At 35.2% G+C, this 144179-nt stretch overlaps 5 protein-coding genes and 1 pseudogene across 11 annotated transcripts; 4 read left to right on the forward strand and 2 right to left on the reverse strand.

Moving 5' to 3' along the window:
* The first annotated feature begins 24731 nt into the window (after nt 1-24731).
* LOC118276419 (ecdysone oxidase-like) lies at nt 24732-39246 on the forward strand. 5 transcript variants are annotated; one of them, XM_050707545.1, is made up of 5 exons: nt 32296-32460; nt 33359-33476; nt 34001-34134; nt 34390-35758; nt 39076-39246. In XM_050707545.1, exons 2-5 carry the CDS (start codon nt 33365-33367, stop codon nt 39195-39197), a joined length of 1737 nt encoding a protein of 578 aa, XP_050563502.1. In that variant the 5' UTR covers nt 32296-32460; nt 33359-33364; the 3' UTR covers nt 39198-39246. The 5 variants fall into 5 exon arrangements, with proteins under 5 accessions (XP_050563503.1, XP_050563502.1, XP_050563501.1 ...); XM_050707544.1 differs by having other exon boundaries at nt 34390-35077; nt 38395-39246; XM_050707546.1 differs by lacking the exons at nt 32296-32460; nt 39076-39246 and adding an exon at nt 24732-24852 and having other exon boundaries at nt 34390-35903.
* Nucleotides 39247-39564: 318 nt separating this feature from the next.
* On the forward strand, nt 39565-43047 carry LOC118276417 (ecdysone oxidase-like; annotated as a pseudogene).
* A 3835-nt stretch (nt 43048-46882) lies between these two features.
* On the forward strand, nt 46883-57847 carry LOC118276294 (ecdysone oxidase). 3 transcript variants are annotated; one of them, XM_035594549.2, is made up of 4 exons: nt 46883-47192; nt 55157-55272; nt 55850-55983; nt 56251-57847. In XM_035594549.2, the coding sequence occupies exons 2-4, from the start codon at nt 55161-55163 to the stop codon at nt 57745-57747; spliced, it is 1743 nt and encodes a 580-aa protein (XP_035450442.1). In that variant the 5' UTR covers nt 46883-47192; nt 55157-55160; the 3' UTR covers nt 57748-57847. The 3 variants fall into 3 exon arrangements, with proteins under 3 accessions (XP_035450442.1, XP_035450444.1, XP_035450443.1); XM_035594551.2 differs by lacking the exon at nt 46883-47192 and adding an exon at nt 51300-51447; XM_035594550.2 differs by lacking the exon at nt 46883-47192 and adding an exon at nt 53273-53400.
* A 4251-nt stretch (nt 57848-62098) lies between these two features.
* Nucleotides 62099-121269, reverse strand: LOC118276428 (octopamine receptor). The gene is made up of 3 exons (XM_035594731.2): nt 120956-121269; nt 64441-64510; nt 62099-64330 (listed from the first exon to the last, which is right to left on the reverse strand). Exon 3 carries the CDS (start codon nt 64163-64165, stop codon nt 62729-62731), a length of 1437 nt encoding a protein of 478 aa, XP_035450624.2. The 5' UTR covers nt 64166-64330; nt 64441-64510; nt 120956-121269; the 3' UTR covers nt 62099-62728.
* On the forward strand, nt 76484-85292 carry LOC126912869 (uncharacterized). The gene is made up of 4 exons (XM_050707187.1): nt 76484-77999; nt 78098-80523; nt 80638-80808; nt 85083-85292. The coding sequence occupies exons 1-4, from the start codon at nt 76484-76486 to the stop codon at nt 85290-85292; spliced, it is 4323 nt and encodes a 1440-aa protein (XP_050563144.1).
* Nucleotides 121270-134523: 13254 nt separating the features above from the next.
* LOC118275986 (uncharacterized) lies at nt 134524-135336 on the reverse strand. Its single transcript, XM_035594110.2, has one exon. It carries the CDS (start codon nt 135334-135336, stop codon nt 134524-134526), a length of 813 nt encoding a protein of 270 aa, XP_035450003.2.
* Nucleotides 135337-144179: the final 8843 nt, after the last annotated feature.

Raw genomic sequence — 144179 nt, forward strand, 5'->3', positions numbered from 1 at the left:
TGTTCCATTGTTTAAATCCGGTGATAGTGCGGAGCCCAATAACTATAGGCCGGTTTCTATCTTACCAGTGCTCAGTAAAGTGTTTGAAAAACTGATGCTTACTCAAATGCTGCATCACTTTAACACAAACTCTATCTTTCACGATCAACAATACGGGTTCACCAAGGGACGCTGTACAACTGACGCTGGAGTAGCTCTAATTAAGCGGGTGTTCGCCTCGTGGGAAGACGCACAGGATGCTATCGGAATATTTTGTGATCTTTCGAAGGCATTTGACTGCGTTGAACACGAGACTCTATTGCTGAAGCTGGAACATTACGGTATTCGGGGTATATCGCTAAATCTATTGAAGTCATACCTTCAGGATAGGCAACTTAAAGTACAAGTAAATGAAATAAACTCACCGGGTGCTAGCATGTCTATGGGCGTACCGCAGGGCTCAATACTAGGCCCATTCCTATTTTTGGCATATATAAACGACTTGCCCCATTTATTTCAGAATGAACCTCAGATGGTATTATTTGCTGATGACACATCATTAGTTTTTAAAATAAATAGACGAAAAAATAATTATGACGACGTAAATAATGCTCTAATGAAGGTTCAAAATTGGTTTACATCAAATAACCTAGTATTAAATGATAAAAAGACAAAATGTATTAGATTTGTTTTGCCAAATGTTAAGACTAACCAATGCGATGTATTATTAAATAGTCAGAAATTAGAATTTGTAAAAGAGACTACTTTCCTAGGAATCACTGTAGATGACAAATTGCAATGGGGTCCCCACATTACATCGCTAGCGGGACGATTGAGCTCTGCAGCTTACGCTGTCTGGAAGATCAGACAGCTAACCGACATAGGCACGGCAAGACTAGTGTATTTCAGTTACTTCCATAGCATCATGTCGTATGGCATTTTGCTGTGGGGACAAGCTGCTGATGTTGAGTCTATCTTTATCCTACAAAAGCGCGCCGTCAGAGCTATTTACAACCTAGGTCGTCGGGAATCTCTTAGAGAAAAGTTTAAGGAGATCAATATTATGACCGTTCCATGTCAATTTATTTATGAAAATATTATGTATGTTAGAAAAAACCTACATTTGTTTGCGAAAGTATCTGACAGACACAACTATCAAACTAGACATAAGGATAGATTAAGTCAACCATTTTTTAGAGTGTCAAAAATAAGTAAGTCATTTATGGGATTCTGTGTTAAATGTTATAATAGAGTTCCAATGGAAATACAGAATCTGAATGAATCAAAATTTAAACTATGTATTAAAAAAACGTTATGTAGACAAGCATACTACAAAGTAAATGATTATATAGAAGATAAAAATGCTTGGAGGCAAGCTGGTCCGGCTCCACAGGATAACGAAAAAAATGTAGTAATATAACCATGTTATTTCGATGTGTTCTGTACGTTATACAATTATTGTAAATGTGAGAGCCCTGTAATTAACTGAAATCAAATTAGACTAGTAGAATGCATTTATGTCAGCTTGGAGTTGTCATGCTCACTCAAAGGTCTCATTGGCGGTGGCACGGGCATTGGATCGCTCGATTCCCTGCAACATGGTTGAGTTGGGCGGTGCTGGTGTACGTGTCATGTTCGTGAACGGGCGCTGTCAAATGGGACTGGTCAGCTCCGGACTGCATTAATTTTTATTGTCCTCTAGGTTATTTTCTTTTTCTGTCGCTTGGACTGTATATTAGTTTTACATTGTTCTCACATAGTTGAAGTAATCGAAACAATGTAACCAAGAATTGTATTGTAAATCTGATTGAAAAAGAGTAACCTATGGAGTTTCTTGCTCGTTCTTCTCCATAGGAATCTACACTTTGGAACGAGCAAATAGCTTCACTAGAGGACTGACCGACAGACAGACGTTATTAATATTATTATATTTGCTTTGACGTTCAAAAGTGCCTTCCTGGTCTATTTGAAATAAATGATTTGACTTTGACTTTGACTTTGACTTTGACTTAAAACATAAATTAGCCTTAGTTATTGTTAAAATAATACACTTTTTTTGCGGAATAAACCTATGCAATGACTTCTTCCGACCTTGGGTGAGGTGAGAAGGAGTATCAAACTCATACTGACTAAAAACCACTTCGACTGCGACCAGGAGCTTCGGCAACCCGTCAGTCCTTCTGCGGCTCCGTATTGGGCATCAGCCCTACTCGACACTATCTGTGGTGGTCTGATATCTGTTTAGACGCGCGCGGAACGCGGCGCGCCGTACGCAAGGGTCTGGATCAGGTCCGGCGGTAGAGTTACTCATACTCGCCGTCCGCAGGCTGTGACGTGTATGTATAATATATAAAGAAATTCACATTACATTATTCTATATTGCAGCACAACTCTTTCCATCAGTTTAATATTGTGTTAAGTTTTACCTGTAAGCCCGTTCATTTGTGTGTCGTCCGCAATAAACGGTTTCTTTCTTTCTTTCTTTTAGGTGAAATGTATTTACCTCTTTCTAATCTTTCGGGGAATTACAGACATAAATCGACTTAACTGTATTTAGTTTGGAATGGATTATAATCAATTACCTCTAATTAGATGACTCGTTGATCCCGGGTCAACGGCATAGGGCCATCACCGGTTGCATTGAAAAGAAATTAGAACAAAATTGTGAAATACTTAGGTTTTTCCTTGCAATGAACAGATCTAACGGTCTGTGCCTGACTCAAACTCAGTATGGTTTCATTGTAACTAATTGAGTTTTATTGACCTCTCAATAAAACCCAATTATAACGAGATAGGTGCGATATTTTTCAAGAATCACCTTTATTGTAGGTAAAAGTTGGCACTTATTTGGCAAAAAATGGCGTAAAAAATGTCATGCTTTAATAGCTATTGTCTCGTTTTGAATGACTGTATCAATGATCGAGTGGTCCAAACCGTGACAGGCTAATTGAAATTCCTTGGTTTTCCCAAGTTAGGCAAAGCTGAATAACTTATTTTTATTATTTTTCATTCTCAGTAATTTCCCAAAAAACCAAAAGCTTATTTGCTTTTCGTCTTTGTTCGGTGTATAACTTTGTAATACAACTGAAAATGGTCATCTAGGTACTCTTTTATTAGTTTCTATCTCCAGACACAAAAATACACATGTATAAATCAACTTAAACGAACAAAAGACAAACGATCCGAATGAATTATTTTCATTATGATAAAAATGCCTTCAAAAGAAGAATTCAATGTTTCTGTAGAACCCTTCTACCCTTCTCAAATGTCAGAAACAAAATCAACGTTTGACAGAAATTGCTCACATTGCAATTATTTTGAAAGAGTCTGTCTGGAGAGATATTTGATACTCTGCCATTTAAATTCACAGATGATCAACACGTGTATTTCCAGATTTGCGTATCATGAAGATTGGAGGAATTCTCAAAAAGACTTCAAGTATATTTAATTGATGGTTTTACTTGTGGTGGAAGCTAAAGAAGTTTTTATGTAAGGATAGTTCTACGAGTACGTAACTATTTATACTCATTAACAAAATTGAAGAAGATGTTTAAGGTTTATTGTTTATCTTAAAATTGATTGGTGAGTGCACAAACAACGACTCTTAAATTCCTTTCCCCCAAAACGCTGACAACGCACTTGTAACGCATCTGGTGTTTCGGGTGTCCTTGGACGGCAGCGATTGCTTACTATCAGGTGATCCGTCTGCTCGTTTACCGGCTTACACCATAAAAAAACCTAATAAGCACTTCACAAGCGGTAATATGTGTAATGACACTATTCTTACGCTCTATTAAATGAGGTCAACTGCTATTGAGTATACAAACGACAAAAACATGTTGTTTTGCCATTATTCTTCAAATACTTAATGTTAGGGAACAGTAATTAGTTTATCATTTAGTACCTTTATAAAACCGGTTCTTACCCGTCTATAGTACGGGGATTTTATTGGCACTGAAATGTAGGGCTAGATTTTATTTGCATTTGACTCATTACCCGCATCTTATAGCACTTACGTGGTCTCACAAATTAGATCATATTATGAAACTTATTGCAACATTATGATAACAGTTTCCTCATAAGAATTGACTCATTCATGGCCACCATTATTTAACGACTATTGATTTTATTTCTCGGCAATTTTTCCCTGGTATATAGATTTTTTTTTGGTTGTGTGACCGCGAGGACAAGATCCTCTTTTTTAGGGGGGGGGGATCTTCCAATGACTCCCGCCTTGGAGGACTCGGAAGGGAGTGTCAAACTCTTACTGACTAAAAATCACCCCCTACTTTTTTGGCCGGAGTCCCGGTAGTCCGCAGCAGCCCTTCTGAGCCCTATCTGTTTGTCAGGACAAGACCTAGGGTTCAATATTCAGAAGGCAATTCAAAATTTTGTTACAAAATTTAACTGATTTTTGATACTTTTAGCTCATGATTCTTGACCCTATTGAGTTGGAATTTAGCACTAAAACTATATTACGATACTCAATCAAATATTTACTCTTTGATGATTGTCCAGAAGATTCCATCTACTTACTTGGTTTTTTGTAAGTGTGCCATGATTCATCGCTCAATGAATTGATTAGTTAGTCGCCTCTTATGTCAGTAGACATGTCTAGGATTTTAAATTATCTATCAGATAGAGAATCTTCTTTATGTGCAAATTAATTATTGTGTTTGATGGCCAACATGGAATAATAAACTTACCGCCACACTAAGAGTCTTTTAGTGGTGACTTAACACAATCCTTAGTAATTGTTTTTGGAACAAAATTGTTACTAAGGAATAGTTTGTAATCATTAAATATCTCTCTGAATACGACAGTTAGTCCATGATAGATACGATATGTCCATAGATATCTATACTTGGATAGACATTGAGTATCCAGTGCATCATGACCATGATAATCCATTATCATGGTATTGATGAATCACTAATCATTGTAAGTATAACATAAGAGTTAGACTGAGGGACTAACTGTCATGCTCAGAGATATTTAATGATTACTTAACTATTCTAAACTATTCCTTAGCAACAATTTTGTTCTAAAAACAATTGCTAAGGACTGGGTTAAGTAACTATTAAATGACTCCATGTACACATTTAACTGAGATCAGGCAGCAGTGTCCTTTGATAAACCTTGAATTTCCAATCTGCCTGCAAAGCGTGAATATTGCGGCAAACCCTTTTAAGTAAATGGGTCTTATATTGTAGCAGTGGACTGCCAATGTCAAAAATAATGGGTATTGGCAATTTTAAAAAGATTTTATAATAATTCAAAAAAGGAAGATATGAAATAGCCTCATTTTTTTTTAATTTAAATATATTAAAATATAAAAGGATATAGGCCTTAGAAATAATTCGTTTTTACAGATTTATAAAAGTCCATATTTACCATAATAAACAATCCTCGAAAGTAACAATGGAAGGAACTAAGTTTAACCTACGAGTATTATACCTATTATGTTACACAATTGTAAAATTCTTTGTTATTGAAAAGTCCCTTATAATGTTTAAAAGCCTTTTGACTTGAATCGGGAAACAAGTAAATAAATAAAGTATCTTAAGTAAAAACATTAAAGCATCAACTTCACTTGTTACTTTTATGTTTTTACTTATTTACACAGCAATATACATCCACTTAAATAAAATCAATTCAAGTGGTACTTGGACTATATAGTAATTTTTGTATATACAAAAATTGCAACAAAAAGTGCAACAGATAGGTACCAACTTTAAAAGGAATAAGAATGCTTACAAAAAGTATCAATGCATATATCGATTTGCATAACACTACTGCTACAAATAGCTGCTTTTCAAGGTATGCAGAACCAGTATAAACTAACCGTCGATTAAGAAGAAAAGATCATCCAAAGCGAGATAATGATAAACTGGTTTTGCTTAGCTTCATGTGAGGCTGTGTTACAATACTTATAAAAACAGTTGCAATAATAACATCCGTAAAGTAAACAAAAAACGGTGCAAATCCGGAGTCAGTTTTTGTGAAGGTAAATCTGTTAGTCATTGGTGTAACTCTTTAGAATGCTCCTAATAAGTATACTTGAGTTTAACAAAACATTTGTGATGAGTTTACTAAAATAAATATTAGTAAATAGTACTTGATATTTTAAAGTTATGCCTTCCTCGATAAACGAACTATTCAATATATAATAAATTATTAAAATCGAACCAGCATTTCCGGAGATTAGTGCATTCAAAAAAACAGACACATTCTTCAGCTTAGATTTTAAGTAATACATTTGGATTGACTGTTTATTAGCATGTGTGTAAGAATGAGTACTATCGTAAAAATAGTCGTGGAGTTTTTAATGTGATGTATGACCAGTTGGTAAAAATATGCTTTTATTGTTTTGATAATATTTCTTATTTGATAACTTGCATAAGACATGACATTACAAATCGCGTCTATGACATCAAACTATACTATTTTATTTATATAGTTTTTCATATATCATATAACAAATAAGTGCTAATTTTTGTTGTTGTGAATACAAATAAAATTTATTTTTAGACCTAAGTATAAAAATATCATATATATTTTAGTACCTAAGTAAAAAACGACAGTAATCCCAAGAAAGTTTACTTATAAAACATACAAGTACCGTTAAAAAGGTACGCGATACCTGTTTGCGGGACTGTACCGAGGTTATCTGTACCTACCTATTCTGCAATACTGTCCTACGATAAAATAAAATAATACTTTAAATTTATTAAAATATACCCTATCTTTTATTTTTAAAGTTGAATTTTAAATATCACTGTGTGTTTTCTGAGAGTCACGTTTATATTTTATAGATGTAACTGTCAAGGTAATCTCACACCTATTGACTAATGCTTAGAAAACATTTTTAGAATATGAATGTTCAGAAATAGAACTGAGTTCAAATAAAATTGGTATCTAATGAATGAGTGAGAATCGTGCTCATATTTGCTTTAAAAGAATATCTCATGTTATCGGTAATTACCATCTCAAACAAGTAGTAGAAGTTAGTATCTTAATATTACTTACGTCTTATGAAAATACCCATGATGTTATTATTCTTTTTGGGCTTTACCATTGTTGTCTAAACAAATGTATTATATATTTTTCGCAATAGTATTTCCGTATCTTAAACTTCTTATTAGGTACTTGACGAATACCAAAGTAAAACATCTAAAGACTCAATGCGTACTTGATCAATTGAAGTACGCATTTCAGTTTCTGGAGCAAAAATCAAGGCACCGTAAAACATGAGTCACTAAGCAAAAGGAAAGTGCTTACAGGAAAACTCGCAGGGAGACCGACCACTATATATATTGCAGAATACCTCACAATTTTCATTCAAGCGCGAATCATAAGACCCGGCGTCGTTTAAAACACACGCTTATAACCTGTTGTTGGTCATTTGTTTACTCCGCGTCGCTTAGCAAGGTCGTATCGAAAATGTGCCGAGTAAAGTTCGTGATCGTATTACTCTGCCTGATACACTTCGTGCAACCGAGAAGGCTGTACTATCCCAACCCTGACGACCCCTCCGCGATCGTCTTCGAGGGGCCCACGAACTATGAGACTCGGAAGGCTTCGGAAAACGAAGTTGAAGAAGATATTTTGGACCTTATCAACGTAAGGCACGGAGAAATTGGAGGCCCTGATGAAATAACAGCAGCTCCTGAGAAAGTGGATACTGGCTTCTACTTCCCAGATGATTAAAATAATAGTGGATACCCAAAACTAATAACAAGTTACCAGTGAGATAATTATAATTTCGATCGGCGTTATGTGTGATAGTGTTGTGAGAATGAAGAAAAGAAGACTTGAAGATTTTATTGACAGTGCCATAAACGATGGTGTATTATTTATACTAATATCAACGTAAGTTATTTATTAAGATGTTAAGTAAGATTAATGACATCAATATTTGCTTGGTATGCAAATCTTAATGGCAGGGCCACGTTTCATAAAAGAATGAGACTTAGTCAAGAATGTCTTGAATATAATTTATTGATGTGTCCACAGACCGCAAATTAGGAACGTGTTCGGTTTTGAACTGGTTGAGTAGAGGTACCATGATTTCGAACTGATAAAACAAATTACTAAAAAGACATAATATTCACATTTTAACAGTATTTTACAAGTTATAGTCAAAGTCAATATCAAAGTATAAACTTGTATGTACGTATGTATAGTTACTTGTTTACTTAATGTGAAACCAATTAATAAGGTTAGTAACTAACCAAAGACTGGGATTAGAAACTAGTCGAAGACTACGAATTCAAATCCCGTTTATATTTGTTCTTTCTAAACGTATTAATTTGTTTCGTATTAATATTAACGATATAAGACTGTCATCAAGACCTTAGTCGAGTTTGCTTTCCCTTAAACGAGATCGAAACGATCGATACTGTTGTCGATAATTTTGTGAGTACTTTTCGTGAATGAAACTCGAACTAAGGTTATTGATACACGGCAGACGGTAAATAATCTCACAAGTATAAGGTACTTAAACCGGTTTTGAGTTTACACTTGTAAATTATGTTATTTTATAATATTGTGTTATATGGAAGACGAGTTGCTTAAACAATCAGGTGATTTCTTTGATTTAATCGCGTTTGCGAAATATTTGAAATACTTCTAAACTATTAGTAATATTTGGGTGCAATATGTGGTTGCAAGCGGTTGGTTATAGTATTTTTAAGATAGCTCCCAATATGGTTGGTGCCCAATATGGCTGTACAATTTGTTGCCAATAGTGCAGCTACATATTGTAGAAACATATTGTTCGTTTAGGAATGTTTAGTCTGAGTTTCTGTTTATTGCCTGGCTAAATAGGCTTTCTTCTTATTATAATGGGATTAATAACGTAACTGACGAACGATACTAAATAAGAAACCATTGCAAATCTCTTATAAAATAAACAGACGTGTCGTATGCATGTCATATTTTTATACATATTTTATAAACCAGTCATTTCTCTATCATCAATTCATTTCAACTGTTACATAACAGATGATAACAAGTAATATTAATTTCATCTTATATCTCATTCCAAATGTTTTTCCTCAAGTTTTTGTTTGTCAATGTTTATCGAGATTTGTCTTAAAACATTTAAATTGAGAGACACCCTCGAGCCAAAGACTTTGAGGTTGAAACTCGACCCAAATCACGTTGTATACATAAATGTCTTTAACTTGACATCAAAGGGTTAGGTAAGAAGTCGATTCAGACATAATGTCGCCGATTTCAATAAAACATAATCACTTCATAATATTCCGTCTGTCAATGCCATAAGGTTTAAAATCGTAGTTACTAATGGTGATTTTTCAATAGACTATGCGTATTAAGATTTTTATTTCTAGTAAATCATACCTCTAGTTGCTTTATCTGATGACAAATAGGTTATTGAAAATGACCATTAGAACACATACAGTGAATATAATTCAAAGGGTGAATAGACACAAGAATGCGGTGAATAGATGTTAGAACATTTATTCACCCCTCTTCTGTATCTATTCACCCCTTGAATTCTATTCACCTCGTTTGACGGAATATAGATACTTTTCATACAGTTTTATTTTTAATCTCATTGTAATAGTTATTTTGTTCACAGTCTGGCAATTAACTTAGTGAGCAAAAACTAAATCTTTTATTTTTACTTTGACATTCATTATAACTTGTAGGTTGTTGTTAATAGCAGTGATTAATTATTAAAGGTTATTCTGTTATTTAATTGAATAGGTACAAGTCTGAAAGGTTTGGCATATTACTGGCATGCTTTAGATCACTGATAAGAAATCCATACATAATTGTATGTGCCATATGGGTGTGTTTTGCATAAAAAAATACATAAAAAAGTAGGTGCGCAGTATTTTGTTATTGTAAATTCGCACTTAATTACATATGCTTAAAGTATTTTTTTGTTATTTTGTAATAACTCATCCATGTCTCGTTATATTATTGACATACTAGTAACAAATACTTCTAAGTAATCAATCATCGTCATTTTACAGCCGTACATAAAATAATTTAATATATAATTGATATATTTTTATTAGAAAAACACGTGTCACGTAATGGTCATTAATAAGAACTAATTTAGTTTAATGGCTGAGCTTATATATAAATGGTTTCTTATTAAGGAATAATCGTTCAATTATGTTATAATGGACAAGTTATTATAACAGTATTTTGGTGTTATACGGATACAGTCCTAATGACTAAACATATTACAATCAATGTATTGTAATAGTATTGGCAATTACGTGGATCATTATTAGATAATCAATTTTGTATCTATGCTTTGGGGATTTACTGCCGCACTCAGAGGCATATAATGATTACTAAAACTATTCCTTAGTAACGATTTTGTATCGAAAATAATTGCTAAGGACTAGGTTAAGTTACCATTAAATGACTCTGAGTACGCCAGTTAGTAATAGTTATAATACAACACACACTATCTACTGCTGCTTTATGTTTTAGGATATTATCAAAATCCCTTGATAGTTTACAGTTAGAGTATAGGTTACTTGTTAAAGGATTTGCCATAGTCTCAACTTAATTGGCTTTCTTCACACCAGCACCGGCGAGAAGAATAGAGATGGTGACTAATGTGATCTACTCTGTTATTATCGCAGGGCAGTAGTCTAGTTTCGGTAGGTTCCTGTTTTTGATTGGGCGGGAGGAAACGCCCGGGTGTCATCACTGCGAAGACCGCCCGGAGGACACGGTGGAACACACGGTTGCGGTCTGCCCTGCGTGGGCTGAACACCGCCGTGCCCTCAGGGAAGTGATCGGCGACGGCGACCTCTCGCGTCCGGCTTTGGTTCAGGCCATGGTGCGGAGCGAGGGGGACTGGGATGCCGTCTCCTCCTTCTGCGAAGCAGTCATGCTAGTTAAGGAGGAGGCGGGACGCGTGAGGGAACGAACTTCCTCACGCCCCAGCCGACGCGAAAGACACTCCGGGCGTCGGGGATCGCGTGACGATCTCCGGCCACCGTAAGTGCGGGTCTGCGGACGGCGAGCAAGGGTAGCTCGCCGCCCGACCAGAACCAGACCCGTGCGTGCGGCGCGTTGCGTTCCGCGCCATCAGACCACCACAGCCCAATAGGGCCCAATAGGGCTGATCGCATCCGGAGCTGCGGACAACCTAGCGGGTTTACCGGGGCTTCGACAAGCAGGAGTACGGGGTGGTTTTTAGTCAGTAAGAGTCTGACACTGCCTCTCGCTTTGCCCTGGCGAGAGAAGTATTGGATGATTTTCCCCCTGAAAAAAAAAAAAAAAAAGGGCAGTAGTCTAGATGATACCTTAGATAGACTCTATGGACCAAACGAAATATTTCTAAAATTTGTGTTACCTCTGCCCTTGATTAATAAACATGTACTGTGAGGTTATGTACCTGTGGATCAGGTTACATCAGTTTTTAATTATGTATAGATGTACAATATAAGGTATGGACATATTTTAAGCAGGTCAATGTACTCCCATGTATGCGAATAATTTGTCAGAATCAAGATGAAAGAGGAAAAAATCATTTGTGAAACATTTTTTTATGGATCGGTATTGAATATTCTGTATGAAGTAGGCAACTGATATTCTTTTTGAGATTTTGTTATTAATACTTTAAATTTTATATGAATTATTCGTCACTCGCGGGGAAGAAAGTCGCGCCTGTACGCGCGTTGGCCCTTTCCTGTTGCTATCTGTGCATAAATACTTCATTATCATGTTCGAACGAGTTGACGACAACATAATTAGGTAAAATACGTAGGTGCCAACTCGCGTATATGCGCGAGTTTTTTGCCCGTGAGTTGACGAAAAAGTTTTTTATATTATAGTAAGTGTACATTACATACATGTGAGTACAATGAACTCTTACAATTAACCTTTTTTTTTTAATGTGGACACATCTTAAATAAATTGTATGACATTTTCTAGTTAATCAATGTGTGATGTTGACTGTGAAATAAATCGTTATAAATAAAAATGTATCTAGTAATAGTAAATGAGTATAATTTCATTTGTTTGATGTTTGTATATGTATATCTGGATTATATACATATGTACTGAATGAATGTAATAAATAGGTAGTATTTAAAAATGTTTTGACAAAGTAAATTTTAATTTAAGTGTTAGTAGAATAATTATGTGAAATTTTAATGAACATGGACTAAATAAGGACGACTGATATTTTATAATTTAAATATAGCTGATAATGTGCATTAAATATTTTGTTTCATTTCCTAATCATCAATTATTTTGCAGTTCTCTGACCTCAAGGGGAGACTTGACCCAAATTCTATAACCAATAGAAATCCAGACCAAAGCGTTTGTTAGTTTTTCATTGGTCTTATAGTCTGGATAAAAGTTACCTCTTAGGATCAAAGAAAACCAATCTTATGTGTAATCTTACGTACATATTTTTCGTAAAAACTTTGAAGCAAGCGGGGGTGTTAGACTTCCAGGCTGCGGACTACCCGTTAGGTTTACCGGGGCCCGGCTCGAAAAGCAGGAGTAGGAACGGGGTGGTTTTTAGTCAGTAAGAGTCTGACACTCCCTCTCGCGTCGCCCAAGGTGAGAAAAGTGATTGATTGATTTTCGCCCCTCAAAAAAAAAGACCTCCAGGGTATCATGACACACGACCTATACTTTCGTTCAATTAATGCATTTACACAATCATATATTATATTATAATTCGTAATATCACTAGTTCATCAAAGTAATTCCCCTATAATATAAACATATAATAAAATACTTAGCAAAAAGTTTAATTTGCCAGATAAAATCTAGACAGTACATACTTAAGTAGTTACTGAAATAAAATGAGCACTTAAGTATTGTAGATATATTTTGACGTTTGTCTCTCCAAATTATCTCCTTTGATACCTACATCTTATTATAGATTCGACACACAAAAACTCAGTTTACTGTTTTTTTTTTATTGAGGACGGTCACGTGGAAGACGGCGTGCTAATCTATCGGCTGACTAAACTATGTTGTTTTTATTAGTTTTCCTGTATATTTCTTCTTAAAAGAATTCCTCTATATGAATATTAAGAAAGAAAGCAGTATTAGCAAATAAGAAGATTTGCTGCTGGATTTCGGCTCAATATTATACATTAATAGGCTAATGCGGGCTACCTAGCGGGTTTACCGGGGTTCCGGTTCGAAAAGCAGGAGTAAGAACGGGGTAGATTTTAGTCAGTAAGAGTCTTACACTTTCTCTCGCCTCGCCCAAGGTGGGAGATGTCATTAGATGATTTACCCCCTTAAAAAGGATTTATTTGACAATACATACATAGTAATAAAGAAGATACACCATTCATTTTTAGAACACCACTTATAGACCACAGTTGTTTCATAATCATCACAGTTTTTATCAATTATCCTTGCGCCATACATCTACGAGACCATAAGACAAAATCAATTCCTTCTATCAAAACTAAAGTTTTACTTGGAGTCATCAAAACATTATCAAATGGCCATTTTATGGGATTACGAACAATAGTTTAATGTGTTCTCCGTGAGATACGTTTATGTTCGGGACAAACCATAAAACCGGCTGAGCGTGAACACTGCACCGCGAAAAGTTTTGCTCCATCAAGTTCGAAAGGAATTGGTTTGTCCTAGTGGTTTTAACGACTTGACTGTGTAGGGTTTGTTTAGTTATCGATAATGTACGTTAGTGTAGTGACAAATAAGGTTTGATTTTGCAAAACTTCTGCAATTATATCTACTGCATGTAATTGATAACTACTACTACGACTTTTATTGTGAGCCATGCTTTGGCACGAATGGGCCGGCTTGACCGGAGTGATACCACGACCTCATAGAAGACCGACGTGAAACAAAACTTGCGTTGTGTTTCGTTGTGTGAGTGAAATAACAGGAGGCTTAATTACTCCTTCCCAATCTACCTAATCCCTGACTCCCCAACAACCCTTAAATTCCTAACTTAAGGACTTAACGCATATGGTATTTCGGGTGTCCATGGGCGGCGGCGATTGGCTTGAAAAATCACTATCAAGATTGAAATGATATTATAACAATCGATTATAGGAGTACATCATATAATCTAGCTTGCTTAAATAAACCATGAACATAGACATCAAGTACCAAAGAGATTAGCAACAGACTAGTTACAAGATCAGTAGTTAGACATTCATCTTAAACTTGCAAGTTTCACAGCTGCTCGTGTGACAGGCTAAGTCCTAAACTGTCCACATTGTATGCGTCCATGCAACTAAGGATGAGGCCACAACACTGCGTTGTGACGTCACAGTGTTATAATGACGTTATAAATACTGACACCGTATGGTATAGACTATCGATGTTATAGTAACAGGGTGCCTCCATAATCTATGACAGTTACTTGCCGGTGCTGCGGATTGCTTAGCAGGTTACCGAGCTCCGACTGGAAAACCAAGAGTAGGAATGGGGTGGGTTCTACTCAGTAAGAGTCTAACACTCTCTCTCGCCTCACCTTAGTTAAGCGAGCCCTTAAAAAAGACAGTTATTTGATCAAAGTATAATACTAACAGAACAGTCATTTTATTACGACCGATCGATAAACTTCCCAAATCCGACGAACCAAAATGGGGGATTAAGATTTTTTCCTAATAATTATAGGTAGTAGGAAAAAATTTGTTCTGTTAGTATTATACTTTGATCCACAATTATTGTGGTAACTCATCGAAGATGTCATTACTTTCGTGTATGTTTACGATTATGATGCATCGTGTCGTCTTCGCAAGTGCAATGATGTCGCCTCACCCTTAGTCCTTGTACAAGCAACGCATCCATCAAATGTCTAGAATTAATCTTTTAGGACAACTCACTAACAATAACAGAATGACGGTCTTCAAGATGGACGCTAAAGCTCTAGTGATATATTGTTGTTTGTGCGTTTATTATAGTATCATTGTATGCAGGGAGAATATTGTATTATGTATTGTATATTATTCTAAATAAAGGTACTTAACTGTTTATGGATATCACGAATAATATTATGAAACGTTACATGTACATATTATATTGTCACCTGTTAATCTTTGTTTATCACAGCTACCTGTTGGAAACAAAACTTGTGATAAATGATATCTATTTTTGCAAGTTACACTTGTACACGTCAATCTCTAAGAAATGTAAAAACAAACTCAGAGGCCATAGTTTCTTTTAAAGTCCAGATAATCAAATAAAGAACGTGGTATAGAGACGTAAAAAAATTAATTAACACCGTGTGTACAATTGCATTATTCTCCTAGATTAGACCAGCGATGCAAGAAATGTTACAACAAGAATATTGATGGGTCAGAATTTTAAAATAAAATATTGAAAGGTTTACTTTAACATAATTTACCTTACATTAAACATACAAGCTTCTTACATGCAATATCAAAATGTCCGTACTGTAGTAAGGGACTCACAAAATTCTTTCTTAGCTTTGAGTCAGAAATCTCGACTTGCAAAGCTTTTGTGCGATTCGTTAGACGTGAGCTTGAGCTCGAATAATCTGTTTAGCATCTGTTGGACTGGAATTTGTGAAGCTCGAATTTTATGCTGGAAATTCTGAGTGATTGCCTCACTGGTGTAGTGAGAGTAAGTGCATTGAGGATAGGAGTATTGTTTGTCAAAATAGGAAGAAAAATGGAGTTAAAATCTTCTTTTAATGGTATATGGTCCACGATGGTAGCAAGAAAGCAGACGGTCCACCTGATGGTAAGTGGTTACTGTGGCCGATGAAAGCTTGCAACACTTGGGGCGTTTATATGCGCTTTGCCGAGTCTTAAGAACCTTCGTTGGTCGAGTGGTCGCAAGTGCGATTGCCGAACATGGGATCTCGGATTCGTTTCCCGGGTCAACTACTGGGCTTTTTTCGGTTTTTCGAAAATGTATCAATAGTAGCACGGAGTCTGAAATTGTGCCCAGTATATGGCAATAGGCTCAATATTAAATTGGACTTATAACACAAATGGTGAAAAGTGTTTTACGTGCCGTAATATACACCTATGTCTACCCCTTCGATGCTAAAAGGCGTGACGTTACGTAAATGAATAACTAGAAATTTTTGTATTTTGTAATTTAGTTTTTTCTATTTGAAAAATAAAGTATTAGATCTAATTTTGCTCCAGACTTAATAAAACACGACTTTCTTGGAATAGGTATCACATTTCTTAGTACACTAGTCGTCTAATCTTCAATAGAAAATATCTAGGTATAATTCAGTAGTATTATAGTCTAAAGAACCAATCATTTTGCTCACAATAAATTTTCCTAGACATAGTAACAAGCAAATAATGTCCTATAATAAAGTATGATTTGTGGATATATTCCTAGTCTTGTAGATAAATGGGTAATCAAACGAAAAAAAGAAATAAAATACACATGATTATTTGAATCATTGGTCTTATACTGTGAATAGACTAAGGTACCTACTATCATTACTATACAATACAACTTTTTGTTATTTACAGGTAGGGAACCGCCTTCAATTTTCTTTACCGCTTCCTATTTTTTTAAGTCAGATAATATCCCTAATGAGATAATCGCGCACAAACATACATACATACAGGTCAAATTGAGAACTTCCTTTTTTAAAGTCGATTTATAAATGACTAATAATAATATTAAGAGGCTCCTGTCTTTGGAGCCCTAACCGCCGGTAGCTTGGACCATGCTCCCGCTACTGGTCGGGTCCTATTTTTATATTTTTAAATGTTTTGTTTTTTATTTTTAGAAGTAATGTTTAAAAATATAATTTTAGAGTGTTTGCAAATAAATATATGGAATATTATGTAAAACCACAAAATGTTTTCAATAAATACCACTAAACCGAGATAGTAAAAAAACTTTCAATTAAATACCTCATCAAATAAATAATTATTTTAATATAATATAAGCAACCATGTAGACTATAATATTGGAAAATTCTAATTATTTATTTATTAGTTTAGAGGCTCCACAAATATTTTTGAACTTTACCAAAACATTTGGTTTGTTTTGAATTACGTTGTGCGTAATACAAAATGGTAATTGAGTTCGTGTCAATGAATTCATGGAGAAGACCTTTATTAAACAGTTTAGCTTTGTCCGATCAAAATGTCCAAAGTTCATAGAATATAATATATCGCCAGATTGACAAATTATATTATTTTTGCCATTTGTTGACCTCTCTCACTCTTCCCGCCGGATGTTGTTTGAGCTTACTATAGGACTACAGATTACACATTTGACATAGACCTGACCTGGGCGCTTTTTTATGGAATAGGGGGCAAACGAGCAGATGGGTCACCTGATGGTAAGCGATCAGCGCCTCCCGGTACACTAGAGGAGTCACACGAGCGTTGACGGCCTTTTAAAAAGGAGTACGGTCTTTTCTTGAAGGTTTGAAGGCTTATTTTTAGAACTAATCTCAATGTCAATGCATAGATAATCCCAACGAATAACGGTTGGGCAGAAAGTTCACCAGATACGATCACTTTACCTGGTCGGAGGATCCTCCTTTTCTTAGGGAATTTTACACACTATTAAACCGGTATTCCGGCTGATGTTGATGATAATTTTCATTAAGAAGAATAGTATATTTTCTTGTATCACAACAAACAAGAAATATAATACGCCTGACGACAAACATAAAGCAATTGAAGTACTTCCAAAGATTGCGAATAAAGTTTTTTCAGGCGACACCATTAGTTGTTGGATAAAACTGCCTCTAGCTTTGAAACACTTTTTACTTAGTAGGTACAACTTTTCTTGAGTACTTTTTTTTTGTAAACGTAGTAACTGTTATTGGATAGATAGAAATGAAATTGTTGTGTATAAAGTAAAGTATTTCCTCTGAACATTGACATGAGTAACTGCTAAATTACAGTGTCCGTTTACATTGACTAAATAATAATGTCACTTTTTAAGTTCAAAAAGACATTCAAACTACAATTTTAATACTGTATAATATAATACTTTACATATTTAGTTTTATAGAAAAAATACGTTTCTTAAGAATTTCATTCATAATAAAGCATAGTAAAGTGTAGATCGACCGTTAACTCAGTATTTTCTTATAGGCGCACGTAGTACATGAGAGCGATATAATGACTTCGATGACATCATCGTAGACAATATCTATTTGTCTAAGATATAGGATAATAGTATCTACTTATACTTTGGAACCCTTGAAAATCGATGCATCGGTACATCATTATTGCTAGGCAGTTGACTAAATGGAAAGCAAATAGGTAATGAAATTCGATTTAAGTAGTGTAATAAAATTTTCGTATTGAACACCTGCTTTTTATGAGAGATAAAGTCATAAAATATCATGTCATTAAAGAAAAAGTCCGTTACTTAATGTACTAATGTGGTATAATAGAAATGTCTTTTTACCCGACTGCGCCAGAAGGAGGGTTATGTTTTTCGAGAGTATGTATGTATGTATGTATGTATGTATGTAAGTATGTATGTATGTATGTATGTATGTATGTATGTATAATTGTTTGGCACGCCCTGCAGCCTAAACGGCTTGATGGATTTTGACTTGAGAGGTGTCGTTAGATTCGTATTTACTGTGAGAGTGACACTGGATATATCAAAATGTTTAAAAAAACAAAATGGCGGATTTTTGGCGCCAAATTCGAATATTGCTCACTCTCTAGCCTAAACGACTCAATGGATTTTGGCTTGAGAGGTGTCGTTTGATTCGTATTTACTGTGAGAGTGACACTGGATATATCAAAATAATAATAAAATAGAAATGGCGGATTTTGGCGCCAAATTCGAATATTGCTCACTCTCTAGCCTGAACGACTCGATGGATTTCAGCTTGATAGGGGTCGTTTAATTCGTATTTACTGAGAGAGTGACACTAGATATATCAAAATACAATAAATAATAAAACTAAAAGAAAATAAAATAAAAAAAGTAATTTAAAAAACTAAAAAACCCGACTGCGTTTTTTTATAACATGAAAATGAAAAAACCCTAAAACAAGAATACAAGAAAAATTTAAGCAGTCGGGACCCATTCTAGAAAGCCAGCCGTGTGTGCCCTCACTAAGTCTTCATAATATTTAGAATGGGTCCCGACTGCTTAAATTTTTCTTGTATTCTTGTTTTAGGGTTTTTTCATTTTCATGTTATAATTAAATATTCCGATTTCAATATTCCTTGAGTTCACGTCACTCTAGCTCTAGCGTTCCATCTTATACCATTGGCTGGTTGACGGTAAGTATTCGAAATACGAACTGGAATTTTGTTTAGTAATAGCTGCCTTATATATTTTGTATTAAGATTTTGAGAAGATGAAAGATAGTGGCATGCTTTTGTTTGTCACGTTATGTGTAAAGAAGAAAATATTACATTTTATGTTCTACGAACTGATCCGGCAATCTTTGTACCGCATCAAACTTTATTTTCTCACCTTTAATCCTTCCCTGGACTTCTACAAATAATTCAAGATCAAAATTTGTCAAATCTGTCTAGCTGTTCTCGAGTTTTAGCGAGACTAACGAACAGCAATTGATTGTTAAATAGGGTACCTATATTAATTATTATGTTATCGGCTTACTCACGTAATGTTTTGACGAGGAACTCGACTAGTTTCAAGCCATGCTAGAGGCTCATATTCATGAGCAGCATTACGCGACACACGACGCGGCGGTTGTCACACTGTTATGTCTCACGAAAGTTACAATAAAATCACAGGTTACCTATAATTATAAATTGTTATAAGTATAGTTATAAAGAAAATGTTTCTATTAAAAATAAAAACCTTTTATGATTCAATAATCTACGGCTTATAATAAGTCCTTAGTTACTGAGACAGCCGGTGTGGGCGCCAAATCTACGGCGACGACCAGCTCGTGCGCTGGTTTCATCCCAGAGGGTCATGGCCATTCGGATGATCCGTGGATACCGCACGATCTCCGGGGAGGCGGCTAACCTCCTTGCGGGATCACCGCCGTGGGATCTGGAGGCGAAAGTGCTCGCGCACGTATATAGCTTACGTGCGGAGGCGCATCGCCGGGGCGAAAGTCCACTGCCGCGCCAGATTAGTGCGTGGCGGGATGAGCTCCGGCGCGATCTCATGGCGGAATGGAAGCAACGACTATCGCAACCGAGGGCTGGGCTCGCTGTTATAGCAGCGGTAAGTCCCCTCTTTGAGGAGTGGCTAGAGAGGCGTCACGGCGTCCTCACCTACCGCCTGACGCAGGTGCTTACCGGACACGGAAGTTTCGGTAGGTTCCTGTTTCGGATTCGGCGGGAGGAAACGCCCGGGTGTCGGCATTGCGTGGATCACCCGGAGGACACGGTGGAGCATACAGTAGCGGTGTGCCCTGCATGGGCTGAGCACCGCCGTGTCCTTAGGGATGTGATCGGCGACGGTGACCTCTCGCGTCCGGCTTTGGTTCAGGCCATGATGCGGAGCGAGAGGGAATGGGACGCTGTCTCCTCCTTCTGCGAAGCAGTCATGCTAGCTAAGGAGGAGGCGGAGCGCGTGAGGGAACGATCCTCCTCACGCCCCAGCCGCCGCAGAAGACACTCCGGGCGTCGGGGATCGCGTGACGATCTCCGGCCACCGTAAGTGCGGGTCTGCGGACGGCGAGCAAGGGTAGCTCGCCGCCCGACCAGAACCAGACCCGTGCGTACGGCGCGTCGCGTTCCGCGCGCGCCTCAAAGAGCCAGACCACCACAGATGGGGCCCAGTAGGGCTGATGCCTGATCCGGAGCTGCGGACAACGTAAAAGGTTACCGGGGCTCCGGCTCAAAGCAGGAGAAGGAACGGGGTGGTTTTTAGTCAGTAAGAGTCTGACACTCCCTCCCGCCTCACCCAAGGCGGGAGAAGTCATTGGATGATTTTCCCCCTCAAAAAAAAAAAAAAAAAAAAAAAAAAGTAACCGAGACAGACTTTAAATACAGATGTAATTTATTTATGCTTTAGTTAAGAATAATATTGTGCAAAAGTTATAAATTTCATAAAATTCTTATTCTACAAAAACTTTAGTTGAATAGTTAAATTAGTAAACGAGCAGACGGATCACTTGATGGTAAGCAATCGCCGCTGCTCATGGACAGCCTAAATACCAAAGGCGTTACAAGTGCGTTGCTGGCCTTTAAAGGTTATTGGGGTATCGGAGATTAGGAAGATTGGGAAGGGAGGTAACTGGGCCTTCGGTAACCTCACTCATACTACGAAACACAACGCAAACGTTGTTTCACGTGTTGTTTTAAGCATTGTTTCAAGGTTGTTAGGTATCACTCCGGTCTAGACAATTTTCTTGAACGTTTATGAAATAATAAGACCATCTATAGCTTTGTAGTAACCTTTTCATACGATTAATATCAATCATAAAAACTGTAATATATTTTTCCAAGTTGAAATAAACTCTATTTTAGGTCAGACAGGGTTGAAATTATTTAAACTTTATTTTTTTCCTTGAGAGCGATAATAAAACTTAGACAATATGTGCTAACAGATTTGTTACAAAGTTTTTGTGTACAAAACCACGTATTTTATGTTTTGTTAAAACAATGTTTAGTGGTTGCTGTAATCATTAGGATAGGACTTCAAAAAATGGAGGAGGTTTTTGCCAAAAAGGTCGAGATGCTTTATGAATTCAAGTAAAACATGCTTTGAGAAATTAGTCCACTTAATTTACATGTAAAAATATGCTATAAATTTTGGATGAAGTAACTTTTTGCTCGTTAGTGCTCTAGTCATACTTATTCATTGGTTTAGTCTGATCTCTTTGGCGTAATGATTGTCTGTTATGTTAAAAGTGTTTTTGAAGTTTTTGGTTCAGTTATGAGTAAAAAGGGTACTTATATAAATCGGTTGTTAAATATAAGTATATCACATTTTTTCTATTGTTTATGTTTATTATAATTAGGTATTTAATTAAGTCCAGTAGTGACATCTATTAGTTAGTAAACTAAAATGTATAATATATTATTAATTACATTTACATTAGAATCCATAGATGGCATTAACTATTTCGTATAAACGGAATTATTTTCAATTGTTGTAGGTATTTTAAACTATTAATTTATTAAACAAGTTCCATTTTAATATGTCATACTAATATGAAACATTGTTTTTGTATTTTCCCACGTATGTAGGCAGTGTTATACATACTTTAGGCAGTTGTCCCACCGGCAACGATGAACGAGTAACGAGTAGAGCTAGAACTAGAAACGAGTGAAAACGAGTGAAAACAAAAACAAACAAGTGAAGCGAGCACTCGCCGGCAGTGTGAACAGTCAGCGATCAACTATTTGTATATGCATCTCTTTTGTTTACACGGAAAGTATATCTATTGTACGTTTCTTGAGCGAGAAAATAGCCGATAGTTAGTCGTTCACTCGCTCGTTGGTGGGACAACTGCTTTAGATATGTAATGAGATTAATTATTGTCTAAATAATATAATAATTAAATATATTTTTTTTTAACTCTGAATTTTCTTACTAAGTAAGTAGTAACTTAGTTAGTCACAAAAATGAGCAATACCAAAGGGGCTGTTTAAAGCATTAAATAATAGATACTTTAACAGATCCAATCAAATAATCATAATTGTACATTACTATTAATATACTTTTGCCCGTGGCTTCACACGCATTAAATCCGGAGCTATTATACACTAGCTTCTGCCAGCGGCTTTGCCCACAGTCCTGTGGGATAAAAGTGTCCTAAGTGTTATTTCAGAGCGTAATGCATCTCTATATATAAAAATCAATTGTTGTTCGTTAGTCTCGCTAAAACTCGAGAACGGCTGGACCGATTTGGCAAATTTTGGCCTTAAATTGTTTGTGAAGGTCCAGGGTAGGTTTAAAAGCTGAGAAAAAAATGTTTATGGCGGTACGAAGTTTGCTGGGCCAGCTAGTTTCTATTCTAAATTTCATCCCTTCAGCCATTTTGACGTGATTGAGGAACAAACACACACTTCTTCTTAAATCACTCTATTGAAAACCTCTATCAAAATCGTGTTGCCTAATTTTAAATCTACTTTTTATACTAAGCAGTACTTAACACATATACAAACATTAGGTAAGTAGGTAAGTACATTCACAAACTCAACTAAAACAAGACAAGACAAACTTCCCTAACTACCCAGTTCTCTTCGTACTTAATAACTTTATACTTAAGTAAGATCTCTGTGTTTGAATTCACAAAACCTTTTAATTCAGTCACTGTTTCGCATAAATTACTCGGTGGGATCCGTTGCCGTATTGCATTCACGGCTCGTCATAATCCGCTTAAGAACGAAGTAGCGTCTTTACCTATAATATTTTAAAGAGGAATGATTTTGATTGTCTGTTTGTTTGTTCTGCATTGAATTGAGTCTTAATAACAGCTGCACCGATTATAGGTGAAAATACACATAAGTAACAGTAAGTACGGCCCCGGCTCGGCTCTCGCACGGTGTGATTTCGAATTTTGGCTACCGCTAGCTGCCAGCGTGCTTACGTCGCGCTGACTGCGAGCTGCAAGCGCGCGATGCGACGATATTTCTCTTGCGGCTGGCGTGCGGCTCGCGGCCGCTTGTATCGCTATTGCTTAGCAGTAAGTACCTACATGGGCCGCACTTCTAGCGTCAACTACGACTCAAGAAGGGCGCGCGCTAGCTACCTACAGTCGGTTTTTTGTATTGACATTATGAAATATATCATACGACATACGATTTAAAGTTCAAATTTAAATGACAAGTTAATTGTTGGGTTGGAGCGGTGCTTGTTAAGTGTGGTTTCCCATAATCTACATGCTTGGCAGATGGACTGGAGATCTCAGTTTTAAAGTTTCTGATTTTGTATAGGGCGTTGTTGCCCAGTCTTTGACGCATGGGTAGTCCCCTAATCAGATCTTATGATACCTACGAGAACAGTAAGAGTGGGAACAAAATGTACTTGAATTAAATCTTTTAATTCCAAGCAAGTGAAGCCACAGTCGGAGAGATAGTCTTCCAGAAAATGAAATAAGAGAACAAGTTCAAAAGTTTTCACTAAACCCCTTCAGCTCTCATTAGTGTTAATAGGATCCAGTTTACAACTTCTTACTTGGACTACAGTTTCTGTTTTTGGTAACAGCCGTGATATTGCTACGAAAAAGGTTTTTAGTCTTTTGGGAAAACTTACTGTAAAGTTGGTAAAGTATTATTGGGTTTTTCCATTTTAATATTCTTATTTTTTTTTATATAATAGGAGGCAAACGAGCAGACACGTCATCATATGGTAAGCGATCAGCGCCGTCCATGGACAGTGGACACCTACAACACCAGAGGAGTCACAGGTGCGTTGCTGGCCTTTAGTTAAATTTTAGTTATTTAAATCTTATAGCAGTCTGCATTATTACAAAGCTGACATTATAAGGTTTATAAAAGGGTGTAAAATTAACATTCTATTAATTACATTAATTTGATAAGGAAAAAATATTTGACACGCAAGTATTTTTTATTTTATCTTATAACAAAACGAAATTAAATTCGCTGTCTCATCGTTCACACGGTATAAAATGTAGGTACTACATAAATCGTGAAGTCATACGACACAATATTTCAAATAAAGAATTAAGTATGTAATAAATTAAATATTTTTTATTTATTTATTTCTTCTTCACACATCAGCAGTGAACAACGGAAATTAAAGTATCAGATGGACATTACAAATACTCATCACAATGATCCATTGTGTTATATGTGCGTATTAGCAGACGTGCTCTATCGTTGGTTGTATCATAACTTAACACCAGTTGATAGTGACTAAACATCGACCATATACATACATATTATATAGAGAAACCTTTTATAAAAATGGGAATAAGAATAATTAAGATGAACAGTAAATAAGTGGTTCAGAATTCCTTGTTATTAATGAACTTCTTCACATTGGGTAAGATTTTTTTTAATAACCGTTTAAATTTTTATTACCTCATTTTGATATATTATTTTCTTGTAGATTGTTTCCTTCACACACATTTCCACTAGGGTATGACATAATTTCGACACTAGGTAAACGAGCTAAAGTTTAATTTTGATAAACCGGCAATTACGCAATCGATGTTTTACAATTTTGCAACAATTTACAATAGTGTTTGTCCACCAGAGATGTGCTACGTAGCTGTAAATGCGTTTGGCTTCCACAAAACATATTCATTGGTACCCATGGTGGAAACGGACTCAGAAGCTATGTTTTTTTATGTGGAAAGGTTACTATAGATGGGTGCTATGGATGGCTTTCCCTACTATCGACTACTTTGCCGCGGCACATCGTCATAGCACATCTCACTCGTACAGCTACATAGCTTAGTATCAATGGAAACGGTCACATAGTTTCACAGCTTAGCTATTACACTTTCGTAGTATAACTACATAACACCACTCTGGTGGAAAAGCATCGAAAGCCACCTTCACTTTAAATATAATTAATTTTATTGTCATATAATCTACACTTTAAATATAGCAAACATAAGATCCATTTTCTAATAACATATACACGTAATATGCTAGTAAAATGTAACAGTTTGTTTAGTTTCTTTTTACAATGAATTAATTTAAGTGTCATATAATCTACACTTTAAAAATATCAAACATAAGATCCATTTTCTAATAACATATACTTTTTTTGTTGACGGGGGAAACCTTCAAAAGGCGCCTAGCTTTCTGGGGATAAAAGACTAGGGAGTGTGGGATTTTTACCTCACTAAAACCACCCCGGTGGCCACCCTCAGCACCTGTAAGGGGCACCGGGTCCTCTAATAGACCTGCTATAATAACATATACCTACACGTAATATGCTAGTAAAATGTAACAGTTAGTTTAGTTTCTTTCTACAATGTCCATTCCTTTTGCGCACTACAGAGTGGAAACGAACATTGGACTTAATGTGCAACTCTGATGCAGTTCTATTGTAGTTGATTCAACTGCATTAAGCTCAGCCCGTAGACGAAACAAAGAATTTCATAATATTTTCTTATCTTTTATCTCCTAAATAATAAATTGTTATCTTGTTTTGTTAATGTTAAAGTTGAAAATATTTTTCCAAAATGTTCTGAGTTTTTTGATAATTTATCTAATCGGCAATAATGCTAAGGTTTTAAATTTTTTTTTTTTGCTCGTGCAATTGTAATATTTTACACTCAATTCTAACCTAACACCTGTTTTTGCCAAACTTTTTAGTTACCAAAATGTAACTAAAAAAATTAAATACGTAGGTATTAACTTACCATGCTCATCGTAACGTCACGTCAACGGCCTATAAGTGGCTTCTGCTGTCCAAAGTCTTCCTCTCGCGTGGAGAAGATTTTAGCATTAATCACTACGTTTGCTCAATGCGGGATGGTGATTTCAAACTTATAATTAGAAATTATAAGCTCAGGTTTCTTCACAATGTTTTCCTTCACCGTTTGTTAGTGGTGTCTTTCTAAGTAATTTTAGAAAGAACATATAACTCTGAAAAAGTCACATTGGTACTTACTTGCTGTTGGTAGCATCATGCATGAGAAGCGGGCGCCTCCGAGCCACAAGATTTTGCCCACAGCATACTTAACAATCATTACAAAAATAATAAAAATAAAAGCTGAAAATTCCAAGCAATGTTTTAGATATATAACATGAATCGTATCCTATACCTCTTGCACAGAAGTCACGCACTCGTACATTTGCAACCAGTTGAACTAATATGAAACTGTGTTATTACCATCTAAGTACCTTTCGTAGCGTATTTATGAGTAAGTAATATAATAATAATTAAACGAAATTTAACACCAACACGCGGCAATTTTTTTCTTTACCGCATGTATAGCCGCGTGACTTTTTGTAACGGTAATAATTAGTTAATTGTTTCAGGCATTTAGAATATCAAGCTTTATAATTTGAGGCAATAAGTATGTAGATGTAAAATACACTAACGTACAGTTTGGTACTAATATAATATATATATAGCTGATGACCGCGGTTTCGCTCGCGTGGAAAACGGACTTCGTGACTACATCAAATACCTGCCAATAAAAGTCTCGTAAAAATCGAACCCACGTTCAGCCAGGATAGACATTTTCTTGTTCAAAAACTATTGTAAAATGTAACAGTTAGTTTAGTTTCTTTCTACAATGTCCATTCCTTTTGCGCACTACAGAGTGGAAACGAACATTGGACTTAATGTTCAACTCTGATGCAGTTCCATTGTAGTTGATTCAACTGCATTAAGCTCAGCCCGTAGACGAAACAAAGAATTTCATAACATTTTTCTTATCTTTTATCTCCTAAATAATAAATTGTTATCTTGTTTTGTTAATGTTAAAGTTGAAAATATTTTTCTAAAATGTTCTGAGTTTCGTGATAATTATCTAATCGGCAACAATGCTGAGGTTTTAAATTTTTATATTTTTTTCGAATATTAAAACTAATGGTTACATTAGTATGCGAAAAAGTGATTTTTTTTTTTAACCAATTAACTATTATGAAACTGTGTTATTACCATCATGTACCTTTCGTATTATGAGTAGGTAATTTATTAATTAAACGAAATTTAACACCAACACGCGGCAATTTTTTTCTTTACCGCATGTATAGCCGCGTGACTTTTTATAACGGTAATAATTAGTTAATTGTTTCAGGCATTTAGAATATCAAGTTTTATAATTTGAGGCCATAAGTATGTAGATGTACCTTACATTTTGGTACTAATATATGTATACAGCTAATAAGCGCGGTTTCGCTCGCGTGGAATACGGACTTCGTGACTAATAAAAGTAGCCTAAGTTTCTCTTTAGTACATCAACTACCTGCCAATAAAAGTCTCGTAAAAATCGAACCCACGTTCAGCCAGGATAGACATTTTCTTGTTCAAAAACTATTGTATGGCTATAATAAAATTATACTAACATTTGGACCTTTTAAAAACACAGTTTTTTATGATCACTTACCTTTGGTATAACCTCGTATATATTCAATAAGAACACACTCATTGTAAATACCTAGTAATGAGAATAATAAGGTATCTATTGTTTATTTTTTAAATTGATATTTCCCACTGATTTTGCCAATGACGTCATTGGAATATTAAAACAATGTTAGCATGGTTCGTTAGCCGGCGTGCAGGCTATTTACTTGGTAATGAATAACTAATGGGCTCTAGTAATATTATCTCTATTATTTATAATTATAATTTAAAAAAAAATATTATCACTATAAATAGAAGTAAATAATTTTGCAACACCTTTTATATTTATACATTTATATTGTATATTTACATAAAAATTTATAAATATACTATAAAGTAATATTTAATATGTAAACCAAAATTATATTAAACAATTCATATATTTTTCTCTTTGCTGTTTTTCTGAATTTCTGTTCAATGCCGTGGAAGAAGCATTTGTCCTCATTGACACAAATCATAGAGAGAATAATATCTATGAATTGATCTCCAGTTATGCAGTTCCGGGATATGTATTTCCCATTTTCATTGGTCAAGTCTTCATCCTGAAAGTATAGGGAGTAATTGAGTTCTTTTAGACAATCTATATAGACTAAGACTATAGATTGAGACACCCTATAGTAGTGTTTACTCTCAAGCGAATGAGAGTACCAATTCAAACCATATCTGGTTGAATGGTGCAAAATATGTTAAACTTTATTGTAATGTAACAGATTAATAAAAAATAAATTAATGCATTTGGGTCGTTACACTCTCAATTACTCGACAAAAAATTACGCAAACTAAAACAAAAACACATAGATTTAATACTTTTTTGTTCTACAAATGAAAAATGCCTAGTAAATATGTCACTGCGCTAACTATAACATGAACATAAAAACTAGTTTGTTTTTTCTACAAACTTATCAATGTTAATCAAAGGGTCTACTCCCATGGGTCTCGAGCTCGCTGAACCTGACAACCTTCAAAGGTCACTGAGTTTATCTAAATTGGACTCTATGCTAAAGGCATTAGATAGTTATTTCGTTAGCATGTCCGCCAGGGTTTATGATCCACGCAAATATAAGTTTACACGGTCTGTAGTTGAAGGAATTAGTATTCGTTTTTAAGGTCAAAGACATAGGTAAATAAGACACGGACGGCTGCCGTCGCATGCGATCCGGGGAGCACAAAATAAATTTCAGTGGCTTTCCAAAATTTGTTTACCTTCGAAATAAAAAAAAAAGTGAAATTATATGTTTCTAAAGGCGCCTAGGACACAGGATGAAATCCTAGTGTAGGACCATTTTTTTTGGTATATATCGGATTAATATTATAAATGCGTAAGTTTGTGGGATTTTGTACGATTTTGTTTTACGTATTTTGAGTCATATTTCAATGGCTTAATGATTGCAAGACCCAGACGGCTTTTTAATTCGTAGGTTAAATATGATACACAATTCAAATGCAATATCTTATTATTACATTATTCATTTTCATATTCTACGCTTCAATTTAAAAGTTCACTACCGAGTTTAATTACCATTGCATAACAAACATAATTGTTGAGATGTAGTAGGTACTATAAAATGTACTCATTAACATGATATAATAATTATATTTATTTAAATGCTATACTTACTTCTCAAATTTTCATTAACATTAGCTACATCCGCACGGTTTCACCCGCTGTGCTCGAATTATTTTAATTGTAGCGTGATGTTTTATAGCTAAGCTAAAGCTTCGTTGATAAATGGACCACCCAACACAGTAATATTTTTTTCAAATCGGCCAAGTAGTTTCGGAGATTAGCACGTTCAAACAATAAAACAAATAAGAAAAAAGATATTTAGAGTAAGTATAAGATTAAATAATACTAAAATAATTTTGAACAAAATTTTGCCCACAATTCTACGATGTACCTGCGTTTTATACCGACTTAACCTAAATTACTCGTCGTTTCACACATCTTGCCTTAATTGCATTCCTAACTCAACTAGGTCTCTTAAGTGCTTGCAGACCTGACTAGATATAGGTATCCTAGCCTTTACCTCCATATGAAATTTTGGTCTTGAGGTATTCATATTTACCTGTACAAAATTAAAACGGAATAGGTAAAGGAAAACATGAACTTAAAATTTCTAATTATAAGTTTGAAATCGCCAACCCACCTTGAGCAAGCGTAGTGTATAATGCTCAAATCTTTTTTCCTTGTGAGAACAGGCCTTTGTAATAACTATTGTGAGACATACTAAATTAATTAAAAATCACGGGTTATTCACGTACATTAAACGAGAAAAGCTCTAATAGTTTCGAGAGCACGCTGCTTATGGTGCAGAGTCCCTCTGTGACTCGAAACTAGTAGAGTTTTTCTTCAATAATGTAATGTAATAGCTCAGCAGTGGCCACTTATAGGCTGTTGATGAATGATGTATGTAGTAGGTATATACAAAATGGGACGACGTGATTTTATGGTGTGAGTTTGACGTCTCAAGAGCGTGATCCTATGGTGTGATTTTTGTATCTGATGACATTGAGGAGTGTCATAGACTACTTATTTTTTGTCACGATGCGGGTAAGACTGGCATGTAGTATGGTAATGCGCGTACAATAGGGGCGATGCAAGGCCTAGTAATAGTTATGTCAGAATTAACATTACTAACGGTAAGACCCGGCTTTGTATACTAACGTGTCTTTTTATAGACAATTTTAAGGGCTATAATCCAAACAGGTCTCCGGAACATTCTACTAAAATATCATCTAAATCTGATAAATAATATCTTCAAATTGCTAAGGAAACAAAGTTCTAAATATTTATTTGATTGCACAATTGGTGCGGTGGCTGGGCAACCGGCTGCCGCGTGACGTGTAGTGGGTTATTTTACTCTTTGTGTGATCCACAAATTGTTGTTTTTAATGTAGGTACCATGTGTAGGTGAAACAGTAATTTTGTAGACGCACCTACGATACATCAGAAAAACCTAGTGTGCAACACTTTAATAAAATAAAAGAAAGAAATATACATACATAGGTACCAACAGAATCTTGTCGATAAACTTTCGACCTTTCTGACCTATTACCTTTTGTCTCCTACATATTATGACAATATTATTGTAATTAACCAAAAACCAGAAGATATTATTTTACTTCTTTTTATTTGAACATTCTTCTCGTTTTATTCTCATCATTGCTAACTATTTCCACACGGTTTCACTCGCTCTGCTCGGCTTCTATTGACCGTAGCGTTTGATTTATGCCTAGGTGTATAGCCTTTATCTTTTCGTGATAAATGCAGTATCCAACACAAAAAGCATTATTTAAATCGGACTATAGTTCCGGAGATAAAAGGAGCGGAGCGGAGCGCGTTCAAACAAACAAACTCTTCAGCTTTATATATTTTATCACAATATATAGATTAATTGTATAGATTCATCACCAATGCAATGTTACTGATATATCTAGGGATAGATGCCGATGAGTTTGCCCGTTGCCGTAATTTGTTGGAACACGGTGTCCCTCTCTCAAAAACTTCTAGATTTTTCTATACACTCGATTCGTATAGCGTTTGTGTTATTTGTCTAGGCAAGCAGGTTTGATCTGAAGATCAAAAAGTCACGTTCTCTCGAATTCGTCGTATCATGTTGTCACCTGCACTTTTCTAATTATGATTAGATTGCTTGTTTCCATATTGTTTGTTAGGCTTTGCACGCCTATTTGCTGAGCATGGAAATATTTTTTGATTCCAGTGAAACTAAGAGAATTGACTTTTAAGTAAACCTTTTTATTTAACTTATTATATTGTTGTATGTTTTAAATTTCTTCTTTTGGCTGTATGACGCAATGGCGTAAGCCGTAATGTTGTATATGTGAATAAATAAAAAAATGTTATATGTTATTTAAAAACATGGTATATTTACGCAAAAAACCTAAATGCAGACTTAATTACATAAACAATGTCACGCATTTTGGCATTTTCAATTAAAGTCATAATGTAAATTATTTAAATGTGTCATAAATCAATTAAGGACACAATAGGTATTCATGATTCAATTTATAAATCAATAAATAATTAAACCGTTCATAAACTATTGTAAAAAGAAAAGAATTCATAAATTGAATACTAAATCGGTCACAAAACAATTAAATTCATAAATTATTAAATAAAAAATCAACCATAAAAACAATAGCATACATATACATAACAATTGTACTTCATCCTATTTAAAACAATAGAAATTTTCCAAAGTTTTTTTTTTGTAAATTTTTTAAGACTTTACACGTAACGTAACTCGACCTACGTAAGTAGTTACATTACTTGTAAGAATTAAGTATTAGTTAAAAATACGATTGTTTACGAATTACTTGATTCCTTCACATAAGTACCTACAAGGCCTTAGCTACGTTGGAAGTTTTCATTGTATTGTCTTCGTAGGAATCAGATTATTTTGATTTATATCGTACTAGCTTGTTTTACGGTAACATTGAGTTTCGTGCGGTATATAAGTATATTTACATAATTTATCATGTCTATTGAGTATATAGTGTTAGACGAGGCAGATTGTTTTCCAAGCACACCTGACAAACGTGAGTATTTACTACAAACGAAAATAGATTTTATTGCAATTTCTTCAAAGTATATAATTCATTATTACTGTCATCGGTAAACGTATTGTTTTGACTAACAGGTTTACCACATTAAAAGCAACTTTGATTTCTCAAAATTAAATATCAAATTAATTTTTTAAGCTACAGTTTTATTATTTTGTAATTAAGTGATAAAATAAGTGACTGCCTCGTTGACCGAGTGGTCGCAAGTGCGACTGCTGGGCAAAGGGTCTCAGGTTCGATTCCCGGGTCGGGCAAAGTATTACTGAACTTTTTCGGTTTTTCGAAAATTTCTCAATAGTAGCACTCAGACTGGGAATGAGCCCAGTAAATTACATATGGGACTTACAACATAATTTGTAAAAAGTGGGGGTACATTGTACGACGGCATTACGAGTCATAAAGTGCACCTCTACCTACCCCTTCGGGAATAAAAGGCGTGATGATATTTATATATTTATTATGATAACGTTTTAAATTATCGAGATAGTCTGTTATTTATTTCAAGTTAATACGTAGAAGAGTGAATTTGTGTTTATTTTTTACTTGTTGTTTTGAAAGCTAATGTAGTTATTTGAAACCTGTTCTATTTATCTCTTTGTGTGATGCACAAATTGCTGTTTAGTGTCTGGGTGTCATGTGTATGTGAATTTATATGTTTGTAAACGCACTTGCAACCCAGGAGAAAAACCTCGTATAGGGCAGCGTTTAAAAACAAATAATAATACAATTCGATACTATCAATTAATAAAAATAATATAAATATTAACACATTGAACGCCGTGGTGGTCACCGGTGACCGACATTAGTGGAGGATTTGCCTTCAATAGTTTTCTATTGGCAGTCAAAGACTTGATACACATTTTATGTTCAACAGATAAGAATGAATGCGGCAAGCGCTTTTAAAATAGTGGAGGTTCTGCAAAATGCGTTTAGAATAGTGGCATTTTTGCACCTCACCGACTACTTATGGCCACACCAAGCTAACGTTCGTGGTAAGTATTTTTTGTTGTCTACATTTAATATTAAAATGCAAAAAATAAAGTAACATAATAAATTGTGATGATCGGTTCATCAATCAACGGCGAGAAATTGCGAATATCTAAGGTCGATTTAGACATATAGTTTTCACGAGGGTTTAATACTCAATTCTTTATTGTTTTTTACCATCCAATGCAATTTTATTTAGATTGCGTCACAATAAACCGATATAGGAGTTTATCACATAATAATTACTTTGCACAATGATATGCTATTATCTTGAAAATCTTCTACGATGAGATTGCTAATAAAGGGTGGTGATATGACCGGGGGTTGCGGTTAGCTCGTCATGTAGGTATCAAGGCACCGGCATGAAGTACTAATTGGAACGGGGTGGTTTCTAGTCAGTAATAGTCTGATATTGTAATAGGCTGGCCTTACCTAGAACGGGAGAAATAATTTGAAGATTGTCCACCTACAAAAAAGGTAGGCTAAAATAATGAGTCCTTATTAATAAATTATTTTCAATTAATTTCAGATGGAGCTAGTTACGACTTTATAGTGGTCGGCGGTGGAACAGCAGGCAGCGTCATAGCCAACAGACTCTCAGAAATCGAGCATATTAATGTTCTGCTCATCGAAGCTGGTGGTGATCCTCCTTTAGAATCAGATGTAAGTTAAATACATTCATACATACATAACAAGCCTATTAGTGACCACTGCTGAACAAAGCCTTGTCGGTTTAGTTCAAATGCCATTAATTTGTAATTGGTTATATAAAATAAGGAATCGAAGTCTTATGAAAAAATATTAAAGAAACAACTCTTAAAAAAATTAAATATTCTTGTTATTGACACATTTTGTATTGTGTACCTACTTCTTTGTTAAACTATTAAAATAATAAAACGCATACCTATTATGTTTCAGCTTCCTGGCCTTCCGCTTCTAATGAAACGATCTCGCTACGACTGGAATTATACGGCAGGGTTGGATAAACTGGATGAATCTTGTCACTTGAACCCTGTCTACGAAATTACACTGGGTAAAATGTTCGGTGGAAGTGGCTCCCTGAACTACATGGTTTACCATAGAGGACAACCTAGTGACTACGACTCTTGGGCCGAAGTCACCGAAGACGATTCTTGGAAATGGGAGAACGTTTTACCTTATTTCGTAAAATCAGTCAAGACTAATGATCCACAAATACTTCGGTCAGCTGCCAAAAACTATTATGGCACCGATGGATTATTAGAAGTAACTAAAGATAACCGCGAAAGAATAAATAACTTTTTAGACTCCTTCCGAGAACTTGGAAATGATTTAGTCCCAGACTTCAATGAAGACCATCCTCTAGGATTTTCGGCACAGACTTTCACAATGGCTGGTAGATCTCGCCAGAGTACAGCTTATGCATTTTTATCTTCGGCCAAAAATCGGCGTAACCTACATGTATTGAAAAATACACTAGTCACTAAAATATTGTTTGACGAAAACAAAAAAGCTGTCGGCGTAGAAATTCTTACTGAAGATCGTAAAACGATGACATTGAAAGCTAAAAAAGAAGTTATTGTATCGGCTGGAGTAATGAATACTCCTAAACTGCTAATGTTGTCAGGTGTTGGGCCAGAGGAACATCTGAAACAGAAAAACATTGAGGTGGTTTCAAATTTACCTGTAGGAGAAAATCTGCAGGAACATGTTGGTGCTGTTATCGTTCATAGTATGGATACATTGACGAAACCGCTACCACAACCCAGTCCTTATGAACTACCAGGATTCTCATTCACTGGTTTTGTTGCGTTGAACCAGTCTTCTAACATTCCTGATTACCAAACGACTGCGTATGTAGCTGCACCAGAGACGGTTATGTTTTACTGCAGTTTTGGGTTTAGATTCAGCGATGAAGTTTGTAATAACGCGTATAAACCAAACAGACTTCAGGCGTTTAATGAAATAATTAATCTCAACCCAAAGTCACGAGGAAACGTCCTCTTGAAAAGTGTGGATCCTGAAGACCCTCCTATTATTAACAATGGATTTTTTTCAAACGAAGAGGATATTGAGAGTCTCATTGACTACATTTTTGACTTTTTGAATGTAATGAAAACGACGTATTATACCAAAGTTGATGCACTGATGTCAGATACAACTCCTCAGTGTAATAAATATAGGAAAGAAACAAGAGAATACTGGCGTTGTTATATTATGTGTATGTCATCTGGAATGAGTCAACTGACCAGTACTTGTCCCATGGGCACTGTTGTTGATGGCAGATTACGAGTCCATGGTGTGAAAGGTCTGCGTATAGCTGATGCCAGTGTGATGCCCACAATTACTAGAGGGAATCCAATGGCTGCTGTTATAATGATTGGCGAAAAAGTATCCGATATGATAAAAGAGGACCATAGATTGATTTAGAATAAAATAAATAATTTAGAAGTTACTAACCTTGTTTTATTTTTTGATGATATTACAAATAATAAATATTATGAGATTCTTACATACGATAATCCCAGATTATACCTTTATCCTGCTTTTCGTTTGAATAACTCTTAGAATATAGCAAAAAGCCTGCAAATTACTAACAGGAAAAATTCACGGGCGTTTCGCTACGATGCATGACAAACTTAATTTGCAAGTTAGTAAAATTTTAACTATCCACAATATTACTTATCTCATTCAAAATAAACACAAGTTCATTAAAGATGTGCTTTTTACACTCGCAAAATCATAATGATCATAAATAATTCACTGTAATTTAAATAATTAACTTAGCCTGAAGTTCTGTGTACTTACATTTTAGTTTTTTATATCGACTGGCTCCTTTATATAAATTACGAACTAAATTGAAGATGTGTTTCTATGAGTTTAAGAATCCATTTGTTTAGACGTATGTTAGTGTATTGTTGTGATAGAAATAAATGTGTTTACTTTGATTTAAAGTTAATGTGTTCATGGGATTCAGTTTGAAGTAAGGCACCATGAATGCTGCTCGCGCTTATAACCTATCCGAGGTATTGCAAAATGGATTCCGAGCATTGGCAATTTTGCATCTCACCGAATACTTGTTTCCACAACAAGCTGTTATTCGTGGTGAGTATTTTTTGTAACAAATAACAATCAGAACTCTTTTTTTAATGGGGAAATCCTCCAATGACTTCTCCCGCCTTGAGCACGGTGAGAGGGATTGTCAGACTCTTACTAACTAAAATCCACTCCGTTCCTACTCCTGCTCTTTGAGCTGGATCCCCGTTAAGCCCACAAGGTAGCCCGCAGCGCCGGGTCGGGCTTCAGCCTTACTTACTCCCTTATGTGGTGGTCTGATGGCTCTTTGAAGTGCGCGCGGAACGCGACGCGCCATATACACGAGAACAATCAGAACTTAGAACTGTCGGTCAATAAAGGAATTCAAAAGTACACTTTTGTGTAGCATATCAATTCACAATATTTCAAACCTGCATAAGACTAAAATACGGTACATAATCTTTATGAGTTTCATTTTCTCCAATGGCCTCAGCTACGATACCCACCAAAAAATATTTCTGATTTTAAAAACTGCTCGGTTTTTCAATAGCTCAGTTACCGATGACTGCACAGTGCACAGGTTGTGTATTACCGAATAGGGCAGTACAAATTAATAAGGGTGTGTGTGAATGTTTGTGGATGTTCTCACAATAAATAATAATATTCCAGCAAATTACTAAAAGTATTAAAAATTTAATTACAGATGGAACTAGTTACGACTTCATAGTGGTCGGCGGTGGAACAGCAGGATGCGTCATAGCCAACAGACTCTCAGAAATCGAACACATCAATGTTCTACTCATCGAAGCTGGTGATGATGCTCCTTTTGAATCAGATGTGAGTTTGTATTGCATGTATAAATCCTAAACACACACAAACATAGTGTATAGACTAGACTATAGACTAGACTATTTTGTAGACAGATACTACATCGTCCTTTTTAACACTATTTCATCGTTGCCTGAAACAACTGGCAAAAGACTATGTGATTACTTTTCGTAAATTGTAATATACCAGAATATGGCGACATTTCTAAGTTTTTTGGAAGATATTAAGTCTCATAGCTAATTATTAATTTGTTTCTGTATCAATTAATTAAAATATTGTTACATTACATGAAGATGACTTATTTCCTTTAGTATTAATTTTATTGCAGATGCTCAAGTTTTTTTTTGTATAACCTGTGTAAAAATATTAATACTTAAATTGTTACATTCCAGCTTCCTGCCGTTCCACTTATAATGCAACGATCTTACTACGATTGGAACTACACAGCTGAGCTCGATGGATTCGAAGATACTTGTCGTCGCACGCCTTCTTATGAATTAACTTTAGGGAAAATGCTGGGTGGTAGCAGCTCCTTGAATTACATGGTTTATCATAGAGGACAACCCAGTGATTATGACTCTTGGGCTGAAATAGCTAATGATGCCACTTGGAAGTGGGAAAATGTTTTACCATATTTTATCAAATCCATAAAGTTGAACGATGCACAAATTCTTCAGTCAAAAAGCAAAAAGTATTATGGAACTGATGGATTACTACAAATATCTAAAGACCACCGTAAAGGGATACATAAATTCTTAGATGCCTATCGGGAACTTGGACATGATGTAGTTCTGGACTTCAATGAAAATAATAATTTAGGTTTCGCTGCGCAAATGTTCACGATCGCTGGTAGATCTCGCCAAAGTTCAGCATATGCATTCTTATCTTCAGTCAAAGACCGACGTAATCTTCATGTATTGAAAAACACGTTAGTAACTAAAATTTTGTTTGATGAAAACAAAAAAGCTGTCGGTGTAAAAGTTTTAACTGAAGATCGTAAAACGATGACATTGAAGGCTAAAAAAGAAGTTATTGTATCGGCTGGAGTAATCAATACACCTAAACTGCTAATGTTATCAGGTGTAGGGCCAGAGGAACATTTAAAATGTAAAAACATTGAGGTGGTTTCAAATTTGCCTGTCGGTGAGAACCTACAGGAACATGTTGAAGTTATTATAGTCCATAGTATAGACATCGGACCATTACCACCACCAACTCCTTATGAACTAACAGGATTCTCATTTACTGGTTTTGTTTCATTGAACCAATCATCTAAAGTTCCTGATTACCAGCAAATTACGTATGTGACTTTACCAGGACCTGTATTATATTACTGCACATTTGCGTTTAGATTTAGCGATGAAGTTTGCAATAATATTTACAAGCAAGGTGCAAATAGAGCTCAAGCATATAATGAAATAATTAACATCAAACCAAAATCCCGAGGGAAAGTTCTCTTAAAAAGTACAAATCCTGAAGACCCTCCACTAATTAAGGGTGGTTTTTATACAAATAAAGATGACATTGAAAGTCACATTGATTATATTTTGGACTTTGTACGCGTGATGAAAACAACTTATTACACTGAAATTGATGTAGTGATGGCAGATGCAATCCCTAAATGTAATAAATATAGGAAAGAAAGTAGAGAATACTGGCGTTGTTATATTATGTGTATGTCATCAGGAATGAGTCAACTGACCAGTACATGTCCCATGGGCACTGTTGTTGATGGCAGATTACGAGTCCATGGTGTGAAAGGTCTGCGTATAGCTGATGCCAGTGTGATGCCCACAATTACTAGAGGGAATCCAATGGCTGCTGTTATAATGATTGGCGAAAAAGTATCCGATATGATAAAACAAGACAATAATTTGGTGTGATTAATTATTATTAAGAATGTATAAATAAATATATTTTTAGTTAAGTAATTTTAGTGGTATTAATACATATTTCCGAAGTCCATGTAGTACATATCTATTTTAGCATGATTTATAAAAAAAAATACAACCTCTATCTCAAATGTGTCTATGAAACTAAAATATTTATACGAGCAATAGAAATATCAATATTTATACGAGCATATAATTTTTACATTATTATATAATTTTCGCATACACTGAATTTAATTTTCGATAAACAAGCGATAATTAAAATAAACATGAGAGGTGGATTGTATGCGACTAAGGATGATATTGCAGTTTTTTATAATGTTGTAAGATTATTTGTGTCCAAAAAAAATCAAGTAAAAAGACAATATTTATCATTCTTGACCAATTATTGATTTTGAGTTCTATTATTAGAACTTATGACGGGATATTTACCATGTTTATTAATTTTGTTGAGTTTCCGATATTTCGGCACTGTTGCAAGCGCCATGATCACGGATTAACTGGAGTAAATGCGGGTGGATGTTTACGAGCAGACAAATCGGTCTACCCGCTTTCTCGTTCGTTTGCTGACACGGACACCGCTACCATTGTCACTTGAAACTCGATTTAATTTTCGACACACAAAACTGGATGGACCACTGGATTCCAAGCTCTAGACAGACTAGAACTGTCTAGAGCTTGGAATCCGGTGGTCCAACTGTGTAAAACCCGTAAAAGTGCCAAAAAGAAGAAAGTTCGCGAGCGGACACAGGGAGTTTTGTGTGTCGAAAATTAAATAATCCCTACCTTGGATTTATTGCTGTAATAGAATGCAAATTGTAATATTCAAAAATATGTTTGTCACTTATTATAGGAAAATTAATGTGATAAACAATTGTTTTCGTAATGAAAATAATTAGCTATTTATAATACCTAGGTACTTTTTTCTTTGAGCTGGATTCTGTATATAACTAAATGACTGTGAAGAAATATAATATTTCATTGAGTTAGAAAATCCTGTACGTTCAGTCGTCATTGCGATATAAAAATAATGTATCGATTTTGATTTAATATTACTGTTGACTTCAATTTATATCAAGAACAATGAATGCCGCCTCCGCTTTCAAGACAGTGGAAATTTTGCAAAATGCATTTAGAATATTGGCATATTTGCATCTCACAGACTATTTGTGGCCACATAAGGCTACCGTTCGTGGTGAGTCTTTTAAAATATTTCTGTACATTTTTACAGCACATCAAAACAATCTATAGTTTGTAAATTGTTAAATATATTTAATTACAAGAATAATAAATTACAATTTTTAACTATATTACAATTTTTAACCGACGTCCCAAAAAGGAGGTGGTTCTCATTTCGGCTGGTATGTGTTTTTCTATGTACACCGATTATATAGAGGTTTATTAAGCGATTTGCGTGATTTATTTTTTTAATTTGACGCGGATTACCTGAAATTTGGTCCCATCAAAATTTGTTTACCGGGTCACACGTGTTACACGTGAAACATATGTTATTCTATATTTTACTATGAAATAAGATGTAAATTATTTATATTAATAATAATTACTGATGGAGCTAGTTACGACTTTATAGTGGTCGGCGGTGGAACAGCAGGCAGCGTCATAGCCAACAGACTCTCAGAAATCGAACACATCAATGTTCTATTCATCGAAGCCGGTGGTAATCCTCCTTTTGAATCAGATGTGAGTACTTCTGTTTTGTGTCTTTATATAGGACGCGAGTTATTCATTCTATTAATAAATCGTGTGTTTGTATTATAGCTTGATTTCTTCCGTAATATATAATATATTATTTAGGTACGGGTTTTATTAAAATACTATTTTAAATTCCAGCTTCCTGCTGTTCCAGTTCTTATGGAAAAATCTCGCTACGATTGGAACTATACAGCAGGACTTGATGGATTTGATGAATCTTGTCGTCTCAAGCCTTCTTACGAAGTAATTCTGGGGAAAATGTTAGGTGGTACCAGCTCCATGAATTACATGATTTATAATAGAGGAAAACCTAAAGACTACGACTCTTGGGCTGAAATATCTAACGATGCTACATGGAAATGGGAAAATGTCTTACCATATTTTATAAAATCTACCAAAATAAAGGACGCAAAAATTCTTCAGTCAGTTGACAAAAAATATTATGGAACTGATGGATTACTACAAATCACTAGAGATCGCCGTGAAGGAATAGACACATTTTTAGATGCCTACCGGGAACTTGGACATGATACATTCCTCGATTTAAATGAAAATAACATTTTAGGATTTAAGTTTTTAAACTGACATGGTCACTAACACTATAATTAGAACTTATGACGGGATATTTACCATGTTTATTGAATTTGGTGAGTTTCCGATATTTCGGCACTCCGATACTTCGGTGCCGAAATATCCCGTCATAAGTTCTAACTATATAGTAAATATCCCGTCATAAGTTCTAATTATATTTTAGGATTTGCTGCGCACATGTTTATGATAGCCGACAAATCCCGCCAAAGTTCGGCTTACGCATTCCTATCGCCAATTAAAAATCGGCGCAACCTTCATGTATTGAAAAATACACTCGTAACTAAAATCTTGTTTGACGAAAACAAAAAAGCTGTCGGTGTAGAAGTTCTTACTGAAGAACATAAAACGATGACATTGAAAGCTAAAAAAGAAGTTATTGTATCGGCTGGAGTAATGAATACGCCTAAACTGCTAATGTGCCAGAGGAACATCTGAAACAGAAAAACATGGAGGTGGTTTCAAATTTACCTGTAGGAGAAAATTTACAAGAGCATATGAGTGCTGTTATAGTCGTCAATATGGAAACAATGACTGATTCGCCAGAACCCAGTCCCTATGAAATACCTGGATTCTCGTTTTCAGGCTATGTATCAGTGAATCAATCTTCTAACAATCCTGATTACCAGCAAACTACGTATGTAACTACGCCAGAAGTTATATTATACTACTGCACTTTTACATTCCAATTAAGTGACGAAGTTTGCAACAATATCTTTAAACAAAATGTTAAAAGACTTCAAGCGTTTAGTGTTATAATTAATATTAATCCAAAATCACGAGGAAATGTCCTCTTGAAAAGTGCTAATCCTGAAGACCCTCCAGTTATTAATACTGGATTCTTTTCAAATAAGGACGATATTGAAGATCTAGTAGATTATGTATTAGATTATCTTAAGGTGTTGAATACGACGTATTTAACGAACATTGGTGCCTAGCTAGTTGAAGCAATTCCTAGATGTAATGAATTTGGGAAGGAAACAAGAGAGTTCTGGCGATGTTATATTCCATGTGTCTCTGCTGGGCTTAGTCAACTGACCAGTACATGTCCCATGGGCACTGTTGTTGATGGCAGGTTACGAGTCCATGGTGTGAAAGGTCTGCGTATAGCAGATGCCAGTGTGATGCCCACAATTACGAGTGGAAATCCAACGGCTGCTATTATAATGATCGGGGAAAAAGCATCCGATATGATAAAACAGGACCATAATTTGATTTAAAATTTGTATTAGTTGTTAAAAAATATGGTATGGTATTATATTTATATGATTTTATTAATTTGACACATAGAACTTATTCGAATATAATTATCATGTGTTATTAATAAAAATCTTTGAATGACCACGCACTTAGCTATAATATACAGAAACATATATTTCTATGACGTCACCAAAATATATCTTGGTTTATTATTATATTTTAAAAAATAAGGGATGTTTCATTTTTTTCACCGAACGCCTTAAGTCAAATTCAAAGCATTTATTTCAATTAATTCTTAATTATCAACTAAATTATTTTAATTAAATCAAACAGTATTGCTCTCGTTGAATTCATTTTATACCTTTGTACCTATGTAGATCAAGTGAGAGGTAGATCGACAGTAAACAACCTATTTCGAAATTATTCTAGGAATATTTTAAATACAAAAGCAAGGCACTTACTGGCCAGAAGCAAGTATTCGTATAAAGGGTCCGATGTTATTAATTATCGCCTTTTTTTGTTATATCTAGGCATTCAATGAAACCTTGCAATTCTTACTTAAGTTTGTTTGGTTAGGTCAAGTTTTCAAGGACAATGGATTCTTGATAAATATTAATAGTATCTTTACATAGGTATTAGGTAGTTATGTAAAATTACTCTATTTGTTTATATAAAGGTTCCGTGTTTGGAATACACAACATTATTATCCTTACGTGATGCATACAAAGTTGTCTTCCTATCAACACGACATTTTCTATTTATGCTAAATTTATAAGAAGTTATGGAGTAATTTAAGTCATTTACTGGCAATAAAATACTATATTTATTTTAAAACATTCGTAAAAAGACGCCAGGCAGTTGTTTTGTTCACAGCGTTGTTTTACTTTTACAAATAGATATAACTTAATACCTACACTTTCGTGAGATATGCTACATTAATTATTATGATATCGGCTTACTTATGTAACTGATTGACGAGGAACTCGACTAGGTTCAAGCTATGCTACAGGCTCATATTCATCAGCAGCATTCCGCGACACACGACACGGCGATTGTTACGCTGCTTCTCTGAGCTACTGAGTCTCTAGCTTGACTTGAAACTAGTCGAATCCCTCGTCAAACAGGTAAGTGAGTAAGCCAATAACATAATAACTAATTTACAAATAGATTTATATATATGTATTGTATTTCGTTGTGTGAGTGAGGTTACCGGAGGCCCAATTCCCCCCTTCCCAATCTTCCCCATCCCCGATTCCCGAACAACAACCCTTAAATTCCTAACTCCCATAAAGCCGGCAACGCACTTGTAACGCCTCTGGTGTTTCAAGTGTCCATGGGCGGCGGCGATTGCTTACCATCAGGTAATACGTCTGCTCGATTACCGGCTTGTTTCATTAAGCCAAAAAAAAATATTCAAATAATCTAAGAAAAGTTACAACCCTGTAGGTAAGTGACGAAGAGTCCAAGCTAATAAGAAAATGTCCCTACTTCTCAACACAAAGAAACTATGCCTTCAATATTGTCTTCGAAGTCAATCCGTGCCGTTTTGTAGAAATAAACTACTATAAACTACAAGTGAACCCGTCGGGATAGCTAGTTAAGCTTACAATGTCTCATACTGTTTACTGTTAAACATCTTGATTACTCTGATTAGTATTCTGTTGCGAAGAATTAGCTATTTAATCAACTTAATGGGACCTTGAAGGAAAACCTTTATGCGTATGCCTATAGGCACCTACCTTCGCATTGATTTTATAATAGTGATTCAGAGTAAATATTTACTATTACTTACTTATTTGCTAATTTCAATGTATAAATAATAATTAAGTAATTGAATGTAAAAAATTGCCCTATTCGCTAATATATGCTATGGTCACACTAGTTTAAAATATAATCTTCCATGAGTGTCCTCTAGATTGATTAGCAGTTTCATTAAAAAATCGATAATATTTAATAATAGGTATCGAATCTGAGGTCATAATATATTCGATATTATTATTCGGTAGTTGTGAACCTCTTTATTATAGACGATGCAGTTAGTATAATAATTTTACTTATATTATGTTTATTTAACACAAACACTCACACACTGTCACATAATATTATGGACATGAATTATTACAAAATGTAACTATTGTATTGCCTAATTTTGTAATATATAAATATAATTTATACAATAATATACTAGAATCATGTACATTTTAAATTATTTTTTATTTAAACCATTTTTCTTATCTTTATTTCAAGAGTGTAAGAATGCATTAAAGATTTTATGACCTATTGAAATTTTAATATTAAATTTAAATATTTATTTCAATTAGACTCGAGCCTCTAGCCAAATGCTTATCTACAAATTGAGTAGAAATCTACATTATGAGATTGACGTACATTTTGACATTTGTCAGTGTTATCGTATCGTCACGCCTTTTATCCCAGAAAGGGTAGGCATAGGTGTGCATTACGGCACGTAATACCACTGTACAATGTACACCCATTTATGTTATAAGTCCCATGTAATAGGCGATGAGTCTATATACTGGGTACAATAATTTATTTGTGTTAACCCAGTCTATTGCGTCTTCACCCTCTCGTATCGTAGACAAGCGCTGAAGTGGCCACAGGCCCAGGAAGGCACTTCTCATGAAGTTGTTTGCTCATTCCAAGGTATAGATTCCTATGGAGAAGAACGAGCAATAAATTCCATAGGTTATTCTTGCTTTTTGAATCAGACTTACAATACAATTCTTAGTTACGTTGTTTCGTTGGTTCACTGTACCATATTGTAGGAAATCGAGTGATCTAGTAATAATAATATTTGGTAGGTACCAAATATTTTCATCCTATCATTAAGCAGGTAAACGCGGAATTAATGTACCAAAGAGACTGAATTAAAATACATATAATATACAGAGTTTAAATACCTATGTAGTGGACATTTTATTAAAATCTTATTTTTTTATATTTAAATAAAAATAAACGCTTATGCTTAAAAAAATATCGATTTTTGACTGCTTTAATTAGGTAATTTAAGATAAAATGCAGGTAACATTTACAGAATAGATGTTAAAAACAAGTGATTAATGCAATCGTTTGTATTCATGTTTGGTGTCTGCAAAAGTGTAACAGAATAAATTATAATAAAAGTATATATTTCTGTATATTCTTGAAATTTGTCTGTCTGTCCCAACAATAATATTAAATAAAAAAACCTTGCCCCACATTAGGATTTCCTCCTGTGTCGTGAGTGCATTTACAAACATACATTTTCACATACACATGACACCCAGACCCGAAACAAAATTTGTGGAATACACAAAGTATTAGTAGGTACCAATAAAGATTAAATTTATTTGTTTTATACCAATATTATACAGCAAAATGTACCTAAACTTTATTCAAGGATGTTAGGTACAGACAATTGCAAATATTAGAAAGAACTTTGCTAACAATAGTTTATTAAAATCATATGCGTTATTTGAATGAACTCTTATTTTATTTGAACGAATAAATTAACTGGTAGTTTGATTTTGACTGTAATGTAATAAATGGTTGTCACTTTTCGTCATGGGACTCATAAAACTGAATATCATTTTAGTTTTAAAATATGCTAACGGTGTCTATATTGTGGTAGGTCGTAGTAAAATGTTGATAAACAACATTGTTAACTACATTAGAAAATAATACGCATTGGGCGTTTAAAATAGCATTAATTAAGAACTTTGGTACATTTGTTTAAGGATTAATTTCCACCACAGATGTGCTATGCTACGTTGTTGGGGATGCGTTTGACTACCACCAATCATATTAATTGGTACACAGCTTAGCACTAGTGGAAACGGACTCAGTTAAGCTATGATTTTATATGGAAAGATGCGTGCTATGGATGGCTTCCCTTCTATTGATATATTGCATACTCGAGCTGCGCATCTTCCTCGCACAGCTACATAGCTTAGTATCAGTGTAAACGGTCACATAGTTTCACAGCTTAGCTATTACAGCTTCGTAGCATAGCTACATAGCACATCTCTGGTGGAAAAACATCCTTAATTAGGCTATTACGAAAAGAGCTGATGTGGTGTAAAAGATGTTATATAACATTCTATTTAAAAATAGGCATACCATCTGACACTCACGTGTTGAAGTTTTGTGTCAGCAAATCCTTACGTGCCATACAATACTGATTCGTCAACAAATAAAATGTGCATTAAAAGTAACACAAATATGCATTTACAAACATCAAGAAATGCTTACCAAGATATATTATTATGTAGGTGATGATTCTTTGCAAATTAAATCGATTTATATTTACTTCCTTAAGTGCTATTTGGTTTGAATGTAAATGTTGGTTTATGAGTCTAGTTTATGATTCGCGTAGAAACAGTTTAGAGGAGAATCGTTCAGTGTCGGGAATAGACGTTCCTTTGCAAGTTTCTCTAGTGGAAAGTGCAAAGGTCTTGTCCGTCTAGCCTGCTTAAACCATAATCGGTAAGTTTATACTTATATTTTATTTGTATAAAATATTTTAAGTTTCTTATTTTTAAAATATAAAAATAATGTTATGTTTTAATCTTGATCAATGTCATGTATAAAAGCGAACGTGATTTTTTTTTTTTAGTTTATACGAATTTTTTTGTTTTTAATTAATTAAAATTCACGGTTTACTCACGTAAATTAAGGGAAAATATCTATTTCTTTCAAAATCAAATGGAGAAAAAATAGTATGGCTTTTCTCCATTACTTTCGTGAGTAAACCGTGATTTTTAGTTAGTTTAATACCTACATATGTCTCACGATATTTATTTTCTTTGAAACAAAGCAACTTGCGATGATATAAGTTCAAGAAATACCCAAAGCTATTAAATTTATTTTGTTTGCGATTTTAGCAGAAAATTCTCGAAATTATTGTTCTTTTACCTAAGTATTGTTGTAATAAACACAATATCTAGGTACTTAGAAAAAAAAAATGGAAAACGGGAATTATTTTAAATTATAATTAACTACACCTAAAATGCCGTATACTATACGGAGTCGCCGAAGACCTGACGGGTTGCCGGTTCCGGCTCAAAGAGCAGGATATAGGATAGCGCAAAGTGTAGTGGGTTCGATTCTCGCTAAGAGCAATTCTTTGTGTAATCTACAAATTGTTGTTTCTGGTCTGGGTATCATGAGTATGTGAATTTGTATGCTTGTAAATGCACCCTCGATGCGGGAAAAAATCATAGTGTGAGATAAAGTTTAAAAAAAAATTGACAAGATAACTTAAATATATCTGTTATAATCTCTAGATAAAACATTACCTTAGATAAATCTCAACGATACATCTTGCTTTCGCATTAGGTTTTTGTTACTATTTGAATCATCCAATGACTTCTCCCGCTTTAGGTGAGGCGAGAGGGAGTGTCAGACTCTTACTGACTAAAAACCACCCCATTACTCCTGCTTTTTGAACCGGAGCCCCGGTAACCCGCTTAGGCATATGCGTAAATTATAATTACACATTGTATGAAATTTACAATTTCACACGACTGTTAATTTTATTGCAGAAAAAAAAACAAATATGAGAAAAGCATGGTCTTTATAAAGTTTGTGAGGAGAAGTGAACAGTTTGTATGCAGAAGACAAATTATTAGTTATAGTGTGTAAGTTTGTATCAAATCATCAGCCTATAAGTGGCCAGTGCTGACCAAACGCCTCTCCTCGCACGGAGAAGCTTCGAGCATTAATCACCACGCTTGCTCTGTACGGGTTTATAAACTTATAATTAGAAATTTGGGTTTATAATTTGGTTTCCTCACGATGTTTTCCTTCACCGTTTGTCAGCAGTGTCTAAATAATCTTAGAAAGTACATACAACTCGGAAAATGTCACATTGGTACTTGCCGTTGGTAGGTTTCGAACCTGCACTCTCATGCATAAGAAGCAGGCGTTTTAAACCACTGGGCCACCACGACTTGTATGTATGTATATGTATCTATATTTGTTACTTTTTCATGCAAAAGCTAGTAGACGGATTTAGATGAAATTTGGTACAGGGAGTAAATATTATCCTGGGAACGCTGGCAAAGCCGCCGACAGAAGCTACTACATATTTGAAATGCTAAAGTTTGTTAGTTTATTGGCTTGTTTGTTACCTCCTTACCTCTAGGTTATAACCAATCTTCTTGAAATTTTGCAATAGTAGAAAATAGTACGGAGATTTACTCAAGCTAGGTACTAGTTTTTCAGTACGGGTAGAGCCGCGACTAAAAACTAGTTAGAAAATAAAAGTAATTAATTGTCTATTGTTGTTTGCTAAAGAATATTCTAAATGATTTTGTTTTTACTTATATTATTGAAGTGAACCTTTCTAAAGTAAAGGTTAATTAAAATTATTAAAAATAATAAAATAAAAGTAGTAAAACTGATAAAATTAACATAATAACTGCATATCAAAATTAATTATTATTCACATGTGTTAATGTTTGAGACTAGTTTACTATATCAAAAACTGTCTTCTATTGATACAAACCAAAATCAAATGTTTGTCTTTGAATTTCAAAAACGTTAAACTTCATGTTTTGATTCTATAAAAACTCGAATCACATTAGGTTCCAATATTCATTGATGAAGCGACAGAGAAAGTGAACGTGATAGCTCTTTCATAACAAACAGTGAGTGACATTAAGCGCCTACCCCTTCGGAAAAAAAGGCGTGACGATACGATAAGATGTAGTTTGCAAACACAACACTACCTCACATTACAGCCGTGGCAGATAATTTTAGAACACCTTATATATTTATGTTAATTCAAAGCATCGATAAATTAATCTAAGGATCGTTTTAATAGTCCAATTGAAACATTTTACTCCGTCATTTGTTTGCAAACAAATACGTATTTTATAAGTTTATTGCCCGATTTTTTATGAACATGTTTTGGTAAATTGTTGTGGCTTAAATAAAAAAACAGGTACGTATAAAACGATAATACCTCTTGGTTCCTGGTGGGGCAGGTAGAAGTTGGTAAAACCAGATCACCCGTAACGTTAGGACTATATATCGGTGTAGGTATGATGATTTTTGGTACTTATGTCATAAATGCACACATAAAGAATAATATGGATAAGCCATTTTTCCTGACACTATTTCGTGGGTTAAAAACTAGAGTAGCGTAAGGGCAAAATGACAACTTCTCAGGAGAGCCGAAAAACAATTCAAATTTATCTACCGTCAACTTGTAGGTCTTTTATGGCAAAATCTATAGTATCTGTATATCTGGTTTTTACTTAAAATAAAGCTTTATTTATTGGCTACAGAATACTGTAAATTCATGGTCAATAAAATAACAGTTTCATTTAAAAAATACATATTTTTCTAAAACTGGTTGACATACGTCATAATAACGGACTGCATTACTTTAATTATTTAGTGCAATAGTAGCGTAACCCACCCTTACGTTTTTTGGCACGGAGAAAAATTACAAGGCTACAAAATCAAACTTTCTGCGTTAATAACGTATGACAAGATACGCCATTTGAGCGATTACATACATACATTGAAGGCATTAATTCGGTGTCCTATTCGCTCGTAAGTCGAGTTACGATCGTTGTGCTCATAACTTTATTGACAAAATAATGTCAAGATTATTGTAAGTAGAAATACTTCCTTTTAGCAATAAACAAACTTCTTTTCTTTTTATGCGTTATTATTGTACTAAGCAATCTACACACTACATCGTTCTAGTTTTTCGGCACATGCAAATATGGGGATTGAAAAAGCGAATAGTGAAAAAAAAAATTTTTTGAATTTTTGCCCTTACGCTACTCTAGTTCTTAACCCACGATTTATAGATTGAATTAGATATTTAATGTTGGTAGTGATATAACTAACGTAACGCAACGTCACGTCTTTTATCCTCGAAGGGCTAGGCAGAGGTCCACATTATGACACGTAATGTCGTTATACAATGTACACCCACTTTTCACTATTTGTGTTATAATTTCCTCGAAAAGGGCCTATTGACATATACTGGGCACAATTCCAGACTCCTTGCTACTACTGAGAAGTTTTCGAAAAAAAAAGAAAATTGCCCAGTAATATTTGCCCGACCCGGGAACTGAACCCGGCAGTTGCACTTGCGATCACTTGACTAAATCTAATTAGTCCATTATTTATGTTAATAAATGACTATTTTTTTTGTTTCGTAATGTCGTAAAATTCAAATAATATACGCCACGAATAATAAGGTCCGGTTTTTTTTAAATCAACCTATGAACCTATGAATATGAATGTTTCAGATCAATTAGTCAATCTGCCTCCATTTACTGGTTATGAGTCCCATGTAATAGAAAATGAGCTTTGCCATAATAGTATCAAGCACGATTCCAAACTGCGTGCTATTATGAGAAGGTACTGATAACTTTTCCGAAAAAATATTTAAATACGGAAATCGATCTCGATCATTCGAATAATGCATAGAGCAATGACTTTATAAAACAATTCTGAAGTTACTACCTAATTTTTTTGCTACCTGCCCGACTTATTTTAATTTATTAATGCAATTAGCCTCATTTTCCTCAAAACAAATAACATTTGTTGAAACAATTTTAATATTTATAAAATCTTGAGGTCATTTTACTTTTAAAGTAGTCTTTTTTCTTCACAATCTTTTATATTTATTGATGTGTTGATGATGTGTGTGGCTATTATTGTAATTTGAGCTCTCAACGTGTGACGTCCTTATAGCTGAGCTGTGATTCATAACGTAAGTTTAAATTTAATTAGCCTTAATTCATTACTTAATTGTTAATGAGTGTTAATAAGTTTTGAGTGTATTGAAGAAATCGTTTATAATACTGTGGTTTGTGCATCTAGTATATAAATCATGTCACAATGTTAGTTACTGTAAACTCTACCGAAACGGCTTTACCGATTTTTACCAAATTTTATATGCGTATTCAGTAGGTCTGAGAATCGGCTACTATTCATTTTCTAGAAATAATTTATAAGGCAAAACAACGTTTGCCAGTTCATCTAATATTACATAAATATATATTTAAGCATATTGACATTTTCTTTTCGTGGAAATCTTTAATTTCACTGGCAGTAGGTGTTTAAATCTACAGTATCTGTAAGTTAAAGTTTATTTCTTTGTCAATGCTCGGCTTATTTATTTAAACGAATATTTTTAAAGAATATCTACATTTTATAGTAATTCATATAATTATCCGGGCTATATTTTAACCCAAGCTATTTAGCTAGTTTTGCCCGCTGTTCGGCTCCTATTGTTCATAGCGTTATGTTTTAGCCTATTGATCTGATCTGAATAGTCTTTCCCGATAAATAAACTATCCAAATTAAAAATAATTATTTAAATTGAACCTTTAGTTCCGAAGATAAGCGTGGTTCAAGCAAATAAACAAATAAATTCTTCAGCTTTATAGATTAAAAAGTATAAGTACAGTTTGCAGCTCTATCCCATAAAAAGGTGAAGACAATGGAACTGTAATAACTATACAATATAAAAACAATATATTCAATTTTAAACTTGAACTTGATAATGAAAGTATAAAATATTTATTTATACCTCACATAAAAAATATATTACAAATAAACAACATAATAAGTGGTTCCGTATACGCACGGATGATAAATAACAATAGAGAGTTTAATAGTCTTGTTATTATATTAGTGTCGTCGTGGCCTAGTGGTTTAAGTCGCCCGCTTCTCATGCATAAGAGTGCGGGTTCAAAACCTACCAACGGCAAGTACCAATGTGACTTTTTCCGAGTTATTTGTACTTTTTAAGATTATTTAGACACCACCGGCAAACGGTGAAGGAAAACATCGTGCGGTAACCTGGGGCCTACTCTAATTCAACGAAAAACTAAATTTCGACCGAAACTTCGCAGATTGCATACTACAATATTATTCTATTTGTTGCGAACTTTGTTGTACAAAAAGAAAGGAACGAAATGAAGATAAATAAATAGGTTTTGATATGGAATTAAAAATAAAGCGTTATTTTAAGTACTTAATTTTATTACTAAATCAATAAAATCTACGGCCGAAGATAAAACGAAACTTTGCATTCGAGAACCGGAGTAGGTCCCCTGAGCTTACAATTATTTCTAATTAGAAGTTTAAAATCGCTAACCTGCATTGAACAAGCGTGGTGATTAATGCTCAAACCTTCTCCGTGTGAGAAAGAAGCCTTTGGTCAGCAGTGGCCACTTATATGCTGATGATATGATGTATAATTATATTATACTAGCATCTGCCAGTGGCTTCGCCCCCATTCTCGAGAGATAAAAAAACATCCTATGTGTTATTCTAGACCATAATGTATCCTTGTCTCAAATCACATCTCGATCTCTCCAGCCATTTTGACGTGAAGAAGTAACAAAGAAACAAACATATTCTTCCGCGTTATACGTATATTAAGCATAAATTGTACCTATATTATATTCGACTGATAAGCCACGTTTTTCTTTTGTTTTTAATTATAAGTGCTATAAATATGTGCCTCTGATTCGTAAATACAAAACAATGTATTTATCCTACATGCATATTATCTCTTTGTTGCTATTCCAGTAAGACGTAGGTTTTTATAATCTTTTCGTTACATAAATATTGTTCTAATTTTGTGAGAGGGTCATTCGTCGGAAGTTCGTAAACTTGGATAGTCTCTCGGATTCGATTGAATACTATTGGTTCGGTAAAGTACCTATGTGCCTACTATTTATTGATCATAATGTGCTATTAAATATAATATTAACATTATTTTTTTTTTATTATAAATAAGAAGTTATAATAAAATATATAATATATAATAACATATAAAGTAGGTAGCTACTTCTTATTCTATGTTTTTAAGAATCGCAGTGTAACTCAAATACTTAAAATAACGTTTAAAAACGTAGGTATAATAAAAAAAAATTGTTACTTTACAAATATCAAAATACTCAAAATTATTATCTTAATAATGCATCATATGACGTTAATCTATTCTATTTAGTTAACATATCTACGTATTTATAAAAACATATCTTATTATATATATTTAAAAATATCTTTAACTATTTTTGGTTGTGTAGTAGCAACATTAACATTTTAATTACCTGTTTAAATAAATATTTTAATTGCAACTAAAATTTTATCAAATTATATATGTAATCTTATAAAAAACAACATGTTTTAACATAAATTAAAATTAACTTTAAATAAAAGGAACTCTAATTATTCTTTTTCTTGATGATTCTTACGCTCTTAGGCCATGTACGTTCTATTAATAAACTACTTGTAGAAGGTTTTAATAAAAGAAACAATTTATTTGATTTCAGATTTTCGGAAAATAGCACCCGGTTTTTAACTATCAAACTTTATACTTGAAGACCTCAGAGAGCACAATTTTTTGAAGAGAATACTTAGAGTCTAAAAACTTTATAAAAATCAATATAAAATATAAAATAAATAAATATAAAAACCTAAAATTTCGCCTAAGATTTATTAACTAACTTTATTAAACATCAATATTTAAAACACGGGTATATATAACATCCGTCTGCTCGTTTGTCCCCCTATTTCAACAATAATAAGAAAAACTAGGGCATCAGAAGTAGGTTTTTTTATTATTAAAATAGTATGTTTTCCACAAACTCGAGTCCATGCCTTTGTCATTTAGTTGCCAATTTGTTAATTCTAAAGTCAATAATAATTGTTATAATATATTTCATGCTTTAAGAACTAAGTTCAGGATTGAATAAATATACCTACACTTGAACTTGAGATATATAAAATATACAATGTATTTTTGTATTCTGTAAAGAAAATGAAATGTATAATTATAATTTAAATAACTAATTACTTACCTACGCAGTCACTTCAATAAAACTACTTTTTTTTAATGACGTTTTAAAATACGTATGTAGATGTCAGAAATTTAAATATAATTGTAATTGAAAAAAATGAAAAAGATATAAGAAGCATTTAAATAAATCCACGTGTAGGTACTTTTTGCTGATTTTTTTTCGGTATGTAGTTATCGTTTTTGATAATCACAAGTTATAAATAGATTAATTAAATCCATTACGTGCACCAACTGTATTCCTATTCATTTATTCATGGAACAACTAACAATAGTACATTAGAGTAACAACGTTTTTAGTTGTATTGAAAAAAAGATAATTCATATTTAGTATTTTCAAAACGAATTTTGTTATATCTATCTATACAATATACACCCACTTTTCACAATTTACGATATGAGGCCTATGTAATAGGTGTTGAACATATTATCACGTTTCTAAAACCCGTGTTACCTTACAGAAATTTTCGAAATACCGAAATAACTCAGCTATACTTTGCCACACAAGGGAATCAAACCCGATACCTTTTGCCCAGCAATCGCATTTGCGACCACTGGGCTAGTGACGTAGCTTAATATTAATAACAAATTCCTATAATGTCTACAGAACCATGGATGCTGCAGGGAGCTTCAAGATCATACAGGTGCTACAAGGGGCCTTTAGGATACTGGCATACTTGCACCTCACCAAATACCTGTGGCCACATCAAGCTCATGTGTATGGTAAGAGATTTTAGCCTTTATTAAATACTAGCTACTCGCTCTGTCTTGATTTTAACTCCTATTCATCATAACGTGATATTGTGTAGCCTATAGTCTTCCTTGATAAATGGTCTATCCAATACAAAAATACTTTTTCTAATTGAATCAGTAGTGTTTGAAATAAGCGCGTTCAAAAAGACAAACAAAATCTTCAGCTACCTATATTCATTTCTTTTTGCCAAAGAATTAGCGCTGAAATTACTGTTTTTTTACATTTTTTACATCGGTAAAAATTAATGCTTGACTACAATCCCACCTGTTTATGCTACCAATGACATTTTTATTGAGATTTTAATTTGTTCAAAAGAAACTTTACTAATTATATACATGGTAAATAGTTTGAAGATAGCTACAGACATTTTTTTTTTGTTAAATAGCGTTCTAGTATATGTAGGTACACTAGGTATGAATGAAGTCAGTTAAACATATTTATAACAATGGAAACTTTAGATTATTTTAATGTGTGAGTTTTCTTCCGCAACCTTGAACGTTTAAGCTATATTTTTATGCAATCATAATTTATTTCTTTTTGTTACAGATGGCCAAAGTTTCGATTTCATCGTTGTCGGCGCGGGAACGGCTGGAAGTTTGATAGCCAATAGATTGTCAGAAATTGAGCACGTCAACGTATTGCTCATTGAGGCTGGTGGCGATCCGCCTTTCGAATCTGATGTAAATATACAGACTATTTATTTTAAATTCTATTATTAATAATTTTATTACTACTTATAAAAGTTGTAGGTATTCTTTTCCATACGTTTAATATACACAGAGATTATTTCGTAGTTATAAAATTCTAGTTATTTTCAGAAAAATGGTTTACACCTACTTAGTTCTGGCCGTAAACATGAATAGCATATTACAAGAATCAAACACATCAGTTATGTTAACTTACTTTAACAATTTTAAAAATCGTCTATTTCCTTTTGTTTTATACAGCTTCCCGGTTTACCACTGTTGATGAAGAGGTCTCGCTATGACTGGAACTACACTGCCGAGTATGATGCCTACAAGGACGTTTGTCATCTACAACCTTACTACGAATTCACTCTTGGAAAAATGCTCGGTGGAACCAGCTCTCTTAACTACATGATATACCACAGAGGTCAACCAAGTGACTTCGACTCCTGGGCTGATATCGCCAAAGATGAGTCATGGAAATGGCAGAATGTACTACCATATTTCTTGAAAACTGGAAGATTAGAAGATCCTCAACTATTGGCCTCGAAAGATAAGGAATTCTATGGAACTAACGGCTATATTGGAATAAACAGAGATCATCGTAAAGAGATTGAGAAATTCTTAGATGCATACAGAGAACTCGGAAACGATATAGTTTTAGATTTCAACGAACATCATCCTTTGGGCTATTCTGCACAGACCGTGACTATATCTGGAAAGTCTCGACAGAGCTCCGCATACGCATTTTTATCATCAGTTAAGGATCGTAAGAACCTCCATGTTTTGAAGAATACATTGGCCACCAAAATCTTATTTGACGAAAACAAAAAGGCTGTTGGAGTAGAAGTTCTAACAGAAGACGGTAAAAAGATGAATTTGAAAGCCAAGAAGGAGGTGGTTGTGTCTGCTGGAACATTCAATTCCCCTAAACTATTGATGTTGTCTGGCGTTGGACCCGAGGAGCACTTGAAGAGCAAAAACATTGAAGTGGTTTCAAACTTGCCAGTAGGAGAAAATCTGCAGGAACACATTAGTGTCGTTATCATTCACAACTTGGACAAATTGACCGAGCCTTTCCCACAACCAAGTCCTTATGAGTTACCTGGTTCTTCATTCACTGGTTTTGTTGCTCTAGACAAATCGTCCAACTACCCTGATTACCAAGTAATTACATACTTAGGTTCCGCGGAGGTTATGTTGTACTATTGCACATTTGCTTTCAGATTCAGTGATGAAATTTGTGATAGGATGTACAAACAAGGTGTAGATCGTCTTCAAGCTTTCAATGAGATATTGAACATAGCGCCGAAGTCAAGAGGCAAGGTATTGTTGAAAAGTACTAATCCGGAAGACGCTCCTCTTGTTTACAATGGCTTCTTTTCGAACAAAGACGACGTTGAGGCTCTAGTTGATTACATTTTTGATTATCTTCCAATCATGAACACCACTTATTATAGGGAAGTTGATGCCGTAATGTCAGATGCGGACCCCGCTTGTGATGAGTTTGGCAAAGATACTCGAGAGTATTGGCGCTGTTACGTGATGTGTGTGTCTTCTGGATTGAGTCACATGACCAGTACATGCCCCATGGGTACCGTGGTCGACGGCAAATTACAAGTTCACGGCGTGAAAGGACTGCGTGTAGCTGATGCTAGTGTTATGCCTACAATCACTCGAGGAAACCCCATGGGCACAGTCTACATGATTGCAGAAAAGGTAGCCGATAGCATCAAGAAAGATCATAATCTGATTTAAATTTCCCAGTTGTATTAACGAGTACATACATATTCGGTATTTTTGTTATGGTATTTTAACATAATTTTTGTTTTTCTTTGAAGTATTAAGCTTACAAAAATGTAGAATTAATCGTTCCTAATAAACGAACCTTTAAAAAAATCTTGTTTAATTTTCCTATAACACATTAAAGTCATCTTTATATAAACCACAAAATTTATTGTAATCAACATTTAATTTCAGATACCACGTCATATTTCTACACGTACAATAAAAATAGAAACAAGGTTAAATAACAATTTGAAACCAAAAGCCAAACTGAATACAGGAATAGTAAATGTATTTCAATAACATTTGAATATAAAGTCTAATCAACGTTGATTGCGTTACTGAACACCAAAGGATCAGAATTTAACGTTCCACATTTCAACAAACAAACTGATAGCCAATTACGATAGTTCAAAATGAGAATGTTATCATGGATCAATTGTTCAGTACGCATAGATTGGCAAAGCAATTTGTATCCTATCCACATTTATCTAAGTAGATGTCTTTGCAATGACATGGCGTATAGATATATGATTATCTGGCTAATAAGGTTTAGATTAGAAAAATACGATTATTTTTTAATTAACAGCATTATGAAGGCATGAAACTTTATAAGATTATTTAGACATCCCTGACAAACGGTGAAGGAAAACGTCGATAGGAAACCTGAGCTTAAAATTTCTAATTATAAGTTTATAATCGCCAACCCATTGAGCAAACGTGATGAATAATGCTCAAACCTTCTCTGTCAAAGAAGAGACCTTTGGTCTGCATCGGCCACTTACTGTTTTTGTGTTGTGAAACTTTATTTAGACTGGTTTTAATGCTTGGTTATTTTATGTATACAACGGGGAAAATGCCATATAAAGTTTCAGACTAATAGTCTTGGCTCCTATTCTGTCTACCTACTAATTACAAGTGGTAATACTAGTAGATGTATAGTAAGAATATTTACCCAATAATTAAAATGATATCGACTTATAACGTATGGCCAAGAGTAACTTCAAGAGTAGTAGCGGTATAAGTGGTTTCGTTTACTGATCTTGTTTTCCAAACAATATTAGTACAAGTTAATAGTGAGCAAACACTATAAGCTAGCTACGAAAATTGCTCTTACATAGATTGTTACTATTTAGAAGATTATTTGTTTTGAGGGTGTATGAAAGTTTGTTCAGTAAGTACTGATCTGGCTTACATAATATAAATGAAGAACATTTAATAATATCGTTACATAAATATTTTAACTTACATACCTTGTTTTAAGTTAAATTTTCTTTATCGCTTCTTAAATTTTATTTTCTAATACTTTTACAAACTCTGTAAAATACTATGCTGAAAACCGCACCAAAGTCGGTTCAGTCAAATGAGAGATGATCGCGCGCAAACATACATACATACAGGTCAAACTAAGAACCGAAATTTTTTGAAGTCGTTTAAAAGCTAATTGCTCATGACTTAAAACTTAATTCAGGTGAAACAAAGATCCGAGGGAAAAAGTAGCAGATACGAAATATTATTATTAAAATATATATTAGCTACTAAAAATGTTGGATATTTCTGCATTACAGAGAACACTTCGACGAACTTACCAATGAGGAATCTCATAATTTTCCTCAACCAATTAATCACAATCATTCAACGTAGACATTTATACTTCAAAAGCAGTACAAAATTCTACCACACTTAAAGGTCTTTTAACGAAATCACTTCCGAGCTCCCATCAAAATATTGTGACAAGAAAAAAGTTCAAAATAAAAAAAGATAAGCCTCGCTATCATCCTTACTTACCAGCGAACAGCGTGTTTTATCCTCAACAGTTTAATGCAATGGTTTCTTTTCTCTTTATATTTTATCTTTGTAGCCGACACCCCTTATTGATGCGGTCCATTCCGCCATTACTGTTGTTGAGGTTTTGTGTTCCCCAACTTAATGTAATCTGAAGATTGTTTTTTGTTACTTTTCTTCATACTTCGGGTCAACTCGGTGTACGAGTATGTTTATTTGTTTGGTAGAAAGTAGGCAAGTGGATACGTCCATATCAAAATATAATAAAACGCACGAAAGAACCAAAGAAAATAGTTATAAAATAGAGTAGCATGCCATTTGAATTTTCACTAATACTAAGCTATTTTAGCTAGAGCTTTAAAAGAGAGAGAGAAGGAGAAAAGTGCACATTAAGTACGTGCTAGTAATAAAATACACATTTTATTGCGTCACGAAACCTAGATGGAGAGTAAATTTTAAATCTTTATCCAAACATTTATCTTCATAATTCTTCAAGCTAAAAATACCTTGTTTAAACAAACCTTTAAGGGTGTGTAACCTTGTTTAATTCCAGGGTAGTACCTTAAGACAGAGGTATATTTGTTCACAACTGGCTAATGAAGGAAGAAAATTATACAGTTGCTGAACTCAGCTGCAGCTCAAAGTGGATATTTACTTAACGAACCACTTTGTGGATATAATACTAGTTTGTGAGACAATGTCGAGTGTTTCTGCTAGTTTTCAAAGTTGTATTAAGTGGCTCTTTTTGTTTTTGAAGAAAAATATCTTTGTTGGTAGCGGTAGTGGCGTTGTGGAGTAAATTAATTTGTTGGTCATGCTATTGATGCAAATCGATTTTTATTCTTAAAATAGGTTTGGAACTTAAGAAAATGGGTGCTTTTCCACAAGAGATGTGCTATGTAGGTATGTGAGGATGTAATATTTATGTTGCTTACAGAAAGCAATTATAGTGTTAACAGTGTCATATTTTTAAATCGATGTTGGAAAGTCTATATAATATAATGTTTAACCAATTTTATGACCATCGAAAAGACTATTGGGAATTTACCTCTATTCAGTTAGGTCAGGTACGTGTTTGAAGAACAATTTACTTGTTTATCTGTTATAACACTACGGTACCCTTTTGGTTTTTAGTCAGTAAGAGTCTAATACTCCCACTCACTCTAATACACCAAGGCGCGAAAAGTCATTGGATGATTTTACCCCTCAAAAAAAAAAACCCTTTTTGATATGTACTGCTAAAAACGGCATCGCTTCGGTAAGCGGTGTCGTCAATTTATAGGAAGGGTGAAATTTAATAAAGACCATGTTTATTACGTACGGGAACAAATCATGACTATATCTGAAATATGTTTGACAGATGTTGCCAAAATAAAATCGTATATTACCTACATTTTGTATGAACGTTAATACCGACTTCACCATTTTTGCTTTGTAACAAAATATATTTTTGTTTTATTTATTTATTTCATACGCTTTACTATACATACATTTTTTTCTTTTTTTAATTATTACTTCTTTTGTTTGTGTTGCATTGCGTTTGTCAAGTACATTGACGTCGAATAAATGTTAAGGTTTGCAAATATTATTTTAATTAATTAAAGCATCAATACTTACTTGCATAATGAAGTATCTACGTTGAAGGATGTCTGTCTCCTTTATGAAGTCGCTGTAAGCTGGTTTAGCTGCCGAAGTCAGATTTCAGGTTCTCCATAAATGCTAAAGATAACAAATACGACTATGTACACTAGTTTAAAATTAATCATCGTACTTTATTGGTACTCATTTAATGATACTATCACTTCTCCTAAGAATACAATCCCAAACAATACAATACCTGATAATGTTATTGGATGATCTTCTGAAAGTAGGAAATGACTATTTATTGTGCTCACATCCACATTATTCCTTTTGCTATTATTAAACTTCCCAAGTTTGATATGTGGCGTCTCCTTCACTCTAAAATAAACCGTATGACCTAGTATTCAAGGGTGCTTTTCGTACTTTCAGTATTTTATGTCCTGTGTTCAGTGCGTACCAGTTTCGATGATTGAAATCGATTATTTTTAGATCTCCTTGATTGATTCAACGACAACGATATCGGAAAATGTATCAAATTCTAATCTTGATATGTTCCAAATTGATTTTGACAGATGTGTTATCGTAAATTTGTGTTTGATGGATTTACTTTTTGATTGGTAGAAGACAGAAGGCTTTGTATGAGTTTGTTTTACGTTTAACGAGATCGAAACGTTACAGGCGCTTTGATTGGTTGGTTCACTGAGGTCGGCCAATCAGAGGGCCCAGTGCGGACTCTTGCCGATTTCGTTAAACATAAAACAAACCCGTACTAAGGCAATTCTTGGGATTAATCAAATAAGTTTGAATCAAGCAAAAACCAGGGTGGGTATGAATACCTTTATTTTCAGATTTCGAGCTCTGTTTAATAGCACAAAGATTAGAATTTTGAGCGGTATGTAACATAACTGGCAAAAATAGATATTACTGCATTATTCTATAAAATAAATGAAACTCAATATTAATTTCTCAATTTTTATTACAATCCAGGATTAAATCAATTTAACTGTTGCAAGTCTAATATCCCCTTTAAATATGGGCTCAAATTATTTCAAAGGGATATACAATTGTGAAAACAATCACTCTAACGACTGAATAAACTGCTTAACTTTAGTTCTACTAAATTAAATATTTATTTATGTATGAACAGTTAAAGATATATTAATTTACAAATACTTATATACAAACGGACCAAGATATGTATGTACAATATTAAGATTACATAATTAATTTGAAAGTATTCGTTGGTTATCAATGATTCGTCCAAATTCGGTCAATTCACAAAACGTATTTACACACATGTAGAAATCTAAAAGTGCTATGCACTATCCAAGTTTAAATATTTACACGATTCTACTCTACAATATTTGAAAGATAATACAGATTATCTAATATTTATTTAATATCGTCTGTATACAATAAATGCACACTGAGATTCATAATCATATTAATACTATCATTATATTCAAATTTCCATTATATTAATTCATCCTAATACTCTACTTACGAATGAGTTAAAACATTTGAGCAAATCAGCATCATTCATTATAAGCATAAAACTCTACACAATAATTTACTGTCTTTGGCACGATCACGGTTTCATACAGAGTAACTTTTTGAATGCTCTCCTAAAGTCCATGTTGAAAATGGTGTATATTAGAGGGTTGAGCGCAGAATTGCAGTAGCCAAGCCAAGTAATGAAGTTGATAAACTTGTTGGACAAACAACAACTCGCACAGAAGGGAATAACAAGGTAAATGACAAAGAAGGGCAACCAACACACGACAAATACGCCCATTATAATCCCAAGGGTTCTGGCGGCTCGACGTTCACGTGTCAAAGATATCCGTTGCTTCTCTTCGATGAATTGATAAACAGCACTTTGCTGGTTAGGCTTCGGCCGCTTGTGACTTTTCACTGGTGGAGGCTCAGTAACTTCAATCAAATCATCTTCGTGAGTTTCTTTTGAGTTACTCTCTGAAGATGTGTTTCTATTCTCTAAATTATCACCCATATCAGTAACCGAATTATCGTTAGAGAGAATCGGTATTATCAGTTTGTTTTGCGATTTATCGTCTTTACTCCAATATCGTCGCTTTGGTTTTTTCTTTGGTGTCAATTTTCTGGTTCTTTTCTTTTTCTCATTGTCTGATACCAACCGAGTCACGCCTTGGTGCTCATTGTGATTGGCTTCTGAGCTAACAGAATCTTGATCATGTTCATTGTTATCGTCTTTATTATTGTATCTGTTCTGACCGCTAGAAATAGTGCTGATCTTTGTGGCTTTAGCGCGATCTCTAAGTCTTTTTTTAGTGGCCAAATATATTTCAAAATAAACTACAGTCATTATAACTAGCGGTATGTAGAAGGACCCAGATGAAGAGAAGATAACGAAGCCAGGTTGGGAAGTTAAACGACAAGGCGTATCAGGCTCAAAGACGTCGGGCCAGTCATTCCACCCTAGAAGTGGCGGAGAGCTAATAACTAATGAAAGTACCCAAACTACTCCAATCATTAACATCACTCTTTCTAAAGTTCTCTTTTGTGCATAATTTATAGGATCGGTTATCGCCCAATACCTGTCTAATGCGATTGCACATAAATTTAAAATGGACGAAGTGCAACACATTATGTCGCATGTTAACCACATTTTGCATACATAAATCCCAAAGACCCATTGTCCTAGAATAGAATATGCCACATTTAGTGGTAATACTAATATTGCTACTGTCAAATCCGCTACGGCAAGTGATACAATGAAGAAGTTTTGGACGATCCTAAGGGGTTTGTATGTAAACACACTCAAGATCACCAGAATATTTCCCACTATCGTTGAGATTATTATCAGCGTCAGTACTATGGCTGTACAAATTGCCTCCCATTCTGGTACCGCTAGAGTTATACCGAAACTACTCGGATATTTAGGGTCATCTGCGACGGCACAAGCGTCTCTGTCATCTTCAATTATTTCGTCAGTATAATTAATTAATGTGTAATTTGAGTTTACGTGTGTAGCTGTTTGCCCCATTTTGAAGAACTTGTGTTGTATTCCTTGGCTACATTTCACGTGGTACTGTTGGGAAAGACCGTGAGTCGCGAAAATCGTTCAAAGCATTTGGCAAGCATTCGTCGGTAATTCTTCTTGTGTGAGACGGCCGCGTTTCCTGTATTCATCCTTTCATACTCCAATTTTCTGTAACAATAAATAACCCTTTTAATGCGTAATGGAAATGTATTGGCGATTTTTCTTTATCGCGACGGGTAGGGTAAAGGGTACAGGGAGAAGTGAAACGTATAAATTACCTCCTGCTGGAAATCTTTACTAGGAAGTCCCATTTGTGTGACTTGTTCATTTTTTGATGAGTAACCGAATCTGTAACAAAGAAAATATATATCAGAACCAGTCATGTATGAAAAATATGGCTCATAGAAGTTACGTTCGGAACAACTATCGTGTTGCGTGATCTAGGGGAGAATTTATCTGACAAAAATATGACTTTGTGATGGCACGAAGGGCGATCAAAACATAACTCGAAAACCTTGGTATAAACGACGGATATTACTCGTGTACCTATAGCTAGTTATGTTCACGTCATGTATCACTGGAGACAGAGATGTTGTTCTGAAGTTTTAAATAATATATCACCTCTTGTCTATTCACTCGGAAATAATGTAATAAATATTACGTGTTAGTTTCATATAGTACGAAAATATATGGAGAGTTACGAATTGGAAGTATCCTGTTCTAGCTTATTCGAATATCACAAGACGAACGGAATTCAATAACACTTTCATGAGCAGATAGGTTGGATGTCTCGCCTGTCCGATGCAGCCGGCGCTCGCCATACACTGAAATGATTTTCTTCTCTCCGCATTCCATTTTTTTATTGCAAGAGAAATTGGCAATAAGCTTGCTTTTAACATAGTGTGAATAATTTAGTCGTCTAGAATTTTATATCGATTGGGAAACTTGGAAAGGAAAACGTTAATATTAAATTTTTAATTGATGCTTTAATTTTATGTTCGCATACCCCAAAACTTACGCAAACATCGGATAAATCATCGATCTTATTTTATTTTAATGAGTCTACTCATCTCAGTTGCTTTTGTGAAAAAGTATACAATTTTCGCAGTTGAATTTAAATCCTTAATCATTAGCACGAGGTTGAAGGCACCTAATCCGATTATTCACCGTTTATAATAATGCTAACCAGAAGAAATTTCAAGGAAAAAATAAACATAGGTACCTATTATCCTTTCCATAATCTTTATTAGAAAAATGTTTAACAAGCTTTACCTGGTTAAACTAATCGCGTACCGCGTAATAGTAAGAAAATATTTCCTTGTGATTTTATTAATTAATGCAAACTTGCAGGTGCTTTGGTAATTAAAGTGGTACGAGCAATGTTAGTATTTTTATGTTTTCTTTGCTGTTTTTAATTTTATTTCTTAAACAAATAATGACGTATGTACATTCAAATTATATAATTAAGCTTCAGGTACTTGCATATTAATTGTATGCTTAATGACTAAACGTGGCAATTACGTGAAAATGTTACGCGAAAAAAAAAAAACAGTTACATTGTCTATGTCTATCAGATGGTACATAATTTTGCTATGTGCTTTAAGTATTTTTATTTGACATTTTTTGTAACATTATTTATGTACATAATTCTATTATTATAATATTTATTTATTTTATTAATTATTGCGCACATACATAAATACGTTTTACGTGTTACGTCAAATATGAAAAGTGATCTATCTGTTATTTCAGACTATAATCCGTTCCAAATTTTATCTCGAGTCCTTTAGCCGTTTTGACGTAATTGAGAAACCAACGGACAAACATACAAACTTTCACATTTATAATATTAGTAGGATGTTAATAAAACTTCCATGTTGAATAAAATAAATCTCTATATTAATCGTCACGCCTTTTATCCCCGAAGAGGTAGGCAGAGGTGCACAATACGGCTAATGCCACTGTACAATGTACACCCACTTTTCACAATTTATGTTGTAAGTTTCATGTAATAGGTGGTAAGCCTATTGCCATAAAATATAATAGCTGTATAACAATACCAATAAACCGCAACACGTGGTCGACTGTTTGTGACGTCACGCCTCCTAACGTCGGTCACTCAATATTAATGCCTCTTGTGGTAACTAATAATAATAGTAAATATTTGAGCATTTATTTTGTGTTTTTAATAAAAAATATCTTAGAATATCTCCACATTTCTATTGTATATACAAATTCCATTTATAAGTGACCCAAAATCACAATGCTACTTTTGTATTCATGTAAAAAATATTAAAAACAAAATGAAACGTTTTGTTACATCTCTGTTTCTAATTACAATTTAAAATACCTTATGCCCGCAGATTCACTCACGTGGATTACGGATTCTGTGCCTTCATTTTCAAAAATAAAAGTAGAATTAGTTACTCTTTAGCACAGCAGCTATCTGTCAATAAAATCCCCATCAAAATCTGGAGAGCTGCTTCAGAGATAAGCCGGAACAGACAGACAAAAATTTTGTGTTATAAGTCCTAATAACGGGGGTGAGAGTATTGCCATAGATTGAGCACAATTCCAGACTCAGTGCTGCTACTGAGAAATTTTCGAAAACTTACGACCTCTCGACCAACGAGGCAGTCACAAAAAAAATATGTGCTAAGTATTTAGCAGTCTATATAAGCATAAATGCATTGATAAAGAAACACACGAGACAGTTTTATCGATTTACTAAATCTACCTGTTTTGGCAACACCGGGTAGACGAGTGATCTATTTTTGTATGCGAACTTTCCAGTCGACACTGACATTTTAACAATTCTAATTAAACTCGATTCCTCTATAACTAACTTTAAAACGATAGAAGACTAATATAACAAAACAAAATATATTATGTAATGTCAAGTAGTTTGTTAATTTACTTACTTGTGTTATGTATTCTAAAATTAGTATGTATATTTATTTCAATGTAGGTAATATTATATTATGAAGTATTTGGTTGGCTATTAGACAATCGTATAAAAAAATAAAAAGAATTTAGAAGTCTTGTATCTCATCACATAGATAACCATTTTATAATAACGAACGTGAGAAATATTAAAATAACTAAAAATAACGGATTATTTACGTAAATATATTAAGAAAAGCTCTACTAGTTTTGAGTCAGAGAGGGACTCTTCGTCATGAGCAGTGTGCAAGGATGCGGCGACGTCGCACAGCACCAGAAGGCGTATTTGGTTGTGGAACGTATTAAAACCATAATTATATTACACATTAAATAAACCAAGTTTTCTAGTCACTACCTCATTCATTTAAACAATTTTGTTTTCCTTTATATTTTACAGACATATCTGAATCAATATCAAACACTCATAGAAAAGTAGTCACAGATCAGATACCTAAAAGAATTTAAAACTAAATGAATCATTTTATCTTCCTTAAATGAAGACCTATTCATTGAACGGATTTTAATTAAAACTGTTACATTGAATTTTAATAAACCTAAACGAATTTCTAGCGAGAATTCTGAAGACAATATTGAGAGACGGTGGATTTCTTTGCTGAGCCTTAAAAAGGCCAACAAGGCGATAGGGCGAGAGGCTTCTTTTAATTCCTTTTAGAAGCACGTCTTTATTATCTATTGAATTGGATGATGTTTAAATATTGTAATTGAAAGTCAGCTGGAATTTAAAAGTGAAGATCGTTCTACAATTTCACTGGTCGATTTTTAAAGAGTATTTTATTTACTGACTGGCTAAGAATTCAAATTCCTCCTCCTCCTTCTCCAAAGCCTCTAGTCTGCTGGTATATGGGACACAACAGAAAACACATTGTGTCTCGCGTTAATTGCGTTCTGGCACATCACGGCTTAAAGAATGATCATGACACGTAGGTACGATGCATTTTGCTCAGATATGAGAAATTAAGAGTAAGAGTCCTAAAGCTGTTATATTAATTGAAATTTATTTAGACAACTTTGACATATCTAGAGTGAAACTTCCACAATATTTTCGTTCCCTGCCTATATGATAAGAGACTTTACCCAGTAGTGAGACAGTTTTCACAATATATAAAGATTAACTGAAATTGATTATTTACAACACTTATACATCAGAGTTACTGTTCAAAAATTATATGAAAATCGTTCACACAATAAATTAATATTGGTCACATATTTCAATGACACATTAAAGTGATTAATGAAATGATATTCGCGAATCATTAAATACACGCGTTTTGTAATCTAATAATTTGATCCGCGCTTACAGCTCACTGATCTATAATGGAATTGTATTGCCATATACCTACTTCATTATATTGTTATGTACTCATTAAACCTATTAAATAAAGTAAATACTAGTTAGTATATTGTTATCTACTTACATTGGTTATATAAGGAATTAATAGATGTATATAGTTCAGTGACAAGTATGTAATAATGACCATACGTTCGCGCGGTAACTGGGCAACCAGCTGGCTCGCAACGTGTAGCGGTTTCGATTCCCGCACGAAACAATTAATTGTGTGATCCACAAAGTGTTGTTTCGGGTCTGGGTGTTATGTGTGTGTGAACTTGTATGTTTGTAAAAGCACCCGCGACACAGGAGAGGATTTCTATATTTTTTATACAGACATAATATTTTAAGTTGGATTGAGCCCAGGTATGGTTTAAAATTAGTTGAGTAACCTCGATAAGTTACGGTCTACAATTAGGTATTTTTACAAATTCTTTTTTTTTTTATGGAACAAGCCGGAAATCGAGCAGACGTATTACCTGATGGTAAGCAATCGCCGCCGCCCATGGACACTTGAAACACCAGATGCGTTACAAGTGCGTTGCCGGCTTTTTGGGAGTTAGGAATTTAAGGGTTGTTGTTCGGGAATCGGGGATGGGGAAGATTGGGAAAGGGGGAATTGGGCCCCCGGTAACCTCACTCACACAACGAAACACAACGCAAGCGTTGTTTCACGTCGGTTTTCTGTGAGGCCGTGGTATCACTCCGGTCGAGCCGGCCCATTCGTGCCGAAGCATGGCTCTCCCACACTTAAAAAAAAATCTATTTTGTAATCAACGATCAATATCTAAATCTCGTGTCCAATCTATTAACACTCCATTGGCTCCACTCCTCTTAGTTATTATTTCACAGAAATGATCTAAAATAAACTTTGACCCTAATATAACGAAAGTAAATACATTCAAAACCTACGCTATTAATTTGAATGCGTACGAGTTTGCGGTTTTATAATTGCTCTAACCTCTACAAATAGCTATTTTTAGACCACATTAACCCCGGAAATTAAGGTTTTGTTAACATTATTAACATATTTGTATGTTTTCAAGGGAATATTATCGTGCGTGACTCCGTGAAATTACCATATTTGAACCAAATGGACTGTAAATTTTATTTCAGTACGCAGCATTTGTAAATTAACAATTTATACTGACATGACACTAAAGCCGTGAACTGAAATTTTAGTTGTAAATAAAATAAATAAAATTGAAACCTATTTGCGAATTTTCATGCTCGACTCGGAAATGAACCCGAGACCTCTTGCGACCTCTCGACCACACAACACATTCTAAATCAGAAAAAAATTAATCATTAATAAAGATATGAGACAGTTTTATCGATTTACTAAATATAATTCTATGACTTTGTATCTGCATGGATTTTTAATCATCACTAAAGAGAAAAAAGTTCTATAGATATTCAAATCTCAACTACCGCAAATAACAGACGCAAAACATTATTGAAATGTAATTGTATTAAAACAAGCAAAGCACTGACCATACATTTAATCCATAACATGTTGTACTACATCATTTTGTGGCTTCCCTGTACTACAGCGTAGCCAGGATTGTTACTAGAAAATGAAATGTGTGCTACGCCGGATGCATGACATTACACGGTCCGTCCCGACATGAAACGAGCACATTCGTAGCAGTGCTACGCCGTAGTAGCGGCTAATGCCCCAGTATTTATTGTACGTAGGTAGATGGGGTTGGTCGGTAATTAAATGGTAGATTGTTAGTTCAGTTTTGCATATTCACAATACCTAATAATAACATACACCTAGTTGTATAGTTTTCAAAAAAGTTGACTATAAGTCTAAAAATAACATCAGCTAACAATTCGTGAAATTTATAAAAAAAAAATAGTTTCCTTGATGTTCCTACGAAACAAAAACAAATCAGATTGACAGAAATCTATTTCATTCCAAAAATAGAACCTCATCTCATCACGAGAATCGAATTGAAAACTTTGAGTCTCCAGTCTCCACTTGTATAACAAAAACATACGAAATATTCTCGATTACGGCAAACTTCGCTCAGCTTCCGAACTAATAAACAAAGTTGAGAACTTTGAACCATAAGACTCTTGAAGACATTTGCCGGAATAAATTCACTTTAACATAGTTCCAACACACTGCGGGATAAAGGCTTAAACGAGTTTAATCGTATGCAGTAGGACTTTGTCTTAGATAAGTAGTTTGTTTTGATGTGTTGGGCTGTTTTGATGTGTAAGTCTTAAATGGATTGTTTAGTTAGTATATTGTTTCAAATGTGACATAACAAAATGCCAAAATTAATGTTGTATTCCTCTCGACTTGGGCGAGGCGAGAGAGAGTGTCAGATTCTTAATGACTAAAAACCACCCGTTCCTACTCCCGATTTTCGAACCGGAGCCCCGCTAAACTGGTAGTAGGTAGTCCGCAGCGCCGGGATGTAGTATTCCTAAGTTTATCACTCGTTTTAAAACAAGAAAAAGGAGGAAAAGCAGCAATTAGCTGCCTTAGGTAAACAACTTAAGCGTTTGTCTTTTTACTAAATTCAAAGAACAAGAATAAAATCAGATAGAGTTAATTTATAACCAGCCAGAAAACCTCATAGAAATTTTTAGTTGGTCAATAGAAAAGTTATATTGATTTGACAAAAGCTTTGCCTAATTCATATTTTAAATGATCCCAACCACTTAAATCCGCTTCTATCACCTATTAATTAATTCCTATATTACTATTCCATTCAGACTTTTTCAATCATATCATCCCCCATCTCCGGACCTTATCTAGCATGGAATTAATCACACCGACTCATGTATCCAGTATCCCATTGATGCTTGGCATTGTGTTACGCAACACTGCATATGTCAACGTCGGTGTCACAGAGGACAGTTACGAAGTGCTTCCTACGTTGATGATCAATTAAAAATACTGCTTTTATGAGAACGCAGTAAATATGGGTATCAGCATGATATTATAATAATGATAGCATACTATGAAAATACACCAGTTCGCATACAAACAAAGATGTTTTTTTTTAAACAACTCCTCACTACGGTTTTCTCCTGTGTCATGGGTGTGTTTACAAACATACAAGTTCACATGCTCATGACATCCAGACCCGAAACAACAACTTGTGAGTTTAGAGGGTTCCCGCACGGAACAACTCTTTATGTGATTCACAAATTGTTGTTTCGGGTCTAGGTATCACGTGTATATGACTTTGTATGTTTATGAATCTATCCACGAAACAGGAGAAAATTCAAGTTTACGTTAAAAAAATAGATAGCCTTTCTCAAAAAATATCTAATACGGTATTATTGTGTAGAATAGAGTAATCCCACTCCTGACTTACTTAACTTAAACTGTAACCTCAAACACGAAATAGCCAAAAACAATACAACATCTAACAATCTACTAAAGAATAACAACAATCCTTCACACCAGAAGAGTCAACTAGACGCGCTGACACGTATAATTACTACTCTAGTGATACCAACATAATGGAAATGTACTTCTAAAGCGCGGCTTAGATGAGCGCCATATTGAACGGAACGAATGAATGAATGAACAAGTTTATTTGTATGGGAGAATGAGATGGTAAGTAAATATATGTAATGAAGCCTGCTTTGTTCGACCTGACAAGGGGATTGTCACATCTTATTTGCATGGATACATTGAACTTATTTCTATGTGAGAATTAGAGATGAATGCCATTGTGGATTCTCGCGTTTTCTATTTGAATTACTTTATTCAATTTGCAACAGCTTTCCTCTGAAGATTCATAGTCACATGGTGTTCTGACGACAAAGACGTCAATTAGGAACGAAGTTCTAATGTTATTCATTGATTTGGACAATATAATATTTATTTACATTAGAGTTTTTGAAATGAGTTTGCTATAAAATTGTAGCTGATGTTTATCAAAAACAATTATCTACTGGGCTTCTAGAGGTACAGGTTGCCTAGGCAAAATGGCATAAACGTTAGTCGAATCACGGGAATAGAAAAGTCAATATGTGAGCTTGACCTTGAATAAACTAATGATATAATAGTCGATCGATCTCAGTATCAATTCCATTGAAACATTGATTTTTAGGTCATTTTATAAGACTAGTATTTTTAGGGAACAGTAGGTAAAGTTCTCCAAAAAAAGGAGGATCCTCCGACCAGGCGAGTTGATCATGTCTGGAGCCTTTCTGCCCCTCTGTCTTTCGTTTGGATTTTCTATCCTTGTTTATTCGCATGGAAACTTCAGATTTGCGATGTAGAAGTAGGTAGCTATACCAAATTGTAGTAGATATGTTCGAAGATTCATATCTCATAGTTTTATACAGCCACTAAAACTTTTACACTTGAATTTTAACATGAATTTTACATTCGAAGAAAATTTAAATTCTGCGCATTCTGTGAAAATTCAAATGTGAAACATGAATAGCTGACTGGACGCATAATAACGTATTATTATAGAATATCGATTTTTCACACAATTATCTTCAATTTGCATCAAGAACAGCAGTTCAGTGGCAGTTTTAATAAAATATGGTACTGTCCGTATTTATTTCTAGGTAAAAGGTAAGTGATTGATTATTATTATTCGTCTTTAATATATAGGTAGAAAACATATTATAATAATTTGATTTACAAATATTTAAAATGAAAAGAAATATTAATAAATTTGATAAATGTAACTACTATCATACACATCTAGCAGTAAAATAAGTGTGTTTTAATTATATCCATAATAATATTATACATGTTGTAGTTTATTTCAAAGTATCTATCAATTAAGACATAAATAAAGGACACCAATCACACAACCCCTGTATATGTTAAATATTAGATTCAATTTGTTTTACCCTTAACAGTAATTAGTCCCAATAGGTCCGACCCTTTGATCAATTACTTCCTTAATGCAAGACGATTTGTTATTAATTGGTTTACATCAACATTAATTTACATTTACTCTCATTATACATACATACATAGCTTTTAATATAATTACATTTAAATAGGATACTGTAATGTGCTGATGATGTTTGTAATGAAATATAAGAGTAGTTTAATTTAATTTTGCTATTCTAGGTATGAGTATATCTAAGGCCTTTGATAGGGTGTGGCACGACAGCCTTATCGGTAAGCTTCCTGCATATGGACTTCCCGCTGATCTGTGCAGATGGATTGCAGACTTCCTGAGGGATCGGTCAATTCGAGTAGTCATTGATGGCTGCTCGTCTGACCAATTTGGCATCAACGCTGGAGTTCCTCAGGGGTCAGTACTTTCAGCAACGCTCTTTTTGCTGCACATCAACGACCTGCTTAAGCCCGGTATCTTTGGGTATGCAGATGACAGCACAGTTGTTGAAAGGTATGTGTCCGATGCGCGGACTAGCGGAACACAGATCCAGTCTCTAAGAGAATCCATGGTCGAACGGTTGAACTCGTCCTTGAAGGCGGTCTCCGATTGGGAAGACGCCAACTTGGTCAAGTTCAACGCTACCAAAACCCAGGCGTGTCTATTCTCTGCCAAACGGAGTCAATTTCCGCTGGCTCCTACTTTCCGAAATGTATCCGTTCCAATATCGGATCAACTAGAGCTTCTTGGCGTAACTCTATCGCCAACGCTAAACTTCGGCTCTTATATAGAGTCGAAGGCGCATCTGGCTGGTAGGAAATTGGGTATCCTCTCGAAGGTGAGACGGTACTTCACACCGAAACAACTGCTGAGCCTGTACCAAGCGCAGGTTCGGTCATGTATGGAGTACTGTTCTCACCTTTGGGACGGCTCGGCTAAATACCAGCTGGAAGCGCTCGAACACATTGAAAGGCGTGCCAAGAAGCTCATCAATGATGATGCGCTTGTGAAGGCCCGGCTTCAAAGTCTTGAACACAGGCGCAAGGTCGCAAGCCTTTCCGTTTTTTACCGGATACATTTCGGAGAGTGTGCGGGGGAACTGCACAATATTCCAGGTATCCTCCTAGTCCTTTCCATCATCGAACCACAAGACAATCGGCGAGACGTCACCGATTCATGGTGGATATCCCACCCACACGCACGAAGCGCTTCGCTTCAAGCTTCCTTATGCGAACTGCTAGGGAGTGGAACTCCTTGCCGGAGTCTGTGTTTCCTGATGGGTATAACCTGGGTGTCTTCAAAGCCCGAGTGAATAGGTTGCTTATGGGCAGACGTGCTCCACCGTAGGCCGCATCATCACTTACCATCAGGCGAGATAGCGGCCAAACGTCGGCCCGCTTAACAATAAAAAAAAAGAGTAGCCTGCGGACTGCTTAACGGGTTACCGGGGCTCCAGCTCAAAAAGCAGGCGTAAGAACGAAGTGGTTTTATTCAATAAAAGTTTGACACTTCCTCTCATCTCGCCCGAGATGGGAAGAAACATTGGACGATATTCCCCCCCTCAAAAAAAGTGTGTGATGAGGTCAGTTTAGAATACATTTACACACTCATTCTCTTACTGCAGATGTCTTAATAACCGACTAAGGGACTAACTATTTTAACTATTGGTAAAACCGAGTAATAGCTCTCTCTGATAAACTTGAACCATTTAAAATAACTCTCGATATGAACCTACAGAGTTGATTTTCGCGTATACTTCTCATGATTTTGAACCCCCTGCGTGGCTTAAAATTTATCGGGTAGCCTTTTTGAATAGCCAACTAAGTAAACTTTATAAACTAGTATAATTATAATTCTAAATATCAAACTTCATTTCAATTCATCGTTTTTTAAACATTTTCAACGCAGCTTTTGATTTTCTAAAAGAGCATATCATCTTTATCAAGCCTATTAAGCGGGAGGTTATGTATATTTTTACTTTGAATATGAGATTTAGTAGTAGACTAGCTGTCACAAGCTATTGAAGTAGATGATGAATATATTTTTTGATAAAGTCAGGGTTACAGATTATGCGTAACATGTATGACGTATTTTGATGTGTAGATTAGTAAAGTTTGTAAACCATACTGTTTAGACCATTAGTACTCGTAGCGATTTAGTTTTGTTTTTATTAGGTACTATAGATAGGTAGGTGCAATAGTGATATATTATGCATGTAAACCTTCCTCTTGAATCATTTTATCTATGAAAAAATAGTTTCTAAGCTATTAATAAATACATATAATATTTTAAAGGTTTGAGCATACAAAGGGACATAGGGACAGAGAAACCGACTTTGTTTTATACTATGTAGTGATTATGATTTTAACAGCACTGAGCCATGTTATCTCCGTGAGACAAAGTGCTTTAATAGATAAAAAAATGTATAAAAAATATCGCCGCGTCGTGTGTCGCGGAATGCTGCTCATGAATATGAGCCTCTAGCATGGCTTGAAACTAGTCGAGTTCCTCGTCAAACAATTACGTGAGTAAGCCGATAACATAGTAATTAATTTAGTATGTCTCACGAAAGTTACAATAAAAAAAGTATTGTATATATGTTGTGTACTGTAGTATTGTGCCAGAAGACCTCCCCGTGGTGCACCCTGGGTACAGGTGATAGGGTTGGAGTGGCTATTGCCTGTAGCTAACTTCTGGACGGGGCGGAAGAACCCGGTTCGGGTTCTGGAAGCAGCAGGCTTCGTGCTGGCACAAAGCCTGTGCTTTCCGAGGGGTCGTTTTTCCGCACGTTTCTCTGAGCTGAACAGAGAACGTAGCGGATGAACAAGGACGGTACTCGTTGTGCATTCACTCTGCCAACGAGTAGCATCGGGACACGTGTTGTCCCAGACTGCAGCCGTCAGAGTCGTAATCCGGGAAGAGGTCATGGGTTCATGACTCGGAACGGGACGACGGTCTTGGCTTGGTCGCCCGGACCGCGAGGAAGATAACCTCTATAAAAAATTCCTCCAATACCAAGTTCTGGTGCGCGGCGAGGGTATGCATGGCTGAGGAGTATGTCAGTCGCGAGCGCACCCCCAGCTAGGGTACCGGTGGACCCTCTAGTTGGGTACTAAATTTACACTTACCTAGGGACAGGGGGCACTCCCTAGGTGGACCATTTACATCCCCCATTCTCGTGGGAACTATATGGATATTGTTACTAAAAAAACTTTAAAAGATGATGATAAGGAGGTACAATCGATGTCAAGAAAGAGCAGTTCGTGTCCCGGCACGAAAGGAAGGACAACGCGGTCGAATTTTAAGCGACCGGCAACACCAATGGGAGGAGTAGCAAGTGACAGTGGCGAGTCTGATTGCTCGCTAATGTCATCGGTCTCCCAGATGTCGACGGCGTCAGTAACGACGCGGGCACGCAAGCGGAGTCGAACAACGACTAGGTCTGCGCAGGATGCAGTAGGAATCCTACCTGGATCAGAGAAAGAGGCTTTGGAAAGACTGGCCAAAGAGAACACAGATCTACGGTCTCAGGTCGCTAGCCTTAAAGAAGCTGTTGCTGGCCTAAAAAACCAGCTGAACCTACTTTCTCAACAGGGAGCAACACAGACGTTACAAGTTTCCGGATCGCCTGTGCCTGGTAGTTTGGCACCAGATACGGAAGCTCAACTTCGACGCTCCATCGCCATAGAGGTTGGCACTATGATGGACGCGAAGTTAGCTGCATTAGAGGGAAGACTGCTGCCAGAGAAGTCGGTTCGCCCAGCTCTCGCTTCAGATGCCAGGAGACCTTTAGCCTCTAAGCCAGTCCAGGCAGACGCGACAGCCAAAAAGAAGGCAAAAAAGAAGAAAAGAAAGAAGAAGGAAATTAATGCAATCACACCCATTGTGGTTGCAGCATCACCTGCACGAATGCCCACTTCGGCTGCAAAGGATGGACAACCGGGGACAGCAAATTCCCAGGACAACACCACGTGGTCATTGGTGGTGGGACGCAAGGCCAAAAAGGCAAATGCCCCACAACCAATAGCTTCATCCGCCTCGAATGCGCAGGTCAAACTATTAAAAAAGCCGTCAGTGAAACTGCCAAAAGTTCCCGCTTCGGCAGCGATCACTATAGGCATAAGGGAAGGAGCAACCACAGGCCTTGGGGAGGTACTTGCTGAGGCAAGGAGACGAATCAATCTTTCGGAGTTCGGGATCACTGGTGACTCATGCCGTGAGAAACGTGCTGCTGATGGTGGGATAGTTTTCATGATCTCCGGTGAGGATTCTTCTTCTAAGGCCGATCGTCTGGCAATTCGTATGCGGGAGGTCCTTGGGGAATTTGAAGTGCAAATCGGACGTCCAACTAAAATGGCCGAGGCAAGAGTCATGGACCTAAACGACGCTGTAACCCCAGATGAGGTGGCAGCGGCCATTGCTAGGGCGGGCGGATGTTCCACGGCAGAAATTAAAATAGGTGAAATTCGACGTCCCCCTTCTTCTTTGGGGCACGTATGGGTCCGTGGCCCCCTGGTGGCAATGAAAAAACTAGCGTCCACCAAGCGCATGCCATTAGGTTGGACGTCAGTTAGAGTCGAAGTACTGGAACCACGTCGCATGATGTGCTACCGTTGCTTCGAGCCGGGGCATGTCAGACGTATGTGCACTAGTTCTGTGGACCGGAGTTCCCAGTGCTATGTCTGCGGTGGAGCCCATAAAGCGCGTGAGTGTACTTCGCCAACCCCAAAGTGCCCGGTATGCTCAGACCAGGGTCGCCCTGCAAACCATCGTCTCGGAGGAAAGCAGTGTAATCCTCAAAAGAAACGGTCGCAAAAGAAATTACAAGAGACGTCAGCTGCACCTCAAAGTGTTGGCACCCCAGAGGAAATGGACACGTCACATTCCCAGCCCTGAAAGTCCTGCAGTGCAACCTGAACCACTGCCGCAGTGCGCAGAATTTATTCCTGCAAACCGTTGCGGAGTGGTCGGTTGCATTGGCGGTGGTGGCTGAGCCCTACGGCCTTCAGGACCATCCTCGCTGGTTCCGTGATACCGTAGACTCGGTTGCAGTTTACTGGGCTGGTGTGAGTGGTGACCCTCACTGTACCCTATTAGACAGAGGGCAGGGAATTGTGGCTGTTGAATGGGGATCAATAGCCGTGGTGGGATGTTATGTGTCTCCAAACATCTCTCTCCAGGATTTCGAGAGATATCTGGATGGGGTAGCTAACTGCATTCGGCACAAATGCTCACCCCGTCCAGTATTGATCCTGGGTGATTTCAATGCTCACTCCAGGGCATGGGGTAACAGGCGGGACAGGCCTAGGGGGCATGTAGTGCAGGACTGGGCGGCTTCACTTGACCTCCGATTAATAAATCAAGGATCTATTGCCACCTGTGTCCGGTGGCAGGGAGAGTCAATTGTGGACCTAACATGGGCGTCCCCTTCTCTAGCCCCTAGAATTATGAACTGGAGAGTGGCTGAAGAGATGGTCACGCTTTCTGACCACCGCCACATTGTTTTCGATGTGGCACCTTGTCCATCCGAGAGTCAAAGTCGTCCCAGTACTAACCCACCGGCACGACGTTGGGCCCTCAAAAAGCTCGATCGAGAAATGCTCATCGCAGCTGCCAACGTCGTTGCCTGGCCGGGAGATAGTTCCCATGGGATCTCGCCCGATCCAGAAGGGGAGGCAGCTTGGTTTCGGGACAAAATGGCGTCAATCTGCGACGCCTCAATGCCCCGAGTCAAGTGCAACCAGCGTCCTAGAGCAGCTTATTGGTGGTCGGCAGACATAGCACACTTGCGTTCTGTCTGCCTGAGGCACCGCCGCCAGTTCCAGCGCACCCGACGCAGAAGGCAACCGAGCGCCACGGAAGAGCAAATCACTGCAGCCTACAGAGCGTACAGGGAGGCAACTATGGCGCTCCAACACGCCATCGCAGACGCCAAGTCTCGGTCCTGGAGAGAACTCCTCGAGGGGCTAAACAGGGATCCGTGGGGAAGACCATACCGCTTAGTCATGGGTAAACTCCGCCCATGGGTTCCCCCCATTACGGAGACCATGGATCCGGATCTACTGGAAAGGGTGATAAATACACTCTTCCCAGTAGTTAGAGACAGCCCCTCACTTCCCTTACCATCGTCAGATTGGTCCCCTGACTTGGGAGTTACAGAAGGGGAGTTAGACCGAGCCGTGCGCAGACTAAGTGCTCGAAACACTGCGCCTGGCCCGGATGGTGTTCATGGCCGTGTGTGGGTGTTGGCTGTAGATGCTCTGGGGGACCGTTTGAGGCGGTTGTTCAACAGCTGTCTTGAGTCAGGCGTGTTCCCCGCCCGTTGGAAGGAAGCCGGATTAGTCCTCCTGAAGAAGCAAGGCAGGCCCGCGGATTCACCCTCTGCATACCGTCCCATATGCCTGCTCGACGAGATTTCCAAGCTCTTTGAAAGAGTAATCGCTGAAAGGCTCGTCGGGCACCTGTCGCGGGTTGGTCCCGACCTGTCTGACCACCAGTATGGTTTCCGGCAGCAGCGTTCCACAATAGATGCGATACTGCGCGTCCGCTCGCTGTCGGATCAGGCAGTGTCCCAGGGTAGGGTTGCGTTGGCGATAAGCCTAGATATCGTTAACGCTTTTAATTCCCTACCCTGGAAGGCAATCAGGGAGGCTCTTGTTTATCACAGAATTCCTCCCTATTTGCAAAACATTATCGGGGCCTACCTATGCGACCGGCACATTCGCTATGTGGGCCGGGGCGGTAGCGTTCAGCGGAGAGAGATTACGTGTGGGGTTCCACAGGGATCTGTGCTGGGTCCTTTATTGTGGAACCTCGCTTATGATGCGGTCCTGCGCGTGGAACTTCCTGCAGATGTCCATGTCATTTGCTATGCAGATGACACGCTGGTAATGGCTAGTGGGACTAATTTTGAGGACACTATCCGGCTTTCAGAGCTCGGGGTGGCAAAAGTCGTGGCTTCTATTCGCGGACTGGGTTTGGAAATAGCGCCTCATAAAACTGAGGCTCTATGGTTCCATAAGCTCCCGAAGACCAGGGAGCCACCCAGTTCGTCAGTCTACGTTGGAGATGCGCATGTCCAGGTTGGCCGATACATAAAGTATCTAGGCTTAACCTTGGATGGTCGGTGGGGCTTCGAAGAGCATTTCGAACGCCTGGTCCCCCGAGTCGAGAAGGCAGTGGGTGCTCTGCACAGACTGCTGCCTAACATTGGGGGACCTCGAGAAGAAGTTCGCCGCCTCTACGCGGGTGTCGTGCGATCGATGGTTCTTTACGGGGCGCCTGTTTGGTCAGCTCGACTGTCAGGCGTCCGACGCTGTAGGACGAAAATATATCGCTTGCAGCGGAAAATAGCCATCCGTATCGCACGAGGATACCGAACGGTGTCCTTTGAGGCGGCAACTCTCCTGGCTCGCTTTCCGCCATTGGACATCCTGGCGGATATGGACGCAAAGGTGTATGACCAAATCCGCACTGTCCGCCGAAATGGCGGTAGCGTGCCAGGAGTGGCGTTCGTAAGGCTGAGGCGGCAAGAAAGGCGACACGCGCTCGAGCGGTGGCGTGAGCGGCTTGAACAGCCGGAGTACTCACGCAAGCGCGTTGTCGAAGCCATTCTACCGCACTTCGAAGCCTGGCTGAAGAGAGAGGAGCGCGTCTCCTTCAGGCTCACTCAGGTGCTCACCGGACATGGTTGCTTCGGTGAGTACCTGAACAGGATTGGGCGAGAGGCCACGACAAATTGTCACCACTGCGGAGGTGACCTGGATTCCGCACAGCACACGCTCGAGGAGTGCCCAGCGTGGGTCTCTGAGCGGCGGGTCCTGGTCACCAGGATCGGGCGAGATTTGTCTCTGTCAGCAGTAGTCAAGGCTATGTTGGCAGAGACAGAAAATTGGAGGGAAGTGGCTTCCTTTTGTGAGACTGTAATGTCCCAAAAGGAGGCTGCTGAGCGGGATCGCGAGAGGGCCGATCCTGTTCGTAGAAGGCGTCGAGGAGGCAACCGCCTTGACGCCTAATACGCCGAAATTCCGCTTGTATAACTGCAAGCGGTCCTTTGGGGCCACGGGCGCATAGAGTGGGGACTCTAGGCGCCCACCCAGTGACCTCAGGGAAGACGGTGGCACAGTGGTCACGTGCTGCCGTGCAACTTGCACAGCAAGGCTCATGGGAGACACACGTCTCCCTAGGGAAGTGCCGTAACAGGCGTTGCACCGTGGGGCTCCGGAGCAGGTCTATTGAGAGGACCCGGTGCCCCTTACAGGTGTTGAGGGTGGCCACCGGGGTGGTTTTAGTGAGGTAAAAATCCCACACTCCCTAGTCTTTTATCCCCAAAAAGCTAGGCGCCTTTTGAAGGTTTCCCCCCGTCACCAAAAAAAAAAAAACCATTAAATGACTGAGTACGGCGGTTAGAGATTGAACCGCAGATAAAATATTTTGTGCTTATTTATCGTAAATGTAGAATTTTATTTACCGATGTCATTTTATATTAACGCTGTGATATATCATGATGATACATTATTAGTTATATCATACTACTGTTATAACAATGAAAATCATATTTTCATCTGACATTACGTCAACTGCAGTGCACATTAAAATTACAAACAGTCAATTTGGTGGTGTTTGCTCTATTTGATATTAGAATCATAAAGTAACCACACAATCAAACTGTTTTGCTTTGATAATGTCATATTGATGACTTTTGACATAATAATTAAGTATTAATTATTAGTTGTTGCCCGACAGCTTCGTTAGCCGAGTGGTTGCAAATGCGCCTGCTAGGCAAGAAGTCTCGGGTTCGATTGCCGGGTCGGGCGAAGGACTGCTGGGCTTTTTACGGTTTTAAAAAAAACTCAGTTGTAGCACGGAGTCTGTAAATGCGCCCGTTATATGGCAATAGCTTCACCACCTATTACTTGGGATTATAACATAAATTGTGAAATGTGGGTGTACATTGTGCAGTAGCATTACGCGCCGTAATGTACACCTCTGCCTATCCTTTCGGGGATAAAGAGCGTGTTTGGCGCTCTGATTGGTTGATTTATTCAAGCCGGCCAATCAGGGAGCCGAACGCGCTCTTATTTCAATCACTTTAAACGTAAAGCAAACTTATACTAAAGGTACATACAACCTAGTATATTAATTATTCTTGTAAATATCACGCTTCCTTTCATTTCATCGTCCCTTCAACATTTTCAACACAACTTTTGATTTTAAAAGAGCATGTCATATAATTCCTTACTTATTATACTTAGGTATGTTGGACTCGGACCAAAGTTCCTTTCATCCGAGATCAAAAGAAGGCCCGTTTTAATTTATATGCGTCCTTGGGAACGACCAGGTGGTTGTTTAACATGTTCATTTCATTCTCATAATACGAACCGCACGTGTTGAAATTGCCCGCGTATTTTGTGTAATTATCATTCGTGTTTGTATTCATAATGTCACTAATCCCCGTACAACGATATGAGCCACATAATGTACGCAATTTTTCTAATTGTACGTGAATTATTTTTGTTATTAAGATTTGGTTAAACGGGTGTGGTGGTAGCAGATAATAAATATTAGGTAGAATACATATGCAACTATATTTTGGCTAATATCATAAGAATGGTTTTTTGTAGGCATGAAAATAATCCAAAGTCTTCTCCCGCCTTGGGCAAGGCAAGAGGAAGTGTCAGATCCTTACTGACCAAAAACCACCCCGTTCCTACTCCTGCTTTTAGATGTTTACCAAAGAGATCCGACTGCCGTTGAGATCAAAGATTATTTTGAAGTCAAAGGGAGAAGCGATAAATAGGTAACTTAACATCGACCCCTTTTCAATATTTCAGAAATAAATTAGAAACGAAAACTTTGACGATTTGCTTATTTATTAGTCGTTAATGGAGCGTCGTTTTGATAGACCTAATTCATACTTAATTCTCTAGTTGACAGAGCATTAGCTATTCAACAAACACCCTGTAACCTGACTTGACAAAATGGTATTCTCAGCCCCTGATTAATAGATTCGTAAGTCATGACTTCGCTTTATATTTATTTCCGATAAAGTAAATGAAGCTCGAAACACATTAATTTGTCATAATAATTGAGTAATGATGACCAAACACGCAATTTCATACTTTGTGTTGTTGAGGAAAAAGTTGTAATTACGATTTTGTAAGTGTAATACTAGTATGTCCTAATGGGTGATGTTCGTAACTGTTCGTTAGATTGCTTGTGTAATGGATTTTATTTATTATTGGACTTAATTATTCTTTTGTGTATCATATGTACCTGATTACCCGTATAAAAATAATTACTAGTAATTAATGGATGAACATTTTCTGTCTGTGCTAAAAATATTTATTTCTTTAACTTAAGAATAATATATAAAAATATAAGCTCCTAAGGTTGTTTTAAGGTCGAAGTCATAAATTATTATCAACAACTAACACAAATAATACCAATTGAAAAAAAATATATTTCTTATATAATACAAAAACATACAACTTATACAACAAACCATCTCATAAAAATCAAATAATTTATAAACAAAAATATAAATTACACCTTATTAACTTATTTATGAGAATTGCAATTTATAAATTAATAGCAATCAAACACAGATTTATTATAAAACAAATTAAATATTAATTAATAAAGTTTTATCGGAACACACATCAGCTTCTCATTAGCGGCCACGATAATAATTCGGTGGAAAATAAATTGATCAGCTTTACTTTATCTGATCCACAGGAATCAATTTGTCAACAATTCAAGTTAGGGAGCATTAATTCATATTTGTTGAGGTTTGTGATCGGGATTTGTGGCTTGAGAACCAATATAGGAAATTCAGATTATCAGTCTTCGGAACAAAGTCGTTACAATTTGAATCCCTGCCGCGATTCCCGTTTTATTTACCCAAATGTATCACAATATAATTATGTTGGCAAATAAGCCATTTTCTTATTTCTTTTATTACCCACCGACTCCCGATAGCAGTACTTCATAATCAACTTAATAGAATGAATATTAATTATATTTATGTAATACTGGCTTCGGGCAGCGGCTTCGCGTTCCCACGGGATATGGAGTGACCTATGTCCTTTTCCAGACTTTAATCTACCCCTGTTACAAATTTCATTTCAATCCTTTCTGCCATTTTGACGTGAAGAAGTAAAGCAAACACACAAACTTTCACATGTATAATATTAGTAGGATAAACAATTTCAATCCCTAGTTAGCATTATTTCAAAATTCAAACCAGCTACAAAAACTATTCACAAAACTAACAAGATAATTTACAATACGTTTCTTTAATAAACATCAGAACTTAATATACACAAGTTGTAACTAGACTAGACTTACAAGTTAGCGGGAACTGAGTTCAACTCAATATTCCTCATTAGTAACTTAACTAGCAAAGTAGCAACTCAGCTCTTGAAGCTTTGAGGCCGACAAGTAAAGTCTTGTATAAATATGAAACGCAAATCAGGTCAACGATCTTTTAGTCAGAGATATTTTCTTTGTTGATCTTTTAGGTCTTACTTATTAGGCTAGGAATAGAGCTGGTTTTTAATTAAATTTTATGCTGAGGCGGTTTTATTACGCTTATTGAAATGTCTATTTTTATCATAATTCAATTCAGTGATTTTCGATCTGTGGATAAAGCCTTTTTTTGATGACCCATTTGTAACCTTCAAAAGGCGTCTAGCTTTTTGGAGATAAAAAAGTAGGGAGTGTGGAATTTTTACTTTACTAAAACCACTCCTCAGCACCTGTAAGGGGCACCGAATCCTCTAAGTAGACCTGCTCTGGAGCTACCACGGTGCAACCTCTGTTACGGCGCATGGCTATGGATATGGAATACGTCTCTCATGAGCTTCGACGTGCAAGTCGCAAGGCAGCACGTGACCACTGTGCTACCGTCTTTCCTGAGGTCGCTAGATGGGCACTTAGAGTAGCCACTCTATGCACCCGCCGCCACAAAATTCCAGTAGAGAGCCTAGTGATGTGACTGATAAATAAATGTAAATCAGAGTTCTTTCTTTCGGAAAATAGCCACTCGCCTCTAATCACTCTCCCTTAGGAAAATGGTTAATCTTACTAAAAACTTATTAATTAGAAATATAACAATCTTGAGGCATTTGTAAATATTCTCCAAACAGATTTTGTTTTGTGAATAGAGAAGAAAAACAGATAACTATAATACCATCTTCATTTATCATGTTTTCAATAACAATTGAGTTGATGTTTCACAAAGTCGACCTATTTCTCTGATCAAGTTTTAACGAAACAAGGCCGACAACCTTTAAAAGCTTCAGATAAAGGGTTTCTTAAAGTTTTATGAGTACAGAAAGAGGTCAGAGGATTTGTCGATTTATTATACGTATCGAAGTTTTTAGAACAATAGCTAGAGAAAGTCTAAAATTCTCCCAAACTCCAAAAAGGAGGTTGAACGTAGTAAAAAAACACTTCAGAATACTGGCCTTCTGAGAATGCTCGTTTAAAGAATTCGAACGATTGCCCGAAATTTAAAACTTTTGACATTAAATACCGAACAAAGTACGAATTCTCACGAACATTTCCGAGGAACATTGCTATAATATCCGGGCTTCCGAGCGACTTCAGGACGCTTCTCTGTTTAAGGCTAAGTTGGACAAGTCTTCTGAATTGGATAAACGCGAATAAATTGCATTAAGGAAGTAACACTTCCTTATAAGAACTATTAAATTCACAACTTTATGCAATTCTTAAACTTGGCTAACTAGTTAAGTAAGAAACATGTTGGAAGTCTTCAGACTAATGAACTTTGTACCTCGTCTGTGTAGTTTAATACAATTTTAACTTTAACGTCATTCTCCGAGAATCCAATTTAATTAAAAAACACAGTCAAAGGTAGTCTGCCTCGTTGGAAGAGTGCAAGTGCGGCTGGGGGGCAAGAGGTCTCGGGTTCGCTTCCCGGGTCAGGCAAACTACAAATGGGTGTTTTTCGTAATAAGCTCACCTCCAATTACATGGGACTTATAACGTAAATGGTAAAAAGTGGTCTCCATACGTGCCATAATGACCTCTGCCTACCTTCGGGTATAAAAAACGTTACGTAAAACGTTAGTACGTTCTCCTTTTTCAAGTTAATAAATATAAAGACACTTTATTTCTCAAATACGACCACAATTACGTAAACATGTAGCTACGATATACTCACAGATTAAAACTACAAGAAGAGAAACGTAAAAATGAACATTTTTACTTTTACACGCCTCTTCGGAAAAAAAACACGCTGTACCAACATGAAATCAGCACATTTACGCACCCCCTTTACACTTTAACCCTTAGGGCTTTCAAACTGGGTAACGTACTGCAAATTGGCACATATCCTTTCATTTTATTTTACGAGCTCGCAATGCAAGTGCCAATAAAAGTTGGAGCAATATCGATTGACGAGGCTACGGCTGAGGCTACTAATACTTGACGGTCGCCATTAAAAATGCATGCTAAACAGCCTTTCTATTGATTTGACTTTGTCTGGAACCTTTTTTCTGGTGTTTGATACTACATATTTAATTTTTAGCAACTTTCTTAATGCGACGTCTTTTCTATATTTATAAACCATGTCTACATTTCTTCGTTCGAATCTTCTTCGTAATAATATTTATAAATAGGTAATGGTTATGCCAAAAACATACGTTTAAAATCAGCGCACAAAGTGCAGGTATAAAAGGTGTAGATAGGTAATAAATGTTTAGAAGGTGGCATGTTAAAATGTAGCTAATTAGCCTCATTTTTCGTCAGAGTTTCGTTGTACCGTCAATGTATTCAGGTGTCCGTAAGTGTGCCATTTTTGAAGATCAAATGTTGTTTAGCTAACCTATCGACGCTTTTTTGCGTTTATGTCAATAAAAAATTGAAATAATTCCCAAAAACATAACACGAATAGAATTTTTAATCAGTATATCTATAGCCTCGGAATTCCAATAATGCCCAACCGCGAGCATTAAACAATCTAAGTCTGGACAGAAAAACAATTGAAAACCAACTCTGTTCCTTGGACTACCAAAGTCGAAATTAGCTTGACAAAACTATATTGAATGGCGCTAACATAAATAATTTTATCTTAGCCATAACTGTTGTTATTAAAACGGTGATATAAAAGGAGGGTATTGTATGTTAGGAATGTATGACCGGCTTCCACTATCTGTGTCCCAGAGTGGTTGGCATCCCTTCAGTTCAGTGCAAATTACACCGTCATAAGTTATTCAGTAGTTGGATCTAACTGAAATGGAACGATTTGGGTAGGGGAGCCATTGAAAATAATGATGACATAAAATTTTAGTTATTTTCTCATAAGGAAAAGTGGAGGACGCGATTTTGTTTGGTTTACAACTTGGAGAATTACCTCTTTTCTATTGATTTTACGGGTTACTTTGTGCTATATATTACCTTCTTGATAAATTGCCATAGATCCTTAACAAATAAATGATTTCCCGTTGACTTTGACTTTCATATTATTCGTGAGCAAGCTTGATACAACAAAAAATAAACAACATTAGCAAAAAACGCAACTTCTTTAGGAAATACCTAAAATAAAATGTCAAAGATGTTTACGAGTATATTATGTGTATTTTTCTACAATTCTATCAAATAGCCAAATCTTCAAATTACCACGCCTTTCTCTCTATAACTAAACTATTCTGTAAACTATAGATAAAAAAGATCGATTACACAAGTATGTCGCAATAAACGGCTACGAAGCATAATGGTTTTATAGCCACAATATTTTTTGTCCAAACAATTTATCTTGCTGTTCTAGACAAAAGACAAATTAATGGTGTCTAGTCCACTCATGCTCGATTACAAGCAGGATATGTCGTTAGGGTAAAAGTATTTCAATAAAAAAAAAACTAGGACTAGGCAAGTGGATAGGAATCTGAAGAAAATTACCTTTGAGTTGGACGATTCAAGTACTTCGATGGTCAATTGAGTATAGACGCTGAACTTGATAGGTCTAGGAATAAAGTACTTTTGGTTATGTTTTCGCAATTGCTATGTTCGGACTGGTATGTTATATGTTACCTATAATATAATATAATATATCGAGATAAAATCATGATCATGGCAACTGGCTGCTGCGTGTCGTATCGCGGGTCCAATTGTCGCAGGGATCAACTCTTTGGTGATCCACAAATAATTGGTTTAAACCTGTGTGTGATGTATATGTAAATTATATGTTTATAAACCTAATTTAGGTTAACGTTCTATAAAACCAAAAAAAATTAATGTAATAAAAAGCTATTTTACAACCAAATACCACACTCTAACAGTCAATTCCAGTAATAGTGAAATTATTAAGAATAAAATGAACGTAGAATCTGATTGTTTGAACGCGAAGAAAGTCAAACAATCGTGGTCGAAGAAATGACAGGATTCATTATGGAACGTCAGACGAGAAACGCCTGGCGAAGTTGCACTTGACCCATTTCACTGAACGCCGAGACGAAAAATAAATGTACTTACACGCAGTTGTTTGTTCGTGGAAAGTGCATGGAGTAAGAGAATATTTAAATAGGAGCTAACTAATCTAAGACCTTTTGACTCATCTTTTTACTGAGCACACCACGAAATTAGTCGTTTTTGTCAAACGCTATTTTCACATAGCGAGCGTAAAAAAAATATTATACAAAAAGTTGCCGGTAAATGAGCAGACAAATCACCTGATGGTAAGCAATCGCTGCCGCCTATAGACACTCGAAACAATAGAGACGTTGCAAGTACGTTGGCGGCCTTTTGGGGGTTAGGAATTTAAGGGTCGTTGGGGACTCGGAGATAAGACTTTGGGCCTCTGGAAATCGCTCTCACATATTGAAACACAACGCAAGCGTTGTTTTACTTTGGTTTTCTGTGAGGCCGTGATATCACTGAAGCATGGCTCTCCCACACTTAAACTACGTTAATTACGTTTTATCATAATCTTTCGCATTACTTAAACTACTCAAAGTAACATGCACAAAAATAACAATTGACAATAGATATAATATACCTGACCAGTTGACTAAAACAAAATTTCAAACCCAAACCACTCCATTACGAAACAATTTCACCAATTTCCCTAACAACGCAATAGGCCTAATTGGTACACACCTATGCAACAATAAAAGTTATATGACACTCGCGTGTTCCAACCCTTATCTATTTTCGACTAACACGTAAGTAAAAAGGAACTGAAATAAAACTTGTACACGGCTTCACATCAAGCTATGCATAACCAATATAAATTGCTCTTTCAATGTGAGGACACATCATAAAAATCGAGATCATGATAACCGGATTGTAACTATATGTAACTAGTAGATCAACCTAATCATATCTGTCAATTTCTTTCATTGTATTTTCGACTTTATATCGAAACGTTAAAGTTGAGAATCTTATAAAGAAATACAGAAAAGAGTTTACATAGTTATGTTGGGGCCACACTAATGGAATATGCCATTGATTTTGAAAACAAATGAACGATTATGAACTTTAAATGTTCGTACAAACATCAATTATCGCCATAATCAATGGCATATTCCATTAGTGTGGCCGCAGCAATACTGGTCATTCAGTAACCTTGGCATACAGCACCACCCTAAAAACGTGAGCTTATATAGTCACGGTACTGCAATAAAAAGATAAATAACAAACCCTATCTTTATCCTACATCACACTAAAATTAACCTGTCATACTTTTTTATTTTTATTTACAACTCTAACTTATGTATTTAAGTAATTATTTTAAACGAAATTGTTATTACCGTTTCGTGTTATGTACGAAGGTAGGTCACGTAATGTGCCTGTGACTGACCCACATAGAAACGGCTGTAAAAATCTAGGCAGAAAATATTTTTGCAAAATATATTTTATCGTATAACTGTGGTATAAACTGTATTGCAAAAACTGCTTGGATATACTGTTAGATTTTTGATTTTCTATTTAAATTTTTGGACGTAATATTCTGTATCCTTTGAGTATATTTATTTAAATTATCTAGTCTGAATTGTCAGTCTTTTGGGCACTATATCTCACGACTCGGATGAGGACTATTTCTTTGACGCTGCTTACAGTGTAACTATTAAAACGGAAAAAGTAAAAACTAATAAATTAGTTGTTATGTTTGTTACATATACCTGTAGTTTTTACTTTTAAGTGGTAAATATTTTAGTCTTACTTTTTAATTTTACTTAGTCTATGTATTTAAGTTCATATTATGTCTATGCTTCTTACATTTAAAATAATAAATCATAATATTCGTCTGAGTTTACGATAGTCATTCATTTTTTAACATGTTATATGACTGATTCATCCTGCCTACAATAACTGAACAAAGCTATTTCGTAAATTGAATTACACAAACATTACCTAGCATAGTTTCCGTAGTTTCCCGTAACTAATGCATACACACATCAAACACATACCATTTGGACCATACACTCATACAAAATTCATAAAGAACTCTTCCCATTCCCAAAAAAGGTCGCCAAGATAACTAAAGATTAATGCGAAAAATCCCTTTATTTCGTACTACTTATTTTTCTATGTCCCTTCGTCTTATAAAACTTGCTCACATTTCTTACAGGCAGAGGATCGCCTAAAACAATAATTTAGTATTATTAGAATGTTCTGAAGTTCTAAGAGCGTGTGAAAGTCTAGAACTTGATAAGTTCTAGATTTATTGGCGTATGAGGTACATATCTTTCAGATCACACATGTTCAGCCTGTAGGTGGCCTTTGCTGACCAAAGGCCTCTTCTCACACGGAGTAGGTTTGAGCATTTATGACTATGCTTGCTCAATGCGGGTTGACGATTTCAAACTTATAATTAGAAATTATAAGTCCAGGTTTCCTCACGATGTTTTCCTTCACCGTTTCTCAGTGGTGTCTAAATAATCTTAGAAAGTAAATATAACTCGGAAAATGTCACATTAGTGTCGATATTAATATAATTATATCATTGACCTCTAGTACTATACTATGTATCTTTCCAAGTTAAATCCTTTTGAGTTTAAACTTCTAGAGGTAAACCTTATATGGAAACCAATTTTAGAGCTCGTTGGAGTAAAAACATATTAGTTTTGAGATGTACTGAATTAGGGCCTGCGGTGGTCCCTTTGACATTAATTATTAACTTCAGACCCCAAAACATGCAAGGTAATATTCACTATTTTGTCCTTCAGAGACGATGCTTGGCAACATGTGTTCGGTTTTGGATTAGTATTGTATTTACTTGTGTAAAGTTGGGTGTGACAATAATTACTAGTTTTTGTATTTGGTAAATACAGACCGACGCGACGCTTATATATTGCTTACGTTTTTACAATGTTCTTAAAAAAAATACTAAAAACTTTTTTACATCTGGTGTTTCAGGTGTCTACGATTGCTTACGGTGGCGGCGATTGCTTACCATCAGATGATCCGTCTGTTCGTTTACTGGTTTAGGTATACCTACTGCAACAAGCATTGCAATATAAAATAAAAAAGGGAAATAATCTTTTCTATTTATTCTTATATTTAATTATTTTTATCTTTTCTGTTATTTACAATATAAACATCAACAAAACTCAAAATTAAGTAATTCAACTAAAAAGGCAAAATATAATTAAACATTAATAATTTTGAAGAAAGTCTCCTTAATTACAATTTAAATATAATATCTCTTTAAGGAACGGTTATGATAGAAGAGAAAAAAATAATTAAGTTGGGAAAACCGCCCAAAGGTGCTATGCGAAGCTAAAAATTTTGCATAATTACTGTGAAATAAAACGGAGCGAGGAACGTTTTGAAAGACCACCATTTTTAATTTGACTCATTTTGCTTTCCACTGTTTTGTGGGTACAATGTGATGTGCTTTAACTAACATTACATTTCCATTACGTTTTTTAATGTGAGGAAAATATTGCCGAGGTTAATGTGTTCAACTTGGAAAAAGTTAGAAGATAGACCTTTTTAAACTACAATTTAATATTCTTTTTTCATGAAGCCACGCTTTTTTGGGATGCGTAAGCCTATGTTCAGATGGAAAGCGTTAAGCGTACGTTTTAGTTACATCTCCTCGCATTTTACATGTATTGGTCTGAATAAGCCTAAACACACGCATACATAAGCTTGCTAAGCGCGCGTTAGCATGTAATTAAACTAGTAACATAGACTTATTCTTATTTATCTCACAAATCTTTTTTTTAGAATGTATGATTTGTGACAGCTAAACAACCCATATACATTGTTTGGATGTCTGACATTAACTCTTTTTATTCACATCTTTATATAGATCGTACTTGCTTGTAATCGTATTTGCTTATTCATGCTTGTAGATCAGTCAAAATCACAAAAAAGTCGGTCGTATATAAAAAGTGACATAATATAATAGAATCAACTGTGTACAAACTTCTCAATATGATATATAATGAATAACCAAATTAATTAAGCTTAAACCAAAATAATTACTTGGCGTAAACATAGTAAAAACATTGCCCAAAAAATTGGTATATTCCAAGTAATTAATAGAATTAAATATTGTATTTCATTATACCTATATTAATTGCATACTACATATTAAAGTGTATGATAATGTATTTTATAATTAAAATCTGTTTTCGTACGCACGAGTAAACTACTCAAGTTCCTCGTTAAATAATTCGCACGTTATAAATACATGATGAATAATCTGAAAAACATAATAATTAATTTAGTATGTCGCACAAAAGTTATAATATTATAAATCTAAATCTTACATCACAAAAACAAATAAATACAATTCAAAGTCAAAGTCAAAGCATTTATTTCAATTAATCCTAAATAAGGCACTTTTGAAACGTCAAATCAAATACATATATTTAAATGTAACTATTCTTATCGCTCCGAAGCTGCGGACTACCTAGGGGGATTACCGGGGTTCCGGCTTGAAAAGCAGGGGTAGGAACGGTGTGGTTTTTAGTTAGTAGTTTTCAGAGTCTCACACTCCCTCTTGCCTTGCCCAAAGCGGGAGAATTCACTATATTTATCGTGATTGATCGTCGTCAAAAAAATATATTTATCGTGAGAAAACCTGCGACTATAATTTCTGATTATAAGTTTGAAATCGCCAACCCCATTGAGCAAGCGTAGTGATTAATGTTCAAACCTTCTCCATGCGGGAGGCCTTTGGTCAGTACTTATAGGCTGTTGATGATGATACCTCTACATATAATAATATAACATACATGTCTACATTTCTGCGAAAACCTTACAAAAGAGATTCAGACTAATTTTCCGTTATTTTTTCCGATTGACCCGGTTGGAATAGAGACAGCCGTCGAGTTCACGTCAGCGTGTGCCATTTTCTATAAAGATAACATTTTACTTTGAAAATAATTGTTCTTTTTCTTCAATACAATTACTATCAATCTGTCGAAAGGAAATCGGTTTTTGTTCTATTTCTTACAAGTTTGAAAAATATATTTTTTTATCTATGTAGTAAATTATTTACTTAGAAATAACTTTATTTAAGAAATAACTAAATTTAAAAATCAGAATTATGATATTCTAAATAGGCTTACTTATTCATATGTTTAATTTACTACGCAATTACTTATTTCATCATAGTTACTAGATTATTTTCAAACCACACTAGGGACCCATAAAAATTATGGCAATTAATTCACCACAATTAACTCTAATTCATAAAAATATGCAATACAAAGACGTAAAGCTTTAATATGATTAAGATATTCGTGACAATACAGTCGTAAACTGGTTTGTGCAGCATATAACATTTTAATACCATCCCACATATACCTTAAAAGTAGGTAATCAATCTCAGTCCAAAAGTCCGATGATATTACCTAAAAACTGCAAGGTGAGTAGAAAAGGTACATGTTGGGAAAGTGCTAGCTCAACCATATACTCCATTAATAAAACCCTTCTCAATTTCTTCTAAACATATGACGATGCATATTTTACCCATACCCGAAGGCTGATTTTTGCCTGTGTCATAAAAAGGTGAAAAAAGGGATCATGTTAAGACGTCAGTTTTCTTGTGTGCTGTTGACAATTTATTGGGACATGGTGCTTATAAAATTATGAGGAGTTTTCTGTTTTTATGAAAGTGTTACAGGTTTTTGAGCACTTTACTGATATAGTGAAACGTTAAGATAGAAATTTTATATTTGTACAACTCTGTCTACCTCGTCTTCGAATATTATTTTTTTCTGTTATACGTAAACATAATAGTCCTTTAAAGAATACCTAGTAGAGGTATATGGAAACATTTCAGCCTCACAACAACCGCCATAACATTTCACAACACATTGATCAGTCATAAATTACTGTCAATGAAAATATCTATTAAATTAAAATACATAATGCAAAAGGCAAATAGTAAATTTACTTTGTGTGACATACTACACTACTTCTCATATCTACCACCTATCACAAAATTACATAGATTTACTGAATAAAACCAATTCAAAGTACATTATACATAATATGCAATTAAAGCACCTATCAATCCCGAAAATTAATTTGGATTGGAGACCAAACATTCGGTCTCAATTCCAATCAATTTCTAATACCTTCCACATACAATAATTTCATATTTCATTTCCTATAACCCCGTTCAGTACTCAGAACCTTTATAAGTAGTACCTACATACATTTACTTAGAACAATACTGTAAAATATGATGAATACGAGGAATACTACTTGCATTCAGTGGATTTTAACAAGTTATAGTAATTTAATGGTGAGTTCAAGTGTATTTGAAATACAAGCTTTGATGTTAAATAGCAAATCCCACGAAAACACACCAGCAGGTTCAGCAGCTACTACAATTATCAACTTTATATCCTTGTAACAAAGACGAAAATTATGTTCATCAAATTGGAGTATCCGCACCATAAGTAGTCACAGAGAGGGGACAAATATTTTATTGATATTTTCAGCAAAAAAAAAAGATTAGATATGATCATCGAACCACCAACACAGTGTACACAAGAATAAGGAAACGCAGCGAATTTTTGAAGACAAAGAATATTCCTATCCTAAAAAAACCCTGTCACAATATCAAAAAGCATATTTGTACAAAACATTACCTCTCCCCAATAATAAAGCGTGGTTCCGTAGAGAGGCTTACGCCAACGTAGTCGATAATTGCGATTCCTTTCAAACGAACAAACAAAATGGAAGAATAGGCTCTCGGAACGGAAAGATTGTTCGAAACGAACGGCGTCGGGTGCAGGCTGTTTACTTACAATCATTGTTAGAACTAGTCTATTGAGTTTCAAGTATTGTACGAAATAGAAGCTACTCTTACGTTTCGTGGAGGTGCTAAAGTTCTTTAAGTTAGTGTATTGACGTTCTCTGTTGAATTGGAATGGTTTGTAAAGGAAATTGTTGAACAAGAAGAATTAATTCTACTTCGTTACCTGTTTTTAGTATAAAACATCGCTGAAGAAAAAGGTAAGAGTAAATAAGACTTATTAATCGATAACTGTAAGATCAATGAACTGTACATATAAAACTGAGACATTGCTCAATGTGACAGTCACTATATTTCCTAATACATAAAACTAACATCATGACTGGCCAAAAAAGATATACCACTAAACATCACAGAGAAAAAAGGACCTAATACATACATACGACATACACGATGATACACGAACGAAACAATTTACCCAGCTCACACCAAAAGCGTCATACTGACGGCATAAGATCACTTCTCAGCAAAACAACTTGACCCGTTCGCATAGATATTCATAATGTTTTAGTGCTAATATTACTCCTAATACTAAGCTTAGATGGTACGTCATATCTTGGCTAAACATTGTAGGTACTGCGAGGTCCGACGTTCAATATTGACGGAGTGTTCATAATATTAAATTTACGGGCGCACCGGCTTTGCGTTCTGCCATCTATCAGGTTTTAGAAAGCTTGCTGCTTACAGAGTCATCTATCCTGCTTTAGAAACTGGAACGATGGTCTATTTTTGTTCGGTAATTAGGTTGCTATTATGAGTTACGGTACGAATGTTTTCTAGGTCGACAATATCATTTTTTTTACTAAACGTCTCCAAAAGAAAACACAGAATTATTATTTGAAATTGATTATAGATTACAACCGATCCGACAATCTACAAATTAATGCAACTCCCTAAGGGGTAGGCAGAGGTGGACATTACGGTACGAAAGCTGCCATATAATGTACACCCACATTTCACCATTGATGTTATAAGTCCCATATAATAGAGGGTGAACCTATTGCCATATACTGGGCATAGTTCCAGACTCCGTGCTACTAACTGAGAAAATTTTCGATAAACCGAAAAAAAAAATCATACGATCTTAAAAACTCAATTAGGACGTAGTCAAAAATACAAAGGGAACACTGAGAGACTTTAATAGCAATCATACGATAAAATAATTATACGATAGCAGAACAATCTACAAACAAAGACCCTTTGCAAATGACAGGCGTCACTACTCTTTGGTACTATTTCGATCCAAAGTTGGATCAAAATTTAACAAATTCAATGACAAACTTCTACTAGACAATCTATTAGTCCCAGTCTCAGGTAGTCGAGACTGCAAACAATATTGTTTAAGTTTAGTTTGACACCAAATATTCCTTGCTCAGCGTTCCTTTTAGCGGACAGTATCGTTTTACCAGCTTCTGTACACAATCTCATAATCCAGTCAATTAATCACTACTTTAGATAGAGGAGTTTTCAGAGAAAATATTGTTTTTTTTTATTGGTTTTTGTGTTCTACGAACTCGAGTGTACTTTATGAGTAAGTGGTAAATTAAATGGAAGAAATGCAAACATTTTATGTTTATTTTTTATCTTTTTTTTACAATCTTATGGAACATTTGATCCATTGATTGAAGCCTCAAGCATTACTGCTGACCATGAGAAACCATTATAAGGCCGATAAAGTATTTTAAATATCCATTTAATCTATGTACTAAATATCTGTAAGAAATAAATTAGGTATGTACAATGTACATGATGATGATTAATGAGTTTGCAATAGATATGTGGATCAATGAACCTCTACTTTTATGTAAATAGATAAGTATAGTACACTGACGTTAGATTAAACAAACAAAAAGACAGATTGGAGTTATAAAGGTGTTTGTTTTGCACGTGATCTAACTTCAGACGTGTCGGGTTCCCGACTCACTAGACTAAGTGAAGGGATTGTGTGCACCTGTTTACATAACACTCGCTCCTGCATAGTTGACTAAGTGGGATTACTCGGTGTGATCGATCCTTGGGAAGGAGTTTATCGAAGCGATAAACACCTACCTCTGAAATAAAGAAGTTAAACTTTAAGTATAAAATTTAACTTCTAAATAAAAAGAATAATTTTCGGTATGGACTAGTAACGCCACGCGCTAGCCGCCCATGGACACCCGAAACATCAGAGGTGTTACAAGTGCATTTCTGGCCTTTTGCGTTTAGGAATCGGGGAATGGAAAGATTGGGAAGGGGGTTAATTGGACCTCCGGCACGACATTAAAAAAATCCTTGTACTCGTACGTACTGTCATTTAATATGTTTTAATCCACGAATAGAGTTAGGATTTTTTACAGTAGACTTGGCGACTTCTAACATTATAACCAGTTATTGATTAAACAATCATATTTTTACAGTTACATCACAAATCGATTAGAGAAACAAAATGTTACACAAAAAATATAATCCAACCTTCATAAGCTGATATTTACTCCTAAGCAACTTTAAATAGTTTTTTGACGTCGCGTCGCCGCCGATCGTCGAAGGTCGTCGCTTTACGATTCAAGCTATCGATAACCGGCAGATCATACCACATTGGAATATTATGAAGTCTGCATTTTACGAAATAGGTACTCGTAAACTGTTCGCAGACGTTTCGTAAAGTGCTGCGGTGGCGGCACATTATGAAAATGGAGTCGCGGAGAAATTGTTTTAAGAACAGTTATTTAGGTCTTTGCGAGATGCGAATAATGTAAGTTCTAGTACTGTAATATCTTACATTTTGTACAAAGTACAAGTCATTTGTTTTAGGAAATAGCACACGTGTCATCTTGTTCTTGTCTCGTAACTATATTTTTGCTTTTTTCGTATAATACTCAGGATAGTACACGTTGAGAATATTTTGTGGGGTAATCTTTTAGCAACCCACTCTGGGACATAAGTAATAACACTTCAATTACTATCCTTGTCTTTGTATTACAAAAAAGAGGTCTAAAATAAAAACAAATGTGATATAAAGTTAAACATTACCATACCTATTACATTTTTCACTCTAATGGAATATTTAAAACCTTATTTAAAAAGAAATTCTCTTACAAAGAAAGCAAAACAAAGACTCGTAAACAATCATGCGATGATCAAAGTATTCATTTACGCCGTCAGACCCAAAACACAACACATAACAAACGAGAATTTCTCAATTTAAAAGAATGAAAAAGCTGGTAATACAATTTACATGAAAACGTGTGAAGTCGCATTATCATATGGAGACGGGCAACACTCCCTTCAGCTTAAGCATTGTACGGCACAACACAAGATGAGCTCTGAATATGCGAATTGTGGGACGAAATTCATCTTCGTGTTGCTAGCTGTATGGAATAAATAAATGTGCCATGTTTTTTTCTCTCTACGTAAAGTTTTGTCTCGTAATATTAATGGGATAACGTTATGAGTATTATTTTTCGATGGGATCAAAAAAGTTATACTTATAGAATTTTGATAGACGTTTTTTGCTGATGGGAAAGCACTAGTTCAAAAAATGTGTAATCTATAACTTTGTGAAAAATCAATATCAACAGATACTGACTAAAGATCGTTACTACTTCGAGCGATAGACCCGCTAGGTAGTCCGCAGCTCCGGCGCTAGGTTGTCTGCAGCAATCTCGATAACTAGACTTACGATGAGATAGTTTGACAGTACTCATCCACCACAGAAAATTCATCGAGACGTATGTTAGTCTGACCTTTTCTTTTCTACTAAAATAACTTGTCAAGATTAGCCACAATCAGCTAATCAGTAAATTAGTATCACAACAATCACCCATGTTACGAGTAGCTTAGCTCAGAGAGAGTAATGTGTTTTTTCCAAGCAATTTGTGTACAATCTTATTTACCTCTCGTCTTCAAACAGAAATATACATAATACAAGTATTTCTATGAATAAATTAGAGAAATCTTGTATAAACATATTCTATTTTTACATGAAATAATTCTTCAATTTAAAATACCATCGAAATTGTACATTGAATTAGACTTATCTCCTTATTATTGTAGCATCAAAATAAAATAGACAACAGCAAATAAAATAAACAAATTGGCAACAGGAAAAAATAATACAAAGTATCTCTTTTTTGTTTGAGACGAAGCCTTTGCCCTGTAATGGATAACACGCGTATTCGGTCCCTATGAATATAATACATTGGCATCGTCTTGTGGTCGTAAAGCCAAGAATACACTAGGGGACAAATGTCCTGTGACGCATGTCGCCAGCGACATTAAGTAAAATAGCAGGACAATGCTGGACTTTGGTCAACATGTCTCGCAACATCGCGCGACACGACATTGCTACGGACATGAGTTACGCGTTGTCGCCTACATATCGTGGGACATTTTAGCCAATGCATGCTTGTGTATCCTGGGCTTTAAAGTATTAAATATAGGTAGATTTATCATCAAGTCAACTACGTATTTTTGGCAATCATGTAAGAGCCACGGACTAGAGATGATCAATATGCCATGCTAAGAATTTCGAAATCGAGTAACATAGCGTAATAATTAGGTGCAAACCAAATTACCGTTGTCTACAAAATTTTCTATTATAGAAAAATATTTTTCCTTATTCCTTATTCTAATGTTGTTCCTTATTCCTTCTCCTATATCCTTATTCTAATGTTGGGGTTTGGATACCTACTCTCTACAATCCCTAGCTAGAACAAGATATATTTGTCCTACCAATCCTGGATTACGTCCAATAACTTAGTATTTTGAATCCGACTTTCCACTTAGGTTTCCAAATCCTTTACGCTATTTGACTTAGTGCCTATCTAGATTTTGGCAAGGAATATTTGGCTGATATACAATAATATTTTAGATACTGAAAGCCAAATAAATATTGCTTTTTTCACAAGATTGAATATCTATTTGGCGATAACTTAAAATGTTTATAGATTTGCGTGATTTGTTAACGCTGTCGATGACAGAATTTATTGGATTGTCATAGCCACATACGAGCTACATTGTGCTGTAATCCATGAATCCATAATCATCTTACTAACACGTATGTAAGAAGTAAGATTGTTTAGTACCCTACGGAAAATCCAATATCTTTAATAAAAATATCCCTACGAAAACGATACCCCGGCAAAATTGGGTTGACCTGAACATAAACCATTAATGCGCAAATCCTGTAACATAACACGATTCTCCCGTCATTTGCCGGTTCATACGATGCACGTTGGCGTGTTACAAATCGGCCAATCAGGGCAATCATGACATTCGGTTGCATAAAGCCACATCCACATTAAAGGCACGTTACACGCGACGTTATACTCACTTTTGCGACAAATCGCAACGGTTATGACTTTAAGTCCCCCTTAATCGTTTATGTCATCATTAAATCGCACACTTTGCGGTTTTATTACTTGGTTTGAATATTATCGCGGAAGTTGACAAGACCCGAGAATTTAACATGTATTTATGCGTTACATTGGACCTTTTTTCAGGAAATGTCGACGTTTTTGCTTTTAAATTAAGACTCATTTTTCCTGCGAAGAAAACACCTTTATTTTAATGTATACTTACATACATTAAAGGTACGATTTGTGACACAGTGTAGAAAACAAACTAAACATTTATGTTCCCGCAAAATAAATGTTACCTACATATTAATGCTTCTATCGAACCTCGTCTTTGATGTTTCTATAAGAAAAATAGAAATGTAAGAATTGGCACCGCTTATTTATACGAGAAAAATTGGATTGCCTAAAGCTACTCCGTCAAAATATATAAATTGCGTACGACCCGACCATGCGATTGATTTCTATCTTGGTAAAGTCGTGCAAATAAAAAGAGGGACTATGAACATGACCCAAGCTACCAATTTGTTTTACGCCCCAACGATAAAAGCTGGCTGAGAGTTTAATGATTATCTAGAATTGGCTATGGATGTATGAAGGATGTTTTAAACTTTTCAATTAGAGTTGCCTGTCGCTACTGAATTACTTATGAGACACTGAACCTTACACTACGTTCGTGACTATTACCTATTTTATTTATAGGTAAACAGTTTTGTAATACAATGTCAAACGGTATTGACCAAATAGTTTGTACTAAATAAACGTCTTTGTTTAGTTTTCTGAAGTAAAGCATTATTTTATGAAGTTAGTTTTAAATTACTTAATGTAACAAGTTACATAGTTACCACGACAACGTCGAATCTTCTGTAATATAAAAATGAATCGTTAAATGTATTGCTAAGTCCAAATCTCGAGAACCGCTGAACCGATTTCGTTAATTCTCTTTTGATTTTATTGTTAGGAGAAGGTTCTTTCAAAAGAAAAAAAATGCGCAGAATATTTTACAAGGCGAAACAAAGTTTGTGAGGTCGTCGGCTAGTGATTCATAAAATTACATTTTAATAAACACTTTAATCGAAAAAGTCTTGTTGAAACTATTTAATCTACACATTCCTTTCCGCGCGTGCGAGTTTTATTTTCCATATTTATGTAGGCATAATATGACCGTATCACGCCAATTTATATGATCATTCCGTGAACATATTTATGACCTCGATATTTTAATCGGAACCTCTGATACGATCTCGTTATTTAAAATTGCTTGTTTGGTTCACGTATTTCGCAAATGATGCCATCACTGATATCTTTATGATATAATACAAGCCTTGTATATGATATAAGCCGGTAAACGAGCGGACGGATCACCTGATGGTAAGCAATCGCCGACGCCTATGGACACCCGAAACACTAGAGGCGTTACAAGTGCGTTGCCGACCTTTTGGGGTTAGGAATTTAAGGGTCGTTGGGGAATCGGGGATTAAGTAGATTAATTGGGTCTCCTGTAACCCACTCACACTACGCAAGCGTTGTTTCACGTCGGTTTTCCGTGGTATCATTGCGCCGGCCGGCCTATTCGTGCCGAAGCATGACTCTCCTACACTTAAACACCGCATTCCACACAGCCTACAGCTGAATCGTTCCATTAAATTTTGAAAATACACAAAGACGTTCAAAATAGACCACTAAAGTCTGTAGGGTTTGCTATGAACTATGTACAACCTGACAATTTTATAATTGAAATATACCGAATCGATTGAACGAGATTCGAATCGAAAAAGCTTCAATACTGATTGAAAGTGAAGCCGATAGTCAATACGTATGTTTGTAGGTATTGTAATTTTTTAACTAAGCTTTTAAAAACACTTTTTAATAAAAACAATCTGTAAACAAAAACGATGTTTCGTTTTTTTTAGTTATAAAAACAAATGCAATCGTTTAATATTCTGCTAGTTGTGTGTTTTAAAGTGTACAATAACATAAATAAAATGCTCTCTGATTAACCTGAACCATTTACACTGCGATCTCCAATAGTCCTTTGAAGAGGAGGCCCATACTCTTGCAGAGAAATGGCATGGTCTATTGAAAATGAACTAAAATACGTATGTAGATGGACTAATTTTTATATTTTTTATGGAATAGAGGGCAAACGAGTAGACGCGTCACATGATAGTAAGAGACCAGCGCCGCCCATGGTCACCCGCAACACCAGAGGCGTCACAGGTGAGTTGCCGTGACTTAAAAAAAATAATACGCTCTTTACTTAAAGATTTGAAGTTCAGCTCAGCTCTTTTTTATTTAAATACATGGAGACAATAAATATATACAACTTAAAATAAATTGAAAGTAAAACAAAGAAAAAGAACAAAATGTAATAGATAAAACAAACACTAATTAAAAACGTTGAACTTTTACTAGTAACCAATCATCCATCTAAAGCTTTATTAAAACGTTAATTAAAGTACTGAGCATAAATAAAAAAAAATCTCTTAGTAATACTTTTTCTATTCTATTAGTTTGATCCGAAAAATTCAACGTCCAGCTGTGTGGTTCTAATATTGATTGACAGACAGCCATTCGGTTTAGACATCAATTTCGATATGTAGTTCTAGAGAACTCGGGTATCGTACATCCGTACATTTCCCAACCAATTGCAAAATGATCGGGAATCGTTTCAGATGAACTAAATTGCTTATGGCTTGAAACAAAAAATGTCTTACAGGGTAAACTCGATTGATGACTTAATGTTAGAAATGTTAGTATTATGTATGCAAAGCAAACGCATAAATAAGTATGATAATTTAGGTAAACTTTTTTTTTATTTAGGTACTTAATAGGATAGCGTTTGGCCACCATCTCGCCTGGTGAGCGATGATGTGGCCGACGATGAAGCTCGCCTATCTATGAGCAACCTATTCGAACCATCATACTCTTGGAATATTTTCGTCTCAAAAAATAATCTATAAGCAGATGTTTACTCTAGAATAATATTTTTATACACTACTACACAATACATTAATTCATCATAATTTGAAACCCACAAGGTCACTGTCCAGATTCTTTGAGTCTGTTTCATTAATTGTTGCCACAGTTGATCAAAGGGCGAGTGACGTCATCCGTGAAATTACTACAATCCCCATCTCCGTGATTGCTTGCTTTTAATCTTACTTTTTTATTCTAGAGCTTACGTGGGACTTTCTGAATTTAGATGATTTAGATTTATACGTAAATAACTTATGTTTCATATTAATCATGATTTTGAGTGGGCGTGTACTGGTGATCAAATAGATGGATGTATATTTGATGGATATAGGTTAAATTTCGTCTAAAATTATCTTTGACATAATATATTTAGAAATACCAATTTGTTTCTTTTTATTTAGACAGATATAAAAAGATATTTATTAGATACTGGTGTTTTTTTTTTAATAAAAAGGAATTTTTGTCGGTCCGTTGACCCTTTTCATACTTAAAGTGCTTTTTCAGACAGTTTCCTAATGGTTTTGTAAGATTTTTGTAAAAAATAAACACTTTAACGTCCGTTTTACCTTACAATTTTTCAACAACACAGTTATCGATTTAGAAAAAACCTATTTCTCATTGTCGATTAAAAACGTAAGACCATAAGGACCAACTCTACGTTCCACATTCCAAAGTACTCTTCTAAGTTTTACAACTATTTCAATCCACTCCAGGCAGCGGCCTAATTCAGGGACTATTTGAGATAATAACAGTTCATTAAGGAGAAGAAATGTCAATTCTGCGAACTACTTATCACTTCTAGATGATAATCAAGTTTAAAGTCTACTCTTAAATGGTAAATGAAGTGAGAAATCTTATCATTATTGTATGGCACAGTCTCAGTAGAACTTGAAAATAACATTTAATTGGGTCTAATAATAGTTGTATTAAATAAAGGTATTCCTAGAAAAACAATTACGTTGGTACATAGAAACGAACCAATTATTCAATTAAAATATGACTCAGTCAAAATTGGTTGTTCCTATGTAGATCCATTACTAAATAAATGTTATAAATAATTTTGATATGGATCTTAATAATCTAAACACATTATTACGTCATGTTGTAATAACTCGAGTTTACATTTTTGTTCCCTACCCAATATAAGTAGGTATAACATTTGTTTTCGTGTATCGAAGGACCAAAATAAATTTTAGGTTTCTCAATTAAACTTATATATTTACCCTTCTCTAATTTATAGCTGTATAGATATAGAAAAAATAGACACACACATACACATTTAAATTTTCAACCGTTTTTTCAGGGATAAATGATTTTCTGTTTTAGTAACTGCACGGTTGGCAGGGTACAGGGCTACCGGCTACGTGCTACACGTTGCGAGGTAGTTCGATTCCCGCACGAAGCAACTCTTTGTGTAATCCACAAATTGTTGTCTCGGGTCTGAGTGTCATGTCTATGTGAACCTGTGTTTGTAAACGCACTCATGATATAGGAGAAAATCATAATGCGGGGCAACGTTTTTAAAGAAAACAAAAAGCTTTAGATAATTTCAGTATTATGAGATTAGACTTCATAGAATTTCGGTCACGGCTCGACCCTCAACTATTTCTAAGTTCAACTACTAGAGATTCGGTTTTGCTGACCAGACCCCGTTTTATGATAGAGATGACGGTGTTATACGAGTAATTTGCATTTAGAGTGAGACATTGCCGCTAACTGCCAAAATTGGATGCCATAACTTGTCTGAAGGAGACATAGTACTCAAATTTATAGCTAGAAGTACGTCGGAAAGAAATTAAAATGAGGTTTAATTTGGTTATATATTTTATTAGATATTTTGATTCAGGACAAGCACTTAGTAACGATTTTATTTTATAAAATAAGTGATTTTTGTAGTTTTCTTATTGTCACAAATATGATAGTTTGTTTGTTTGTATGTTTGCACGTTTGTCTATCAATCACGCAAAAACTGCTGAAGGGATTTTGGTGAAATTTGGTATACAGATAGGGCATGAGCTAACTTGAGTGATAGAATGCTTTTTATCCCACAAGTGAAGTTGCTGGCAGAAAATAGTTTTAGAATATGGTTTAATGTTTATTAGTTAATCATCTCTCTAAATTACAATTAGCATCCAATAACTAGGAAATTACATAAAAATAAGTAAAAAACAAGTTCATCTAAATAAAGAGCCCATCCGAACTTAATTTTGGAGTACAATTCTTTCTAAGATGAGGAAGAATGAGTAACATTAAAGTGAATCACGAGTCTCGTTGATTCACAGCTCCCTGCCGCAAGATTCCTTTTGTATAAAATTGAAAGAGATCGCCGCACATTAGATTAGGCTATAAAGCCAAAGTCTTTGAAATGTATACCTATGTGAGCTTCTTTGGGATATCCTGCGTATCGGGAATACCTTCTGGATTATTGGAATCTAGATAAATAGGTCTGGAAAATGATGTAAGGATTCTTTTTTGGAACATTTCCTTTGGTTTCTAAGATTTTTTCAATAGTTTTGGTAATTAAAAACGGCCTTATAAAACCGACGTGAAATAACGCTTGCGTTGTGTGAGTAAGGTTACCGGAGGCCCAATAAAATTAACCCTTTTCCAAATCTTATCAATCTCCGATTCCCCAACAACCCTTAAATTCTTAACCCTCAAAATGCTGGCAACGCATTTGTAACGCAGGCGTTTCGAGTGTCCAGATTCATCGATCATTCATTCGATTGATCAGGAGATCCGTCTGCTCTTTTACCAGCTTATATACCATAAAAAAATAAAATCGAGAGCAATAGAATGTTTGGCTTTGGTTCAAGTTATGTAAAAAACTTAAATTGGCTTCCAAAACAAAAAATCACTGAATATGAATGTGAACATTACCGAAGATTGTCGCCACGAGAGACACTTGGAACACTAGCGTCTCCAGAAAAGCAAAAATCTCACTTTGAGCAAAAAAAAGTCAGATGATTTGAAACAACAAAAAACATCTCTTGTATCCAACAAGTTTAGTAAAAAGTCAAGGGACCGACAAATTGGGGTTCTTTTTATCTAAAAATACCAATCTGAGCAACAAACGGCGATATTATGCGTCCCTAATATTATTTATACAGAACTTACCTAACGTTACCGGTCTATTTGACACGGATTTCTATCTAGAGCCTAAGTCACATTTGCTCACGTATTTATTCAAGAACTTTTTCTCACCAAGACTTTAGTTTACCTTGTAGAAGTTTGAGCACCAATTTGCATAATGTTACTTTGTTTTATAGAGTCAGTAAAACGAAATTATACCTCGGTAAATTACCTCACAGGGGCTAGAAAGTATCTTTTAAGTACTTATTAATATTTTTGTGAAAAATAAAACAAAGAAAGTCTGCTATAAACATATTACGGCAGCACAGTCAACTTTAACGACTAAATAAATGACAGTGAAAATTATCTTCATGTATAATAAATTAGCTGTATAATAAATGGTCGAGTTTATGCAAGAACGCGCCAGTAAGAAGGATAATGATGAGTTGGTTCCTTTTGATATACGTATCGTCCCTTTCCGTGTGTATTTAAAGGAGTTTAAAGCAATTAGGAGGTTCTTAAATTATACTTGAGTAAGACGTAGAGGAAATGTCTTTAGGCAATTAAATTTTAAGGTTAATTACCAGTCCCAGAGTTTATGTGTTGAGTAAGTCATTTTTAAATGTCACTTTACTCTCAGTACTAGCAAATAATACTAAGAGAGTTACTCAAAGTGTTTCCTGAGGCAAGTGAACTTCAAATATAAAACACTAGCTACTCCTGCCCGGTTTCATCCGCTTTTCGAATCCTATTGACCGCCGTGAGATGTTTTATAGCCATAGCCTTCCTTGATAAATAAAGCAGACAATGCCAAAATAATTATCAAATACGAACCCATAGTTGTGTAGTGTGCTTTATACTACACCCTATTAAAACATACACAACAACTACTACGTGAGGTAAACAGTTGATCGTTAATATAAAAGGCCATTCCTTTAGCTTTTTTATTTATTTTCCTCCTCGATTTCCAATTACCAAAATCGGTAATCATTGCCCGCGCCATGCTTTGTTCACGTCAGCCGGAAGAGACCTTCCAACTTCCTAATGGTTTGTTAATGGATCCTCACTGACACTATAGATTCTTGGTAAAATAGTTTCTATGTTGTAAACATGTTTTTAGATCTCGTTTTAAGATTGATGAACTTGTAAATAACTATGATTGCAGGAGGCCTAATAAATAGTCTATATCTTCATTTGTAATGTTATGTATAGAAAAATATTAAAGTTCTGGTTATTAAGAAAAATGTAAACATTATTTCATTTCTAAATTTATATATTCACTAGCGGACCCGACAGAATTTGTCCTGTCTACACGTCTTTAATTTGAAAATTTTAAACTTTTTTTAATACTCGTAAGCTAAAACATTCTGGACCACTTTGATGAAAATTATTATTCAAATTTTATGACAATATCTAACGTCATTAATATTTGACACTGCGATGGTAGCGCCGTCTGTCCGATCCAATGTAAAACATTCCAAAATCAACAACTACTAATAAATTAAAAATTATTTAAAAAAACATTGTCCAGCGGACAAAATTGTGAATCTAAACCATTCTCAGATCCCCTTGAACACACACAAAAAATTTCATCATAATCGGTCCAGTCGTTTAAAAGAAATTCAGTGACATACACACTTACAGAAGAATTATATATATAAAGATTATAAAATTCTCTACAGGTTAGGCAATAAAAATTAGGTTCATTTTATAACCACAGAGCTCAGAAATGCAAAAGAAAAATATGAACGTTCCGTTACTTTCCATGTATTTATATTTCATACATACGCAATAAGTTTAATTTCATTATCGAACCCGCAAAAAAACTTCAGCTAACACACGCTTAGTCGATTCCATATAAAAACTTAATACAACCTCTTTCATAAAGTCCACACAGTTAATAATTAAGTGGATTGGAACTAAGTTTCTCAACGAGGGCCTTGTTTTAATATAATGGAATAATAGAACTTTCTCTCGCAAAAGTAGGAAAGAAAAATATAATAACTTATTTATCCTAAGTCTGCTAACTTGGCTGGGTAAGGCAACTAGCTAAACTACTACGTTCAATAATATTTTCTCATTGGTTTCGATGCGAGGTTAAGATTATTATTTCTGTATTTGTAAGAACTAGACTTTTAGATCATTCTCATTGTTAGTATAAACCAAATCAGCATAGTAACTCACAGTTGATGACGATGCCATGAGACATGATGATGGTGACCACTATTCTCAGGTTTAACTTAAATTACTAAACTCAACAAAAATCATTTTTATTTACTTTTTGCTTTTCCATCATACTTTTAGTAGCTACCGCCCAACAACAACATGAACACCCGAAACACACGTGTTACAAGTGCGGTGCCGACCTTTTTGGGGGTTAGAATTTTAAGGGTGGATTGGGAAGATTAGAGCGGGGGAAATTTGGCCTCCGTTAACATCACTCAAACAACACAAGCGTTGTTTCACGTCGGTTTTCTGTGAGGCCGTGGTATCACTCTAGTCGACACGGCCCATTCGTCCTGAAACATGGCTCTCCCACACTTTTGTACATAGTCATCATACCATAATGATCGTGGTCATTAACCCTTAACGTAACATGATTGTCGAGAAACCTCCTTGACCAGTTACGTGAGTAAGCCGTATAGCCTAATTTGTTAATTACTTTCACGATTCTCTTATTTCTTTTTCTTAACAATCAACGACGTAACATTACATATTTGTGTTGAGTGTGCACTATAAAACTTAAGCCACTAAGTATTGCAATAGTTTGCAGCTGTCGGTAACCGAGCGAGGAGAGTTGAGTAGATGAAAAATAGTTTTGAGATTTACTTTATACGAAACAATATAAGAATGTTTTCTTTCCAATAAAAATTCTCGAATCTGACAAAGTGGCTCATATTGTACAGAACAGAATGCACAGAACTTATACGTTTTGAAAAATTGTGTTATGAACGGTGGCCGACTTGAAATGCATTTTTCTTTACAAAATGAAATGTATTTTTCTTTTTTTGTACCTATCAACTTCTTTATTACTTGCAATTCTTATTTAGAGATTCAATCTTAACTGGATAAAATACCAAACTCTGTATTAATAATTATGAATCAGCACTACTAATATAACTAAACAGAGCTTATCCGAACCGAAGGACCACAAAAGGACCAAGCTTGAAAAGGATCTCATACTCAAAAGACCCACTTGTATTGTGACCACTAGACCGAACAGTAATACTGATAAATTGTATAGCGCCTTATGGCTGCAGTAAAGGGGAAGATGAAAAAACAATGTCAGTAAGACCCGGACGTGTCACTAGCAAGTTGTTACTATATAAATTGTCACACAAGTTGGCTATTATGAGCAAGTTCTTTTCCTCTGATTATAAGTGTTACACTTATAGCGATCAAAACATTTTTCGATATCATAGGTGGGTGGTGGGTGAGGGTAACTATTTGTGAATATTGATGTGTATGGTACACATTTGTTGCCGACTTATAATTTTTGAATCGTTACGAAATTTGAAGTCCGTACACTGTATGCTTATTATTTGTATTAATGAATTTGTTAAATACTTATGTTATTAGTAATTAAACGCATGAAGTTCAGAATTTGATCAATACTTTTAAGTAAGTATTCATTAAAATGAAACAGAAATCTGTATTTTTTTCCGATTACTTAACATTCAATATTTCATTACAATGTATCTCGTGTAACATCTAAGCGAAACACAATTGTTTCGAATAAAGCGATTTTTTAATCAAATAGATTAACTCGCTATGTCTTTTGCTTTGTACCACAGCCTACAAGTTTATTGTGTGGACGCAGCATCGTTTGTCTAAGGACTAATTTCCTTGTGGCTCAAGACGAACGATCGATGTTTCCTCCTTTTATATGAAATAAATATTCTCAAATGAAGGAAAATGGTCTGTTTTCCTGAAATATTAAGTTAATAACTTAAGGGCAGTAAAACTTTATAGGAATTTATGAGATCACAGAAAAGATAAGAAATTGTTTTATTATTTACGCGCCCCGCCTCCTTTAAGAAATTCTTATATAGGATCCCAGTTATTCGTGTTGTTCACATTTGACTTAAATATTTTTCTTTTAACCCAATAGTATTAAATCCGTGGTATGTCGGAACTTAGGTGTCTTATTTACCGGCAGAAAAGAGGATTAAATCGTATAGCATTCACACCTGAAACAACCAGACCTATTATATTAAAAAGCCATATAAGAGTCATTATCGTAATGGCTAACTTTACAACTTTGACATATCACGTCAAAGTTTTTTAGGTTAGGAAGCACGTAGTAAGTATACCAATAAAACCACCACACTGTGACCGTATTTATAAACGACGCATTCTTTTCTGTTAGCCCATATAAAAAAAAAACAATGTGAGTTTGTGATCAATCTATTCCAGTTTCTAATTTCTTTTAGCTAAGTCTCATTTTCTCAAAACCTTAACCAAGCTTCATGAACTCATCTGTATTCAAACTCAAATCAAAATCTATGTCTGTTTTTGATCGGGTGAACAGAATACATAATGCATCTACTTTTTGCTAATAAGTCCCATGTAATAGGGGACCATTGTTTCTGTCAAAAGCGTATATGTTCTTGTGAGAGAGGAAATTACAGAATGGGATATATAGCTTTGTCTCTTTCTAAACAATAGACCTTATGGTGGTATTTCTGCACCCTCCATAGGGGTCCTTAATCATTTTACCTTCTATGACATGAAATCTCTTGAAACTGAAATAGGTATATATTGATTCCATGGGCTGGTTACCAAACATACTCCTTCACAAAGACCTCTATTTACAAGATTTTACCAAAACCACGTGAATGATATTCATAGTTAATTGAAAATCGTATTTGTGAGTCAAATGCACGGTAGAGATACAACAGTAACTAGTAGGTAGTGGAAATTTCCTGATGATCTGCCAAGATTTTGAATTTTAAAAGTAATCTATATCATCATCTAAAATTAGTGACGACCTAAGCGTGTTGTTTTTATGAAAACTTGTATGTAACTAGTGGTTGAATTGAATAGAACATGCGATTAGCAATTACATATAATAATATGAGTTTTTAGCTTTAATATTAAATTTTAATTGCAATTTTAGTAGCACAGTCCTAGAATATAGATGACTAGCTTCTGCCAACAGCTTCGCCCGTATTCCCGTGGGATAAAATATACCCTTGTTCCAAATTGCATCTTGATCCCTTCAGCCATTTTGACGTGCAGAACAAACTATTGTTAGTTTGTCTATATAAATAAAGATTAATTTGTAATCTGTATTCGTGTCATGAGATAATGTTAACATACATTTAATTGTCATGTTAATACATGACATTTTATCCACTATTGTTGTCTGACTTTAGTGTTCACTCATATGATTACTTTTAGTTATTTGTAATTTTAAATTTTATTTACGTACCTACCTATTTATATTTTGTTTCTTAGTTATGTTTTAGATATAGGTACCTAAGTACTAGTATGAAAAATAAACATGATCTCGATTACCAGGGAACAGTGAATGAGTAAATACCTAATTTCTCTGCCACTATGAACATAGTAAAGCCGAGTTATATATACGTAATATATATATTGGCATTAAGTATTCTATTTTTCTATTTGTTTTTCGATTTTCTTCCTTCACTATCCAAATGGTTCTTCTTACTACGAGAATAATGTTCACCAAAATACGGGAACAAACTTAAAACTTGTAAACTATCTGCAACCGTTTTTATTGCACCCATTACAACTCCCGAAATATACCACATTAAGTTAATCAAAAACAACGGTATAATTTCGGTGATAAAATGTACATTATTTATATTAAATCTGTTTACAACAACATTTATCATTGTTGAAATGAATGAATAAATCCTATTTTGGTTTTGTATTCATTGTCATTACTGTGTTATATAAGTTCAGCAGTTTTTGTCTTTATTGACATAAATAGGAAATTAACTGCACATTGTCTATATGAAATCTATTTACAACAACATTTATTATTTCTAAAATAAAATAAAACTTTATTAATAATTCAAAAATGCTAAATACAAAAATATATCTTAAACAACTAGATTTGGTCTTACAAAGTTAGATAAATGAATAACTCCTATTTTGATTTTGCACTAATTCTCATTACAGTGTTATAATTATAAATTCAGTGGAATTTTGGTCCTTATTGACATAATTTTACTACAAAAACACGTCAAAAATACTTCAATAACTTACCACAATATGGACACATTTCTGATTATTTGTTACAAAACAAAGGCCAAACAAAATACGGGCATCGTTTGAAATCCACTCGCCCGAAAATTTAGCCCGTCACCAATTAATTAATCATATTCTTTTGATAGAATTTTCAATTGTTTACTTTCAACCTATCAGCATTCGGATTATACGGATTATTTTGTTTCGGAGTGTCAAATTGGAGCAAACGATTGGCCAAATCTATATGCCGAGTGCGTATCCAATACATTTTCCTTTGATGAATTATTCAAATATTATGACACTTATATTCAACCTTTATTTGTAATTGAATAGCTATCAATTTTTTATATCTATTCTGTTGTACAGAGTAATAAATATTGAATTATATTTTAAGTTTTATTTTCAATTTATTCATCTTTTAATCTGCGTTCATCATACATGCATAATGTGACTCAACAATATCATATTAATAAATTGTTTAACTACCTGACCTAGTCTTAACAAAATACAATAACAAACACTTGAAAAGTAAAATTGTAACAGAACCCTCTTTGAGAAAATAGGTGAACACTAAGAAAGGAATTTGGGAAAAGGGAATTTCGAGAGAACGAAGTCGTAAGCAAAGCTTTGTACCCTATAAAAGGCATATTGCGACGCCTTACTCGTACTACATTCTCACTACTAAGTGACAATCTAATCTCGGGTGCGATTCTAAACAGACACACCACATTTGATATCGATACTTGACGATTTACCGAATGTTTTGATGCTTGGCCGTAAAATCGAGATAGGTTTTATCGTTAAATTGAATCGATTGACATAATAGCATATAGCATAGCATATAACTCCAATTAATTGATCTCATTGACTCCAAACGTTACAGATGACGTTTTTAGTGTATACGCAAAAGCGTATTCACCAACACACTTTTTTTAATAGGGAAAATTGTTAGACTTCTTCTGCCTTGGGGAAGGCAAAAGAATTCGTCAGACTCTTACTGACTGTTCCTACTCCAGCATCGTACCAAAGCCCCGATATGTTGTCTGGAGCTCCAGGTATCTACCAAGCAACTAAGTTGCCAGTATCCACCACTAAACAGTGGTACGTTTGACTAGAGCCCGAAGCGAGACAATCTTATACAGCTAAGACGAGCGCATCCAATCTTATACACCTAATTGCGATGTGAGAGCGCCATCAGTTTGCGGTGGATAGGCGGTACGTAGTTACCGACGTTAATTTAACGCGTTCAAATCAAGTACGTTTATATATGAACACAAGTTCAAGTTTATATTTTCTTGAAATTATATTTTGACTGCCTCGTTGGCCGAGTGGTTGCAAGTGCGACTGCCGGGCAAAGGGTCTCGGGTTCGATTCCCGGGTCGGGCGAAGTATTACTGGGCTTTTTTCGGTTTTTCGCAAATTTCTCAGTGGTAGCACGGAGTCTGATAATGTGCCCGGTATATGGCAATAGGCTCACCACCTATTACATGGGACTTACAACATAAATTGTGAAAAGTGGGTGTGCATTATACAGTGGCATTACATGCCATAATGTGCACCTCTGCCTACCCCTTCGGGGATTAAAAGCGTGACGATATGTATGTATGTATGAAATTATATTCTTAGGAGACAATCAAACTTAGGAGAAAAAAAAAACAGTATTTTTTTTAACATGTTAAAGACCGTATCTCTAGAAATAATGATGCCGACCTATTTCGGCCGCGACTTGGATGTGCCTAAGTTTTTTTTAAGAACGTTGTTGTGTGTGTGTACTGACAGTTTTCTACTATTTGCTATTATGATTAAGATTAAAACTATATTGACTATGAGTTTCCTCTTTATAAGATGGCTTTCCAAAATCAATACACTTGGCACTTGGGTTGGAAATTTAGAGGATTTAGGTTATTTTATTATAGACTTCCCTCTTGTCTCGTCTTGAGTTTTTGTTCGGTCTCTGTCAAATAGGTCGTCCCATTATTGGCTCTTACGACCAGAGATAAAGTTGGTGTGAATTACTATAAAATGAGAACTTGTGATAGAAATACACGACAAATCCTAGTTTTCTAACTCACTCTGGACTTAAATTCTTTGCAGCAAACCTGTGTAGCACGTGTAATCCGATAGAACCAACGTATTTATAGTGCTTCAAACTTTAAAGCAGGTGACTTTCAATCGCTAAAGCGCTTTAAAGCTACCTAATTCAGCTGTGTTTGCACCAACAACTTGACTCGTATATCTATGAATTCTACTAATAATATAAATGCGAAAGTTTGAATGATAGTTTGTTTGTTTGATATATCTTCACGTCAAAACGGCTGAATGGATCAAGATGAAATTTGGAACAAGCATAAGTTTTGGTCTGGAATAACACATGGGTCACTTTTTATCCCACAGGATCATAACGAAGCCGCTGGAAGAATTATTTAATGATTATTATAAACTATTGTAAACCTGAGTATAATTATATAAGGCTTGCATCACCGCTTTGCATTTTCCTCATATAAGTAAACCACACAATAAAGAACAAGCCCAATGTGGTAGTGGTGGCCACACACTATTGCAGTACAAAATATTTGTAACCAATTACTCTGTTATATGGGTACTTCAAGCTCACACCACAAAACCAACGAAGGGGAAGCGTACGTAATTTTATGTTAATAGCCATTTAAACACTTCATTGAAATCCTTTGACACTTGGAAATTATCTCAACGGTTTCAATTGGCAAAGGGCATATATTTGCAAATAAAATGAACCGTACTTCCATTTATTACCCTTCTAAAATACGTGCTTAAATGCGGGAAGCCCCTTCTGTGAGTCGGTTAAACAAATCGTCTGTCTCCATCCCTTTTCGTTTCAATAAAAAAGAAAAAGATAGAAAAAGGAAAAGTTATTAACGTTTTAGGTCGTGCGGTGTTGAGGTCACGGAGTCAATTATTAATTACTAGGTTTTGTACCAGTCACACAATGAGGTGTACAGCCTAATTGAATGTCTTTGAGTCCTATAACTATGTAGAATGTATTGTATGGAAATGGAAATCAAGGTTACTGGTTTCTGAGACAAATTACCTTTTCCTAATTCCATTAGTTTACTAGTCTTTGGTGTCAACTATTGTATTGTATACTGTATAGTGTCCTAAATATGGGCAGATATACTGCAAAAATGTTTCACCTCAATTTTATTTCGTTTTTTTATTATATAAGCCGGATCATCTGATGTTAAGCAATCGCCGCCACAATTGCGTTGCCAGCTTTTTGGGGGTTATGAATTTAAGGATTGTTGGAGAATCGGGGGTTGTTAAGATTGGGAATTTGGATTTAGGCCTCCGGTAACCTCACTTATACAAAGAAACATAACACAAGCGTTGTTTCACGCCGATTTTCTGTGAGGCCCTGGTATTATTCCGGTCAAGCCGGTCCATTCGTGCCGAAGCATAGCTCTCCCACACTTAAATTAACATCTTTTATATATACCCTTTTTGTATCCCACACATTTAAAATCTCTAAAACTTTTCCCAACTAATTAGGCTCACATAACCCCGCAAAACCGCTTCAATAATTTCCGCGTTAATAGCTTATAATCAGTCACAAATAATTAAACTTTGCAAAACGTTTCAAATGGAACCTTTTCATGAATTCCATTTTCCAACTACACCATAATTATTAAGACCATCATACATTACACTGAATCCGTTCTGTCCCCTTCATTTGTCACTGACATAGCTTCGGCCTACCAATTTTGAACGCCAATAATTTAACCTTCCAGATGAGGGGTGTTGATGACGTCACACGGATAGGGTTGGCCGAGCCGACGACCCGTAAAGTTGTCTCATATTTGTTTGCGTAAAAAAATGTAGAGACCTTGTTTGGCGGTTGTGATTGGTGTTTAGGGACGCGAATGTAGAAAAATATTTTTGTGGCTTTTGGTGTTTTTATTTTGAGTACTATTTGTTGATATAATGTATTCGTAATATATGTAAACTTATTGACCTACATATATGTATGGATCCTGTGTATGGATCAGATAAACTACTAAAACACAACAACGTTACGCTACTATTTCATGAATTATGTTAATCGCATTGTTCATTAATATACATGGTTTTTCAGATAGTACTTTGTATGACAGAAAGAATGTTTTACAATTATATGTAAGAACTACATATGATATTAATTACATCATAACAAAATAGATGAAACGTTGATGTTATATTCAAACACTACATTTGCATCTCTGCATATCCTTCTGAAGACTAAAAGGGGTGACGTTACCTATAATACGTTTATAGGAATACAGAAAAAAATACATAAGAACGAAACTAGAAAATACAATAAAACATCGAACAAAATAATATTTCAATCATGTCCATGGGGAATCACCACTACATCATATATTTTATCATCATACATTTTAGTAATAGAATTCAATAATTATATCGGACAAAAGCACAAAGAAATATTTGAAATATCAGTGTTAGGTCTGAAATTACCTGCGACATACTTACAACAGTACTAATAAATTCCTAGGAAACCCTTTTTGCAAATAACTTCTTCAATTAAGTATTCTACTGAAACGTGATTTATATTGCATAGTTCCAACAATCAATATTGATACTGAGAATTTAAAAATACGTTAATTTATTTATTATTATATAGAATCATAATTCACCAACATTGCACTTCACAAACCGTAAAGCCAAGCCTATATTCCCAAGGTCCTGTAGCGATTTCCCTCACTAACTTGATTTTTTCCAGGCAATTTCCTACTAAACCTGGTTATTCCTTCAATTTTATAGATGAAGTAAGTAAAATTGTAAATGAATTTTGCTTTTATATTTGCTAGATATTATTTTGTACTGAAATTGAAAGGGTATCACAATTTTAAAGCTTTGATTTATTATTTCTTGAAATCGAGCAACCATTAAAAGTAAGGCTTGGAAGTAATTCATATTTGTTATAAAACTAGTACTCTTTTGGGGTATACCAAACGATATCTAACATAATAGTGTTGTTATGTTCGATACTATGTCGATGATTACGCATTAAATTATCATGTATATCTACATTGTTCTCAATACTTTATATTTTGGCCTACATGAATAATCAGATAACTATCATTTTTATCTCAAACAAAGATAAGTGAACCAAAACAGCTATATCTACTTTATTACACAAAATAACGTAACATTTTTACATTCATTGATAACGTATAAAAACCTCTAAACTGCATAACCGCACTGTCATTAAAACCTACGCCAACTAGCACACTTACGGCGCGTCGCGTTTCGGGCGCGCTTCCAAGAGCCATCATACAACCACAGATGGGGCCCAGTAGGGCTGATGCTTGATCCGGAGCTGCGGACTACTGAGCGGATTCACCGGGACTCCGACTCGAAAAGCAGGAGTAGGAATGGGATAGGTCTTAGTCAGTAAGAGTCAGACACTCCACCTCGCTTCGTCCAATGCGGGAAAAGTCATTGGAAGACTTACTCCCTCAAAAAATAAAATAAAAAACTACCACACTTTTACGCGATCCTAAAAACCATACCGCACATTTACCCCTTAAAACGTGCAGAGCAAAGAAACGATTCTTGGTGTTAAAACCAGCCATTTGTGTGTCACTGAGTGACGACCCTAATTCTTCTTTATGGATACCTAATAAAGTGAGGCTGGTATTTTTATCGACATCTACATTATTTACGTGTAGTACGAATGGTAGTAAAATCTCGTTTCGATCTAGGTTTCAGGTGTTACTGAGGTTTATTGCCTTTAATTACAAATGTTTTACTATCCTTCTTAGTTTTATTCGTAGGATCTTGTTAGAACTTGTCTGTAGTTTTTCTTTTACTTTCAGCAGTCGTACGTGATTTGTTAGTGTCTTAGTTTATAGTTTTTGTCTTTGCAAGTTTGAAGTGATACTTATACGAGGATCTTGTTCATTGTGATATTCAAACTCTTGTAGTCTCATATTGTATCAAATTGTTCTTTTGTGAGTAAGTAGAGTTTTTAAAAGATTATTCTAAGCGACGCTTCTTACGAAATAAAGAACGAATTTCTGTAGAAATGTGAATACATTGTATTTATTTATCTTGTCAGTATTCTTCTCACTTCCAATACCAAATACTATGATCTAGCTTAAAGGATGAAACAATGTATTCTGTTCAGTACTGAGTTGAAGTTAGAAATCTACAATACTTTCACGCAATGCTGTGGGGAAACTTTATTGTAACACTCGTCTGTGGAATAAAGAAACAGTTGCTTTACAGTTGTTCTCTAGAAGTCTAGGTGTACATAAGTTGGCAGTTTGACCGATGCACTTCTTATACATGGTTTTTCATAGTTCGAATTAAAGAAATGTATGTAAATCTTAACGTATGTATAAGTTTTAGAATAACCTAAGTAATTGTTGATTTCCAAAGTCCTATTCAGTTTATGCAAATCACAAGCACTCTTTAAGAAATAGTAGTTTTACTGTAGCTTATGCTTTTTTTCTCTATTTTAGTAGGTTTTTCCGATACGTCAACCGCGTCGTACCTTATTGTCTAATTTACATGAAATAAGTATATAATACTATTATGCTACTTTTTTATATTTTGACTATATTGTGAACAACAACTTTCGTACCGAAGGACCAAAATTGTAATTCAAAACAACCTTTGAAATTCTATTCGGAGAAACAGAAGGAAACTTTATTCTCTCGCGTACAATAAAATTAGTCCTATTTAATAACAGGAAGTACAAAGTTTAGAAAATTTTCACGTTTTCGTCTCTAGAGATTCGGCAACAACTTGATAATAATAATCAAAATTACATTGTTCACTAATGCGAAACATAATTAGAATTTTGCAAAGCATGACTTCTCGCAAAATTTAATGAGACGTGTCTTACATCCGCAAATACGTAATACCATTATAATTATTATATATATAATATATAAGACAGAACTCATACATACAACACGTACGTCAAACATTTATACGTGTCGAATTATCAAAGAGTTGAACCGTGAACCCCGAGAATAATTCCTTCGAAGACGTACGCCAAAACGATCCTAACTTCACCACGACCTCGCTTAATTTACCACGAAATTGTTCTGCAAATACGTTGAAATATTTTTTTAACTTATGTATGTATACTCGTGTATGTATGTTATTATAAATGTATATATATATATATATAAGGTGTATCACTACACATAGTATAAATTTACAAAGGTGTCGTTATTATTATTATTCTGTCATGTTGTATGTCCCTATGAACGCTTAAATCCTTTAAAACTACGCAACGGATTTTGATGCGGTTTTTTCTTAATAGATAGAGTAATTTACTCATGAGGAAGGTTTTTACTGTATAATACAGGTATAATATATCACCATTGCTACCCATGCGATAGCTATATATAGCGGTTCGCTAGTATTATATAAAATGTAATCTGGAATGTTCAGTGACTGTGTGATTTCTTGGATTGCGAGGTATCGCGAAAATATTTTTAGTCGTAAAACGATTTGAAAGGTGATATTAAAAATATGGCGATGGGAATTTTAAATATTTTATGTTCTCAAGGTTACGTACATATTTGGTGTTAGTGACCTAGGTAGTATTGTATAATGTAAGTAAATGTATGAATGATTCGTCAGTATTACATGTTTAAAATTGATTTTTATTGTTATAATGGATTTCTGAACAGGATGACTAGTTAACATGATTAGTTTTGTATTATTATTAAGGAAACATATATAGTTTTTCCTTTAAATTTATTATTATTACTATTTTATTTATGACATAAATATTAAATTTCCACTTACCTATTTAATATTCTGCTTCCATATAATTATATTCATACTTTATTTAAATTTTATTTTACAAGGGTTAATTCACATAACTTTAATTACCACTATAATTTTTATGTTAGAATTACTACTAAATTAAAATTAATCATTTAAAGTACAGTATTTAATCACTTAAAAGTATTGCTATAGTTAATATTATTTACCACAGTCACTTTCTATTGAACTTAATTCAAAGTTTCAAACGTTGAACTTCGTAGCACTCTCGCGTAGCACATACATCGGCCGTCGTAGCGAGCGTACTCCGTAGCGACCGACTATCAACTGCCGCTACGAGCTGTCTACGCCGTAGTACTCTTGGGCGGGAGCGATGACAAGTTTTTTTTTTATGTAGTACCTACTGGTGTTTTACTGTATATGTTGTATGCTGTCTACGTATCATTAATTTGAGTAATGCTATTTTTAGATAGACTTTCTTTTTGATCCAGAATGTTACTCTGAGATGAGAAATATTTTTAATGTGGTCTTAGTTACTTTTTTAATAATAATGATAAAATAACTGCGTGTACAAACATTTAAAGTAAAAACTTTTTAATTATGACACGTAATTACTGAAGTCGAATACTAATTACTTTCTTTGTTGGAAATGAAATAAATTGAAATTATGAATCTGAATCATGATTTAACATAGGTCAGAAATACTTTTCGTAATAAAAAAGTTTTTATGTAATAGGAAAAGATTTTTATCCTTGAACAAGTAGAATAAAACATTCTTGAAATGTCACTGAGAAGGAAACATTGAGGTTTTTAATTTAGGATGAGGCGTCACGGTCGGCGAGTTTCGTGACATTAAATTAATTGGATAAATTCATAAACTTCATCTGATGTGTAAGTTGTATTAAATGTTTTTAGCTTCGATTTTGATTTTAAAAGCAATTTATATAATAATCAAATTAAATGCCATCAACATTTATTTTTTTGAATGTGATTATTTCAATGATGTATTTTCAAGTACATCCTGTTGTGATAAAATAGTCAAAGCATGTGATCATTATCTTTATTATAAAAATTGATGGCAAAAAATCAGAATGTATAACCTGATAATAAATGAACAGCTCCGATACAACACCGCATACACAATTAAAATACATGAAGAATTATGAAAATTATTTGTATATCCAAAACTTCAGTACAAAGTAGACACAGGTACATGTAAGTTTTATTATACATCACTCCACATCTCACATATAACAAATTCTCGGAACCTTCAAAAAGTCAGCAGTAGGCTACACTTATTACTCATGTCTTCCGGCGCGGTCGCCACTCGAAAACTTTTCGTTCTCATCAGACATCCGTTCCACAAGTATGGGAATGTAACGTTAATATATTATGAAATGAAACATTACTTATTTATTATGTCGGTTACATACTCTTGGTTTCATAGTATTTCTCTTTAAATTAGCATATTCATTCTTTTACTACTAAATCTCGAATAAACTACAAAATCACGGTTTACTCACGTACGCTGTGACTAGTAAAGTTTTCTATATTAATGTACGTAAGTAAACCGTGTTTTTTTAGTTAACTAGATTGTTTTTTTTAGTGGATTCGCATGATATTAAAAAAATTTTTTTAGAGTTACACCATAGAACATAGTTATCATGGAGAGTTCGACATTTAAATAAAAAATTAAGACTTCTCAAAATATCTGACGCAACGGAAAAATAATAAAACTAAACCTAATTTATCATTTTAACTTTGTTTCAGAATAAAATAGACGTAAAAGCAATATTTTTCCCACAAAAACCTTGGATCAAAAGACCAATTCAATAACAAGATAATCATTTTACGATAAAAAATATTTCATAATTTTGTCTAGTTACCTTAGCACCTTCATGAATTATTGATAACGCCTTCGATATTTTTTTCTAAAGCATGGTTATATTTAACCGCCATGAATAATGGACGACACTGTATTGTTTTATTTTTCAAAATCATTCAATATTGATGAGCAACATTAACTTTTAGACTGGTGGGTTTATTTTAAAGATAACATTTTGTATGAAAAATATAACTGACATTAGATACTATTTATACACTCTTAATCGGAACAATCACTCGTAATTTTTATTAATAAATGATTTTCGATCATATTTTAGTCCTGTAAATACTAGAAAACCAAATCTTAAAGTCACTAAAGGACGCCTAAGATCAGCTGTGGACGTTTTGTGTGTGATATGATGATAAAATGCTAAAATTTAACCTTTTACCTAAGCTGCTATCATAAAACCAGTGACGACAGTATCAACCCCGTTATCAGTTACTCCTCGTTGACGGTAAAACCTCGTTGACGGTAAAACCCCGCTGGCGGTAAAACCCCGCTGGCGGTAAAACCCCGCTGGCTATGTTACCATGCTCACTAAACACGATGACTGATCACTGGTAGGATTAAATCGTCAGCTGGGACTTCTCACTTCTCAGCTTCATTATAACTTTCTGTTAGCTCGACGACGCGGCTACGTGACGGGAAACTAATCGTCGGCATCTCAATTCGCCGTCACCAAGTTTTATATTAAAAATTTTGACATTTACACAAACGGCCCTTAGGTGTAAGACAGTGAGTCCAATGTTTTAATGATAAAACTTTTATGGAGTATTTTGAGTGGCGCTTGTAAAATAAAAGTTGCTATCGAGTTCGGTGAAGAATTCTTTAATCTTTGCGATATATTGTTATGTGAGGTGTTGAGTTATAAAATTCAATTAAGTTTTTTGGTTTAAAAAATTGTAATGAATATTTCATTACAATTTCACTTAGCAGACATTGTCCTTTTACTATTATAGACTTTTACAGAATAATGCTATTAATTAACTTAAAGTCTTATTTAAAAAGTAAATCGTTTCAAAATACGAGTAAATGCCCTTTCTGAACTTATTTTAAAACAGGGATGAACCGCACTTGTACTCCAAAATTAACTCATAAACAGGGACCTACAGTCCTAAACGTACAGTACCTTATTAAAATTTACATTCACTACCTAATTACATACTTTAGTACATGGCATTATTCGCACGATAAAAAATTTACGCGACGGTCCAAATTTTACTACCGGACATCACAACTTCAAACATTTCGACGTAAAATAGAGAGATATCCCTGTTCCCTCCCTCTTTCATATCTGAAGAAAATCTTATGAAAAATGACGTCACGTCTCTAATTCCCTGGGAGGCAATGTGATGCAAACTATATGTGATAAGTCATAAAGTCATTGTCATGCATCTGGTACGAATACGGACTCCACTTATGTTATTAAGTACGGATGAAGTACCTAATTCATTCATATTTCTTCATCGGTACTTCTTTTTTAATATTGCATGTTAAAACTTAAGTACATGGACCGACTTAATTTAGACAGCCTTATAGTAGCCATATACTTACAGTATGTAACAACTGGACATATTTTTGTATTCTTGATTCGACTCAGTTGAAATTGTACAGTTCAACTGTTTGCCTACATACCTACAATTTAACTGCAATATTAAAATTGCATAGTTCAATATTAGATCCGTATAGCCTACTTTACGATTTAAGTGTATAGACCGACAGTACAGTTAAGTCGTAAGGTGTATAGTGTGCATTAGAAATTATCTTCCAGTCCACCTTTGGGTATTGCGTTTACAACATAGTGATTTTCAGTTAACAATTTATTTATAACATACCATTATAAGATTTTAGTAAATCTCTGATAAAGCCTTTATGATTATTTCAGTTCATAAATATTAAATATCGACATTCTCGGAATAACTAACTGGCTCTCTAAATTCAGCAGTCGAATATGTGGTTATGTATTTGGAAAATGACCAATGCATATACAGCGCGTAGCCACAAAACCAAAGGCTTGTAAATGTTTCATTATTAACTAGGTAGGTCAGTCCAACTGGCTGTTCTCGAAGGTATTTTAGAAGTAACTTATGTTTAGTACTGAACGTCACTGTTGATATCATAATAATTATACGTAACTACTTTTTACAAGAAATAAGTAATATTATGCCCACAAACTACCAAGAATACTTTGATCGCACAGTTGGCGCGGTGCCTGGGCAACTGGCTGCCGTGCAACGTTTGTAAACGCACCCCAGACACAGGAGAAAATTTGAATGTGGAGCAACAAAAAAAATCTAATTTCAAAGATTTGTCTAGCCTATCATAAATAAAACCTCATAATTTAATATTATCAACATTGGTTGGTAGGATATGCGTCAAAACGTCCACCAATTTTAATAATTCAACAAAATATCAAATAGTATTTTGTTGTAACCGACAGTAAGATGGATGACGCGCCGTAGGAACTCAGGTCTCTCAAAATTTCTAGACACAACAGGCGTTCTAAAATCTGTGGCGATAAATCCTGTGTTGAGTTATACAGCTGACTAATAGAGACGGTTCCTAATTACTCATAATTTTTACTTCGTCGTTGGCAACTTTTTGAGCAATTGTGACCAGCGAAAATAGCCGGGTTTGGGTAGACTTAGTCAATTTACCGAGATTTTTTTTTACCTGAGCTTGTAAAGTACTTGTATTGCACACTTCGTTGAACATTCCAAGCAATATCTTAAAGTCTGATATGTTAGGTAATAGATTAATATTATCACATAGCGTATGTATAAATATTATGTATAACGAATAAACATGGATATATATCCATCTGCTCGTTTGCATTCTATTATAAAAATTTAATTCAAAATTACTAAAATTACTTTAAAAAATACAATCATTGACACATAAATCACAACTACAACCCTTTTGTAAAAACCAAAAAACTGTAATTCATCCCCGGAACTAGGCTACACAACACAGCAATATTCGCAGTTGGTTGCAAAAACTTTTGCTCCATAAATAAATCATAGTCGTAGTGGACAAACGGACAAACACTCGTTCCGACGTTATATGACAGATTTCTATTGTTTTTTGTTGATATTCCAATTTTGTGGCTTTTCTAGTAGACAGATGTAATTTATTGCTTTGGTATGAATGCATTAGATGGATGGTCCTTTTGGGCGCATCCTTTTGTTTCTTTTGATTTCAATGTGAAGTTGATGCATGATGTTTTAATGTAGTTATTTTTAGAACGTCTACTGTAAAAAGTATCTTAAAAGGATTTAGGTGTTTCACCTAAATCTATATAAGATTTAGGTGTTTATTAGTCGTAGTAGTTTTTTTTTAGGTGGAATAATCGTCCAATGTCTTCCCCCCTTGGGCGAGAGGGAGTGTCAGACTCTTACTGATTAAAAACCACCCCGTTCCTACTGCTGCTATTCGAGCCGAAGCCCCGGTAAACCGCTAAGTAGTCCGCAGCTCCGTATTAGGCATCAACCCTACTGGGCCCCATCTGTGGTAGTCTGTTAGCTCTTTGAGGTCGCGCGGAACGGACCACGCCGTACAGTCATAGTAGTCTAGTACCTATACCTATAGTGTATAGATACCTATCTGTACAATTTTTCAAAGAACATCAACGTCAATGTAACTCCAACAAAACAGAGACTATGAATTCGATTTGCTTTAACGATATCACACAAATCTTTTTGAAAAGAACTCCATTATTCCACTCGTTCTATGTAACATTCAAAATGAATATTGATGTGTCGTAATTGGCTAGTTCAACTCAGATACCAGTCACTCAGAACAACAATGTATTCAGTCCAATTTCGATTCGCTAGAGAGTTTGTTCGACCCAAAACTAATTGGGGAATAGATATACAAGTAACAACGAATTCAATTAAAGAACTATTTCAATAAACAATTTTATTGAACTCAATAAAATTTTAGTTCGATCAAATAGAAATCAGTAATTCTATCTACTACAATAAATATTCAATGAAATAACAGCTATTCAAATAACTGTAAATGGCATGATTATATTTTATTTATATTGCGAAAACCGCCAATTTAGAGACAGATAAACGTCAAAGTTGGAATATTTATAACTATTTTAACCATAAAAGTTGTGCGGGAAATAATAAACGAAGTAGGTTTTCGTAACAATAAATTGGTTTAATGTTTAGGCAAATAGTAGGTATTTAATCATTGTAGTTATTTTAAAACATTAAAGAATCTTTTAAGTGTGGGAGAGCCATGCTTTGGCACGAATGGGCCGGCTCAACCGGAGTGATACCACGGCCTCACAGAAAACCGACGTGAAACAACGCTTGCGTTGTGTTTCTTTGTGTGAGTGAGGTTACCGGAGGCCCAATTCCCCCCTTCCCAATCTTCCCCATCCCCGATTCCCGAACTACAACCCTTAAATTCCTAACTCCCAAAAAGCCGGCAACACACTTGTAACGCCTCTGGTGTTTCAAGTGTCCATGGGCGGCGGCGATTGCTTACCATCAGGTAATACGTCTGCTCGATTACCGGCTTGTTTCATAAAAAAAAAAAATCTTAATAAAATCTAATATTCATGTTTAAATATTTGTATTGTTTTTCGTTGTGTGAGTGAGGTTACCGGAGCCCCAGTTACCCCCTTTCCAATCTTCTCAGTCCCCGATTCCCCAACAACCCTTAAATTCCTAAAAACCAAAGGGCCGGCAACGCACTTATAACGCCTCTGATGTTTCGGATGTCCGTGGACGATTTCTTACCGTGAACCGTTTGCTCGTTTACTGGCTTATACCGTAAAAAAAATGTTTAATCTTTGGTCCTCGCTATAGATAATGCAAAGTAACTTAAGAGGCGCGCTAGAAACTTACATTAAAGTATACTACAATTTTAGAACATATTTAAACAAATTAAAACCTTAATACAAACAAAATAGATCACAAAATGCATTAAATAAATAATAATAACTGCATACTGTTTGTAATGTAGAAATATTAAATATTTAGTCTAGAATACGTTTGTTTAAATTATTTTTTTAATGTTGTTGACTACACAGGTCAGTGCTCTCTTTATTGTATTTTTTTTAAACTTAGAAGTTAGAAAAACTGATTGTAGTACTTTGTTCTTAGTTACAAGTGAGTGTAGAAATGGTTTCTCTTGAATTTCCCTTGAGGTGCATGTTCGAGCATGACTGCATTTATAACCTTTAAAATAAATATTGCGTTCACCTCTTTTCTTGTAGGGTTACAGTATTTACACAAACACTAGGTAATAGGAATGATGACGGGGTATGAAAATTAAAAATCTGTTTAGTCCGTCAGTTAGATAATGAAAAAATATATAATTAGTTTGTCATGTAAGGGTATAGCAGAAGAGCAGCAAGTGTAGATGCATGCATAGGCAGCAGCGACCACTCCGACAACCACCACATGGTCCGCAACACATTTCTAAATGTGTGTGTGAATGTAAATAGTTCTTTCTAGCGCCTAAAACAGTACCCTTAGTACGAGTTTGCTTTACGTTTAAAGTAATCGAAACGAGAGCGCGTTCGGCGCTCCGATTGGTGAGTTTATTCGAGCCGGCCAATCAGAGCACCGACCGCGCTGCTATCTGATAATGTACTAAATTATCCGGTAGAGTTGTAACCACTCGGTCAACATTACATTTTTAATTAATTCTAAATTCAATTTTCATAATCTTCTAACATTCAACGACATCATAATATGGACATGCAGTTAACAAATAACCCAGCTACATATCATCCGTAACGGATTAGTTTCCGAGCTCCCGCGACAGTGGTGCGTCTGCTCTATTCTCACGGGTAGAGCCGACCTACTTCTGACGTCATCACGGGTAAAAAATTACAACCAGGTCACACTAGACAGCCTGAAGCTAACATATACATATATGCGTATACCTTTGTGTACAGAAACAATAACTGTGTGAACCGAGCTTTAGTTTAGATATTTACTGAGACAGTGTTGTTTTCAATAACACATATTGTATGTATACAATAACACATACATCGTTATAAATCGAATATGAAACGATATGATTATATTATATGTGTATATACTTTTCTTACATATATCTCTTAATTCATGAAAGATAGACAGAAATTTAATCGTACCGTAAAAAGTGTGTGTAAATTATACAACAGTATTAGGCACCATTATGTGCACCTATACCCCTTTGAGGATAAAAGGAATAACGTTGAACGTTGAACTAATTCCAGACTTCGGGCTACCTACTGAGATTTTTTTCAGAAAAAGTCCAGTACTACAAAGAAAAAAATACTGCGGAAATATAAGGATTAATATTATACTAAGTTGATTTGGTAAATAAACTTCATCATAATCCATTCAGTATTTCAAGCGTGATTGACAGACAGACATTAATATTTTCCTGAAATAAAGGTAAAGAAAGCAAGAAAAAGCATTTATTCAACAGTATATACTTATATAGTTACTATTTGCTAAAACATCAACCGTTGTTTATTAATATACCTACGCAAATATTATAATTAAATAACAAACTGTTATCCGATAGTTATTTTCGTTTTGTCCTTATTATTATTTTCTCTTTCTTATTAAATGTTATTTCTGTTGATATCCTGCTAATATTTATTTGATACTGCAATATTTTCATTGCGTGTTGGCGTTTATTAGTTTACCATAATAATATTATTATGTCTCGCCATTATAACTGGTTTAAAATCTTATATTTTATTATATAAAGCTGGAGAGTTCGTTTGTTTGTGGTTCGATACAAAAAACATCTTTTTGTGTTAGATAGTCCATTTATGAAGGAAAGAAATAGCTAAAACCTATCACGCTACGACCAATACCGACGACCTTCGACGACGGCCTTCCGACCTTCTGCCAGTGGCTTCAGCTGCGTTCCCGTAGGATAAAAAGCATATATCCTGTCACCCCAGTCGACCCATTCCCTGTCTGTATACCAAATGCCATTAAAATCCGTTCTATAGTTTCAGCGTGTTGGATGGACAAACATCCAAACAAACAAACTTTAACATTTATAATATTAGTGTTATGTGATACATTGAATTCGAACTATAGATGCGATGTAGTGAATACTCGATGTGGTCACTAACAATATCATTAGAACTTGAAACGGGATATTTACCATATTTATTAATTTCTATGAAATTCCGATATTTCGGCACTGTTGCAAGCGCCATGATCACGGATGAACTGTTCATCCGAATGGTAAATCATAATAAACAAAGTAAATATCCCGTTTCAAGTTCTAATAATAATGATGTAGTGTAATCTGACTCTAAAATAAATTACTGGAAAGGTCCATTCAACTAATCCTAAACACGATGTAAACTCATCAACATTTGAACACGTACATTATGTAATTATGTATGCAGTGTGCGCAAATACCTCGAGTAATATGCAGTTAATTAATCAAGCACAACATTGTTCTCAATTACAAGTGTTTGCGTTTGTCTGTCTGTTATTCTAATTGATTATGTAGGTGAGAATGCAAATCTGTACTTAGAATAATCAAGTTTAGGGAACAGAGAGTAAAGTTCCCTAAGAAAAGGAGGATCTTCCGACCAGGCGAGGTGATCATGCCTGGCGGGCTTTCTGCCCAACTGTTGTTCGTTGGGATTTTTCTATCCATGTCTATTCGCATATGTGCGATGTATTTAAGATGTCATCCGTAGATTTGATAGTCCATCGTCTATGTGCAACTTCTGTCATCTGTCATGTGCCGCTACAGCTTATTTAGTTCCATAGGCGAGAAAAACGTAGCATTTTTTAGATTTTACAAAGAAAAATATTGCACACTGTTGCATCTTAGTATATGCCCAAAATTGATTGTTCTTTAGGATTATCTTACTAATGTTATAAATGTGAAAGTTTGTGAGTTTATGTGTTTGTGGTTATGTTTGTTACTCAATCACACCAAAACGACTGAAGGGAACGAGATGAAATTTGGAACAGTATTAGATTATGATCTGATAAAAAGTGTCCTATGTGTTCTCACAACACATAGGACACTTTTTATAACACGGGCGAATCCATAGGCAAAAGCTAGTATTTTCTATAAGAAGTAAAATTCTATTTTTGTTGTATCACTCCAGATGAATGTGTTATTGAATCTGACTAACAGAAGTCACCTTAGAGTCCTTTGTTTTATTAAAACATCATTAACTTATCGTGTGACTGTTTGATGAATATTCTGAATGCAGTTTAAACATAAACGTCAAAAACTTAAACTTAGCATTCCATTATCCACAATACGTATTAATTCATCTTCATTGCACTCCGCCATTTTTCTTTGTTTATCAACCACAGACTGACAAAAGGTCTAGACTTAATATGTTTAGCGCTTCAATAAATTCAAAGCGAAATAGAACACTTCAATCTTGATTGCAGCGGATTGTGGTTCGTCGCATCTATTGTGTTGCTAACCCTATCGCCGGTCAGCGGTTGGAGTTAATGGAAAATTGAATAGGAAGCTTTTTTTTCTATTTTTTCTTTTTATATAGCTAGCTTCTGTTGCCTGTCCAAAGCGATAGGATTCGTATTGTGTTAGAATTTAATTGTCATTTCTTTGTATTTTTAAAAGACATTTTAAATTAAAAGCAAGCACACTACAGTTTGTAGTGTGCTGACTGCCTCGTTGGTCGCCAGTGCGACTGCCGGGATCGGGTTCAATTCCCGGGTTGGGCACAGTAAGGCTGGCTTTCGTTTTCGGTTTTTCAAAATTTTCTCAGTAGTAGCAGGGAGTCTGGCAATGTGCCCAGTGTATGGCAATAGGCGCATCAACTATTATAATGGGACTAATAACAGAAATAAAGAAAAGTGGATGTACATTGTACAGTGGCATTTAAATGCCATAATGCCCCTTAACCATATCACTATCGTACGTAGCATGATGATAAGCAACAACCACTACACAATTACACCAGTAACATATAATCATCTATAAAATTCAATACTCTTCTCATAAATCAGGATACCTATCTAAGCTACGGTTCTATTTTTACCAAATATCAAATTAGCAAAAGTTTGTTGAGGTTTCGCGTTTCAAAATATTATTAGTATCCTAAATTAGGAAGGTGGGTAGATAATAGCGAGTGTACGAAAATAAACTCGCTTCACATTACATGGAATTATAACGTAACATAATACCGCGGCTATGTAATTTTAGTTTCAAATAGTTGTTACACTGTTTTAGCAAAATAACTGACATGGTAATTACACTACACATGTATGAAGAACAATATCATAATATTATCTAATATGGATGTATATTGTATACTAATACATTGTATATTGGAAAGGATATTATTAATATGCCAGTTTACTTCCAGATGTATATTTAAATCTTCACTGACTAATTATTAAAAAAGTGTGTTGCTTTGTCTAATGATAGTGTCAGGCGATAGAAAACTTTCGGAGCTGCGGACAATGTAGTGGGTTACCGGTGCTCCGGCTCAAAGCAAGCTAGCAAGCAAGGAATTGTATGATTTTTAGTCAGTAAGAGTCTGATACTCCTTCTTACCTAACCCTAAGCAGGAGAAGACGTGGATGATTTTCCTTCTCAGAACAAAAACACTTATTTATTAAATCTATATTACGTAAACGACATACTTTTGACATAGTTGTTGTAACCCTTCATCAATATATTCATGACCAACGAACGATCCTATACCCTATAGCTTTACCATAAGTCCATGAACAACATACAAGAATAGGAAATAAACTACTATTCTGATTTTATGACGGTCCATGTACCCCATACCATATTGTTGATTTTATATCGTCATAAAATGAAAATAACGAAACTATAGTCTAAAGCCAAGAGTTATCTTTTTGTATTACATTTTATGATTCATGAGGACATAAATCATTGCATAATATTGCATATTGGATGGATAGATAACGTGGTATATGTATGATAAATGTTACATAATGTTAACTAGTTTTATTTATTTTTATAAATTGGTAGCAGAAAAGAGGTAAACTATCTAACAGTAGAATATGTATAGGTATAATCAAGGCAAAGAATAGTGAAACTATAGCACGCTTAGACATGTAATGCAATACATAAAACTACAATAAATTACCCCCCCCCTACCAATCGACTCGACTCGACTGCACGGTTGGTGCGGTGGCTGGGCAACTGGCTGCCGCGCAACGGGTAGCGGGTTCGATTCCCGCACGGAGCAACTCTTTGTGTGATCCACAAATTGTTGTTTCGGGTCTGGGTGTCATGTGCATGTGAACTTGTATGTTTGTAAACGCACCCACGACACAGGAGAAAATCCTAATGTGGGGCAACGTTTAAATGAGCAAAAAAAATCCCTTCCTTATTTCCGATTCCCCAACAACCCACAAATTCCCAACCCCAAAAGGCCGGTAAAGCGCTTGTAACGCGTCTGGTGTTTCGGGTGTCCATAGTCGAAGGCAATTGTTTACCATCAGGTGATCCGCCTGCTTGTTTACCGGTTTGTAACATAAAAAAGTAACAATGATGATTTGGAGGTAGGTAAATGGTTGGTTGTGATCTAAGGTGTAGACCAAATGAAAGACCAATGACGACTGAAAGTATATTGTTCCTTAATAAGACGGATACACAGTGCGCGTGTTCACATAATGAACAATGAAATGAATGAACAATACTATAATTTATTACATCCGAAATATTAAGTGTAACTTTGTTTACGTCGCAACATGACACGCCTTAAGTACTTATACGCTATGCCGCTACACTATTCCCCCCCCCCCCCTTTTTAAAAGAAACACTTTAACAAAACAAAGCGTGGTATTGATTTAACAATCACTTAAAACAACATTACAGCTAAAACTAGTACAATAGGTATATCTATTATCAAGTACACTCTAGTTTAAGAAATCAAATCAAATCAGCTTTATTGTGGACCATAGGTATGCATTATAAATACAGATCTTAAATAATTAAAATTAGTTCAGCTATGTCCCGCCGTTGAGGCATACAATAATAAAATATACATCAGAATTTAAAAACACAATAAAATTATACATTATTAATATTCCAAATTATAAATAACATACAAATTAAATGTCAAGCCTTATAAGTCGTAATCGTAGTTTATTATTGCCTATTACATTCAGAAAATTATTGTGTTAAACATAGGTACATACACACATAACAAAGGTCGTACGGATTAACAGAGCGCAATAATAATTCAAATAAAGTATAACTATTACATTCTTATTGTTCGTCAAATTTATACTTAAGAAATTCGTCCAAAGTATAATAGCACTTTTCAATAAGTAATTTTTGTAACGTAGTTTTAAATTTAGATAAGGGCATTTTTTATTGTATACTTGAGGAGCAAGACCGAAAAATATTATATAATGATGTTTTACATCTTAAATAACATAATGTGTTTAGGTATTGAGAGCGAATGGATATTTTTTGACATCAGCCATTTTTTTAATAAATTAGGATTATTTTTGAACAATTAACAATGATTGGAAATTTAATAGGTTTATACAAAGACACTTAAATCACTAATAGACCTTAACTCTAAATTAAACAGGAATTACAAATAACATTAACTTATTAGGTAGCACTGAAATATTAGCACCGGTGTCTACTAAAAATCATAAGCCGCTGTTGCGATCCCTGACTCAGAGGCGGTGACTAGGTACGATGGTATAAACCACCGCCGCAGTTGGTACCTGAGCTAGTTTTCCGGGGACGATTTCCAGGAACAAGGCTCATTGCATCTCTTTGCCTTTGTTCTGAACCAATAATGATAAAAACACAACCAGTCAGGGCTCTCAGGAGTTCTTCGCGACGCAGATCGTGCTCGGCTACCGGTTCTGGATGCTGATCTCGAACGATTCCAATTCCGTTGCTGCGGTCTCGATCTAGCGTTTGACCTTTCTAGTTGCTCCACCTTCATAGTAAGTTTGGCTATTTCAGCCATGATGAGGTCTGTTTCTTTGGAAGTGCTTGGCTGCTGTTGGCTTACTTCGCTCACATGTGTTGCGCGCGTGGTCTCAAATACATTATCTGCCAGGACGGCCAAGCTATCAAGATCTTTTGATTCCGTGACCGCCAAGACTGCACGTAACGGAGAAGGTAGATGACCTTGCCACAGCATTCTTAATGTATTGTCGGGAATTTTCTCTTTAGCCAACTCTCGCATGCGACGCAAAAGTTGCGAAGGTTTTTGGTCCATCTCGCTTATCAACTTTTGTAGTTGTCGGTTTTTAGATTCCTCGTAAATAGCGAGAAGTCGTGTCTTTAGCGATTCAAATTTCTTACCTTCGGGTGGATCCATTAGAAGGTCTGTGACTTGCTGGATGGCCTCCTTGGTTAATTTCGACACGACAATGTCGAAACGCCAGTCGTCTGATAATTTTTGCGGTGCCAGCATGGCCTCTATTCGATAAAACCAAGCGTGGGGCGAGTCGACCCAAAATTCGGGGATCTTCGATGTAAGTACAATTGCTGCGAGATCCACTGATGACTCTACTGTACTTTTAGCCATTTTGCGCACTGTTTACACTATCACAACTACGGAAAAATGATCACGTCGGGTACACCAATTTGGAGGTAGGTAAATGGTTGGTTGTGATCTAAGGTGTAGACCAAATGAAAGACCAATGACGACTGAAAGTATATTGTTCCTTAATAAGACGGATACACAGTGCGCGTGTTCACATAATGAACAATGAAATGAATGAACAATACTATAATTTATTACATCCGAAATATAAACTGTAACTTTGTTTACGTTGCAACATGACACGCCTTAAGTACTTATACGCTATGCCGCTACAATGATATAAAATAATAATGACGATATGCGTAGGTAAGTAAACTATAGTTGGTTCAAAAAGCTTTTTATGCTGAGTAATAAGACACATCACTCTGTTACTAAAAGAAATGGTCGTGCAGGCTTAAATATCAGTTACCTACCTACCTTCCTAGATAAATGTCCGCTAAATAAACGCTAGTCGAATAAGTGAACAGTAAAGTCAATGCATGGGATTGATAAAAACATTTCACTTATGTTAAAACTTACGTCAAAACACACATTCACTTTAGTATTCTGTCGTTCGACTAGTACTTAAACGCAATTTGTCTGAGGATCAATGTTTTTTGAAGAAAAACAAGTCTGTTACCATGACAACAGTGAAATTTGTAGAAACTTATTGTTTTAGTCTAGACAGTTCTATAAAATACGTGATTTTCATTAATAGACGAAGTAAAATGAATGACAAATAGAAATCTTCAATGCACATTTTTTTTCCACTTAGTATTCAAGTTCACATAATAATATATGACACATTAGATACACACATACCACATCACATAAACAAACCAAACTGCACACTAGTACGTATTTCAAGCTTACCAAAAGATATACTAGTGTTCCTACATCCAAAACTTCTACAATCTTAATACTCATATATATGTTAAACTCCAGTATTCGTCCAAGAAAATAATATAACTTATGAAAATACGGAGCAGTGCTGTTTTACAAGGAAATGCGACTGTTTCTATGTTTGAAGAAGGAAGTGCTCGTATATCTGCATGAGCCTTATAATGTCCGTATCGGGATAATCCTTATAAGCGCAGAGGAATATATTTTCATGCATGCTCTGTATTGTTGGTACATAGGGGTGAATATTCGCTGTGCTGGTAACGGAAAAACTGAGTGTACATGAAGTAAAAATATTCAGTGATTGACGAATACAAAAGTTTCTTTTGGGTTTCCTATAATTAGTTGTTGTTTTTTGTCACATATTTCTTGTTATTTATATTAACCAACATTGTGTTTGATTTTAATACCCAATCTTAACTTTTGCTTTTTTTGAATTGCCAGTCAATAAGTCGGAAACAGCGCCTGGTATTTGGTAATACGTCTGTACCTTTAGTATGAGTTTACTTTACGTTTAAAGTAATCGAAATGGTTGGTTGTTTTATTCGTGCCGGCCAATCAGAGCGCCGAACGCGCTCTCGCTTAGATGACTTTAAATGTAAAGCAAACTCATACTAAGGTTCTTAAACATCAAGTTAGACGTTGCAGTAACTAGTTTTATCATACTTATAAAAAATAAAATGTCTCTTGCACTGTAACGTGCAACAACCCTATTACTGCACATACGTCTTGAAGCTGTCAGCCCGCACTCGTCATACCGAAAGGTATTTGCATCTGCTTATGTGCGCCGGCTCATTCAGACCTGGCACTAAGCGTAATATGCATGCATAGGGTTGGCATAAGGAATTACGAAATTTCATATGTAACTCCTCTAAATGTTATGCGAGTTATATGAGAATAGTGTTTTGTTTTGTTGTTTTGTGCAAAGATAGATAAACTACAGCTTTTACTTGTAACAGAACAACGAGTACTACCCATTCCCAGATTATTTAAAAACATCCATCCAAAGGTTGTCTGGAAGAAATTGCTGTGTGTGATAATACCGCCCATTGTATTCTAATTACTATTACAATGTAATGTGTTTTATGTATGTGTGTAATAAAGTTTGACTGCACGGTTGGTGCGGTGGCTGGGCAACTGGCTGCCGCGCAACGGGTAGCGGGTTCGATTCCCGCACGGAGCAACTCTTTGTGTGATCCACAAATTGTTGTTTCGGGTCTGGTTGTCATGTGCATGTGAACTTGTATGTTTGTAAACGCACCCACGACACAGGAGAAAATCCTAGTGTGGAGCTACGTTCTTATAAACGAAAATAAAACGAAAAATAAACGAAATAAAGTAAAAAATAAATAAACGAGCCGCTCTATGATATGTTCTGGTGTATCATCCTTTTACAAACTAAAATGCTTTGGAAACTGAGATTTTGCCTGTATTGTATACCATTCGTAAGAACGTAACGTTACACAGAAATGCTCTAGAAAATGTTGTAGTCTATATTCACTTTAAGATTTAACATTATGTATGAACATTTTAGTGAAGATCTTTTAAAATATTGGTATAAAAAAAGATATTATGTTTCCAAGGTCAAAAACTAAGTCAAAAGAATTTATATCTAAAACTAACTTCTTTCAAGAAAACACGCAAGACTTTGCCCTCCCAATTATTTTACAATAACAACTACTCAAACTACAATAAAACTTAGACTTCGCGCCAAAAATTTGAACGTTCATAACGTTTATTCGTTCCAAATCGTTTTGAACTTGGAACCCAATTCAAATTCCGACCATAGACTGAGTTATTTAGGGGTGATATAAAAAAAGTTAGTAGAGGGGTTGCCAGCGACAATAATAATGACTTTATTTACCTACTCGCTGTTATTATCTCATGTTACGCTAACCCACTTTCATGGCCTATATTTTTGAGTATGTTGTTGCCGTCCGTGACGTAAATGGGAGTAGAAGAATGCTTTCTGTATTGTTTTCGGGTCTTGATGTCAGGTGGGGGATATAATTAGCCTCAAAAGCAATTAAATTACATAAAAACCAAAATTCATCAGCAGAAGAACTATTAACTTCCTTATATAAAATATTATCAATATTCATTTTATGATAATAATCAGACACTTTTTTAAGGGAGGAAAATCATCCAATGATTTCTCCCGCCTTGGGCCAGGCGAGAGGGAGTGTCAGACTCTTACTGACTAAAAACCACCTCGTTCCTACTCTTGCTTTTCGAGTCAGAGCCCCGGTAAACCCGCTAGGTAGTCCACAGCTCCGGATAATCCGACCCTAATACACAATTAGTCTCGTCTAGACATTGGATTTTAATTCTTATGATCATTCTAAATCACTTAATAAATTTGAATAAGAGCAATATTATAATTTGATGTTTTTAAGACCCATTTTCGTAAGTGCCTCATGAGAGCTTATATGAACTGAATAATATTTAAATATTAAATGTTATCAATTAGGTGCCATTAAAATGTTTTTAGATGTAACTGGTTGAAGCAAATGTTGCATTTATTATGATAATTCAGAGCAATTTGGAGGTAATCGTATGTACCTATTACTATGATATATTTTTACATGTAAGTCTGCTCAATTTGTTAAGTTTCAGTCTGTTTACTGAAAAACCTACATACTTCTTCATTATATTAATGGTTTTCTATTACACCTCGACTGCAAGTTTTCGGGAATGATTTGTCTCATGCGCCATTTTAGTTTCAATTTATGGGCAGCACTGATCGCTTACCATAAAAATAATTCATCTGTACCTTTTATCTCTATTTCATAAATAAAACTTACCTCGGGTTAAGTGACCATTACATGACTCTGAATTAGTCAGAGTCATGTAATGGTCACTTAACCCAGTCCTTAGCTAGCTAGCTTTTCGGAGCAACATCGTAACTAAGGAATAGTTTAAGTAACCATTAAACGTCTCTAAGTACGGCAGTTAATATAACAATCAAAATCTCCCTTAAAAAGAACTACTAAACCAATCAAATCGAAACGAAAACACTTTCCCTCCACAATATTCCTAACAAAATCACAGTTTGCTCGCTCATAAATAAGGCAACAAGCTCATTATACCTACTAGTCTCAATTATACCGTATTAAGGGCCGATCGGTGTAACGATACCATTACTAAAATGAACCCAGTGAGTTGCTAATCGCCTGAGAGTGCGAAGAAATCATTTGTTACCTAGTACCTTGCCCTTAGAGTTACGTAGTATATTCTTTCAAGTATTTTTGCTCATCATTGTAAGGGTTCTGTAGGGTTAAAGGTCAAAATTATGCCTTTTAAATATTGGTGATTAGTAAACGAGCTGACAAATCACCGCTCCGAAACAGCCGCAACACCAAAGTTACCAACATGTTTTTATTTATTTAAAGAAAACGTTGGGGCAACGTTCAACACTAATATAAACATACAAGTTTCCACAGATATGTACATACATGACACAATAACTAGACCCGAAACAACAATTTGTGAATCACACAGAGAGTTGATTCGCGCGGGAATCGAAATCGCTACACGTTGTCCGTCTGCCGGTTGCCCAGCCACCGTGCCAACCGTGTAGTCAAAATGCTGCTAATCTATTAGGTACAGGAGCTTTGGGTCTCTGGTAACCTCACTTGTACAGTGAGACACAATGCAAGCATTGCTTCATGCCAGTTATGTATAATTCATCCACATGTGTATCGATTGACGTTACTTTTTCTATTAAACCAAATTCTAACAAATCAGAAAACAATTCAGAATTAAATTCAATATCGAACCGAAATGAAGAATTCGAAAGGTCTTTTTAAGAATTCAAGGCTAAAAAGTTGGCACTAACAAATGCTCCCTCTGAATTGATTCCGAGAGTGTTTCCCCCATTATTATGCAAAGGAAAAAAATGAAAAGAATCGGAAGCGTGACCTTTTGGAGTTCGTTAAAATGTAATCATCTTGCCCACCCACCGTACACAAAATTACCTAGTAGGTAGTAGCCACCTCTTGTAAGATTACCTATTTGTTATTTTTGAGATGAGGAAATAATGAATTGGTGGCATTAATCGTTCGTGTAATGAAGAGTAGAGTACTTATTTTTGAAGATCAGAGTGTTTAGGGGCCCCACATCATAATGTTAATAAAGAAATGAAGTAATTACCACGTTTAAATGACCGCAAAAAAATTATCTTTTATACAGATTTTTTTAAGGTTTACTCTATAATGTATGAATGCGTGAGTTTCATTATTATACTGAAACTTTTAAACAACTGAAAAGATGTAGACACTCGGTAGATATGAGATGCCATTTTCCAAATTAAAAAAAGTAAATAAATACAATATAAATAAACTGTACGAATGTACAGTTTATTTATTTAAGCTTCATACACAATCGTCCATTAGATTGACTCAATAATGTATACACTAAATATCTACCAAAATGTGGGAAAATTCACATAAAATATGACCATTTACTAAAACGTAGTACGTGAGACAAAATTTCAGTTACTGAATAGTAGTTAGAAAGTCCTATTTGTACTCGCACGAGTAAGTTATGTGTGGAACCAAGTTAAAGTGTGGATAATAAAGGGACGCTCCGTTTTCGCGGAAATGTCTGCAACTTTTGGCGCTAGGCACACTACAGTGTCGTGCTACAAACCTAAGTTTGTACACAGATGTTGTGTGCACAGAAGGTGAACTCGGAAAATGATACACCCTGTGGAAGATCAACTTGTTAACAAATCCCTTGGAATGTGTGTGCGTTTCCAATACATTGTCGCTGGAGATTTCGCTATAGTTATAAATAATATTTAAAAAACATAGGGAACTGTCTTCAAAAGTTAAAGTGCAGACCTCATTTTTTTTAAGTCGTGTAATATGCCTAAATCTTTCTCCTAAGACTAGAAAATACTGTTTAATCAGTATTAATGTCGGTAAACGCGAGATAATCGCACACAAACAATGACAAACATACATACATACAGGTCAAACTGAGAACCTTTTTTTGAAGTCAGTTAAAATAGTCCACTTATAAAATAATTCCGATCAAATGAATCTCTATCCTTGTCATGTTTGTGTCTCTTGTACACATTAAATTTTTCTGATTAAATGTATATGCAGACAAAGTATTGTTTATTGTAGTTAAAAATAGCCGCGTCATAAGATATATTGTAGATTTTCTGTTACCTTCTTGTATAACAGGTTAAGTGAATACAGTAATTTTTCTAGTGAATTATAGTGGGAAGTTTAAGGGCTCTAGCGCGCTAGATATTTCATTATGAAACACATTTGTTCTTATGTTTTATGGAGTGTAATATTATGTGCTACTTGCTTTGTGAAAATGAGATTTTCTTGTAAGAAGTAGCAGATTTTAAAGACGTCCACACTTACTTTAGGTATACATTTTAAATAAAAAAAAAACAAAACGTCTTTCAACGAGATGGGAAGTAACTTACTCTAAATTTTCTACGTAACTGCTATTCCAAAATCGCCTGTCTACGGACTACCTAGCGCGTTTACCGGGCCCCAGCTCAAAAAGCAGGAATAGGGAACGGGTGGTTTTTAATCAATAAGAGTCTGACACTCCGCCCAAGGCGGGAGAAGTGATTAAATGATATTCCCCGTAAAAAAATGCGTGGGAACTATCGCTAAGACCTTTGTTTATCAGTAAGGTTGTGGTTAAGGGTACTAAGGTTACTACTAAGTAGGTTGCAGTAATTTTAAAATTTTAAATTGAACTTATAAGAATATACGTGTGAACATCATTATCTACTTTTTAGAGATAAACAACCAGCTTCAATAAAGGCTTGGCCAGTTTTATATAGAATGTGTTTAGTAGGAAACTTATTTCTTTTTCTTAAATCAACTAGTTGTAAAATCTGAAAGAGGATTGTTTAATAAAGAACAATAGTAATAAAAGAAATAAACAGACAAGACACGCCTTAGTCATTTGTAGTAGCACTCACACGCGCTGTAGTAAGCCCACTAAAAACAAAAGAACAGCAGTTTCACAATGACTAGACAGCTTTGGTTAATGACTTCTTGGTTAAGCCATTGTCAACATTAATGCGTTAAAATTAAAGTTTAACATCACCTAACATAGTTTAACCCGTTTAAGTAACTTTTAATTGCATATTGTAAGGTTTAAAGAGCTCTTGTATTAGAAGCAATATCGTTTAAACTTCTTAAGCCTGTCTAGGAAAATGCTAACTATCATTGTTATTGCCTGTCTCAGTACCTAATACCTGAAGTTGATCTAACTCTAAACCAACTAAAAAGTACTTTAAAATGTAATCAATAAAGCCATTATAGATGAAGAATTGTTTGTTTTCGTAATTGGAAAGATAATGTCAAAACGTTTTTAGCCAATATAGTTGGATGATTGATTGGTTAATTAAGCGTTTATTTTAATAACATCATCATAAGTCAGTAAGTTTTACTATGGGTAACTCTAGTATCTACTTCAGGAACATAAGGGGAAATGTTAATTCACTTCTAATAATTCTATAAGCTAATGTGGAGACCGCACGGAGTAACTCTTTGTGTGTAGATAATTGTATATTTGTGTGAAGAAAATCCTAGTGCCGGGTTAAAAACCTTCTATTACATGGGACTTATAACACAAATGATGAAAAGTAGTTGTACATTGTACAGTGGCATAACATGCCATAATAATAATATGCTTCTACCTAAACCTTTGGGGATAAAAGCATGATGACGCTTTTCAAAAATATCCGACTGGTCATCTTTCGCTTTGAAGTTAGGTAAGTTTAAAGTAAGCAACTAATAAAGAAGTAAGCTACAGGTCAATTCGTGTCCAAGCTCAAACTACAAAACACACGAACACCCAAACAATTCCATTACACACAAAGTTGTTCAATTCCGTACTGAATACTTGTGTTCAACAAGTACTTTTCAAGGCGTCAACATGTAAGGCCTCATTGAAAGCGGAGCTAGTACTAAAATAGGTATTTGGTAGCTGATGGCAAAAAAAATTGTGTGGGGTGTACATACATGCTTCGACATGAATGGGCCGGCTTGACCGGCCTCACAGAAAACCCGACGTGAAACAACGCTTACGTTGTCTTTCGTCGTGTGAGTGAGGATACTGTTCCCTAATCTTCCAAATCTCCAAATTTTAACAATCCTCAAATTCCTAACCCCCCAAAATGCCAGCAAAAGCCCTTGTAACGCTTCTGGTGTGTCGGGTGTCTATGGGCGGCGGCGATTGCTTACTATACGATGAACCGTTAGTTCGTTTACCGATTTATCCCAAAAAAAAAAACGTATTAATTAATCTTATGAGTTAAGGATATATTGGTGATTACCGAACTACTTCATCTTTATAAGGTTTTTACCTTTATTTAGTAAAATAAAATTAATGTAAAGATTTCAATTTTTCACGAGTTAGACGAGATTAGCCGAGAGACAAAGTGACTGTTTTATCGACCAGTCAAGAAGCCTGAACTGCCCGTTCGTTATTAATTATATTACAGGCAACATTACACATAGCTTCGACGAAACTATTAACTCAATGCCACAAAAAAAAAACAAAGACCATCAAAAGCGTATTTTACATTCACTAACATATTTTCCATAGTTAAAAGTTACGAATGCAAATCTTCGTATCAACTAACAGTTTGGAACATCACTTAATTCCATAAAGCACTTTCCAAGTACACATATAAATACATACACCCAAAGTATTTCAAACAAGTTTGCAGGCCTATTATTTTAAAGCCAATGTACACAAACAAACAATTAGAAATTCCATCATATGGGGAACACCGTACAAAGTTTTGCGACCAAGCGACCCAGAGTTTGAGTAAAACAAAGCCATCAAAATCCCCTGTTACTTCTATGTTGGTTTGGGCCTGAAGAAACAAACGGTGCATAGTCTTGGTGAAGGCTCTCGAATATTCTATAGATTTACTGTTACTATGTGTACTTTGATAG

This window comes from Spodoptera frugiperda, chromosome 31 (assembly GCF_023101765.2).
Source record: "Spodoptera frugiperda isolate SF20-4 chromosome 31, AGI-APGP_CSIRO_Sfru_2.0, whole genome shotgun sequence".
NCBI classification, from domain to species: Eukaryota; Metazoa; Arthropoda; class Insecta; order Lepidoptera; family Noctuidae; genus Spodoptera; species Spodoptera frugiperda.

Excerpts from the sequence above, each read along its gene's own strand:
- LOC118276419 (XM_050707546.1), top strand. The coding sequence starts at position 33,365 with ATGAATGCGGCAAGCGCTTTTAAAATAGTGGAGGTTCTGCAAAATGCG. Across the intron at positions 33,477-34,000 it reads ACACCAAGCTAACGTTCGTG|ATGGAGCTAGTTACGACTTT; the intron begins GTAAGTATTTTT and ends AATTAATTTCAG. Across the intron at positions 34,135-34,389 it reads ATCCTCCTTTAGAATCAGAT|CTTCCTGGCCTTCCGCTTCT; the intron begins GTAAGTTAAATA and ends ATTATGTTTCAG.
- LOC118276294 (XM_035594549.2), top strand. The coding sequence starts at position 55,161 with ATGGATGCTGCAGGGAGCTTCAAGATCATACAGGTGCTACAAGGGGCC. Across the intron at positions 55,273-55,849 it reads ACATCAAGCTCATGTGTATG|ATGGCCAAAGTTTCGATTTC; the intron begins GTAAGAGATTTT and ends TTTTTGTTACAG. Across the intron at positions 55,984-56,250 it reads ATCCGCCTTTCGAATCTGAT|CTTCCCGGTTTACCACTGTT; the intron begins GTAAATATACAG and ends TGTTTTATACAG.
- LOC118276428 (XM_035594731.2), bottom strand. The coding sequence starts at position 64,165 with ATGGGGCAAACAGCTACACACGTAAACTCAAATTACACATTAATTAAT.
- LOC126912869 (XM_050707187.1), top strand. The coding sequence starts at position 76,484 with ATGGATATTGTTACTAAAAAAACTTTAAAAGATGATGATAAGGAGGTA. Across the intron at positions 78,000-78,097 it reads CGGTGGAGCCCATAAAGCGC|AAACGGTCGCAAAAGAAATT; the intron begins GTGAGTGTACTT and ends AATCCTCAAAAG. Across the intron at positions 80,524-80,637 it reads TTGGGGGACCTCGAGAAGAA|CGGAAAATAGCCATCCGTAT; the intron begins GTTCGCCGCCTC and ends TATCGCTTGCAG.
- LOC118275986 (XM_035594110.2), bottom strand. The coding sequence starts at position 135,336 with ATGGCTAAAAGTACAGTAGAGTCATCAGTGGATCTCGCAGCAATTGTA.